The 137,878-nt window shown below is 42.6% G+C and overlaps 6 protein-coding genes and 1 non-coding gene across 10 annotated transcripts; 4 read left to right on the forward strand and 3 right to left on the reverse strand.

Moving 5' to 3' along the window:
* Window positions 1–922: 922 nt before the first annotated feature.
* ropn1l (rhophilin associated tail protein 1-like) lies at window positions 923–14,771 on the reverse strand. Of its 2 annotated transcripts, none has more exons than XM_088918621.1 (6): window positions 14,426–14,771; window positions 13,899–14,110; window positions 12,885–13,008; window positions 11,940–12,101; window positions 9,896–10,071; window positions 923–2,795 (listed from the first exon to the last, which is right to left on the reverse strand). In XM_088918621.1, the coding sequence occupies exons 2-6, from the start codon at window positions 14,027–14,029 to the stop codon at window positions 2,726–2,728; spliced, it is 663 nt and encodes a 220-aa protein (XP_088774747.1). In that variant the 5' UTR covers window positions 14,030–14,110; window positions 14,426–14,771; the 3' UTR covers window positions 923–2,725. The 2 variants fall into 2 exon arrangements, with proteins under 2 accessions (XP_088774747.1, XP_088774748.1); XM_088918622.1 differs by lacking the exon at window positions 923–2,795 and adding an exon at window positions 8,825–8,949.
* Window positions 14,772–14,915: 144 nt separating this feature from the next.
* On the forward strand, window positions 14,916–16,336 carry LOC148833193 (arylamine N-acetyltransferase, pineal gland isozyme NAT-3). The gene is made up of 2 exons (XM_088918623.1): window positions 14,916–14,995; window positions 15,341–16,336. Exon 2 carries the CDS (start codon window positions 15,366–15,368, stop codon window positions 16,221–16,223), a length of 858 nt encoding a protein of 285 aa, XP_088774749.1. The 5' UTR covers window positions 14,916–14,995; window positions 15,341–15,365; the 3' UTR covers window positions 16,224–16,336.
* A 343-nt stretch (window positions 16,337–16,679) lies between these two features.
* marchf6 (membrane-associated ring finger (C3HC4) 6) lies at window positions 16,680–37,845 on the reverse strand. Of its 2 annotated transcripts, none has more exons than XM_088918619.1 (26): window positions 37,556–37,845; window positions 34,670–34,769; window positions 32,922–32,995; window positions 32,151–32,294; window positions 31,989–32,061; window positions 29,854–30,022; window positions 28,874–29,066; window positions 28,396–28,457; window positions 28,024–28,056; window positions 27,683–27,734; window positions 27,079–27,137; window positions 26,747–26,827; window positions 26,015–26,083; window positions 25,635–25,709; window positions 25,345–25,479; window positions 24,669–24,788; window positions 24,467–24,567; window positions 23,928–24,065; window positions 23,142–23,346; window positions 22,981–23,050; window positions 22,565–22,746; window positions 21,943–22,077; window positions 21,001–21,090; window positions 20,007–20,139; window positions 19,301–19,436; window positions 16,680–18,914 (listed from the first exon to the last, which is right to left on the reverse strand). In XM_088918619.1, the coding sequence occupies exons 1-26, from the start codon at window positions 37,572–37,574 to the stop codon at window positions 18,827–18,829; spliced, it is 2,736 nt and encodes a 911-aa protein (XP_088774745.1). In that variant the 5' UTR covers window positions 37,575–37,845; the 3' UTR covers window positions 16,680–18,826. The 2 variants fall into 2 exon arrangements, with proteins under 2 accessions (XP_088774745.1, XP_088774746.1); XM_088918620.1 differs by having other exon boundaries at window positions 34,670–34,766; window positions 37,556–37,746.
* Window positions 37,846–38,935: 1,090 nt separating this feature from the next.
* trnat-agu (transfer RNA threonine (anticodon AGU)) lies at window positions 38,936–39,009 on the forward strand. The gene has a single exon. It is a non-coding gene; the product is annotated as a tRNA-Thr (tRNA).
* A 295-nt stretch (window positions 39,010–39,304) lies between these two features.
* Window positions 39,305–44,487, forward strand: cmbl (carboxymethylenebutenolidase homolog (Pseudomonas)). The gene is made up of 6 exons (XM_088919684.1): window positions 39,305–39,443; window positions 41,758–41,972; window positions 42,325–42,432; window positions 43,103–43,245; window positions 43,328–43,419; window positions 44,076–44,487. Exons 2-6 carry the CDS (start codon window positions 41,758–41,760, stop codon window positions 44,253–44,255), a joined length of 738 nt encoding a protein of 245 aa, XP_088775810.1. The 5' UTR covers window positions 39,305–39,443; the 3' UTR covers window positions 44,256–44,487.
* Window positions 44,488–44,827: 340 nt separating this feature from the next.
* Window positions 44,828–52,769, reverse strand: cct5 (chaperonin containing TCP1, subunit 5 (epsilon)). The gene is made up of 12 exons (XM_088919683.1): window positions 52,695–52,769; window positions 49,925–50,226; window positions 49,357–49,417; window positions 49,115–49,279; window positions 48,768–48,966; window positions 47,615–47,807; window positions 47,371–47,520; window positions 47,031–47,150; window positions 46,583–46,768; window positions 45,759–45,896; window positions 45,428–45,608; window positions 44,828–45,119 (listed from the first exon to the last, which is right to left on the reverse strand). The coding sequence occupies exons 2-12, from the start codon at window positions 50,027–50,029 to the stop codon at window positions 44,992–44,994; spliced, it is 1,626 nt and encodes a 541-aa protein (XP_088775809.1). The 5' UTR covers window positions 50,030–50,226; window positions 52,695–52,769; the 3' UTR covers window positions 44,828–44,991.
* A 14-nt stretch (window positions 52,770–52,783) lies between these two features.
* Window positions 52,784–81,684, forward strand: mtrr (5-methyltetrahydrofolate-homocysteine methyltransferase reductase). Of its 2 annotated transcripts, none has more exons than XM_088919685.1 (15): window positions 52,784–52,916; window positions 56,811–56,964; window positions 57,501–57,654; window positions 57,910–58,027; window positions 58,653–58,989; window positions 59,568–59,684; window positions 60,159–60,312; window positions 61,278–61,366; window positions 61,592–61,772; window positions 66,739–66,781; window positions 68,472–68,658; window positions 69,096–69,214; window positions 74,800–74,892; window positions 77,829–78,008; window positions 78,820–81,684. In XM_088919685.1, exons 1-15 carry the CDS (start codon window positions 52,801–52,803, stop codon window positions 78,962–78,964), a joined length of 2,187 nt encoding a protein of 728 aa, XP_088775811.1. In that variant the 5' UTR covers window positions 52,784–52,800; the 3' UTR covers window positions 78,965–81,684. The 2 variants fall into 2 exon arrangements, with proteins under 2 accessions (XP_088775811.1, XP_088775812.1); XM_088919686.1 differs by having other exon boundaries at window positions 52,860–52,885.
* The last annotated feature ends 56,194 nt before the right edge of the window (window positions 81,685–137,878 follow it).

Below are 137,878 nucleotides of genomic sequence, written 5' to 3' on the forward strand. Positions count from 1 at the left end.
AGTATACTGAGAGAAAATTCTATATAAAGAATACGTTTTCCAAAAATGGAGGATAGTGTCCAACAATGCCCAAGAGGTTTCCACCACCCTTCCATTCTGGATGAGGCTAACGTTCAACCCACTGTGTTGGCTGCACATTTCTGTCCTTCTGCTACACATGAGAGCCACGTACAATACAAATTCCTGACATCTGACACACAGCAGCACTGGAGGTGCCTCTCTTTATAGAGTTACTCAACTCCTCCTCAGAGTGCGACCTGCCTGCATACTCCTAAAACTATTTCTGATATACATTATCATCAGCATATGGTGGAAGCAGCTTGGAGCGACGATTTTAACCATGGACATTAAGCCTTTGAAGTATTATAAAAGGATTACAACCTAGTGATTTCAGGCAGGATAAACCGAGGCACCCAATACAAATAATACTCAGGTGAACAGGGAGCCAGGTTCAGTTGTAATGCTCAGAAGTGCCAAGACAGAGGCTCACAGGTACAGACTCCTAATGCTGCAGTGTGAGCAGTGAGTGCAGGTACGGCCAGCACTGAAATTATCCGTTCCGCTTAAACGTATTAGCAGTCACACAATGGGCTGCTGTATAAATTCAGTTTCCTTTTGCCTTAGTTAATGCATAGCTGTGTTAGCTATGGAGACACCTGCTGTTCTGTACTGATGAATAGACAAAAGAATGTGGGAAAAATAGCCAGAAGCTACATCAGATTCCCATGACTTTGGTTTTGAGCGCTTGCTCATCACTGCTGTGCTTGAGAGATTGAAAGTTTAGAATAAAAAAAATGCATGCTTTGTTTAAAAGTTTGGCAGATTTTCTTAAGAATGACACAGGAAAGTTGCAATATTAAGTATCAGTTTATAAGATTTTTGCTTACCTGCTGCTCAGCCACACAAAAATTCTCAAACAAATGTGATTATGAATTATATTTGAAGGCCACTTGACAAATGCTTTCATTTGGAAACAGAAATCTGTCATAACCTTAGCCAAGGGAAAAAAAATCTACAACTGTAAATTATATTCAGTACAGCAAGTTATCACAGACATGCATGTATAGCATATAGCAGTTCTTGATTTTATAATGATACAGTACAGTTCTAATGATCCTCAGGGATATCTGAGACGATGTACTGAATAGTGGCCTCATTATTAGAGAAGGTGGACCAGCTGGATGCTGTTGACAAGCTGAAAGGACCATTTGAGGAACACCTGAACGCCATGTTGGAAGAGTGGATTCACGGGTCAGGACAGAAAAATGCACAGATGAGCACAGCTAAGGAAGTGTGCGGCAGAGTGAGAGTGGGGCCAGGTGGCAAAATGTGATCGAAGAAATAACTCAAATAACTCAAACTCAAAAAAATGCTATTTGGACAGGTTTCAGGGAGATTGTACAGTTGATGAACACTAAAACGGGCCATGAAATAGTTCTAATCAAAAGCAGTAAAGAAGCTGAAGGGGAAGAGATTAGATGTCTCCAAGAGGATTTTGAACAATCGGGGGGAAAAGCTCAGGAATCCGTAAGTGTGAAACTAAATGGTGTGAAAGCAGAGCAGAGCAGCAGGCGAGGGGAAGAGAAAGTGCTCAGAGACGGGAGGAATATTTTGTGTCTCTGTGTGAAACGGAGAGATGACAATAATACCAAGGTGTCTAGATGTGTTTGATGATAGAGGAGCGATGCTTGAATGCTGAGAGACATTTATTTGTTTGGTAGCAGAAAAGGGTGCTGTGAAGGGTCTGAATAAAGGAATAATGGCTGGATGGGATGGTTTATCAGCTGTAATGTTGGAAACTGGAGGTGACGAACAACATCGTCTGTTCCAGCTGTTCTGGACTTTATCTAGTGTGCCCCAAAGACTGGCGTAATGTGGTCATAGCACAGATTCAGAGTGATGGAGAAATGACCAGAGTGCTCAAATACAGGCCATTCTGTAAGGGAGGACTGTCATGGCATGGTTGCACAGAGTGGTGGGAAAACCATCACTCGTGCAGGTATCCATTAAAATGACCCATGAGTGGAGCACAGCGCTGTGGAAATGAAAAACAAGACACACTGCTGATGTGTATTCGTGTGCATGCAGTTGCAGAAGGTGGGCAGAAGTGTTTGAGATGGTTTGGTCATTTGGAAAGGCTGAGTGAGGACAATGTAAGAAAGACTAGAAAAGAAAATGGCAAAATGAAAATGTTAAGCAACACCTTTCCCAACACTCCACTATGCAGCTACAGTGGCACAAGAGTTCAGCGACGTTTACAACTGGTGTATTTTTCTTTCAAGATCAAAAATCCTTGTACATTACCAAGAAGAAACAAGATGAGTAGTTTATTATTTTATATTATAAGGGCATTATAGTTTTAAAAAAGTCTTTGCATTCTTTAAAGTTACATTTAAGTAATATATTATGCTTACAGTTATAAATTAATAAAAGAAGTGTTTCCCTGAAACCAAAACTTGGTATTTTACCCAAAAATCAGACTACATGCCTTTCCAATTCATGATCCACAGTTCAGTCTGGCCTTCTTAAACAGCAACATTGAGCTCTGCCTTGCTGTTTTCACTGTCCTTTTATTTGACTGGTCCCTTGTGTGCGTCTTCATTACACTATGTCATTATTCGCTGGCTCCAATGTTGCAGTTAAAGATCCAGAATTAAGCAGAATTTTTTCAGTTGTTGTGGAAACCAGACATTTCAGCAACATCTTGGAATGTGAAACTGATGCTTTACTCAGCGCCTTCGGGGCTGTTGGGACCGGTGAAGTTTGAGGGCTGCACCATTCCTTCTTGGCGTTTTCTGAAAAGAAAGAAGAAACTGCTTTGGCCTCTTGTTTTCTGTACTGTAGCGGCTGCATGGTGTAGCTGTAGTACAGTGGCGCCCTCGCAGCACAAGCACAGTCCAGCTGGAGGATCGCTGACCTGCGGGTCATCTAGAACACCGGCGGCACCCCTGGGGCCCGGGGTCACGGGCTCAGAGGAGCTTGGCCCCTGGCCCAGGGGTGGTTCCTGTCACCCAAGACATCACTGATAATCATCCTCAAGGATCCCACCGCTCTTTGCCCGAAGGCGAGGACCCCCTTCATCCACCAGTGAAGCGTAACGTCTGGGTGATGAGCACCAGGCATTCCGCGCCGGCAGCCCTGCTTCACAGCAGACGGAGACGTGAGAAATTAATTCACCCATGAAATCAAGGGTAAGGAATCAATCGACTTATTAACCTGTGGCAGATCGGCTCGTGCAAGCCCAGACACCAGGAGGAACACCTTCCCTCTTATCATCAGTGCGATAGGACAGCACCTCCTAATACTACCAAACTAGTAATTCTATCATTAAAAAATAATTATACAGTATATATCATAATTAGGCTGAAAAAAAAAATAATCCTGTCTTTCAGTGTCAATCCCAAACTGGAGATTAGTGAAGCTCTGCCTGTAGGACAGACTGCTTTTGGATGCAGAAGCATCTGAGAGTCCTGACGGTTGACTTTTGAGATGAGGCAGGTGAGGACCAGCTTCTGCAATGGGATTCAGATGACCTTCCTGTCAACGAAAGTCGTGTCTTCACTATTTTCCTACCTGGGCATCACCTTGCATTAAAACGGGCTTGGAGAGGGCCTTAGGAAAGCTTCGTTGTGGTTGACTAAGACAAAATCTAAGCATCAAGAAAAGGTTTACTCCAGGCTGAAAAGAGAAGAAAATAAACACAACGTTTTGGCTGTGTAGCCTTCTTCGATACATTGCATTTCTTTTCGTCTCTTTTCTTCAGAAAATAAACCTTTACTTGTTCCTTTGCGGCCGACGCATGCTGATGCAGCTCCCTACTTGAACTAAGACAAGATCTGCCTCACAGAGTATTTCCTGAGAAATGGACATAAGAATAATCCATATGAAACTTGCATGGTCGACTCCTGTCACTCCTTTCATACTGTACTGTACTCTGCCTTGACCTGGGTGCAGATGTCTAAAGGAGACAAAATGTTACTCTGATTAATACATGTTCATAAAATAAGATAAGATCACTTTATTGGCCACATACAATTTCTTGCATTAGGAATTTGTCTTTTCGGATACCCCAGCACCCCTGGATCAGTTGGGGTTAAGGGCCTTGCTCAGGGGCCCAACGGAGTAGGATTCCTCTGCCAGCCACGGGATTTGAACCAGCAACCTTCCAGCCACAGGCACAGAGCCTTAGCCACAGTGCCACCACTCCACTCCAACTATAACATCACGTCAATATAATTAAACAAACATAAAGTAAGTCTATACTGTTAATTTCATTAGGAATAAGATCATTTCCAGTTACAAGGCAGACTTACAGTAGATGAAAAACATGTTTGTTTAGGTTTTCAAAGAAACATTTTCACTCCCATTAAATCCTGACTGTTCCTACAGTTTCAAGACATCAGAGATGAGATACTGTTGTCTGGAAGAACCTTGCCTGTCTGCTCTGTCTGAGTGTCCTGCTCTCTGTACTGTCTCCTGTGTCTATCCAGACTCCTCAGACCACTGACTGCTCGCAGTAGCTTCTTCCCACAAACTCCAGAGGAAATGTCTGAACAGAACACATAGCTTGTGCAGTATGGTTACTTAAGTGTCATTTAATTAAACAGTTTTCATATAAGACCCTTCACTGCAGTTTTCCACCTTCTATATCACTCAATATCAATATCGGTAAACAGGCGCGATTCGGTACATAATCATTTTACACATAAACATTGGAACGGACACCGAACACCACAATGCAATCTGACTCATGCAACATTTTATAGAACATGGATTTCTGACGCTCGTCGATACTAACAACCTCACTCACCTGAAATGCATATAAAAGAAATGATGCCTTAACTATGAAATTACAGTGGAAGGAAAAAAATACAGAGTAAAATTCAAACTTTGAAGGAAACGTTTCACTTTGCACTCACGCTGAAATTGTTTCTATAGGAGTTGTTAGTTATTGGAATTACGGGTTGATAAAATGATATCATGTCCATCAAAGAAATGAGTTTAAAAAACCATGTTGCCATGTTGATCAAACAAATTATCAGTACATGGCAAACTGCTGCTCTTGAAAAAAGGTTACCAAATAAGAATTTACTCAAACTGTTTCCAGTGTCTGACTCCCACAGCAGTCTTAATAAGAATAATTTTGAATGAAAGTAATAACTACCTTTGTATTTGAAAAAAATAAGGGTAGTTAGCAAATGATTGTTATGTTGAAGCCAAAAAATACGTGAATTATGTGAAAATCACCTGTATATGGATATTGCTAACAGCTGTACAAAGGTTTTAAAAACCTGGATGTGGCCGCAGTCACACAGCTTTTTCTCAAGCTTTTGAGAGAGTGAGGTGCTGCGCTGCACACTGCTCATTTGACGGATTGACAGGCTAATCTTTTCGCCTGATCAGTAGGAAAGCAGCATGCCTCCCTGTGTTAACACTGGGAACATCTGCACAGACCAGCTAGGAATTGCACTGTGATTAATCTTTTAAGACACCAACATGCAACACTCTGATCACAAGGGACGTGTCTACTGCTGTACTGACAGCCAAGAGAAGACGAACTTTGAATTTATTTTGCATAGCCACTCTCTGCAGGGTGGCGTAGTGGCGAGTCTGTGTCAGCAGTCGCTCATCACTAAATTCTGAGAGGCATCCGGAGGAAATACATCTTGATTTCACAGGCAGGGCGCTTGAAGGTTCAGCGAGGGATGCTGTGTGATGGCTCTGCCTGTCAAGACATCATTCCAAAATATAGTGGGAATGAGATCCGAGCTTTGAGTTGGGAGCTGCAAAATCTCGGCATTGTCTACGAACCAGCGACCAGGACAGCAAGGAGCACAGTGAGCTTTACTGCCACGCTGGAACACACAAGGCCTGCAGCCTCTTCGTCATCCTTCCCCTCAGGGCTCGAGACCAGCTGATGGGGAAACCGAAGCTGGGGTCCCCCTCATGCCCGCATGCGTCCCAGGTCTCTTTAAAGCCCCAGTAAACTAAGACAAGCTGGGACAGAGCCGTTAAACTGCTCTACTTAAGCTCCAAATGAGCTGCTCCATGTCACTAACAGCTCAGGACCAGGACTGGGGACCTCTGCTTTAAGGGATGACAGAGACGTGATGTTTTAAAAATACAGAAATGTTACTTTTTATAAAATGGTCATTTTAAAAGCGGGACAACATGGAAACTAGCCAACTGTGATAGTGCGCTTTATAAAAATGACAGGTAATGTTATGTGTGGTGCAGAAGAGTAAAAGTGAATGGACACAGAGGGGACATACTGTACATCCTTCCTTGTTAAGTGCAAGGAAGATGGTTTAAATTCAACTGCCCACCAAAGCCATAAGGAACCAATAACTACAGTATGAAAACAAAATTAAAGATTTGGATAATTCAGACTTTCCATGCACTCCTTTGGTGTGGGATAATCAATTCCAGCTGAAAACATTACGAGCTCCACAACAGATAGCACACCTACGCAATAGCATCTTTGTGTAATAAAACTTCCAGCATGCAACATAACAGCTTCTTAGATGAATTAATTACATCCAAGTGAAAAAGGACTAACCTTCACAACTTAGATTGATGTTCAGCAGTGAGCAGTCCTCAAGACAGCTGTCGGCAGCGCAGCACTCATCAGCCGACTAAGCCCAGTCTGACATGGGATCTGGGCTACTTTGCCATTTTACATGTACATCGCTAACAAAATTAGGAAATGTTGACAACGAATTCCAATGAATGCATGCAATGGACTTTCACAACTTTGATATGCAGACATGCATTTTGGGAATCTGCCAGCTGTCATGAATGATTTCCTGCCTTAAGGTACTGAGCAGTCTCCCCTTCTCAACACAATGCCTTCAGTGCATTTTAGCTTCTTAATGCCAAAAACAAAGCCCACTGAAAACTGAGAAGCCACAACAAGGGATTTAAAAGGAAATTGCATTGAAACTAAAAGTCAATACTTAGTAAATACTGAATCTAAATTTAAAGTTATGAAATAACCTTGCATTCACTGTTTTTTTACAAGCTAGTAAAAATGAAGATTTCTTATTTTTCTCTCCTGGTGCTCCCACAACCTTACAGTGGGATACAACATCTGATCAATCACTGTTCTAGCCCAGAAATGTTGGAAAACAGTGGCCTGGTGTGCCACAGACAAAAAACACTCTAGTCTTACTCCCAATTTTCAAAACGTGGTGGTAATTAGTCTGGGATACATGTCCCTTGGGAACATGGTATAGAGTGCTCAGCTCCTTCCCCTTCCATTCCTGAATCTGAAATTATTTCATTATCTTCTTTAACTTTTTTGTGTTAGTGGTTAGTGGTCTAAAGGTGGTCTCAGTTTACGAATCAAACTGATTTGCCTACATACTGTACATAGTACAGAAAGAAACATTTCAATTCCAAGAGAACCAGACCCATGTTGTTTCTATGTATTTCTTCCTGCAGGCTTTTATTTGATTCTTTACAAGGATGGGCTGCTCTCACTGGGAATAAACTAAACACCCACCTCAGACATCATACTAACACCACTAGTGTTTTTGTTTCATATAATGCTCTAGAGCAACTGTCTCTTCTTTTGGGTTGGATACCAATACACTCTGGTATCTCAGGTGCTATACATCATTGAAGAGATACTTAGAAGCTTTTTCCAAACAAGCTCACTCAAATAAAACAAAAAACTAGATTTATGTTTGAAAACATTGTAAGCTTTACGAAAATGTCAGTTCTAATGCACCTAGATTTTTAATAACTCCTTTCGACCCTTTTCTGGATACTGAATCCATACTGAAATACTTGCAGAACACATTTCACTCCATGAATTGACCTGTCTGAGTTTGTGACACACAGATGCTTGAGGTCATATCTTGTTTTTGCACTCATCTTCTGAAGATGGAAAAGCCTCATCATCTGTGTGTTACAAAATGTATGGTTGTTAAAAGTTCATGACAAAAACACAACGTTAAAGCAGTATTATTGCAAGTGCAGCAACATCACAGGTCAGAGAACAAGAGAGGGAACAATCTGAGAGTCTATCCATCAACCCTCCCCAGACACCAGCAACACTCCCAGCTGAACTGTGCAGTGTGAATAAATTTAACTGCACACGGTCTCATTTATCATAGATAATCTATATATTCTAACCGGTACACGCACAAAGCACTGCCATATTAAAATGAGCATGCCAAACATGCTGGAACCAACCAACCAGCCACATAGCAACATTGTATATGATCCATCTCATATTTGGTGATAAATTTCTATTATATGATCTGACAAGGCTGCCATTATAACATTTCTGAATAAATGTATTTATAAATGTATTTATTAAGTTCACTCAAGAGCAGTACGGTGCATCCTGAATTTTTAACAAGAACATGCCAGCCAGAATTCTGCCTGGGAATATGCGAGACAGACCCTTGAGCTACAGAACTGAGTACTCTGCCAGGGCGAAGCTTATCTACTCTTATAGCATTGCTGTTGAAGACTGTTAGAGCTACAAAGACTGTTATCACCACCTTACAGTCCAGAGTCAACAGCCTTTCAGAGATTTTTATGACTACATTAATACATTTTAGTGCTGTAAATAGAGCACAACACTTTACAGCTCTGCACTTGTCATGGACAGCTGTCTCTTATATGTCTAGATAAAGAAAATATAAAGTAACAAAATCACCTAAATCCAGAACAATGAAGAATGTTTGTGAAGAATGTGGAGAAACTGTTCTTGATATCTTTTTTTCTGACAGACATGGACCCACACCACAACAATTAATTGTATTAGTGGCTCTGTTTTTATTTGCATTAAGGTGTTCCATGAAACGGGACTGTCTCAGCTACCATCTCAGGCCACCTGCCCTGTCTGTTCCCTGTGCTCTCCTTCTGTTCTTATCATGAATTCACTTTTTACGGCTGGAGAAATTTGACACTTGGATCACTCCATTCTGCTTGGCCCTGTGAGTCACAGAAAATCAAACATTAAAGCACATCCTTGCTACTATTTCAAACAATCCTCTAATCCTAAAAAAGCTGACAAATGATCTTCCAAAGCAATGCCATCTGTGAAGCATTTTCCAACTGAGGTCCAGGTGAAACCAAGCCCATATTTCAAGCCCACTGCTTTACTAGGGCTCTTTGTCATGGGACTTTTACACAAAGAAAACCTGTCATCACATACTGGGTCTGTGATCTGGGATTGGTGAGTGGGACTATGTGATTTTGACCATGTAGAAAGTAGTTATGTTACTTAGTTGTACAAAATTGAATACATAGCCGCATTACTAATGGCCACAAAAGCAAATAGGCTCATTAAAGGTAACAAGTGAAGATAGAGATAGCAGCAGGAACACCTGGTTTTACTTGTGTTTTTACCTGCATTGTTTGCTTTCTGCTAGGCAGATATTGATTCCAAAGACCAACAAAAGATTATTTTATACATGATTTATGCGAACAGATACAGCTGCACGGCCTGTCTTGTCCCCATGTCACAGCTACACAATCTTCAAGAGCGTCAGTCCCTCCCACTAAACAGGACTCCACCACATACAGAGGCTCTCAGAAATGAGAAGTGTCTGATCTCAAAAGCTACTAACAAACATGTCCTGCTGCTAACCTGAACAGACCTGTATGTGTGGTTATGTGACTGTGTAATGACTTGTTAGGTGATGTGAATACTTTGCCTGTAATGTCTCCTCTAGAGGACTGAATTAAGGTCATTGTAAAACCCATTCTATATCAAGTTTCACGATTCCAGGTGAATATCCCATGCTCATTGTGAGCCACGATCCTTAGGCCAAGTGTGTGCAATGCGGCATTATTCACGAAGCTGAAAACCGCGTCCAGAAGGAGAGAGCTGCTCCTTGACACGTGTGCTGGCCACAGTGTTGAGGGGTACACTCACACAGGCTCCTCGAGGCTGTGAAGGAAGCTGTCGATGTGCTCCTGTGGGACGTCCCCATCGAGCTGGGCCAGATAGGTGTAGAGGGTCACAAATGTGTCGAAGGGAATGCGGGCCGCTCCCCCCTCTGGGTCTTCGGTAAGGATCTCGCAGGCGTGCTTCAGAGCGCTGATGATCGTCTGGGGAAGGACAAAGCAGGCCACAGATCAACCGTCTGGCCCAAAGCTCCAATGCATTATTCCAATGCATTTCAAACATCTCTTTATCCAAAACATAAATGGGGATTTACAAGTTCTATTGCTAAAAAAAAAAATTGTTTTACCGTGACATAGCAAAGAGCAGTAATAAAATCTTTGACTTAAGCTGTGCACTGCCACTGTGTGGGGTGAGGTGGAACAGCACCACTCCCAAGAGCTACGGCTTGAGACAAAACACATCCATGAATCATGTTTTAATTTTACAAATATGTTTTTCCCCTTTTGAATAAGCAGCAGCCAACAGATTTTATTTAAAAAAAGAAACTCAACACTATTTGACTAGTTGGTAAGGAATGGGCTCTGACAGTGTGAGTCACTTGGCATTAAAGAGAAAAAAGTCATTATAGTCATCAAATTATACAAAAAAAATAGTCTTCTTTAAATATAACAAGTTACAAGAGTTACAAGTGCTTGGGGCTCCCTGGGGCTTGAGCGCTGCAATCATATAGTTTCTGCTCCAGCCAAGTAAATTAGCTGAACTAATTACATGCTACACTAGTAATGTGGCATTGCTTGCAGGTTTGCAGTGGATACCAATTTAAAGACAAGACCCACAAGGCTGCAGCTCACCAGTATCAGGGCCAAGAACCAATGGGTACAAAGATGAAGGCACTTTGCTACAACAAATAACACTCGAGCAAAACTTTAAAAGCATGCACACTGCTGTAGGATTCCATTTTGTTTAATGTGCTTATGCTGTCCAAGTCAATAGCCCTGCTGTTTCGCCATTCCTGAAGTCTCTCAGTGTAATCTTGCAATATTTAGAATATCAGTTTATCCCATCCATCTTCTGTTTTGTCCAATATGGAACCTGAACCTGAAAGCTTGTCAGTTTTTATTACTTTAAATTCATTTACTTATTTCTTTTCATACTCTCCCCAGACTATCCTTTCATAACTCTCAGCCTCTCTACAATGCTGCCAGCTCCCTAGCTGTCGGCCTGCTTTACGTTTCTTCCAGAGGCAATAAACTGGAGTCTGTAAACACTGCTGTGCCTTTAACGCTTCTGTGCAGACTCCTCTCATGAAAACACTACTGAATCATTTAAAGGTGTTTTTCCAACCCAGGTCAATCTTAAAATCACCTCTGATTGCTAATGTAGAGCCTGATCCCTCTCTGCGCACTGAGCAGCCCTGTTTCTAGCACACCGCCACTTCTGGTCTCTGGTGGCCTGCCAGGTAACATGGTCTTCAGCAGTGACAATGATTTCTATTTGCATAGTGCTTTTCATTCAGAAGGGTCTATCAATCAGTTATTTTATCTGCTTTATTTTATTAGCAACCTTCACGGCAATCGACCACAGGGGGCTTTACAGAATTATACCACAGTTAACAATATAGCATCTGCAGAGCACATTGTGAGAACACAAGTGGAGAAAAAAACAGCTATAACACAGTACTGTAAGAGAAGCCTATATTTCTATTCCAGAAATATTATTTAGCCACATACTCACTAAGGGTTTGGTTTATGTTGGATTTTTTTTCCAAGGGCTTTCTCTCATGAAATAGTGTATAAAAGGTACACTAAATATTATTCAAGACACCAACCACCTACAATGGTTATATAATTCTAGATAAAAAAGCACTTTAAGAAAATAAATAGCAAAATTATGTATTCAGGAATCTGGAATTCACACAAATGTTAGAGAGAAAATGTAATAGCAGTGAAGAACAATATTCTAATTCACATAATATGTCAATGTAGGTAGTGAAGTCAATTAACAACAGAACACAATGCTGGCGTTGAGAAGCACAGTCATTCACATGGGCCTCGTAATTCTGCATACATACCCCAGACAGGGCACTGCAGCCCAGAGCAAAGACTTTAATCCATTCAATGCTGGTGCCGAAGTTTCCCAGTCCCAGCAGACTGTCCAGCTGCTCCTTGGGCAGAGAGAGGTCTCGCCAATGGTCCTCCAGCTCTGCTTTAGTCACGTTTCCTTTTGGTCCAAGCTGGAAAAGTTACTTATTAGTTACAGCTTGGCAATACTGGAGCTAACCTTCAATTCACTGTGTCTCAGCCTGAGGTGCTGTGTGAGACTGGAACACGCTACCCAGCCATGCTGTTGAAACTGATACCCTGGCCTCTTTCCAGAAACAGCTACTAGCTTACTACTAGAGTAACTACCAAACAGGGAAGATGTTTACAGGTGAGAGGAGGCCATTCATCCTTTCTTATGTTCTTATGTTTTGTGTCCGGTGAAAATCTTTCGGGGTTTTCTTTGCTGAAGAAGCGTCAGTTCCCCCTCTGCATAGTGTACTGTCTGCAAACCTGAGTTGCATGCTGATGAAAAGATGCACCTTCATGGCGGTTTCTGCACACTGGACATCGCGCAAGACAGTAAGGACTACGATGAGCTTGTAGCACTTCTCTAGAGCACCTCATCTCACCAACATGCTTTGCTTTGTGTGGATTAACACATTGTTTTGTCCTTATTCAAGTTACAAATCAGATTTTTCATTGTCTAGCAGGGAAGTGCAGGTCTGTTAAAGGCCCAGCTTTTATCTCAGTGAACAGACAAGACTGTCCCTTTCCTAATCTAAAGCCCTGCTTACTCCCCTCATACTGTCACAGATTTCTGCGGCAGCTTGTAGAAATGGGCAAACTGACGACATTATTAGATTAGTAGAAAACAATGCAAAATCACACTTATCTTACTGAGGAACAGAAGAAAGGCTTGTGTGTAATATAACATATTATGTCTGCATAGTTCCATTTTTAAAAACACGGGCCACCTGTTTATGAAGGATCTTGAGGAGCCCTGGTGTGAGTCCTGTATCTGTCTTCTGTGTTGCTACTGGCATCTCAAGTCTTTCTTTAACAGGAAGTGGGTCACCTCTTGCTAGAGCAGAAAAATATCTAAAAATAAACACAATCCTGAGAACTAAGAAATACTTATGGCATTTGTTTTAGTAAGTGTCCAAAAAAAAACATTTTTTTCCCCATCTGCGGAGGTACAAGAAGTTACATTTTAAACAACACACCAGACTGAGGGCAGGTCTTAAACTCAGAAACTGGTGCAGGGTCGACACCAACCACAAACTCCATATGACCTTTTAAGAGCTGGAAGCAAATTGAAAAATGTACCCCAAATATAAAACTGACATGAATCAGCCTGTGATGAAGAAAACAAAAACTAGAAGACAAGGATTTCCTCCAGGACTAAGGCTGGGAACCACTTGCTTACAGCAGGAGTTCCTGGTCCTGGTGACCCACAGCTCTCAGTTACACAACTGAACCCTTAATAACAGGTTTGATTGTAGCTGTCCGACTGTATGTAAGTCTGACCCAAGCCTAGGTAACTAAGCGCAGCTGGACTGTAAAGCAGCTGGCCTGCTGGCCTCCAGGACCGGGACAGGGAACCCCTCTCAGACACACCACCTTGGTCATGTCCCGAGCGGCACATTAAAGACACGGAATGCAATGAATTCAAAAGCAAACAGCGCGCGATGCTGTTTGCTCGGTGCAGTCTCAAGTCCTCCAGCTTCTCAAGGACAAGGAAAAGGCTCCAATCTCTCCCATGGAGCGGATGATGGGGTCACTAAGGGCTCGGGCGGAAGGACACCCAGACACCCGCCGGAGTTGTGCCCCCATCTCTGGGGGAGGATTAGGCAGCTGCTGTCGTGGGGGGCTTCCATTCCACCCTGGGCTCGACGGAGCCCGTTCAGTGAAGCAGCACCAGCTGGCTGCAGACCAGGCGCCATGACCCGCAGGCCCTGGGTGCTGGAGGGCTGACGCCCCACACTTACGCCGCGGACCACTGAAGCACGTCGCTGGGCTGCGTCCTGATGGCGGCTTTGGTGAACTGCTTCAGGATGTCCGGGAGCTCCGGGGGGATGTTGATCTGCTGTGCGCAGAACATCGTGTCTGGAGGCGGCATGGCACCTGTCCGGGACAGCTCAGCAGCGGAGGAAACAGGCGCAGGGCGGGAGAGGGCAGCGGCAACACGCCTCCGGGCAAGCTACAACAACAACGACAACAGCAGCAACGCCGTTTTTAACGCTGAGTGAAATGAAAAGGGGCTTCACCCTGATTCGTGGTGTTTCAGAGCCAGTTTCTGACTCAAAGGAGCCCGCAATGGTCAGTCATGTTTTGAGTTTATTCGGAAACTGCATTCCCTTGCAGGTATTCGTTTTAAAGTCCCCGTTTTCCATGCAATACCAGTCATTAAAGTCGGCGCAATGTAAGACCTACCTCCTGCTAACAGCAGCTCCAGAAGACGGAGGAGCTGGCAGACGGTTTCTGTCACTTTCCGCGGCAGCTCTTAACAGCTCACCTGGCAACCGCGTTGTTACCGAGCGGGGCGCTTAGCAACCCCGGAAGCTCCGGTCATGTGATCGGTGACCCACGTGATCTGGCTCCTTCCGGTCCTGCCGTGTGGTCCGGTCTTCTTGAAGCCTATGGCGGAAAATCCCTGGCCGCTGACTGGTGTCCAGTGTCCTGTACTGCAATATGAGCTCTCACTCCAGAGTGTTTCTATGACAAAATAACCTTGCTCATGCTGGGGCTGTGTCCTCCTCGGTTTACACTCCTTCCTGTGCGGCTGCGCTGCACGCGTCTTTGCAGCTAAAACGTCACGTTCAAATTGTGATTAAAAATGTAAAATCCTGTAGGATTTTAAACTGGACTCTCGAAAAATAAACACAGTAGGCGCCGTAAACGAATTCTGTAGAAAGAAACTGTATGTGGCACGACAAAAAAAAGACGAAGTGATAAAAACGGCTCACTCCTTGTCCGTCTGGTTTTTGTTCCGTTTCGTGGCACCGGGTGGAAGCAGCCCTTTACTGACACTGACAGGAAACAGCTCAGAAAGCCCAGCGAAGCTGAACTTTGTCACATGCCGCAGGTCTGTGCGTTACTGAACTAACATGTTATTTTAACGCGGTAGAATGAACAAATTCAAACTAACTTCGTGTTGGTAAGGGATAGATTACTATGCCTTTACTGTGGATAACGGAATTGTTTTGTAAGTTTGTTTTAAATGAGGGGATTCAATGTTTCGCAAAGGATTTTGTTTACGTTGAAAAGCTTCTATACCGCACGCAATCGCTTATAGTACGGGTGCCTTTTGAGATAAGAGGGAGATGAGTCAAAATTAGCCCGTTTTTGAAATGACCGATTTATATAACTCAGTTTGACCTGAAATTGAAAGAGATTACCAAAACCAGTGGGATGTTTTGATCATTTTCAGATGCCCCTCGCTGTTCTGTGGTAGAATGGAGGCGGAGCAATACTTGCTAAGGATCGGCTGCTTCGGGCAGGTGCCACCAACGCTGGCCACACTGCAGCTCATCCACCACAAGCACCTACTGTCTGTGCCCTTCGAGAACTTGACCATCCACTGCGGGGGGCAGATCCTGTTGGAGCTGCCCTGGATTTATGACAAAATCGTGACACAGCGCCGGGGCGGGTTCTGCTTCGAGAACAATGGGCTTTTCTCCTGGCTGCTGTCCCAGCTTGGGTTTGAGGTCACCCTCCTGTCCGCACAGGTCCGGAACAGCATCACTGGCCGCTACGGCCCCCCCTTTGACCACCTGATCATCCAGGTGGTCATAGAGGGGCGCAGGTGGCTCTGCGACGTAGGCTTCGGAGCCGGGTTCCAGCTTCCTCTGTCACTGGAAACCGGAGAGCCCCAGCAGCAGGGAGATGGGCTGTATCGGGTCCGACACCAGGGGGAGACTCTGTTCCTGGAGACTGCGAGGGAGAATCCGGGGGAAGGAGAGGGGGGAGAAGGCCAAGGGGCCTGGACAGAGCTGTACAAGTTTACACTCCAGCCACGCCGCCTGGAGGAGTTCAAAGCGATGTGCTGGTACCATCAGAGCTCCCCCAGTTCGATCTTCTTCTGCAAGTCACTCTGCTCCCTCCTGCTGCCCGGCGGCAGGCTCAGCTACATGGGCCGCAGGCTGATCACCACGCACTCTCCACCGGGGCAGGGAGAAAGCGGGATGAGGACCGTAGTGGAGCTGTCCGACGGAGAGATCCCCGCTGTTCTGAGAGAGAGGTTCGGCATCGAGCTGCCCGGTCCGCTCACTCCAAAAGACGAGAACATAATTCCACCCCCTCCCATTTACTAACACCGGCCGCTTCCCTGCTGCAGGAACACGCTGCGTATCCTTCTGATCAGCTTGGATAAAGCATGGTTACGCGACGAATCTGAAATACTGCTTTCCTTCTGAAGCACAATCAATAACGCTCCCTACACTAGCCAAGCCCATCGGCGAGTGTAGGTAAGGATCAAATATACTTCAAGTGTAGTTTTGAAAAATGATTAAGAAATTCTTAAAACTAATCAAAATAGTCCTGTTTTATAACCTTCCCTCAGTTGCTATTTTAAATGTTTACACATGAAAGCCACTGCCTTGGCTCAGCAATAGACCCGTTTGTCACCAGCCAGCAATTACATTCTTGGGTCAGAAATGGTTTATCTTATTGAAATGCAATGTGGGAACAGGCTAAAAAAGATGATCGAGGAGCTCTATAATAAACTCACGGTCCCGGCGAAAATGACAACAGAAGGCACACGCATCTTATGGTCATTGTTATTTAATACTGGTAATAAATTTAAAAATAAAGATTTTTGTTACATTTACATCTAAATTTTCAACATGATCCCAGCAGTGTGTGTTGTACATTCCAAACTGCTACGCAGAACAAACATGCTGGGTTTAAAAGGAATAAAAAAATAAAATCACATTGCTAGAATTCCTGAACAGTTTCTGGAGTTTGAGTACTGACAACTGTTTGAGCTGAATGATTGCTTGCATGTATCCCTTCCTTGCTAGGGCATGCTTATCAAGAAAAGAAGGACAGCAATTCAAAAGCGGTGATTTTGTTCAGAAATGCAACCATATAACCCAACTACCAAAAAGCTGACCCAACCATTGCACATCCTGCGTTGTGATAAGACTTTACAGTCATGCACTTTTAAATACACATATATAAATAGAGGAACACATTGTGCTGAAACTGTTGCCAACACAAAACGCAAAATGCCAAAGTATCACTGCTTCAGTGATGTCACTTATATACATTTAAGATACTATAAGGTCACTTGCTTAACCTGTGGAGTCAATGACACCTTTCGTGAATGCAATGCAGACCAAGCTGATCTTTATTCCAGAAATCCAAAACAGCCTTCAACTGACTTTAATCTTCTTACTGAAAGCTAAAACAGAAAAATCTGTCTGTTCACGATACTGTTTTCTTTTCTGAAACAAAGCTGGTAGCCAGAATACTTCACTTGAGTAGGCTCCTCTTCCATTGCCTCCCATTCATTTTTAAGACAAGGTACGAAACATTTTCCCTCTGAAAACATGCAGTGTGACATCGCCAGTGCTTGTGGGTAACTATGCTGTTCAATGTCGTGGAGCTGCATGTGTGGCCAAGCAGGGTGAACTGAGATTCAATTCCAGCACCGGGCATTACGAAGCCCCACTATTCCATGTTCACATGTTGTTCCTTAACCACTGATGGCTAAATAAAAACTGAACTGTTAAAGAAGTTGGCAATTACAAAGCAGAACTGAAACAAAACACTGATGAGAATGTCACTCAGCAAAGTGGATGAAAGTCCTTTGTTCCACGGAGTCAGAAATAACGGTGATTTCATTCACGTACACAGCCAACATAAACCACAAGAGCCATTAAATGATGAAAAGCAAGGGAACATAGACCACAAATGTAAAACCAGCAGAATTTATCCTAATATTGTACATATCTAAAAATGTCATTTTACAATTGTAAATGGTCTATATTTATGCCAACACATCATAAATGGACCTATGGATTTTAGTAAAAATATTTAAGTTTATTCAGCTATTGCTACATTACATTGTAATAATTTATAGATAGCCGTTTGTGCATCTGCTGAAAACAACATTTACAGGTAATGACAAAAAATGTTTAGTGTGCTAGTTTTTCAGCTCATGCCAGTGTTAAAGCTTTCTATCTTAAACATTAGAACTGTTTTTGAAATGCGTTTTTGCACTCTAGAAATGTCATTAGCAGGCATTAGTCCCATACAATGTAGCTGTTACTTTGGACTGTGAATGACTAGTATGTTTTAAAAAAGTAACAGGTAATATTTGATTTGCATTTTCATATTAAAGAAAACAAAAGGACACTGAGATTGTCTCGGTCACATGACAGTCCTGATAAGACTTAAATAAACCCCCCAAAAGTAGGCAGCTACCCCCCTTTCCCTAACAATGCACAAACAAAAAAAAAACACACCCAGTCCTAGATAAAGTCAGACATTTGCACTCAGTATTCTATGATCTTTTTTCAGTAATTCACCTGAATTCATTACTGAAAAATAATTTAATGAGCTAAACCCAAGGTGGAAAAGCCCTTCTTCCTCCGCTGATAGTGGCACAGTGTGTTTTAGACTTATAAACAGGAGTCCACAAAATAAAGTGACAACTAGATTTAATAAATTAATATATTTTTAAGATGTACAATGCACATTCTTTTAATCCAAGTTCACGTTTAGGGTCGTTTGGTTTTCAACTATTTACACATGTACAGTTCTCAGGCAGCGCTTACAAGCAGGGCAGTAGCAGATGGGGAAAATGTGGATGTGAAGCAACAGAAAGGTCAGGACAAGACAGGGGGAGCTGACTGAGCACTGTGCCGGAGGGTCCGGGCGTCCGGAGGGCAGCGGTCAGGCAGAGCGGCCTTTATTCTTGAGGGGAGCTGGCTGGCGGAGTGGAGCTGGACTTCCCTCCCTTGCGCTCATAGTTTACTAGCCTCTGACCAACAAGGTACCTGGAAACACACAGCCGCTCTAAGTTAATACAAACAGGGTTTTTACATTGAAGCGCTGTTCACCCTACGATTCGGACTGTGGTAAGACTTATGGAGGAACATAGCCACTGTACTTTGTGAAGACGTTCCAGCTCATGTTGCAGGAGCATCTGATTCCTGTCCTGAAATTTCTTCAGAAACTCTCACACACTGGAAAAACTCGAGAAGGATGGCTTTGAACTCCTGGTGGAATGGTCTTGGAAGGTCCTTGGCATTTTGTAGCAAGTGAAGCTTTTAGAGAAACCCTAACAAAAGCTACAGGCTACCTCCATGGCCTACCGACACTGAATCATTTCGAAAGGTTAGCCTAGGGAACTCTCCATTAACACTGAATTCATGCGACTTACTTGTCGTTCTTAATGTGCTCGTAAAGGCGCTTGAATTGGCGGATCTGGAAGGACAGGATTCCCATAAGCATCACCACCATCAGAAGGAAAGGATAGATCCGACGCTGCACCAGGTTCTGCATCTCAACAGTGACCCCTACAGGGCGACAGCGGAATGAAGAACACAATCCACATCCAGGCATTAAGACTCCACTCTGAATGGTTAAGCTAAGTAGAGATCTAATTTTAATTGAATGACACCTATGCTGCGTACACACGGAGTGTACAAGTGTGATATCTTTCAGAAAAAAGTCTTTGTACTTCCAGCAAGATGATCTTATAGAGGCCAAATAGGAATTGACCTAAAAAAGCCTTTGGAAACACATTCTCTTTATCCACTAACCTGAAAGACTGACAACGGTCGAAGAATAACCTGCTTCAAATATTATACTGTACAAGAATGAAATTTTATCACTTATGAATAAAAAATAAAATTGGCCACTAGAAGAAATTCCCTGGTTTTTAGTTTTAGAACAAGTCAACACTTGAATGAACAATGGGATACGAATATGTACAGCCGAGCTAAATTTCTACACTGACTACCACTAACAAACATAAAATGAAAATAACTGACGCAGATCTCCAGAAAAATAAAGGCATCTTTGACAAAAAGGTCAGTGTTTATGCACACTGTAAGAATATTAAACAGGCTGAACAAAGTACTTACCTATTAGAGGAACAACACCAGCAGCAATGACATAGGGCACACAGAGGGACAGGAGCAAGACAGAAATAACTGGAGCTGCCAGCTTGCGGATTATAAAATGAAGGTCAATGTTGCGGATTCCGTTCGCATAAACCTAAACCAGAAAATTGTTAAAAGATAAATTTAGATAAAATTCCAGTCTCAAGAGCTAAAGAGTCTCAAGACCTCTAGAGGTCTTATTTTCATCTGACATTGGCTTAACATTTAAGAAGGAGTTCCTGATGAATTCATTCTGAAATGCAATCTGTGGGTTTACAGCGACAGACTTTCCTCAAAGCCTAAGGCTGGCCTTAGAAAACAATGACAAGAAACAGGGTAGAAAACACAAATAAGAAACATGAGAATAATCATCACACAAACACAATAATATACAAGGTTTATAAGTAGTATAGTCAATATTAAAGGAATTTTAAAGAGAAGACGAAGCGAGAAGCAGATGTCAGATGTTTGCAACTGGCAGGTTCAGCCAGAACGAGGGCCTAGAACCTGCAAAGGAAGAGAGGTGCTGAAGGGGGAGGGGTCCAGGGTGACGTCAAGCAGGCCAAGGATGGGGAGGTGCACACGGGGGAAGGGTCAAGGGTCAAAGAGGAGAAAGTCAGGTGTGTTGTAGGAAGAGACACCGAGAGGCAGTGAGATACATGAATGCCGAAGGAAGAAAAAGAAGAGGAAAATCGAAGCATCAGCGGTGGAGAGGAGGTAGAGAGGAAAGATCAAGAAGCAGGTGTGGAAAGAAAAAAGGAACAAAAATATTTCAAATAAACAACTGAGCATAAAAATGACAAATGAGCCATTCAGCCCATCTCATTTGGTTTCAGATTAATTATTACATGCTAACAGGGAATGGTGTAGTAACTGTAGTAAATTTTCATTTTAATATCTTAAATATCTACATTAACATATCCACACATCCTCACATTATCTGAAAGAGATGAAAAGGAAAGTCTCCCACACCAACCTGCTCAATCACTGTCTTCAGCCACCACTGGGGACCCATCAGCGTTATGGCAGCTATGATTTTGGCATGAAGAACTCCAAGAGCCCAGTCCTGGATTGCATGACAATTTCAAAAGAACACCTTCAATAACCAGCTACAGTAAGTCACACACTAAAAAGATAAATTAACACATATGAACAGTGAATTTGACTATTGCTTTAAAATCAAAATTGCAATTAGTAACTGACACATTAGCAAATGACATTTAGCCTTTTATTCTCAACATGCGAAAAGTAAGCAAGAGGACTCAAAAGCCAGTTAAATTTAAAAAGCACACTTCAGAGAGCGTAGCCTGTATTCAAAAAGCTTTTTCTACAACTACATAGTTAGTCATTTATTCTGAAGGCTACAGATGTGCATATAATTCATGAAGTTCATCAAGAACAGCTTATGTATGCACATCACCTATATAAATTAAACCACACATGCATTTCAGCTTTCATTTACCTTATGCCATAGAAAAAAAGTGTTGCAATACTGAATGCTTAATAAATGCTTCATAAATACAGGTAGAAGTGTCACCATTTAGTTTAATTCCTTTAAATAGAGAGATATTTGTCATGCAATGAGGATACAATAGAAGGCATGAAAAAGGGCAGTTCAATGCCTGATGAAACATCCTTCCTGTAACGTTCTTCTACTAATAATATCTAAGAATGAGCATGTGTTCTTAGGAGCAGTATTTTCTGCGGAAGTCAGGATTTGCCTAAACTGAGAAATGAAACTTAACAGCTTCAACAGGAAGGGTGGATGAACCAGAGGAGCCGGTGCCCTACTGAGAACGCTTAGGTCATGGGGCAGAGACAGCTGCAGCCCGCCAAGGGCTCAAGATTGCCTTCTGAGAACAGACTCCTCTCCAGAGGAGCAGGTGATGTCCGATCGGCCTGAAATTCTAATACAAACCTGCCAGGGGTAGAAGAGAGGTGTCTGATCGAGAGGCACCCTGAGAGGAGCCACGATGACCAGCTCGAACAACAGGCCCAGCAGCAAGGGGATGACTCCGGCCAGCAGAACAGCCACAATCACCGTCTTCATGATCTGTTGAGACCAGCACTGCCTTAGCCACTGCAGCCCACAGAGGCTGAATGGTCAAACGAGTCCCAAGACAAGCAGGACCTGCATGGAAACGCCTTTGAAAGAGCTCCACTCCTACAGAGACCGTTTTCTTTCATTAATCCCCAAATACAGTGCCTCCTGTTAGGGTCAGAAGAGGCACAGCAGTACTTTGTGGCAAGTTACTGAAGTGCGAATCTGTGGATCATGTGTTGAGGATGGAGGAGACTGAAATTCACACAAAAAAAAAGGAGACCTGTTTAGGTCAAATGATCCACAGAAAAGCACAGTGGACAAAAAGTGATGTTTTATGAGCCATGCCCATAGAAGACACTGTTGTCCGTGATTAACAGGTAGTGTTCAGTTTTATGTTAACAGAGGTCATTGATTCCCCCTGATGAAGCCTGACGATGGTCAGGTCATGCTGCTGTTGAGCGGCTGGAGGGCGCAGTGGGAGATACGGCGGCCTTACCATGAGAGACCACTCCTGCACCTTCAGCAGTATGACCCGCCGGCCCTGGGGCATCCAGGCCAGGAGCACCGTGATGGCGCGGATGGACAGCCAGCACACGTACAGGCCGCAGGCTGCGGTGTACAGCTCGTGGATCTTCGTGCTGCCTGTCCAGAAGGACATCAACCAGCGGCCGGTGAACACTGTCAAAGGAAAGGAAAGGTTACGCGATCAGGCACATCAACAGCCTGTTTTGGTCTGCGAAATAAAAATGACTATTTTGAAGGTACACATCTCAAAACACCCCAAAGAGAAAGCAAACCATCCTTGTACATGGGAATCGACATCGCCACTGACTTCCTTCACCCGTACTTCCGAGATGAGTGCTGATGGCTGTCAGCCGGGCGCGAGGGGTACGTGGGAGCGACATCACTTACCTGGCAATGTGAGGCAAATAAGGCTGGCCACCAGCAGGGTCGCGCACATGAAGACGACGAGCAGCATGATCTGGAAAAGACATCACAGCGTGTTCACGCAGAGAGACGCATGCGAGCGGCTAGACCCCCGCAGCCCTGTGCAGGGAGGAGGGGGCACGTACCCGGAAGGGGAACCGCAGAGGCCTGCGGTAGGGCTGAAAGCCCACAGGACCGCCCTGCTGCAGAATGGCCTGATGGGCGGCGTGGAGCCCCTCGCCCACCACGGGGATGGCGTTGTTATTGCGAGCTTGCTGGTTGTTGTTGGCCTGCGGGTTGGCGTTGTTGTCGTTTTCCTCCTGGTCTCCCAGCAGGTAAGAGTGAAGGTCTCTGTGGGACAAACACCCGACTTTAGAGTTTCGAGAGACGGCCGGGAAAGAACACACATAAAGACCCGCTCCTCCTGTGATCTTGAATTCGCAGGAACATATGGTACTCTCTTACACTATTTTATCCACGTGATACTGAAACAGTTAGAGCTATGAAGAACACCTCTCGAGCTTTAGCAGAGTGCTAAGGGAGAGAAGTCTTGACATACTACTGCAACACATGATTTTGCATAGAGCTTATTCAGGACGGGACTAAGCAACCTTTGTCTCAACACCCTGTCCATTTCATGCCCAGCTACAGTTCGCAAATAGGTTTATTAATAGACCATTAGTATTCAACTATTGTTAAGGCAGCTTTTTTATCCAACTTTTTTTTCCTCCAACTTTTACATTTTGTGTTGAAGATTTAACCACTTATTGTTAACTCTAGATCTAAAAGAGGAGCCGTGCCCTCGGTACAGAGGGGGGAGAGAGATCAGCCAGCATGGCAGCCGGGACGCTGCAGGTCTGGCCTTGTTGGCCGGTGGCGCGGGCGGCGGTTTGACCGGCCGGCGAGACTCGAGCAGCAGCGGCCGCACTCACAGCAGGTAGCCGGCGGTGACAGTCCAGGCCCGCACCAGCCCCTTCAGCCACTGGCGGGTGTGTCCCTGTTCCAGGAGAGCCGGGAGCACCACCTGCAGCAGGAGCAGCTCCAGGGACAGCTCGCTCACCGGGGCGTCGCTGGGAAAGGCAGGCAGCACAAGTCGTCACACACACAAACACGACACTGACCGGGGGCCTCTACTGTGCAACAGCTGGAACGTCTGGAGCTGGAAGCCCATCACCAGCACCGCGCACACCGCAAGCTAATGAAAAACGAACTACTTGAAACCGGAAATAAAGTGTGCACCTACAGAACGGGAAAAACAAACGTCAGTGTGAATACTGTGTGGGTTATGCTGGAATGGCAGTACATACTCTTTTACACAATCAAGAGGTCTACACTGACGAATGAGAAAAGGCCCCTAACTAACCCACTAACGAAGCCTGGAAAGGACCTGAAGGTCCTGAAGGACTGGAAAGACGGTACAAGTGTCCCGCTCACTGGGCAAGGTGCTCCTCGGATATTTAAAGGGATTTACCTGTACAGCATGACGTTGTAAGGAAGGAAGTTTGGTAAAATGTGCTTGATTATCCTAATAGGAAGCCACAGCATGAGGAGAACAATGGACCCAAAGACAACCTGCAGGAAGCGGGGAAAAAGGAAAATCAGTCCTTTGACATTTTGATAAAGAGGAAAATGGTGAAAAGATGCAATAACAGTAAAAACGCTTCACAACTTACCACTGATAAAATAAATCTTCTGAGATGTCTGTATATCGGCAGATGAATCATTTCTTGGACAGGATTAAAATCAGGATCATTCAGATTTCTCAGAAACCACAAAACACCAGGCCTCAGAACCTGCAACACAGTCAAGCAAATACAACACACAACAAAAACAGTTATGCTATGTAAAATATGGACAACCAATTTCACTTATGAAGTCCATGAGACATCGCTCCATCCATTTTCAAACATCTTTTTCCGACGCAAAGCTGTGGTGGACCCGGAGCCAGAGCCCATCCAGGCAAGCAATAGGTGCACCATAAGCATAAGATATTATAATTTATAAAATACTTATTCCCAAAGGAACTTGCAAGACTGCTTGGGCCTTTCAAGACTGTACCATAGACAATACTTCCTGTAAAAAGTCATCATATTTATATAAAAACGGAAATAGCCTTCCTAATACTGCCCAGAGGAATGCATTTAAGAGGTTTGCAATAAAGAGGAGCCTGCGAGTCACTTTTCAGTAGTAAATGGCAAGAAATGGCTGCCTCTAAAATGAAACCACACCAACCAGTGGGCTGGACAGGCCTCCTCTTGACTGTAACCTTTCCTGGGCTCCCGTACTCCTACGATTCCCATTCCAACCTGCTCCAATGGGAGAGGAGCAGGAAAGGCGCAGCTGGCTCACCTCCCGCAGTAAGAGGATGAAAGAGGCGAAGTAGAACACGTAGACCATTCCCACCAGCCAGTGCAAGAACATGGTGGTGCCTGGAGCGGACTGGAAACTCAGCTCACGGTCCTTCAGAGAAGCATCAAACATTTCCTGGAAGGGAAGGCAACAGGAAGACCAGGTCTTTCTCACAAGCTCTTTTTTTATCTTTCAATACGCATTCGTGTTTCAAGACATGTAAACCACTGACGACACATCTCACTTCGGGCTTCACTTGCAGAAATAAGCTCATCGATACTTTCACTCACCAATGAGCAGATGTCAAGCCACCATCCGCAGATGAGTGGAAACACACCGATCTCCACAACCACCAACAAAGACACCTGCAACACCAACCATAATCACACATCTTTTCTACACCAATATTTCATTTTCCTAAGAAGAGTTTCCTTTTATATTTCTGGTTCCTCCTCAACAGTTTAGCATTGCAGTACATGGACTGGGTGGTCTAAAACATCCCCCAAAACCTTTGCACTATAATTTCTTTGTCAAAAGCCATTTTATTTTTCTATCCATTTCACTGTTGCTTGGTTTATATAGCAAGTAATGATCAGAGCTCATTTGGTACTTCAACTAGGTCTTTCCAGGGCTAATGAAATTACAAAACACGGCGATTAATTCAAGTTACCTTCACGACGATGTAGCAGACCCCTAACAAACGCCGCGATCTCTGGAATTTCACCAGCGCTGCTAAACCCTGAGTCTGCTGGTTAAGGAACAGGGAATCGGGCACAGTTACGCTCCACTGCCTAGGGCTGCACTGTCCTCACCACCGGTGGGCTGAAAATGTCCGTCGCAGAACTGCAGACAAGGAGGCCCATGCGGACGCACGAAAAGAAAAGCCGTCAAGTGTTCAGCTGGCACTGCCCGGTGACACGCTGATGCTCATCATCGAGAATAACCTCGTGCGTCTGTTCGCGGGTACAAACAGGTGCCTTTCAGAAGGGAGGCCTGAAACATGACGGGTCTGATGATCGCGCTCCAGAAGGTATCAAGTTCAGTTTGCAAGATGGGAAAGATCAGCTTCTGCAGACGGAACCTGATCCTTTCTGTAATGCGTTTTGCTCACTGAACTTCACAGCCTGTGAAGCCTGCTCGCTCTTGGGCCAGACATTTTCATCCCCTGCAATCTTGCCGATACACCTTCTCTGGCAAGAAACCGATAAACTGATATGAAGGAAGCTGGATTTCACTTCTGCCAGACACCTAAGATTTTGCAAAGTTAGTGAACTCTGCAAAGAGATGGGAGAGGCATTCTGTCACGTTGGCCTGCAGGTTTTGTGCACTAAATTGAGCTGGAAACATCTATCTGTCTGAAAGGTGTAGAGAGATTAAAGAGGAAACCCAGATGAAAGGATACATGACACACAATTAACGTAACAGCCAGGAGGACGTAGCCAACAATCGTTGTGATCAGCCCTTCGAAGTGTGAGGCTTGAACCTAGACGAGAAAATAAAAACATCTTTACCTCCTGAGTCTTCTTTTAGTACATTACAAACTCTTTCAGCCCTGTGAGCTGAACATCTGGGGAACATTTCTGTCTCCAAAGAATCTGAATGTAATGTAAACAATGCGGACAGCCAATCTAATATGTCATCTGGATGTTACTAAAGGAAAATAAAGGGATCTTAGACAAAGCTGGATGCTTCATATACAAAAAGGAACTCATTGAGAAAAACACCATCACTTACATAGTCTTCAAAACCCAGTCCAACAACAGAGAAGTGCCCAATGTGGTAAGGGCAGAAGGCTGAAAGAACAAGAGGAGGTGTTAACACTGCCATCAGAGCACACAAATACTCACAGCTGATCTTTCACAGTGTATGCAATAACTGACCTGTGGTCTAGTATAATACGCAGGTACACAAAGAACAGAACTGTGGAACTGCATGGAAGTGTAATTAAAACTGAGAAGAGGGGGCACATTTCTACACATAGGGGTTTTGGGGTCTGCCACATTGTTAAAACCGATAACCTGGCTCCTTCCAACAAATGGCTGGATAAGATCTTTGGTTAGAATTTTTCCAACAATTCCTCACTAAAGTCATGTTGTTTGTGGTTACCTGAACTCAGGAACTGAAAATGGATGTATGAAGGTGGATTGATCACATTATCATTATGGATAAGAAGGGTTCATGCACTACTATCAGCAGTTTAATCTTTAATCTTCAGTGAAATTTAATCCATAACAAAATGATATCCTCACATTAAGGGAGAAAGCACCTTCTGGATACTATTTAAAAGAATGACATGAAACTATTTTTGTAAAGAGTAATTAAAAGTTCAGAAACATACCAAAAACAAGGATGAAGAGTGTATTTAGTGACACTACCCAGAAAACATGTTCCTAAGAAAAAGACATGATTAAAGTTAACCACTGCACCATATATCACATAAAAAATAGTCAATTTTAACCTATCTGAGATTTTCATAGCTGTTTAACATTTTATGCATTTCTACATTTCAAAGTATTAATAATAAGGTTCTTATTACTATTTAATGTCTAAAGTGTTAAATAGCACATAACAGCGATTGTTATAAGTTATGAACAGTTTATATAAGCACCTGAGGTTTGTCAGTATCAAAATATCTGTTAAGAGGCCATTTATTCGATGTGATGAAGCACAATTACATACCAGAAAAACCAAGGAGCCATCTAGTCCGAGCATCTGGGAAAAAACAATACGCTCGTCAAGTCAACGTGCTAAACCACAGAATCTCACTGGGAAAGAGCAGGAGTAAACAGTGAACTGTAACAAACGGCAATTTAACCGCCAGATTAATTATGTCCTCAAACTAATGAGGCAACAGTGGACTAAATCAGTTTTCCTTCAGCGTCTGACTGAAAGCACCCGTGAACAAAGCAGCAGGTCGATGGCGGAAAACAAGTTTATTATGACTACACAAGCACCGAAAATGACATCGCGATGACCAAATGTCACATATTTAAGCTAATATCAATCACTTCAGCCTTTACAAACTGCGAAAAGAGTAAATCGGAGACTTACGCGTTCCCATGTGAGCTCTTCCGCAGCCCGATCCCATTCCAGGGCGTTCCAGTTCATGTCATCTGGTGGGACAAGTTCAGCAAGCTGCTGTAACTGCTGCCCATTTTCAGTTCTGTTCAGTTATTCCAATGGAAGCCCTCTTGATCTAGTTTTCTTCTGAACTTAAAGATCAGCAAGTGTCTCTCTCTGGTAATCACGACCTAACTGCTTTCTCTCTGCTGAACCAGAAAAACTACCAACTTATTTACTATCATTATCTCAGAATGTTCTTCCAAGTCTTACAATGTCCTAGAGCAGTGGTTCTCAAACTACGGTACGCGCACCACTCGTGGAGCTGGAGCTGCTGTGGACTAGAGCCGCTCTCTCTCCCCTGGGGTGCGACACTGGAGACCCTACAGGCTGACAGTACCTGGAGCTGCTGTGGACTAGGGCAGCTCTCTCTCTCCTGGGCTGTCACTGGAGACACTACCGACAGTACCTGGAGCTCCATTGTTTGCATCGGCAGCGTCTTCAGCAGCAGCATCCTCCTCATCCTCGTTGTCCACCTCCACGTCCTCGGCGGGCTCGCCCTGCATGCCCGGCACCTCGGCCACCGCAGCGTTCTCGGCGGGCAGGTTTGCCGGCGCCGGCACTGGCGCGTTCTCAGCAGCCCCATTCCCAGCCCCTGGGACCTGGACACGACACAAAAGCTGGGAACGTGAGGAGGCAGAGCAGGTCTGCATCCCCGGGACGAGCGGCATCTCGCCACGTGTGCCAAGTCAACCCACAGCGTCACGGACACACTCTGGGAGCCCACCAAAGAGGAAACTGCCCCTCGGCAGCAGTTACCCGGGGCAGGGAACCTTAGCTCCAACATGTTCCGCCCCTGCTGCGAGGGCATGTGGCTGTCCTGGCTGAGGACGTTGATCCTGCAATCCTGTCTCATCTGATGGCTGCTGGGGCAAGTCACTCCTGTTTCGCACCTGCGCCTCACACGCAGAGCCCGGCACTGGAATAGCCCGGGATCCGAACAAGGAAGTCATTAATTGCTTGTGCGGAAATGAAGGTTATGCTAAGGTACCAAGTGCAAAGAGCTATAGTGAACAGAACATCTTAAATTCCCACTCAGCTTGTACGTACAGTGACCGGACCATCATTTGAACTATGAATCCTAAATTAAACAACCAAAGATCAAACAACCTGCACATCTTATTATATGATGCCCTGTGTGATATATTCCAAGACAAGCGATTTGGAGGGCTATTAGATCTGGCAAGCTCATCCCAACTCCACTGTCAGCTTCTCAGTTTCCCTGTTAATAACCGTCTTAACCGGAGTGGTTTCACAGCTGGTCCCAGTCCCTAAGCTGCGGGTGATTTAAAGAGAGGATGACACCTGTGGGCTGGTCTAGAATGAGACTCCAATGTTCAGGTGTCCTGGTCTCTCTGACTCTGGTTCCTGCAGCTGTCTGTACTGTACCTCATTAGGCTGCCCCACCCCATTGGGAGGCTGCTGCTGATTCTGCTCCAGCCACTGGGGGGCGCCACCGTGGACAATCTGCTCTCGGAGCCACACCAAGCTGATGAACGCACAGAGGGTACACGTCACCACGAAGCAGCCTTGCAAACAGTCCGCCAGCAAGTTTTCCCTGAAATACAGGAAGAAAATCCAGTGCTTAGTTAAGTGTTATAGACTACATATTCCTAAAGAAATGTTAAGACTTCTTAAAAAAATAACTTCACTCCACATATTTCAGGTGTAATATGGAACTAAAACAGTAGTTGAGTGCACATTTAGACTGGAAGTGCAGTAGATCAGACTTCTCCACAACAGAACCATCTCCTTCTACTAACAGGAAAAATTAACTTGATTGTCGTGATCCTGAATGAACAACTGGCTAAATCAAAGTGATGCCAAGTATACTTGTGGAAGTGATCAAAACCTGGACTATCAACCATAAGCATGAAGATAAGCATGCAATGCAAACCTTAAACCTAATTTCAGCCTTGCCTGAACTGTCAGCCCTTAACATTTTAACACTAACCCAATGTCAATACATAAAATTAACATTACATTTCCACAATGTTACTGTGGAATACATGTAGGGGTTCTGATTCATAGGTAATTTTTTTCAGATGAATGGCTTTTAAAAGCTTAAGCACAAGAAGGAAGAACAAGCACAACGCTACTTTCTCAGGCTGAAAAACACTGGGTTGCCATGGTCTTCAGTGGTTACTGATTTACATACTATTGTTTTTACCACCACAGCAGCCTTTTTCGATAAGAATAAAACCTTGTGCTACACTAGCCGGATTACAAATACTCATCAACATGAATCATTTGTGTTTTACATATATCCTCAAACAAAATTCTACTGCACTCGAATATGGTGCAGGTCACCAAAAAAACACTCCAAGAACTCTCTCTCAGCTGGAGATCCTGCACCTACATCATGCATTAACACGGCTCTATATCTACAGGTGAAGCCTCCGGGGTCATTTCTCTGTTCCAATCCACTTTCAGTCTGTGGCAGAGCTGCAGACATGAACTGCAAGCAGAACACTTGGAAACACAAGACCGACCCTCTTCTCCCCACGTGGTTTTATAAGGTGCAAACATCAACTGCTACAGCCACATGCTCTCGGCTTAAATGCAGACCAGGGGAACTGTGGTCAAAACGAAGCTCTTAAATCTGAAAAACCAAAACGATTAATGTTACAGTAAAGAATCCACAACTCCTTGATAGGACATTCAAACTCCTTGGATACCACGCAATGCCAGCTTCGTAGTTAGGGAACACGGAATGGATGAAGGGAACTGCGCTTCGTGTCGGAAAATCAACAGAACTGGGCCCAGAAGAACCCGGCCGACAGACACGCGCATGCCAGGTGCAGGCCCGGCTGCATGTGCCAGGGGGGTATATCACACTGTGACGCCAGCCGGGGCAAGGCTGCGATTAGTGGGCCAGGTCCAGCCAGACAGCGACCCCCGCAGGGCACCAGCAGGCCTGCAGGGACCTCACTGAAGGACACAGCACTGAACTGCCAGCCGCTTGTTAAGAAACTGAGCGACTCAGTATGGAGCCTGCCTGCACTTCTACTATCCCCTCCTGCGACACAGAGAGAACAAGGTGTCCTGCTCTGTGGCTGTGGTGCTCCCCTACTGACAGAGATGCAACTTTATGAAAAAGCTGCATGCGGTCTCAGTCTTGTTATGCACTGTCTTGTGTGAGTGCGTGTATCTTCTCTTCTGTGAGCTTCATCTGGAATAATTTCCTCTGTGCATTTCCTGAATTATCCTTCTAGTTATGGATGAAAAGTGTTCCAGCGATTTGAAAAGCAAGCCCACACTAGGAATTAAGGTGCGTTACATAACACAATTGTTCCATACTTTTATGCAATGCTTTTTGCTTCAATTACAGTTGTATTATACTGTAGATTATACTGTAATAACATTGCAGTAGTGTTAAGTTTGTTATTACAGAATTGTAGCCATAATGATAGAAACGCCATATAAACCATGTAAGATTGTGTGGAAGATAACCCTAGCATAAGTCTGGGAGCACCTGTATAAGAAAATTTTTTGATTGAACAAATTAAGAAGCAGAAACTCACGTGGATAACATATCCAGTGGCAGCGTCAGTAGTGAGCTCACAGAGCCGGTAAACAGACACTTGTAGATGCGACCTGACAAAAAAGCAGAAGCAACAGGTGAATAAACACCTAATGGTTTTTATTAAAAGGTAAAACTTTTAAATAGCTTTGTGGTCACTTACATGCTGTGAGGGGAACCACCCCCAGCCAGGCGAAGGCCACAAGTGTGTAATGAAACCAGTATCGTATTGCTGTGCCAATACTCGTCACCAGTCCGGCAAATATGTCCTGGATTGGGAGCCGTGAAGGCATATCTGGAGAATAAACTGCAAAGGAGGAAACATTCGTCTTATCATTGTGAAAGATATTCCAGCAAATAACTGTTTTCCTTGATTTCCTTTATGCATTAATGTTTATACAGTAATATTGTCACAGAAACCAAACACACTGTATGGCATCGCACATCCTCAACGACCCCATCCGTCATAAATCCTCTTCCCCCCCCCAAGGCTTAGCCTAGGTCATTATAGAAGTTATTATCTCCCTGCGCCTCCATCTGGACCAGCACCAGGGGATCACACACACACGGCAGCCCATTACCATGATCTCAGTCTCATAAGACCTACACATCCCCACCAGCCAGACATGGAGTTCGTCACTGAATTAGAAACAGCTGAAAGGAAAAACGTTTCTGAAGAAATGTCTGTGCAACCTAGGGAGCATCCAGAAGTGTTGTGCAAGGATGTAAACCTGGATCAGGCAGCTAAAGACAGGAAGCACACAGTGACTGGGTCTGCCACAACATTTCATACTCACTCTGAAGATCCACTGCATGATCTTCAGGTCACACGGAACATCTACCCACATCACGTGTTAGGTTCAACTTATAGTGTCAGATACAATGCTGTGATATCTGGATACATGATAGGACAATACAAGATTAGGTTACTTACTTGGTGTGAAAGCAAATCTGTGCTTGCACAACTCGCAGTACTCTTTCCTGCTGTGTTTCAGCCATTGCACCAAGCTGCAAGACAAGCAATCCTGGTTAACTGCGATCTAGTGTGGAAAAGTGACCCACATGAAGCTCTTTTGGCTCTCGGAGTATCCCTGTTTCTCATTAAGGCCTGTGCTTCCCTGTGGAGAAGAGTGCACAGAGCAGTCTAGTGTGCACAAGATCGCCCGGCAGGGCCTCTGTTACCGGACACGTGGAGAGCACAAAGGAAAAAAACAGACCCGCTTTTGTTATACAACACCCATACGGCCTTCAGGTTCACCTCACTGCAATCAATGTTTTAAAGCTTTAAACACAGCTACCGGGCAGCGAAACACCTAGGAACTGTAAACACCCCTAAGGAGGACAGAGGGGTTGATAAGGCTTTCAGAAATATGGCTGCTCAAAGGAAAAGGTGCCGGTCCAGCTCCCCAAGGGCTTGCTTTCACATGGCTGACTTTATCTGAAGTATGTTAATGCACCCAACACAGACCTGTTTAACGTAAAACAAAAACAAGTTTAGTCACAAAAAACTAAACAACTAATATGCTCATTTTTTTTCAAAATAAATGTAAAAAAAGTACAAACTGATGCAAATCGCACTTTCCTCACTTATTTGTCTGATACTTGTAGTCCAAGAGCCAGCCTTACATTTGCAGCCGTTGACACAGCTGGGTGCCTTACAGGAACAACCCGGCTGAAACTGCTTTGATCAAGGGTACAACAGCACTGCTGCACCTGGGATCGGAACCCACAGCTTTCCCTGACCACTGCTCCACACTGATAATCATTCACTGTGTCCCAACCCTAAGCCCTTCCTCCAAGACCACACCACTGCGGACTTAAAGTGCATCAGCACTCGAGGTGCACCGCTATCAAAAGGGGTACTGGGACACCCCGACATCGCTGGTGAGGACTCGCAAGGTAAACCTGGCAATTCCTCTCACTCTTTATTCAAAGCTCCGCATCATTAAATGCTTCATCTTTCCACATACAAAATACAACACAGGTTAACACCCATCAGCCAAAACGTGGTAGTCAGTTAACGAAATAATAGCTTCATGTCCGAGTGAAGTCTGGCCCGACGTCGACTTCAAGCAGGGTGCATAACGGGTGCACTGGGGATGCTCATGAGCACCCCTGTGAAACAGATTAGATTGGCACACCCTGAGCCCCTGCAGACCCTTATAGAAACACGCATATGAAGACCACTGATCAAGGCCTTGGCTGAGTCTGACACTCCTGCTAATGCCCAAGCTCCTGCAGGACTGCTGTCATTCAAACAGGGATCTGCCATTACAGGAGGCACACAACAGAGCCGTTTCGTTCCACTGACATTTTTAACAGCTGTCTAAAAACACCTGATCCAGACTACGCTACCCAGCAAGGCCTGTTGTTTTTTATCTATGGTATGAATGCTAATTTAAAAAATTAAAATACAGAATTACATATTTATAATTCAAAACTGAGCTGTCTAAAAAAAATAGTCTATATATGTACTATTTCTTACCGTGCTAACAGCGTGCTCACCCTCACTCCCACCTGTAGACCGCAGCTACAGCCCTTTGTAACGAGATATCAGATTGTGCAGCCTTTTAAAGGAAACGGCCATGGGCTTTTCCAAGCGTTTTAATTTGCATATTTGATGACAAATTGCACAATTCAAAATCAGGAATCCCATCCCCAAACAAACACAAAAGCACATACCATTCCTGGTGGATGAATTTAATGCTGCCAGTGCAAACGCAGGGGTGATAGAGTGGCTTGTCTGGGGTTCCTTCCGATCGGCAGACCCTGCATATATCTGCTGCAAAAGAAAGCAGAGAAGTTCATCGGCTCAGTCATGAGAACTGTTACAAACGTGAAGAAGCCATCTGGCACAATTAGTCTGTTAGGTAGAAGTTCAGGTAGAAGAATGTAAGGAATTTGGCATCCTGCTGGAAAATCTTGTACTATTAACTCCTGCTTTTTAATCCTACACTCAGCTGTCTCATTCCGTATATGAGCGCAATCAGTGGCTTCCAGCAACAGTTAGCGTTAAGTTTGTCCGCTCTGAGCGTTCTGGCAACAACTTTCACGTCTGAGCAGAACGTTCTGCAATCAAACTTTCCATCAAGCATTCACAGACAAGCAATGATTTCCTGGAAGTCTTAAATCGACTTACCAATCTCTTATTCCTTCAACAAACACAGACTGAGAGAAGGCTCAAAGCTGAAGGCTTTTGCAAGCCAAGCCACTGGTGCTTGAAACTGTGGAATCAAGGCAGAATGGAAGCAGTGTACAGAGGAGATGCCCAGGGCGTCCACACACTCCATTTGTCTGCCCTCCTTCCCACAGGCTTCAGCTCAGCTTACCACCTCTGTGGCACTTTCACATGGGGCTTCAACAGGACAGTTTTTAGGCAGTATGCCCAGTGTCGGTGTACACCAGCTACGCAATTCACAGTCTGCAGTATGAATGATCCTTTTCACAGATCTATTTAAGATCTTTCGGTCATGCTGTTGTGTTTATCAAAATAACCCATTTGCACTCCCCACACACATTTCTGTTTCCACAGGATGAATGAGCTGCTGGTGAGATCTCTGCTGGTGACTGCAGTGTTTGCTCTTCTTCACGACTGTGGACATCTCATACTTTATTTTTAACACAGAAGTCTGCCACTACTCATCTCTGGAACACAAGCCAACAAAAACAAGGCAAGCTTTCCAGACAGTACAGTTCTGACTCCTGCCATTTACTACGCAAACACAGATTTACTGCAGACATGCTCATTTCATTTCCTCCAAACAAGCCCTGCAGTTAAGCCTCCAACTCAGCACTTGGAGATCATCCATTAATAATCTACAGTTTGCTAGGAGTTCTGCACACCAGCGGCATCAAAGTCAAGGGAAAGAAACACTCTGTACAATACACACACGTGCATTAAATGTGCAATGGCCTAAGATTAATCTTAAACTTTTACAATCCGGTAAAACCTGGCTTGTATTAATTTATCACAACGCATGCATAATTACACTAGGGGGCCATGCAATTAGCTGACTTTAGTCTACTGTCAAAAGCTAGTGGGATGAAAGCAAAGACTTATTACTGAAACAGGACAAACTGCAAAAACTCCCCTAGTTGCAATGAATAGTGAATAATGAACTGGCAGACTGACCGAGTCTTGCTCAGCAAGTACAATCCGGTGTCACAGACACCAGATCAACACTTTGTGTAAGCTATTTTATATTGGTCTGCACTTTAAACACTATTAAAAGAACTCTTTTTGTTAAATAAATCTCTTCTATTTTGCTACCTTTCTTAAATTCATGCTCCTTTAACATTTTCAGTTATAAATCCGTTTAAACGTTGAATCTAAAACTGAAATCGCAAAGCACTATAAACTTCAGAATTTGGACCAGCTATACAATCTAATGAAGAAAAGAGTCCAGCTGGCAGATAACACTGTTGTCGACAATCACAAATGCACATACAGTCAAACCTGGAAGCTCAATACTATATAAGGCCTAAATCACTTTTTCACTTACATAAAACTCAGAAAGTATCCAAAACCAAACCAGCTTGAATCGGACATGTGTAGCCTTGTTCCACAAGCAGACCGGCTTGTGGAGCAGTCTTGTTTCAAACACGGAGGCAGGACAAGAAGAGGGAGTGAAATTTGTATTGCCGATTCCCACTGCATTCTGGGGCCTGAACCGACAGTCCCTCGAAGCTGCACATTGCGAGGGAGGGTCACAGCGCTTCATGACGCTACAGCTCGCTTCGGACCAACATACAGTTGGCACTTCTCCTGTCTGCTCACAGTTCAGAGAAGTAAACACAGTCACCGGACAGTTCCTCCTTCTTTCAAGCTCCATGCGGCTCACAGCTACACCAGAACCATGGTTCTGACCCAGTTCTCACCCTCCGGTACCAGCCGGCCAGGACTCGGCCCGGACAAGCAAGGGGTGAGACTGACAAGACCTGACCGGCAGCTGATTCGCTCAGCGAGAGCTGCTCGAACGCATCGATCACCCCAAAATCAAGCAGAAACCACTTAGTCCCTTAAAGACTTGACAGTAGGTGTGTGTCACGAAGATTTCTGTTGTGTGGAAACAAATATTACACTAGTTTAACCCGAAATACTTCTGGCCTGTGGGCATTACGAGCCTGATGTCTTCGTAAAATTTCGTACAGTCACCCTAAATTCCCCCAAACAGTTAGGACCCCCCCCCCCAAAAAAATAAAACTAAAATTTTCTGCGCATCAGATAAAATAAACTGCGTCTCTTCATGGCCACTGAGCTGACTCGCGGGACGCTCGGCAGGTGACAAAACACCAATTTAAACTCCAAAAAGGCGTGAATCTAAATGCAAATACGAGTCGGCTGAACCCCGGAGGATTAGAGGTTACATAAGCAGACGTTAGCGGGCAAGAGCAGGCTGAGTGCGGCCCGGAGCTCGCTAGCCTGTGCGCACTGCTCAGGCGGGATCCTGCAGGAAGAGAAACAGACTCGCCAGCGGGGTCCCGAGCGATGCGCCCGCCGGCCCTCTGCGGCTGTCCCGTTCCTGCTGTCGCGTTATACAGGGGCATGCTCCTGGCGTGTGACGCTACCTTCTTCGGCGGGGTCCATCTTGAGTGCGACGCGCTGCCCTCGGCTCCTCTTACAGCCGACACATCGACACCATCACCGAGCCTCGGCGGACAACAAACATCAACCCGCTTCCCCCCCTCCCCAGCAAAAAGGCACACAAGCGAACACAACCCACACTGCTTCTAAAACCCTGTTTTTGTCTGCGATCCCCCAGGGGAACTGGGGTACGAAGCTAATTCAGTCAGCCTAAAAAATATATATCTCTATCCATCCCTCTCTCCATATCATTACGGAGAGTCTGCTGCACGACAGCTAGCGGGGTCTTTACGGCAGGAAGCGCTACCCAGGCGCACGACCGACGATCTGTTTGCGACTCCGCTCGGTTGCCATGGCAAAAGGAAACCGATGCTGTTGCAGATCCAGTATAACAATTAATATGACTTTATGTCCTGAAAGAGTCTTGGGTTTGGGAAAGTTACGGGTCCTGTTTCTGTTTTCCAAAAAAAAACTTCGGAATTATGGAAATTAATCACCTGGTATGGTCGGTCGTAAAACCAATAAATACAATTATTGCAAACTTTTTTTTTGTCTGGTTGGAGTTTGGCGCTTATATTTATATTAAGAGATGTCGAATTTGAAAGATTTAAATGAATGTTCACTCCATGGGTTCAGATTTCATTGAATGTCCAAAACTATGTTAGGAAAGAAAAAAAACACATTGTTTCGCAGTGGTCTTTAATCCGATTAGAAATGCAACAGGCGACATCTAGCGTCGAAGTATCCTTCATTTAGCATGAGGTTACAAACATAAAATAACAAAGGTTAACAAACGAGGGGTCATTCGAGCCCTCTAGCCCGTTTGATAGTGAGTATCTCATTGATCCAGCTGTTGCTTGAAACGAAGCGGAGTGTCGTCTTCAATAACAGGGCTGGGTAGCTTGCTCCACACTCCCCCCACTGTTTGTGTAAAGAAATGCCTCCTGTTCGTTGCTTTAAACCCACACGTATTTGATTTTCGAGATAGCAACGAACTGTCGGTTTATTTGGTTACTGGTACGGCACAATACTGGAAATTGCGTGCTATGTAATGTAAAAGAATATGACCCGCACTCGTTTATGAAAACTATTGTCAAGATCAGCTTAATATATTCAATGGCCGGTTATTTTCTCACTCGAAACCCAGTTGTTGTTGTTGTTGTTGTTGAAAGCGCTGGATACACTTCTGTACTTCCTGGTTTTATTCTGGTTTCTTATCCCCTGAATGTTATAAAATAAGTAGGTGGGAGGATCGCCCACGCAGCTTGAAAATAAACTCGTAGGAAAAGGGCACCAATTTAAGTCTCGTCAATGGCAGCGACACTAGGTTAGGGTTAATGCAGGTAGGGAGCTCTACTCGGCGCGGCGCCGTGGCTTAGTTGGTTAAAGCGCCTGTCTAGTAAACAGGAGATCCTGGGTTCGAATCCCAGCGGTGCCTCGATCTGTGTTGAATTTTATTGCTGTCTTGTCACACACCTGTCCTTTGTACAGCCACAAGAAAAAAAAGAACTACCGGTCTAAAAACCGCCCGATAGTTTCATCGTGGTTCACCATTTTTAAAATTCTTAGAATATAACGTTGAAAAACTGCACACGCCTCGCTAAAAAGTCGTAATGCAAAGCGTGCCTTCGCTTTACAATGTGGCCGTCAGAACATATCCCAAGCAAACTTTTTTAAAACTTGACACAGTCAGTATTTGAGTATGCTGTCGAAACCCTGCTTGGCTTTGTGCCATTATCAACACGCGTCTTGCGCGGAGAGGTTAAAGCGAGTTTTTTCCCTGATCAGTGCAGGAGGGTTTTTCTGTGGTGCTGCAGTCGGAGAGCTGAGATTCAACCCCCGTAATCTAGATCTACGAGTAGAAAGGACAAGGTAAACGATATCAGCTACCGTTTTAGAATTGAAATCGATATGCATATAGCACGTCATTTTCGTCAATTCGTAGACCCTGGGTGCACGACAGCTCGACTTGCATGAAGTCTCGATCGGTTTTGAATGCTGAATGGGCCAGTTCGCGTTTTTGTAACTGCGTTTGTTACTCGAGATTACCATTTAGCCAAACGCGCTTTTAAATCGGCTAGTTTAACAATGAATAAAATATCCAGTCCGAGAGAAATGTTATGTAACAGCAGTGGGGATGACTAAGCAATTTTCGTTTCCATTCACTAGTAAGAGCTTTTTAAACGCTTTATGAGCGCGGATAAAGGCTTTAAACAAACAACTTAATTGGGAGAAGTAGTGAGGGAATGTACTGTTTTGCATTCTTCGTGTACAATCCTTAAACGACTTTGTGCGGTATTAACCATAGGTATTGGTCGTTTGAAGTGTATGACTGCTATAAAAATGCAATGCATGTATGTGAATTGTCGATAAAGTAGTGTCTTGGTTGTAAGAAACGTGTTATTCGGTTTGAAGTGTTTTAAATTAAACTACAGTACTATGTCAACACCTTTTTTCATGGGGTGAAAGCATGACGAAACAAATTGTTTTAGAAAAGCTTTCCTTCTGGTAACATATCTTTTTAAAATACACGTAAGGAGCAAAATGCGGTTCCATTAAAACTGGTAAATGAAATGTGTATATTGTAACGCAACGGGGGCTCAGGCGGGCGCCCTTGCCGCTTCAGGTCGGCCCCACACTGTCCGGGACTCGAACCCGGGACTTCCGCGTCTCTCTGCAGCGACCCAGCCCCGTGAGCTAAAGAGAGATCTCTCCACAGCCCAGTAGCTGTAGTCCTGCTATCACAGGGAAGGGCGGTGACGTCACCTGCTCTGGTACCCCGGCTCTTACACAGTACCTGTCGGCCGTAAGCGTTACACTCTCCCCCGCTTAAAATCGCCGTCCCCGGCGAAGGGCTATCCCACCCCGCTTCTGACACCAATGTAACGCAACGGGGGCTCAGGCGGGCGCCCTTGCCGCATCAGGTCGGCCCAAAGTATAGGTGGCTCGAACCCGGGACTTCCGCGTCTCTCTGCAGCGACCTAGCCCCGTGAGCTAAAGAGAGATCTCTCCACAGCCCAGTAGCTGTAGTCCTGCTATCACAGGGAAGGGCGGTGACGTCACCTGCTCTGGTACGCCGGCTCTTACACAGTACCTGACGGCCGTAAGCGTTACACTCTCCCCCGCTTAAATCGCCGTCCCCGGCGAAGGGCTATCCCATCCCGCTGCTGACACCAATGTAACGCAACGGGGGCTCAGGCGGGCGCCCTTGCCGCATCAGGTCGGCCCAAAGTATAGGTGGCTCGAACCCGGGACTTCCGCGTCTCTCTGCAGCGACCTAGCCCCGTGAGCTAAAGAGAGATCTCTCCACAGCCCAGTAGCTGTAGTCCTGCTATCACAGGGAAGGGCGGTGACGTCACCTGCTCTGGTACGCCGGCTCTTACACAGTACCTGTCGGCCGTAAGCGTTACAATATATTGAAGTCAGCAAAGCAGGGATTGCGTAATCTGTACTTGTCGGTCTGCCGGTTATATGTACTATTTGGGAAATGGCGTTCGATAGCTGAAGAGGCAATGTTATTACACTTAAAAAAATCAGTAGCCTCTACTGCCTTTTGAATAACGTCTTAGCTTTCCAGTCAATCAGTGATTAACTACTGGGGCCATTGTTTCTCTTCATTTGATGGTTTGTGTGTTTTACTTAACAGATCATTAACTGAGACAGTGGTCGTGATTGCTCTACCCGAGTGTTGTCGCTGTTGCAGAAGAGGAGTTTCTTCAGCCTGGCCCTGCCGGTCTGTGTCTCCCTCTGGAAAATTTAGCACAGAGCCTGGCAGTAACACAGGGCCACCTAAGAAAGTGCTGTGAAACTGAAACAGATAACAAAGAGCCTGTACACAACGTGTACTACATAAAATAATGCATCTCAAAGATATTCCAGCACAACAATTGTGTGTTAATATGCTATGAGGTTCCAAACAGGACAGTAAAACTACACAAGCTTATACTGTAAATACCCAGTGTGATACAGACACGCCCACAGGGGGTGGAGTCAGAGGGACAGATCATGTCACGCTGGAGCTAAGAGCGAGATTCCTCGGTCTCTGTGGGAGGGGAGCCCCGTGGGGGACTGTGTGACGGCCCCAGGGGTCCAGGTGAATAAAATATACACCAGATGGCCTGGAAGGTGCCCTCTTGTCTGGAGCCCATCTCGGGTTCTCTCACCCGAATCCTTGCTTGTGCTCTAGATGGCCAACGAAGCCCGACCCTGCCCCTGTGACCTTGGAGACAAGCTGGAATACGGGGGTCAGGGGGAGGAGGTCCAGGTCGAGCACCTCAGAGCCTACGTCTCCAAGCCCACCTCCAGCACGGACAAGGCCGTCATCGTCATCCAGGACATTTATGGGTGGCAGCTTCCGAACACCAGATACATGGCTGACATGCTTGCCTCTAGTGGATACATGTGAATATCTAACTTTGTTTCAAGAGGTTTTAAAGAAAAACCTGACGTTGCACTAACCTACAAGCACATAGCTTTGTACTGCTTGGTTTGTAGCGGCTGTGTAATGTCATGTCTAGGTTGAGCTGTGCTCACCGACACCCTGCTCTCTGCAAGGAGGAGGATGTACAGTGGTTGACATGCATCATAAATCCTGTGATCTCCCCTATTGGCACTGAACGTTCCTATGCAACTGTAGTCAAAAGTCAAATGAGTATCTTTAAGCCTGAGAAACCCAGGACCTGTAACTTTAATGGCCCTGTTGCTGCAGTTTGTAGTGACTCTGGATTCCTGCTGTTCTCTGCTCTCTCCCCAGAGCCATCTGCCCAGATTTCTTCGTGGGCAAGGAGCCCTGGGACCCCTCCAAGGACTGGTCAACCTTTCAAGAGTGGCTTCAGGACAGGAGTGCAACCAATATAAATAGGTAAAATATGGAAGTTTTCTTGTTGGGGGTACATAAGCTTGGGTATCTTAAATGATGTAGAATAAACAGGGGTTTAATAAGAATATTGTAGGTTTGTATGTATCAAATAGTTAATTAGAACAAAGCAAATTCTTTCCCTCATGCTTATTTATTGATTAATACAGTAGTGATAGATTTGCCTAAAATATCCCATTCTGCTGTGTGAGCTGTGCATGTTCTGTGCGTTTACGCCAGGCATGTTTGAAAAGGCTCCAAGCACACCAGAGACTCTCAGACACTGTAGCCTTTTAAAATGGCAGAAATGTGGTCCCTGTGACACTAACACTGTAGGTGCTGATTCAGTAGTTGCTTCACAGAAAATTTAGGAATCCTAAATCCTAAGTGCCGTTGGACTGAAATCAGCTTTAATATCTGGTATATTAGTATCCTGGTAGCAATTCACTTTTTTCATGTCCTTCAGAGCTAGTGTGCATATACACACATTTAATGTGAATTCCCATGAACGTAAAACCCTAGAAAAAGGGTTCATCTGGGAAGCGGAGGTGCACTGATGTGACTGGCACTCTGAGGTCCTTCAGCTGAAGCTGGGAGGTGAAGGACACAGAGCTGCGGTCCTCCTCTCTGCTGTTCCCCTGCGCTAAGTCCTGCAAGAGGCTGCTCTCTCCTCCAGGGAGGCCGACGCGGTGCTCGGGTTCCTGAAGGAGCGCTGTGGCGCCCGGAGGATTGCAGTGGTGGGGTTCTGCTGGGGTGGAGTTGCCACACACCACCTGATTCTCCACTACCCGGAGCTGAAAGCCGGCGTTTCCGTTTACGGTGAGCTGCCCCAGTTGCCTGACCCGCTGCGTGTTGGGTCAGTGGCAGGACGCGTCCGTCACGGGCTTTCGTTCTCTTGCAGGAATAATCCGGGACTCTGAAGACCGATACAGTTTACGCAGCCCCACGCTTTTTCTCTTTGCTGAAAATGACCACGTTATTCCACTTGACCAGGTCAGTTTCTCATACACATGGAGAATTTAATCTGCATGTCAGATTAATCCTCTCCAGTATTCAGAAGTGATATTGAGCCCCATTGCCAGTGTACATGGGAATATTGCTAACCCAATTCCAAGTAGAGCTGGGACGTTAGAGTTCAAATTGCTAACCCCAGTCCAACCGTTTATTTACAAAAAACAAGAGCCTTGTATTTTATCCTAAATCTCAAATTTTAAACCTTAGGAATTTTGGAATTGGAATTTTTTGATCGATTAAGGAAGTAATTTGTTTAGATAACAAAGACCTGGTGCTAGAAGACTGATATTTTGATTTTGTTCCAAGTGATCTGAAAATCACTTAAATCAGCTATTCAACAAATCACATTTGAATTGTTCCAGGTGTTTAGAAATCGATGACTTGGTGGTTATACATAAACTCTACTGGCTTGGGGGTCTCTTCAGAATCAGGGTTGGAGACCACTGCTTTAAGATACTAGATTATGTATCCAAAAAATAAAATCTAAAGCAGATGAAAACATGATAGGTGTATTTTTAAAGCACATTTTCAGAACAGTTGGGTAATTCAGAAGACAGATCTGGCATAAACATTTAATGAATGTATATTTGTGATGTGCTGAACAGTTGAATAAACCATGCGGTTTTACTATCCAGGTGAGCACCCTGGAGAAGAAGCTGCAGGAACACTGCACGGTTGACTTCAAAGTCAAGGTGTTCGCAGGCCAGACCCATGGGTTTGTGCACCGCAAGAGGGAGGATATAAACCCCACCGACAGACCCTTTATAGAAGAGGCCCGCAGGGATATGCTGAATTGGCTCAATAAGTACGTCTGAAACAAGCCATGTCAGAATACATTCAGCTGATAAGAGACTGAGGGGCTGGAAATGGAAAGCTTTGTCACAGTGTAATTTGAAAATTGCCCTTCAGTAATATCTTGCCAATAATTAATCACATTCAATATCTGTTAGGGGGACAGAAGATAAAGTATGTAATTTTTTGTACTAAACGCTACATTCACGCATTATCATGAGACCGTCTTACTACGAAACTAAAAACTTGAGCCATTTTTATTTTTTACAAGAGTTTTGTTTCTGTATGTGACTTTTAATGTGAAATCATTCAATGCCAGAGGCAATGCCTCTGGAAACAGCTGTAAAATATCTAGTACCACACTGCAGAAATTCCAGCTTGCCATTAAGTCAAAAGCCAGAGGCCTTATGACCACTTACTATCACACAAATACAATCCTCAGGTCTGGAAATCTTCAATGAAACAATGATTCTTGAAGTCTGACACCTAAAGAAGGCTTCACAGCCGAAACTTTGTGTTTTCTTTCTTCTCTTTTCCTATTAATGATTCTAGGAAGTTAATTTCAAATCAAGAAATAAAATTACCATGTCTCCAATTCTCTTAACAGGCCATTTTATTTATGAAGTCAGTACAATTACAGTTTATCAGAGGGACAACGTATGAATAAATAACTGTACTAAAACGTGCGGACATTTTTCTATAAAGCGCTTTAAGACTTCAAAGCCCCTGTAGACCGCACACATCACTACTGGATTGACATCAGTCCTCCGACTCCCCTGGGCTTCGAATATCGTCAATCTTCAGGATCATCTTCACCACTTGGGTGGCCAGAGAAATTTGCTGCTTCTTCCCAATGAGAGTTTCAATCACATGCTGCTGCTTCATATCTAGGGAGACCAAAGGGAGCGTCAGGGTTAAAAACACTCAAGTATTCCATTTAAGCGGCTGTAAGTGCAATGTCACACAAGTGAGTCACAAGCATTGCCTTTCATGGGACAGTTCAGTAGGTTTTGGTGCAATGTCGTCAACCGCTTTCAGGTTTAGCAAAAAGACGTACATGGGTGCGGGCTGACAACCAATTTCTTAAGGGGGTTATATAAGTGGAGTAAACCAACCACAAATACTACTCACAGATGCAGTCTTCATAATCAGAGATAAAGGTGTTACTCAAGTAAAAAAAAGTCAGAAAACTTGCCATTGGTGCCCTGGCTGAGACAGTCAATTCCAAGCGCAGGGTTGTTTTCTTTCACTTGTCTGGCTCGAACCTCGGTCATCGTCTGGATGGGATTCAGACCGCTGTTCTCTGCCAATGCCATGGGAATGACTTCTAAGGCATCGGCAAAGGCTCTCATTGCGTACTGCTCTAAAGAGGGACACTGGGGAAGGACAAAACACACGGATAAGAACAACAGGCGAGACCGATGTGCATTCAGCATATCACAGACTTTCCTTGTTTCGCAAATCCGAAGAAATGCTCAACGACTGGAAATAAGGACTGGTAAAAAATTTGAGACTGGTCCCGTTACCTTGTCAGCTGCCTCATTAACAGCTAAAGCGCAGGCGATCTCGGAAGCCCCGCCGCCATACACAACGCGGTTGTCCTTGACCAGGTTGCGGATCACACACACAGCGTCGTGGAGGGCGCGCTTGGCTTCTTCGATAATCTGAGGACGAGGAAGCAGCAGGTTACAACAAACCTAGGGACCCCCGCTTCTGTAACCAGGATGAACGCTTTGGCCCCCTAGAGTAAGTTACAACCAGAACTCCAGTAGCAAGAACACTAACGTGAAAGAATTAAAAACATTAGAACACAGTACACTATGCTGTTTATTTACTCAACAGAGGTTGAGTTTATCCATCTAGGGAGGAGCGGTGGCTCTGTGGCTGGAAGGTGTCCGGTTAGTATCCCACGGCTGGCAGAGGAATCCCTACTCCGTTGGGCCCCTGAGCAAGGCCCTTAACCCCAACTGCTCCAGGGGCGCTGTATAAATGGCTGACCCTGCGCTTCTCTCCCTGTCTGTGTCTCATGGGGAGCAAGCTAGGGTATGCGAAAATAAACTTTGATATGTTTATGGCCAATAAAGTGATCCTGATCTTATAAACCATTTCTAGCATTCTAATCATTTCAGCATGCAGGTGGTTAAAAGTGACTCCAGTGCAACACGAGGAAGAAGGTAAGAAACAGACCTGATCTAAGACTCAGCAGGCTGCAGTTTTGACAAGTGCTTTAACAACCACGTTATTAAATAGAGAATCATTTCCCAACAGTAAAGTTTTTTTTCTGAACATAAAATGGAAAGTTCAGATGACAGTTCAGACACAAAATCTCGGGGTCCTCATCTTTCCTCACCATTTTGTTTCCTCCTCGGATGAAGATGGTCACAGCCCTGGAGTTCTTGCACTCCTCTATAACCAGCATTCTGTCTTTCGTTGTGCCGAAAGAGAGCTCTCTCACAATTCCCGCTGAGCCAAGCTTCTCCGGCGTGAGCTCACAGAATCTGGGAACGATGCGTCCTCCAGTTGCGATAGCGATCAGCTGAAGAAAACGAGCATGGACACTAAGGATTCGGTCTCAGGAAGGCAGTGAAAAGCCACCACGAAGAACGTAAGGATTAAAGAGCAAACTTATGAAAACGTCATTTAAGATGCCTGAATCATAATCTCAATTTTTAAGAAGTCCTTCAGGTAATTCAGCTTTTACTTTTGCTGTGTTGTGAAGAAAGAATTCAATAAAGATAGAAACGACTAGCAAAGCTGCAGGGTCAGAAATCCCGTGACATTGCATCTACACTGCTTACCTCAATTTCAGGGCCACCAACCCAACGGATAGCAGGTAACTGATTCTGAAGCAGCAGGTGATTGGCTTCATCATCGAATCCCCACTGACAAATGGCAAGGTTAGCTCCATTGTCTTTAACCTGTTTGAAATCAACATAAGTTAGGAACTAGCGACTGCAATAAATCGGCATGCTCCAATGCGCACACTGCTATCAGAATTGTAACTGTCAACGATCAGGAAACAGATAATATGCTGCTGTTCACTAAGTCTAACAGACACCACTGTAACTAGACCAACAATCCCAACCTGTGCTTCGATGCTGGGATTCATAAGACAGCTAAAAAAAAAATCACACTAACCTGGTGAATCATTTCTTCAAATTTCTCTTTCTCATACTTTTGCAGGGCTTTGTAATCTTCAACGGAGGTCACATCAAGCTTATGCTTAGTTTTAGGTTTGGGTGGCTCAAACGGACAGGTAAGGATAGCAATTTTTGCATCTTTTAGAACCTGGAAAAGACCAGCAACGACAATCAGGACCTCTGCAAGAAAAAAAGCCAAGAACCGAGACTAAAAAAAACCCGCAAAAGCAATCCCAACTAACCTTGGGCATCTGAGGGTGGCTGAACTCTTTGTCCACAATCACGCCCTTGATGAGCTGCGTGTCCTCCAGTTTCCCACCAACCTTGCCCTCCACCTTGATGAGCTCAAAGTCAACGTCCTTCCTCTCCATGTCTGCAACTGTCAGGATGGCATTGACGGCGATCTCCGCCATCTGCCTGTGGCAGCGGTTGATGCTGAAACGAGTGAGATGGGCTCGTGAGAAACGGGCCAAGCGCCGCGCAACATTCCAGCACCTCCCAGAGGCCCGGAGACGTGGGCGAAGAAAAGCGAACCCGCAAGATCGATAAACGTGTCAACAAGTAACAGTCAACCACCAGAGTGTCTATTTTATCTGTAGTTAAATACTCTTTCAGCGAAGACCAAGACGAAAGGCCCCTGCTGCCTTCGACAGGTGCAACGAGTCTTAAGAACTACAAGCCCGACTGTGGAACAGGGACACAGAGCAAGACAAGGACACAATGCAGGACAAATTCAGAGACAGAGGGGGGCTTCCAATCTACTCCGAGCTTTTAACATCGCTGGGAGCCAGAACTTTGGCTGGAGAGCTTCTGAACAATTTTGAAACAGAATAGCGGGGGGCGGAGTGGTGGCACAGTGGCTAAGGATCTGCACATGTGGCTGGAAAGTTGCCGATTAAAATCCTCCGGCCAGCAGAGGAATCCTACTCCATTGAGCCCCTGAGCAAGGCCCTTAACCCCAACCGCTCCAGAGGCGCCATATAAATGGCTGACCCTGCGCTCTGACCCCAAGCTTCTCTCTCCCGGTCTGTGTGTCTCATGGAGAGCAAGCTGGGGTCTGCGAAAAGACAAATTCCTAATGCAAGAAATTGTATATGGCCAATAAAGTGATCTTATCTCTCGCTTATCAGTGCAGAAGAGTGATCATAACTGCTGCTGTACTCCGATTGCTCCAGTCAAATGCTCAGCTTCACACGTGCGTTGCTTTTGCCAATAGCACCAGCCAAATAGTTTTATAAAACCTAAGAAACATGCGAAGGAAAGAAACAGGGACCAGCAGACATCTACCTATAAATAACTCTTGCTCTTCCACTCCACAGAAACAAGGCCCAGAACGACAGGCGTTCCACAACCTTCACACCCGTCAAGTCAGCGCGTCGGCGGGGGGACACTCACACTTTCGAGCCCAGCGTGGTCATGGCCGTCTGGACCAGCGGCTCCGTGTTACTGGGGTCCACGGGGAAGCTGTCGCCGATGCGGTCGAGCTGCTCGATGGCGACGCGGGCCGCCTGGTCGTAGCCGTCCGCTATCCGGATGGGGTGGATGCCGCGGTCCAGCAGCTGCTCGGCCTGTTCCAGCAGGGCGCCGGCGAGCACTGGAGGCGGTGGGGAGGGAGAGAGCGCCGACACTCAGGTACCACACAGGAGAGAAGGCAGCTCCGCGTTCACAGCCCGAATGAGCCACACACAGGGGAACCCCAGCTGTCACGCGGAAGCTAGGGGCCACCCCAGGCTTCTACATACCCACTACGCCCGTGGTCCCGTCGCCGATCTCGTCGTCCTGGGACTTGGACAGCTCGACCATGAGCTTGGCGATCTGGTGGTCCACGTCCATCAGGCTCAGGATGGTCGCCCCGTCGTTGGTGACCGTCACCTCGCCATCCTTGTCCACCATCATCTTGTCGAGCCCTGGAAGAGGACAGGCCGTCAGCCCCCAGCGTGCCCGGCTCCGCCGCTGGCGCTGGGGACACAGGCAGGCGGCTTACCGTTGGGCCCCAGGGACGTCCTCAGCGTGTTGGCCACGGCCTTGGCGGCCATGATGTGCGACTGAAACAAAGGAGAGCCCGGAGTCAGAACCGCGCTGAGAAGCCAAACAGCCCTCGCCGGCCGATGCCTTTAAACAGCTGCGTCATCGCGGCGTTTTGACGCAAAAAGCCACTTCAGAAAACCCAACACGCAGCTCAGCTCATTCAGGCATTCCTCCCGGCGGGTTTCCAGCCGGGCTATGGCCAAAGCGGAGGCCGCAAACCGGAGACGGAAAGACAGGCGGGCCAGCCGCTCAGACAAGCGGCACAAGGGCTCGGCCCCGCGTCTGAACACCGGGGAGCCCAGAGCCGGCGGCACCCCCACACCCCCCAGCACCGGCGTGCTCGCTCCCTGCCGCGCCCTCGTTTCTGCCCCAGAGCCTTTGTCGGGGGGCCGGGGCCGCTATGGCAGACACAGACACAGCCCCCTTCGCCCGACAGCGGCGCTGGAGACGGGCACCCCGCTGCGGCGCCCACCGAGAGCTCGTCCTGCCCGCAGGCGTGGCGACCCCCGCCGGCCCCTTTGTACCTTCAGCGCGTCCAGGCCCGACATGCGAGACTTCTTGTCCTGGTCCTTGATGATGATGAAAGGCCGGCCATACTCGTCGAAGGCGAGGGTCCCCAGGGTAGACATGCTGGAGGCCGAGGGAGCGCTTGGTTTCCTTTCTGCACAAAAACCCCGAGAGCAGGACGCGCACACCACGCTGCGTGAAACGGCCTCGCGGTGCGGGAGTGCCGGCGGCTTCTGGAACTGTCGCAGGGAGAGCGGAGCCGAGACCAAACCCGCAGAGAGGGGGGGTTAAATATACTTGATTATTTTCCTTTAGGTGCCTGTAGGAAAAATGAGAAAAAATCACAAGTGTTGTCGTAAGATTGATTCATTCTTTTTTTTATATGATCTGCATATTACTGGAATAACATATAGATATATGCGTTTGAAACAGTACTTCACACAAAATGGTCCCTTCTAATCTCGCGTGAACTATGGATTGCAACGAGATAAGAGCTGGGATTGCTGGGATTGCCATAGAAAAAGATGAGTTAGATGGGTTCTTTTATAGGCGTTTATAGACGCCATCTTGCCTAGGTATAACTGTAATGTTTCAAAAGTCATTTCACCGCTACAGATTAGTATAGCACACCTCACCTCACACCTGAAGAAGGCTCCACGGCAGAAACGTTGTGTTTTCTTTCTTCTCTTTTCAGCATGTAATAAACCTATCACTTGTTCCTTTGCAGATTAGTATAGGTATTTATGCATTATGTCTCATAAGATAAAACTATACTTGTTTTTTATGTTTTAGATGTTACACAAAAGTACAGAACTTTGAAAGCTAATAATATTCTAATAATTAAATATCAGATAATGTACTATATATTAATACAAGACTTTTCTGATGTTGAATTATATTAATAACACTGTACAATACATTTATTTAAAAGAGACTATTAAGTATTTAACCCTACCACATCTGACATAATGTTACATCAAGCTATTATATCTCATGTTGGGCACTATCATTTTCATTTACAATAATCATTACTCCTATCACTTCTATAGCTTTTTAAATAAAATCAAAGCCACCAAAAACCTGACACAAACAAAAGAACAGCACTAGTAGGCCCACTGCACAGTAAGTCAGCTGGAGGAGAAGTTGCCAACAGCTATGTCACCCTGCAACTCCCAGCCAGCAGCCCACTGAAGCTCAGCAGGCGTGAGTCTGGCCAGTACCTAGCTGGAGACCTCCTGGGAAAAACTAAAGTAGCTGCTGGAAGTGGTGTAAATAGGCCCAATAGGGAGTCTGTGTGGATCCTAGCTTCCCAGTACACTGATGGAGACACTACCATGTTGTCCCTTGGATGAGATGTAAAACCAAGGTCCTGATTCCCTATGATCATTAAAACACCCGGGACATTTCTTGAAAAAAGTAGCCCAAGCCAAATTTGTTGTATAATAATAATAATTGCTTACACTTATATAGCGCTTTTCTGGACACTCCACTCAAAGCGCTTTACAGGTAATGGGGACTCCCCTCCACCACCACCAATGTGCACCATCCACCTGGATGATGCGACGGCAGCCATAGTGCGCCAGAACGCTCCCCACACATCAGCTATCAGTGGGGAGGAGAGCAGAGTAGTATAATTTACTCTGCTCTCCTCCCCACTGAGAGCTGGTGTGTGGGGAGAGTACTGGAGCATCATCCAGGTGGGGCTGCACACTGGCGGTGGTGGAGGGGAGTCCCCATTACCTGTAAAGCACTTTGAGTGGAGTGTCCAGAAAAGCGCTATATAAGTGTAAGCAATTATTATTATTATTATTATTATTATTATTGTTAATAATAATAGTAATAATAAAAAAAATAATTCTCTTAGAAATAAACTGAAGTAAGGACTTTTTGTTACTTTGGGAGTGCCAGAATGAACAAGTCCAGAGGGGAACTTAACCACGACGCTGGATTCAGGTGTTCAATGGCATTAATAGTCCACTGAGCTTCTTCAGATTCAACAGTGACACGTGAACTAGAGGTGAAAAGTGGAAACTCTGAAGAAGTGTGTTTAAAACTGAGAACAGGAGGTTATTTACATAAAGGGTGGTGGGAGTCTGAAACAAGCTGCCCATCCCTGTTGTCTAAGCTTTTAGCTCAAGGTATTATTGTCAAGGTTTAAACACCAGTGATGCTCTTCCATATTGGTTTCTGTCTCTTTCTAAGGTTTGAACATCTTCACGTCTCCATATGTGTATCAGTCCTGCTCAGTTATCATGACAGTTGCAGTGAATTCTATGGGTAATATTCTTGCCGTGAAGATATCAGCTCTGTGTGCATTTGTACAGCTCTGCTGACATAGGAATTTTGCTCTCAACTGATTTAAATCCTTTGCTTAACCATTTAAGAAATACTGATCGTACTCCTGTTGATGACAATGACTAAATAACAACAACAATAATACTTTAATTAACCATTTAAATGTGTTAAGGATTGATTTTCATTGACAATGACGACCTGGCTTTACATCATAGTTTCACAGGAGACAAAACAGAGAAAAGGTACAGCTTTTAATTTGATAAATGTAGCAGAACAGAAAATCCTTCGAAACAGCTTGAAACCCTGTGGGCTCCCCTTCAAATGAACTGATTAGATGTACTTTTTACTACGTCACCACACTTGTTTTGACGTAGTTATCTTCAGGGTGCACCTTCAGTTTATTAGGTGATTTTCTTATATCTGCTATCACAAACATTCCTGGAGCAGACTCGAACAAAATTACCCGATGTACCCCTACTCAGCTTCACTCACCCCTATCTTGACGAAGCACATGCGATGTGTTTCCTGATAACCTCAGCGCAGCTGGGCGTGGGCGCCGAACACAGTGACGTCATAGACCGGAGCCGGCTTCCGGCACATGGGGCTGATCCGGAGGGGGCCACGTTTTGCGTTAGCCGTGCTTCACAATGTTACACAACCCAGGAGAGAGTGCAGGCGTGCTGGTGAGTTTTCGGAAGCTCCTGGATCTTTCGGGTGAGTTTTGCTGTCGTTGTATAGTTACTGCCCCCCGAGTGACGGCGCAGCTGAAGGTGACAAGGCTGTGCAGAGGGGGTTTCTTCCGATTCTGTATCGTGCTGAGTGGGAGTGCTGCCTGTGTGATTTAAAATAGCCTTTACCGTCTACTGCCTTATCGACAAGAGGGATATATTTGTTGCTGATGGACAGCTCAAGTCCTTATCAGCGGCCGAGAAGCACTCACTGTTGTTTGCTGTTGCGATCTCTTACTGTATATCTCCACTGCATCGGCTTGTCTAATCAAAACTTTTCTTTAGACAGCAGAAGTGATTCTTGTTAAAACAAACCCCAACACAACCAAGACTGTAGGTATCCGAAGATTAACTAGATTGCCTCACTAAACGTGAGGATGTGAAGTCATTTCGTTTTGTGCTTTGATGTGGCTCGCCTGTACACTTGTGTGGAGTGGCTTGTGCCACCAGAATATCCTTGTGCAATAATCACTGGGGGCACTCGTGTCTGTGGAGACAGTGGCCAGGCGCCCTGTGAAACTCTTGTACGGTACTGCCTTTTTAATACAAATCATTACGCTATTGCGTGTTTTGTCTTGCGTTTAAGGTTGAGTTAACTCGATAAAGTAAAAGTAACAATCTAACATGTAATGTACGATTTAGTGAAATAAACCATACGTCACACTTTTCTAAAATAATAGAAATGTAAATAATTGATTGTAAATCAATGCAAAGATGTCGGAACACTGAGGTAGACTCCTCAAGGCGATTGACGTCTCTTGAGGCACTGAAGTGCTGTCCACAGTCCATGCTGTTATCTGCAGTAGTTCTTCACACTTCTCGCTTTGATATCTTGTCCGAAATAAAATGATTTGTCGTTTTTTCACAACGCTGTCTGAGGAAGTTCTGTTTTGCTAGCAGAATGTTGCTGGAGCCGTGCTGTGCAGTTCTGCAGCGCAAGAAGCCAAAGGGGTTTCGCATGTCAGCGTGTTAGGAAACAGCCAGACTCCTGTTTCCCAAGCCAGAACTACTGCTTTTCGGTTTAAGGGACGGAAAGTTAATCAAATTAGATGGGCGTCTTCCAGAGAGTTGAATGCGTGGCTGGATCTGTGACAGAAACACGGGAGTCTTCAAATATTCCTTCTGATGTGTGGTTTGGGTAATACATCGTGGAAGTTTGTCTAAACACCTTTAAGCAGTCCTTAACCTTATCTCATGTGCACTCATGTGTAGTTCTGAAGTTGTTTAAGAAAAGTAATGTACTTTTCCATACGTTCTACAGTATTTTGCTGTTCTGATTTGTGCAGCTAAAATGCTGTTTGTGCGGTCTTGCCTTTCTCTTTTAAGAACCCTGTATCCGTTGCCAGATAGGCCCCTAAAAGTGTCTGAATATAAACTCTGTAGCTGGAAGAGAAGCCTAATGATTGTATTTAGTATTTGTGAACAGACAAATACAAAATCAGTGAAGTGCGTCGGTGCGAAATCACCCAAACAAGTAAATAGTACATCGAAATGACATTCGATCTCATTAAAATACAAGCTTGTGTGAAAAATCATTTGACTGAAAAATCATGATCGCTTTTCAAATGTGTAAACTTTGACAGAGGGTGCATGATTGTTGTAAGATTAAAATATAAGTTTTTTAGTCTTTGTATTCTGGATTCATCTTCTTTTCTTTTCACTCACGAATAGTGCAATGCTTCTAAAAAGTCTTTCTGCTTTACCTTCTGCTCAGGTGTCTTCAGGTCCAAAGTAAAATACAAATGTCAGAAACCCAAAGCAGCACTTACAGGGACTGAGCTTAAACACTAGAAAAGGGGCAGTTAAAAAGGATTTAAATAAATATTCCATAGATCTGAAAAGATTGCACGGTCATAAGAGAAATGAAATGAAATTTCACCTGAAATCGCGCGGTTCTGTTACTGCTTTCCCTCATGCTAGCCAGGAGGAGGACTTAATCACAAGCTTGCAGCCCCACACAGGCTGGACTGATTACTGACACCAGTGTCACAATCGAGAGGCATCGTACCTTCCAGGAAGAGCCTTGTGTTCTCCCTCAAACCTCTGTAGCCAGCCTGGGTTTGCCCCGGAGCTGTAGGCACACTTTGAGAGGTTCCTCTCTTGTGGCCCCGCTGTCAGCCCTGCCCTGGCGTGACGATGTAAGATAGGCCATGAGCACGAGGAGGCCCATCCAGCCCGTTAGCAGCAACATGTGGAACTGCTGGGCTGTGCAGGATCGAACCCGCAACCTTGGCATTATTAAGAGCCCTCTCTCGTTTCTTATTCTTGTGTGAGAAAAAGTAAAAGTTAATTCCACACTAAAAACCAGAAAGGAGAAACACAATATTTCAGCTGTTGAGTCTTGCATTTATGTGCCCTGTATTTATATTATTAATGCAATTCCTCCTATTTGCTTTGTGTACAAACAGATCTCCTGTGTCTTTTCCAATCTCGTGTTTATCTCTCATGCAGATCTGGGCCCTGTGTTCTCGGGTTTATATCGAATGATTGGTGTCAGATTAAAAATAAACTTTCTTTGTATTTGTATTCTAGATTCATCTCCTTTTCGCTCTCTATTAGTGTGATGCCTCTTAAAAGTCTTTCTAATTCACCATCTGCCCAGGTGTCTGTGGACACTTGACCAAGCAGATGCCAGAATTACTTAACATCCAAAGCTAATTTGGCATCTGCCAGTTCCCGGTCGTTACTGCAGCTGTGCATAACATGTATATAAATTACATTTGACTCACGGTTGTCCTTGATCTGCCATTCTGCTGTTGCAATTTTTTTTTCCTATTACCTGGGAAAGTGATTTTGTTGCTGATTATGATCATTAGTCACTTAACCCTTTCCATATACTTGTGGTGGTTTGACACTGACTGACAAAGCTCAGGTCTAAGTCACACAAACCCCTTTCTTGTCCATAATGTATGAGAAAGAGGATGAGGGATACCGTCTCCAGTTGTTCATTATGCTGTGCAAGTACTTAAGGCAAGGACATCATTTACTACCTTATGAAACAATGACCGATTATTGTTTTTAAAGATCCGGGCTGTTTATCTGTGTTTCCACATTTAGATGTGAATACCTCCACTTACAGGCTTTTATTCTTGGAAACCTTAGTATGTCAAGTGACAAATTTAAAATGTCCTTTTTTCATCTGGCAGAGGCCTTTATTCAAAGAGTAATACAATTGCTCTTTGAATACAAAGTGTGTATAAGAGTTCCCACTGAGACAGGAAAAGCAAAAGAAAAAGGTGAGAGTGGTGGTCATAAGTATTAGCATGGTCAGAGCTGCACAGTTAAAGAAATGGGTCAGTGCTGCTTGACAGAGAGGAAGCAGTAAAAATAGAGCAGAGACAGTAAGTGGGGATCAGTCATGTGCTTCTGGGCTCAGATATATCCTGAAGAGATTCAGAGAGTGTTTGGTTTCTCTGCAAGGTGGCGAATGAGTTGGAGATTCTGACCAGAGCGAATAAGTAAGCGTTCCACCACTAGGGGGCAGCACAGAGTGCAGTCAGTCTGGGACTCACAGCCTCTCAGCAGTGGTGTTGCCAGTTGCCCTGAGAAAGCAGATCTCAGGTGTCAGGAGGTCGGCCGGCTGCTGTTGCTGCAGGCTGGCACCAGCGTTGTTTGATTTTCAGCCCGGGACCAGCAGCCAGTATAGAGAGACAAGCTGCGAGAAACACAAGAGTGTTTCAGTGGGATGAAACCTGTGAAACATCCTTCTCTTTGAGCTGGACTGCCCCGAGTCCTGCTCTGCAGTAGACCAGCTGTGAGTTGACCAGTACCTAGACGCATTGACATGCCTGGCTGCTCTGTGTCTGGTCCTGGGAGGGGGGTGGTAGCTGCCGGGTGGGCACGCACCCCAAGCTCTTACAGTACCTCCACTGTGTTCCAGGTTCCTTGCCATGCCGTGCCAGGTGAAGAGCCGCTTCCTGCTGCTGTACGGCTCCCAGCGCGGACAGGCCAAAGCCATCGCCGAAGAGATCGGCGAGCAGGCAGGCGAGCGCGGCCTCGTCGCTGATATCTGCTGCCTGAGCCAAGAGGACAAGGCAAGGCCAATGAGGATCTGGTCCAATACGTCTGTCACTTGCTTGGCAGTCTGTAAAGTTCAAACCCAGACTCAAAACCCTCTTCTTCAGAAGAGCCTTTACTTCACTGGTTCTGTTCTTTACCCCCCTGCTCCTGCTGTACCCCCATCTACTGTCTCCTCTCACTGCGTACTCTCATCCTGCATTTCTTGTATTTTTTGTTGTTGTTGTCATTCTGTAAAGGGCTTTGAGAAGCCACCTTTAAAGGCGCTATATAAAATAAATATTATTATTATAATGAAGTTAGTTTTGAGGCCTGTGTGTTGCACGTGTCGGGGGGGGGGGGGGGGGTGCTCACCTTCACGCTGGGGGGCTGTAGCGCTCCTGTGTGCCTCTGAAGCCGTCCCAGTGTCCCCTCTGCCGTCTCCGTGTCTCTGCTCCTCCTTGCCGGGGAGCTGACGGCTGCGGGCTGCCGGCGAGGCCAGGTCTGGCACAGCGTGCGGGTCGGCCAGCCCCTGGCCCCATTTTCACTTCCCTTCCCCCCCCCCCCCCACCAGTATAACCTGGAGAAGGAGACCGCCCCCGTGGTGTTTGTTGTGTCGACCACGGGCGACGGGGAGCCCCCGGACACGGCTCTGCAGTTTGTCAAGAGGCTCCGGGCGAAGACGCTGCCGGCGGATCACTGCGCCCATCTCCGCTACGCGCTTCTAGGTGAGAGATACCGCGGTTGCTCCTAGACCAGTTGTTTCTTATTTCCGAGCTGCCCGGCCATGTGGTCGAGGCCTCCAAGAAACGCTGGTGGAAAATCCTTAAACTCCTAACTACCACTGAGAGACGGTGCTGACTAAGTCCCTACCCAGCTTCCCAGGCTGAAAGACCGCAGGTGCTTCTGGTCGTGTTGGTGGCATTGAACTGTAAAATAAAAACGACCCCGCCCCCCAGTTCTAATTTCCATTCTCACTGAAGCTTTAGGTGATTCAAACTATCCGCATTTCTGCAACTGTGGGAAAACTATTGACAAGCGTCTTCGGGAACTTGGTGCCCAGCAGTTCTATGCAACCGGACACGCTGATGACGGTGTGGGGTAAGAGCTCGGGGTTATAACCTGTACAAGCATGGCGGCTTTCAGCCCGTTCAGCTCTAGTGGAGGCAGCAGCAGTCCTGCTGAAAATGTTCTGGCAAATACAGAAGTAAAGAACTCCCTTGGTATGTTGTTGAGAAGGGGTGTTGGCTTTCAGTTAGGTAGCTTCACTAAGGCTACATGTGCACCTCACATAGCAGTGAATTCTCACTAGCCTTTAGCGTATAACTTAATTCAGAACCTCATTAAAAGTTAACCGTTACATTTTCTAAATGTCTTTGTACAGACGCATCCTGTATACGTCTTGTTTTCATTTTGCCGCTCGAGAAGTCTGGGTAAATAATTTTAACTGTAGGGAATAATTACAGTCTCCCCTCCTGAAGAGGCTGAAAGGGAAGCAGTGACTTGGCTTGGTGGCCTAACCTTGTCCTCTCGGGCAGAATCGTTTTTCACAGATTTGCATTTGATTCCACAGTGGTGAGAATTAAAGGGCACTGTGGCTGTGGCTTCGTTCTGCAAGCTGTGTGTGACATAGGCAACGCTGTGCGGATGTGTGACTGTGGAAATGTTAGATTTGCCATTTCGACAGCAATCTGGTCTTCTGACAGATGTCTGCCCCTCGCCGCAGGCTGGAGCTGGTAGTCGACCCGTGGATCGAAGGACTGTGGGAGGCCACGAGGAAAGCCCTGTCAGACATGTCTGCCGCCCCAGAGAGGAGGGGCTGTGCGCCGGACCCCGGGGAGGCTGATCGCTCGGGCCTGGACTTGAAGATCCAGTTCCTGGCGCTGAACGACTCGGCGGGCCCAAGCCCTGCGGTCCCAGAGCCAGACGCCGGGACGGTGCCCCTCGAGGCCTCTCTGCGCACGTCCGTCCCGCCGCTGTCCGAGTCGGCCCTCGGCGTGCCCGCCCTGCCGCCCCCCTTCCTGAGCGTGGAGCTGCTGGAGCCACTGGAGCTGCTGGGAACGGTGCTGCTCTCCTGCCCGTCTCCGGTCTTGCTGCGGTGGTGGGCGGGGCTGGAACGGAGCGGGGAGGTGTAGGGAAACAAGGCGAACAGAATTAGGAACAGAGTCTTCTGTTGGCTGAGCCTGTGTGGGGACGGGTGATTGGGAAATGTAAAACCATTTGATGGCTCAAAGCCCCAATCGACTGAGAATGACAGATTCCCTTAAATCGCTTATTTTTAGAGATTAGGAACCTCTTTTAGTCATCGATATAGTTATCAAGTAATGTGCTCCGTTCCTTTAAGGCTGAAGTGTGTGCTGATTTTCTTTCCGCATACTGTCTGAACTGCAGCAGCTAACAAACGTTAACTGTTTAATGGATCTCGGTGCAATCGTCGGAGAGCTTGTACAGATGCTTCCATCACTTTGAAGTGGCCAGCCCTGGTGCGCTTTCGCCTGTACGATCACGTGATGGCCGGCAGATGATCGCACAAATTCAGAGTCCTCGTGTGGCACTTTTGGAGGTTGCTGGTTAAAAGGCCCCAGGGCTGTGGTGGGTGGAATGGCTTTTGAAGTGGCTGGACCGTTCTCTCCTTCTGCAGGACAGCGATGGCCCGTGTGCCGAGGAGCCTGTGCACCAGGTGTCCGTCACGAGGGCGGAGCAGCTGACACGAGAGGACGCTGTGAAGACAGCCCTGCTGCTGGAACTGGAGATTGCAGTACGTGATTAATACACTGATATTCCACTAAATATAGAATAAGACCTGCCCTTCAGCAGTCGTGGGTGTGTTTGATTAATTTGGCTGAGGTTTTGTTTTGAGCAGCCTACTTTCGCACTCTTCTGTAGAGCTGGGTGTGTCGCTCAGTAGCGTCCCACCCAGGGGTGTCCCTGCTTACAGGGCCAGAGCCCTGCCCATTCCTCCACGCTGCCGCGTTGAAACGCAGAGAGCAAAATGCTCAGTAGAGATCTCCCGTGTCTTTGTCACGTGGAGAGCGAAAGGGATTCCGCGATGGTTTTTGCTGGGTGTTGGTCTCGGTCATACTCCTTACAGGAAGGTCCCTTGCCCAGTTCCCAGTCTGCTGTGGAGGGGGCACAGGGGTGTGTGTGTGTGTGGGGGGGGGGCGGCACGGGGGCGAGACCTGGCCTCTGCATGTGGTGTCTGCAATCTCTCTCCCGTCTCCCCTCTTCACAGGGGACGCCCTTCTCCTACGAGCCCGGGGACTCCTTCCACGTGCTCTGCCCCAACCCCGCGACGCAGGTGGAGGGGCTGCTGCAGCGGCTGGGCCTGGCCGGCAGGAGGGGTCACCGCGTCCGCCTGCAGCTGCTCCCCCAAACCAGGAAGAGGGGTAAGGCCTGCGCCGTCTCGCCGGGGACGGGCTGGGTACCCTGTCCTGGGGCTGAGCCGTTGGAGGGGCCTGTGGGGCGTGCAGCCCAAGCCCTGCCGTGCAGACAGGGCTGCGCCAGTGCTGTCCGCGTTGGGGACCCCTGGAGCGGCGCACCAGTGCCCCCTGGGGTTCGGTCTGTGTGGGCCCTAATGACGGGGACACTATACTGTAAAGAGGCTGGTGTGTGGGGAGAGTACTGGTGCATCATTCAGGTGGTGGTGGAGGGGATCCCCATTACATATAAAGCACTTTGAGTGGAGTGTCCAGAAGAGTGCTGTAGAAGTGTGAGGAATTATTAGCTTACAGAAGAAAAAAAACATTATATAACATCGTTATAGTGAAATAGCCTTTAATAGTTTATGATATATTGAGCTGTCAGCTGATTATCATACAAAGAAGAAGCTTCCCAGATTGTATTTGTTGTGGTAAAACAGCAGGAAATTTCAAACCTTTATTTTTAATTACTGTCCTATTTAGAAAAAAAAGCAGATGGGGAATTTGCTACCTCTTCCCAGCACGCACACAGGGAGCCCCAACACTGTTTATTCAGCCATTTTCGAGCCGTGCCCTTCCCCTCCGGAGAAGGCAGGCAGCAGAGATCCGCACAGATTGTACTAATACGGTCCAGTCACCCCGCGCAGACAGCGCTGCATGTTGAGTCCTTGCTCCGGGGGTCTGATGTCCGCATCCAGGCGGTGTCACTCTCCTGTCCCGACTGGGGGCTCCAGGGACGTGGCTCCTTGAACCTGAGGATTTAAGGGGGGCAACATCTTCAAAAACTGATTGAAATGGCTTCCTGGCTCATTTACTGTCTAGATGACTTTAAATATAAAGTTAAAAATATGAAAACATAATAAGAGCAGCCCCTTCCTCTGACTGTGCTTTCCAAGGATGACGGATTGTTTGGTGTTCTTGTGTCTCAACAGTGGCTCAGATCCCCTCTTACATTCCCGAGAACGCCACACTGCACTGCCTTCTCACCTGGTGCTTGGAGATTACAAGCGTCCCCAAGAAGGTAGGCAGTCGAACGGAGCCAGAGCCCTGCTTATATCTTGATTTCTAGCTGCAGTTTGTGTTGATTCCTAAAGCAGTCAAGAGAGAGAATGTCCCTGTGGCACACGTTGGCACTGTGGTTGGCGGAAGCTGGTTTCGGTCGATGTCTTCGGACCGTTCTGGGTCCTTTTGCTGTTCGGCTTGGCTCAGGCAGCGCCTGTAATATCTCCCCCCGGTTCCTCTGCAGGCCTTCCTCCGTGCCCTGGTGGAGTGCACGACGGATGCCGCTGAGCAGCGCCGCCTGCTGGAGCTGTGCAGCAAGCAGGGCTCCGCGGACTACAGCCGCTTCGTCCGGGACCCGGGCCTCACGCTGCTGGAGCTGCTGGGGGCCTTCCCGTCCTGCGCGCCGCCCCTCAGCCTCCTCGTGGGTTAGCACCGGTCCTTCCTGTCCTCTCGCGCCAAGGTTTCAGGCCGTGCGTCCGTGCGGCGCGGCGCCACGCTTTGGGACCCGGGCGCGAGCAATGCGAAGAAAGAGTCCCAAAAAGAGCTTAACGATTCCAGCTATGAGTTTACTGTGTCCGAATAGGCGGCCTTTAGTCTTCATTATTAGAAGTGCTCGCTTCATGCAGAATGTAATGTGCTTTTGTCTGAGGAAGCAGGTGGCTTTGTGCCACTGGTCTTGGACAGGCTCACTGAAGTGAGAAGAGACGGATGGAGAGGAAAATATGAAAAGGGGAAAAAAGCTCAGACAGGAATCTGCCAAGAGGCCGAGCGTGGGAGCACAGCACCGAATCCATGAAGGCTTGGAAAGCCGAAATAAAGCTGGTGATCCTTTTCGACACTTGGTGCTTCGACTGCACCCCGTTCCTGAGCGCTGCTCCTCCTCCAGTTTCCCTCTTTGCCCTGAGCCTGGTTTCCTGTCGGCCGTTACTGCAGCAGAGAGGCCCTGGGCGGACAGCGCCTGCTTCTGGTCACTGTGGCTCCGTCAGAGTGGACCGGGCTCGGTTCTGACACGAGGAAGAAGCACAGCGTGATCTGGATCGTAGATACGAGATCTTTTCTCTCAGTACAATTTCACCTCTTCCCTAGTTCAGCCTTAGTTCAGAACAGGCAGTGTTCTTATTGAACTGTACCTACTGCTAATGTGAGCACTGTTCACCATTCATTTTCCCCTTTAAACTTCAAATATTCTCTCCTTTTTGAAATATGATGGGAAATACTGTGTTTTCCGAAGGAATGGCTAACGGGCAGTGAATTTTTTTTATCCCTCTTACGTGTGCACAGTTCACAGGCTCAGGGTAATGATTATAACTGAGCAGTGTGGGTCGTGGTGAACAGGGAGCAACAAGAAGCAGGCTGTATACAAGAAGATTTCGCAGACCTTTTAAAAAGACATGCAGATGCTGCTGGGCAGTCGCAGCTGAACCCTTGCAGGGTGCATTTTAATTGGAGTGCCAGTTCTGTGACTGCTGTCTGTAGGTTAGCAGAGGCCCAAAGGAAATTCAGAGAATATCGTGCTGGAACGGCATCATGGTCAGCGACCTGTGCTAGCCCATTCTTCTGTAGCGAGTGGGGAACAAAGGAGCCCAATCGGCCCACAGGCCTGTTGCACTCATTTGAGCCCTTCTGATCTCTGGACACACCAAGGAACAGCAAGCAAAGTGAAAACGTCTCATCCTAACCTCTTCCTGTCCTGTTTTCCACACTGACGCTATTTACAGAATATTTACGGATTTGATTTTTAATACCAGGAGTGGAAATGGGGAAGTGTCGCTGACATTTTCTTTCAGAAGTGTTTAATTCCTGAAAAAATGCACATAAAACCCCTTTTGGTGAGGAATCAGAAGGCAAATTATCAACAGGTTCTCTAGAAGGGGGAAGAATTACCAAAAATCCTGATGAAATGTGACATTTGTAGTCATCAGTTGTTGACAGTATTTTTCCTGTTCATAGCTGTGCTTCTGTGGATTTAAACTTGTACATTAACACGCAATAACCTGAAACTATATGCCGTTTTATCTGCTGTTGACTCAATCACATTTTTATTTCTTGATCAATGTCCGTTTGGCTTCAGTCATGCCTCTGTGCTTTTAAAAGAGCTTGCTGTTGAGCTTTACAGTTCCAAGCACCGACTGTTAGGAGTGGTTGTGATTTAAGCTAGTGGACTTGCAGTTCAGTGAGGTTGCCAGCATGGTAGGATACTCGGAAGTACCTGCTGTGAGATTAAAATGTACTGTAAGTGAACAGTCCTGCCCACTGCATAAGGGAAAAACATTCTGTGATTTACGAAGCATGGCCAGCAGAGGGCGGCAGAACCCTAGATACTTCTGGTTTATCTGGGCAAACATGGCTAAGTAGCAAGTGCATTAGAATCGCCTGCTGTCGTGTTTCCCATTCCTGTTCCTAACAGGACCTAGTCTAACTGTTCTCTCACCTCAGCCTTGCATATCATCTCCTTTACGTGCGTCGTTTCCAAGAAATCGAGAAACGCAGTGAGAAGATCTTTGCTTCAGCTTGGTTTAAAGTTGTTGCTCCCCTGTGAATTTGTAAACAACTCTTATTGTTTGTTTATAAGTGACGTGCAGGCAGAGGTAGAAACAACAGGAACAGCCTGTCACGCAGGCTTATGATGTGTCTCCTTTGAGCGTCATGGGCCAGTTGGCCCTGAGGTCAAACCAACCCCTGCACCCGCCAGCCCGAGCGAGTTGAAGACTGGAAGCCTGCATGTGGCACAGGGTTCACACTCATTTCCAGCTTCAGCCAGCCGTGCGTGTTGTTAAGCTGAAACGGTTTGAACGCGGCATGCAGCTGGCTCGGTTCACGACAGAGACAGTTCACGACAGCTGTATGACAGAGACACGCCACTCTGTGTATATTGTCCACATCGGCTTCAGTTTAATAGATAGGTGAAGGTCATGAAAGAAAATGATCCAGGTGATCTTATTTTAAAGGCGTGTGAAGGGTTACCAGGGTGGTAATACTTTAAAGCCTTGATGGACCCCGAGTCCTGTTAGAAAGTAACGGCAGGGATGGTGACAATCCTGTCTTCCGAAGGTGTGGGACACCCCGTCGCGCTTTGCTGCGCGTGTTGGGTGCCAGACCGCCGTCGGTGCTGGGCCTGACCGCGCTGTCCTTCACCGGAGCACAGAAACTTTTTTTCTGAACAAAAAAAAAACGTTAGGTGAACTTTAGTAATTGATCACAGGATTGCTTCAGACGTCCTGCAGTCCCTTTAAAGGTTAGATTCGCAGACTGGGTTTCAGGTTCAGCAAGCATGATCCTTGGGATTCAAGAAAACAAAACACCGAGAGCAGCGTGTGAAGATGTATTTAGTATTTGGATGAAGAAAGAAACCGTAATCCATCCAATTTTGTCAGTTTACCTTTTTAGCCATTTTATTAATTCATTAACTACAGAAGGGAAGATTTGATTTCCCACAGCTGTTTGAGGTTGTGGGATGTTCATAACTTTTTTTATAGCAAGAAAGCAAGTCAAATGTCCATAGCCAGTATAGCACAGATGTTATAAAGACGACTTGTGTATGGAGTGTAGTTGTTTGTAAAATAGATAAATTTATATAATATAATAAAAATACATATTTCATTGTCTTTGTTACAAAGCCAGTCTATCGGCAGTTCGTCTTAGATGTGTTCTTCTGAAGGATGTTGTACATTTTTAGCTTGTTGTGGCACTGAATATGAATTTATGAGACTGCAGTAAGTGCCTGTGTAAAACATAAAATGGAACTTCCTTTACAGGAGGTGGATATGCTGCATATGCTGATTTTTTGTGTGGTCTTTACTGGGCTTACTTTTGAACCCAGTAAGTCACAGAATACAGAAGTGCCAGCAGAAAGCAGCAAAATCTTGAGGAAAGTGAAAACGTTATGATTGGTAATGGTAATAAGAGCTGCTCCTGCAGCAAGTGCCCTGTGTCTTCACTGGGAAGCAGATTTTGTGAACAAGTGTGTTTTCTTCACATCTAAGCCAAGACAAAGACTTGACAGGCAAAGAGTCTCGAGCAGTTTTGTACTTGGTGTGTGCGCGGTGGTATTCGTCTTTTCTGTGTCGACTGTACATCCTAGTTTGACGTGATGGTTCTCACTGTGTGGTCAGTGACTAGATAAAATATTTTATCTAATCCTTTAACTGCGAGTGATGTTCCTTGCAGGAGGGCAAGCTGCCGCGCCTCCCTGTGGATCTGAAACCATGGCCCTCTTGTAACAGGCCAGGAGTGATTAACAGCTGCTCCACAGCTTTAGCTGTTGCGAGAGCTGAATTGAATCAAGTACAGTATGAGGGTCATGCCACAGCGTACAGATGTTACGATTTGAATTTGTAAGTTTCTGAGAACTTTACACCCAGAAGAGTTGGGTGGCTACCCTCAGGGATCTCAGATGAGGGTGATGTGGGTGTTGGATGTTAAGCGCTCTCTGGGAACAGTGTGATGGTTTTAGATGAGCCACGCAATTGGAAAGGAAAGGAGTCTCTTATTGTGATCTCACTGCACTAGTGACTGTACCTTAATTTGACTTTAGTTTGACACAACAAATAAAGAATAGGACTTTTGACTTTTGATTAGTGGACAATGTCAATAGATGTTCAAGAAGCATGTGCTAGGTCTGGTACTCTTTCAGAAGAACCGAGCTTGGCAATGTCAGTTGTCCTTCTGTTCCAAACATTTCTTCCTTCCCTTACTGCACACAAAATGATGGAAGAGTCACTGAACTGTTTGGGGGAAAAAATGACATTCAGCATATTTCAAAATGCAGCAAATTTCCCTTTTTTTCTGAGAAAATGACTGATGGAGAGAATCGCTTCTGCTCGAAATCCCTGGCCCACCCTGCTTAAATGGTGTGTTCCCTTACAGGAAACAGCACACAAAGCAGCGTTGTTCACTTGCTTCTTTGCCGCAAGAATTAGCGGAGTCTATTACGTCTGGGTTTCTCCTGCTGTCTGATTGATTTCCTGCAGGAGATGCAGACACAGGTTTAGAAGCAAAGCTTTGCACTGCTGTGCGGTTTCTGTTGAGGCAGTAGGTTGTGCAGAACAAGGCAGGTTGGAGGACACTGTTCTCATGCTTATCAGCAGTTAGAAAGTCGTTCTAATTTTCCTTAAGGTTTAGATGTCTCACTTTCTGCTTTTATACTTGGGACACAGCACTCAGTGCCAGATGCAGAAAGCACGTTAAGTATTATGTTTTGTTATTTTTGTCATTAGGTGTCTTTTCCTTATCTCTAATTTAATTCTTATTTAATTTAATGCTATTTGTCATAGCCCTTCAAAACTGATAACATTTTGGTTTCTTGTGTTTTATGAGGCCATCTTAAAGTAGTAGTGAAGTTAAGTAAGTGTTGCCTATTCACTTTCCTTTTCATTGTTTTTTTTCCCCAAGAACATTTGCCCAGACTGCATCCCAGGCCTTACTCAGCAGCAAGGTGAGTGTCAGATTTGTTGCATGTTGAACCTTTTGACCTTTGTAAAAAAAAAATCTAATTCCAGACTTGCAGTTCTGAAAGTTGAAATCTAACAGATGGATATTGGATGTAGTTTCTCACCTGCTGTGGCAGACGCTCTTTTGGTCATTCCTGCAGAATACGTTGGGGACGCGACAGTAGGGAGCTTCCATTTCTCTCTCCCGTTGACTTTGGACTGGCTTTTCAGAGCATTCATGAATCCTCTCGTTAAGTGAAAGTGTTGAGCTTGGCGATTCATAGAGCAATGTACAGGGTTCACAGCACAGCTGAGCCAGTGGCTGTTTTGGACTCAATGTTAACCAGTTTTTGACTGTTAACATTGAGTTAAAGCCAAAATATTTAACTCCTCATGCAGAGGACCAAACCAAGAATACTAGAGCACCTTCTAAACCTAGAAGTAGAACTCCATCCATTATTGGACACCTGTTTATTCCATGGTTGTGGGAATCCACCACCTATCAGCTACACCCTGAAGGGGTGAACACACTCACACACACCCCTGGCCAGCATGCCTTCTGCATGTGCAGGACACTGGAGCACCAGGGGAAACTCTGCAGACCAAACACTGGTGCTAAATACAATGAGACAACTTTGAAGCTGAAGACTGAATCTGCAGCCTCTGTGCTGTAAGAGCTCCTGAAATTGTGATTGATTATCTTGTTTTTAAGTAACGCTGAGGGTGAATGCATTTAAAATATTTCAATTTATATGTTGAATGAGTTATTGTTTTTAAGAAAAGCCACATGTTAAAAAAAATGGATACAACAGTGCATACAAAGGGATGGTTTGGAATGAAAGTGCATTCATTTGTACAGCAGCCACAATGACAGCTGGTGTCTGCTTTTGAATGCGTTTAGAATAGCCTACTGAGTCATAGTCAAGCAAGCTTGTCTCGGTGAAACAGCCCCAAATGTTTCATATACTTTCCAGACGTTCTATAACCGTGTTTGGACTGGTTTCATTTTTATCGTCGGCTTAGAATTTAATAACTTTGCAGTGGTACTGCTATTTAAATCTGACCCAAAATGAATGCTAAGAATTAATTCTAAAAATAATCAATTCTAGACTCAAGATTCAGGAAATTAGTCAATTGGAATTCCCTGAGTGTGGGGTCGGATTGAGACGTAGATGGTCACCTTGCAGTAAGTCCTGAGCAGAGATTGTGGAAAAAAACGATTTACATATTGCCACATCTATTTTTTCTTGTTTTGTTTTTCTGAATTCAGAATACATACATTGTGAAAAGGCTGGAATGAAAAAGAAAAAGAAAAACAAATGGTGGGTCTGTTAATCGGAAATCATTTCTGTACCCCAAGAGACACAGGTCTTTAAAAACGTCTCCTGCGCTGTAATGTGCTGATCGTGGAACAAATTGGAGTGATTACTCTTATTAGTGTTAAGAGGCTCAGAGCAATGGAGAAATCCCTGTTTTAGAAAGTGTGGTTTTCGTAGTGGAGCCGAAAGCCTTTTAGTGGTGGTTTAATTGGCTTTCTAAGTGCATTAGGGTGCTAAATTATGAATAATAGTTTGGTCAGCCGGAGTCTCCGGAGGCGCGGCGAGAAGGGAATCCTGTGGTAGTATCTCTGGCCGCGCACGGGGAGCCGCTGCAGAGCTGTGATGCTCTTCTTCCTTTCCTCCCCCCCCCGTGCAGCTCGAGCCTCTGTCACCCGGGGAAGCTGCGCTTCGTGTTCAACATCGTGGAGTACCCCGCCTGCTCGGGCCGCCCCGTGCCGAGGAGGGGCGTCTGCACCGGCTGGCTGGCGCAGCTGGTCTCCCCGGTCCTGCAGCCGCGCGGGGGGCCCCGGCCTGGCCCCCAGCCGGGGCCGCCTGGCCCCAAGGTGATCATCGCCCAGGGACAGCGGAGGGGAGAAGGGGCTTTCTCCGGATTCTGTCGCCGTTGCATGACAGTATTATCCCAGGGAGCACTATTCCTTCTGTTCTGTGAAGTATCTTCTTGTTAATAAGAAAATGGAGGCTTATTGTCTGCCATTGTGCATCATGGGTGGTTTTATGTTTTAAAAGTCTGGAGACTTTAATTCTAATCACGTATGGGATCATCGGGTCAAATAAACTTACTACCAAACAGGCTTGATGGACCAAATGGCCTCTCATTTGGTCCATCATGGTGCCTGCTCATGAAGATGCCTGCTTCGCTGAACTTTTGCCAGCAAAGCAGGCATCTGGGATTTTCCAGCAGCACGCCACAGCTGGGCTTAACATCTTTCCCTGTGTGTCCTGACCCCTGCCGGAGTCAAGCAGCTGTGTCCTCTTGCAGGTGTCCGTCTCCCTTCGGCCGAGCACGGCGTTCCACCTGCCCTCCGACCCCGCGGTGCCCTTCATCATGGTGGGGCCGGGCACCGGAGTGGCCCCCTTCATCGGCTTTCTGCAGCACAGGTACGGGGTATGGCAATGCAGGCACGACGTGCAGTGTCTAGCACATGTATATCTTAGTGAACTTCAGCGGAGTGTGTTTAGTTTGAATCACGCGTGTTATCTTAGATGGACTCTAAGATGCTTTAGAAGACCTTCAGATTTTTAAGTATCACTATGGAGCTCGATTCCTTAACAGCAGGTTTATAGTGGACACCTTCCCAGTACGGAGAGAGAGAAAATGCAGTTTTCATGGATTTAGAATCTGGTCCTTTTAACTTTTTTTTTCTAATTGCTCAGAATTTCCTGCTAGACTAAGGGAGGCATTTTACATATTTGATTAATGTTTTAAAGTGACATTTATCAGGGGAATCTGTTTGTCTTTCTCATATTGTATTGTAATGCTACTGCCTTTCCTCTGTGCCTTGATGGAGTCCTTGCAATGACTTTCTAAGCATTTTGGAATCAGTCCTCTGAAGAACAATTGCAGGTCAGATGAGAAGAAGAAAGGAATATTGATCTTGGAGCTAAATGTCTCAATGTCCACAAGATGTCAATATGTCATAAACAGAAATGAAAGGCTGTGAGTACAGGTGAAGTGTATATGTGATATTGAACAGTATCTTAGGTCTTCGATTGAATTCTTTCCAAGGCCTTTTGTACAAATTCTGTTTTTTTTCTGTTCCCCATTATAAACCATTAAGACTCACAAAATCCAATTCCGTTTTATAGCTTACATAATTATCCATGTTGGTCCTGGAGTTTAATTTCAGAAAGTACCAGATCAGTGATGTCTTTCAAGGGGTTATACAAATAGCTGCTTGCCAGGTATTATATAGAGCTCTGTCAGTCTGTGCGAAAGTCTTGTTAGTGTTAGTCTTACCTGAATTCCTGACTGTACGTTCCTGTCAAGGACCTGCATTTCGTTGCACTTGTGCATACGACAAATGAACTGAAAAACTTGCTTGCACTGTCAGGAGACACGGTTCCATTGCAAACACAGACAAGCACTACAGCTATATAACTTTCCATATGCCTATATTATTAGACCTCTAGTGTAGGAAATTATTGCTGTAATGCCATATATAACTTTGACTTTTAATGTGTTATAAAAAACTGAAAATATATATTTTTTTATTTTTAATGCAAGGCACACTTAAAATCGGAATTATTATTCCCCTTAATAATTTCTGAACAATTGCTAATTAGAAGAAGCTCATGCAAAACTCTTAATTGCTGAAACTGCAAGCACATGCTTGACGTTTTATGTAAATTAGGGTTTTTACTGCTGAAAAAGGATGTGGATGTGGGCAGAGGTTTGCAGCTAAATAAATATTCAATATTTTGTCTGGAGTGTGCACACCATACATTTTAATTCTTTAGAACAATGCATTTTTTTTTGTACATGAGTAGCAGCAAAATGTAAATGTTTTCAACTGTGACTTGATTCTGTAGTTTAACAATTAATAAGATCAGATCACTTTATTGGCCATATACAATTTCTTGCATTAGGAATTTGTCTTTTTCGCATACCCCAGCTTGCTCTCCATGAGACACACAGACAGGGAGAGAAGCCTGGGGTCAGAGCGCAGGGTCAGCCATTGTACAGTGCCCCTGGAGCAGTTGGGGTTAAGGCCCTTGCTCAGGTCCCAAACGGAGTAGGATTCCTCTGCTGGCCATGGGATTTGAACCGGCAACCTTCCAGCCACAGGCGCAGGTCCTTAGCCACAGTGCCACCGCTCCTATATCTATTATTTATCTTTAATAGATAAAACTGTAACACCCTTTTAAAGTTCAGCGATTTCTACAGTTTAGCAGAGTCATTTCCTGGTAGTATCTGTTCTTCCATGGAAGGCTGTGAAGTGATGCTGATAGCCAGGGGACTTTTTCTGATCTTCTTATCAAGTACAGTCTGTTGTTGTGCTGTATTCAGGCATTCCTACCCAGCAGATGATATTTGGCATTTTCCTCCCATGAGGAAGTGGAACTCCTTTGCCCAGTCTGGCTTTAAGACATTTTACTGCATTTATGAACAAGTCAACAGCACAAACAAGGCTGTCAGAAAAGCTACCGTTCTCTTTGGTCCTGTGTAAAATAAACACTGAATGAGCCGCTTGCTAAGAGGCTTTACACAGAGATTTGATTGATTCTTAACAACACGAGAGGTTCCTGTGCTTTTTTTGATAAAAGGTATAGCTGTCCCCGTTTTGTCAGCAGGCGGCTGCTTTGCACAAGAGGCTAAAGGCTTTCCTTTCGACTCCTTCCACTTCCAATCGATGTATTTCTAAGCGCTTCTTGCTGGCTGCTCCTTTTCTGTGACATCCTGCTTTCTCCAGGAGCTGAGAGTGGAAATGAGCAAAGGTTAAACTCAGCTGAAAATCAGTACTCTGGTTTTATTTTTGGTTGAATGCCGCTTCTATAGTATAGTAGGAGGCGTTGGAGGACTTTCGTATCCTTATTTCTAGGAAAAGAGTTAATACAGATGAAACTTTCTTATCGCTTGCTGGCAGACTAAGGGCTGTAGGAACAGACTGAAATGTTTAAATTAGTTCTGGGGAAAAAAAGACATGTTGAGATGTCCTGCTGTTCTTTTTAAAATAAACATCTTGTTCTACAATTTGTTCCACATTTCAGCCAAAGGACAAAATATGAGTAGAAAAGGCTTTGCAACAAACACTCAAGAAACTCAGGAAGCTGCTTCTTGCTATTCACATGAACACATCACTGATTAAAAAAAAAGCCTTTTAAAATTACAAGAGAGACTCTGAACGCTCTACCGCACATACAACTAATGATTCGAGAGCATCTTGTTTCAAAGGCAGCAGCATCAACTAGCTTTGTTTTCAGGCTGTGTACAAGTCAGCTGACAAGCATTTCCATGTGCTCAATACGTCTCGCCAAAATGTGTTTCTCTCAGAGCCATTCAGGCGTGTGCTTCTGTGAGTGCTTTATTGCCTGTTTTATGGTGAGAAGCTTCATTCACCAGCGGGCTGCCTTATCCCTCAGACACAACCATGATGTTTCTGAAGGCTAAGGCTTCGTTTTCCCCAGATCATTGGTCCGATTCCTACGTTACTTGCTATATGAAGGTGGATTAATAACATAAAGAGTCTCTGTAAATCTTGGGCTAGATTGAGATAAAAATCCTTTGCTGCCACAGACAGGTAATAGTCCACTAACGCCGGTCTTTGAGGAAAGAGCTGAAGTCTCTATAATTTCACAGACTGTTTCTACATCATATCCAGCACAAACCAGTGTCCTTTTACTGTTTTTGCCCTTGCAATTTGTATTCATTCTTAGTCCTGTTTTAACCTTGCTTGTGAAACAGAGTGGGATAGTCTTCTGCTTTTTCACGTATGCATTTACCTGCCTGAGGACTGTATAAAAACACTTAACTTACTTTCAGATTGGAAGCTGGGCTCCCAGATGCTATTAGCAGTGCTTTTGGGCAGTAATTTAAATAAATTATTCAAATTGCATAACCTAAATAAACTGCTCAGTCTAGATATTTCATAGAAATATTAAATATTCAGTCTAGAAATATTTTAATTATCTACCCTACCTCGTGCCTGTTGCTTGCCAAGAGGCAACGACTCTGAACCCTGAATGGCATGAAGCAGTTGGTAAATGGATGGATGGTTTTTCTGTTCCGTTTAAATTATTTGGGATTTGAGTAAACCAAACTAAAGTTTATTTTTTAACAGCATGTGTCTATAAAGTATCCTCAAGTTCTGTGCGTTGCCTTATTCTATAGGAAAACGTTTCGGCTGAGCTCATGTTGAACTTTGCAGTGGAGTTAATGTGAGAGCAGCACCATTTATGGATTTATAGAGTGATGATGGCAAATTACTTTTTGCAATAATGAGATTGTCTTTTCAAGCATTGAAAAAACCCTGATTAAAACCAGCACGAAAATAGATTAGACTTGGCAATATTATCAAACCATAAATCTCTGTTGATGAAATTGTGGTAAAATGGGTCACCGAAGCATGAAAATAAATTTCAATAGATTTGGGAATCCTGAAAGAGAGGATCAAGTCATTGGGTTGCATTGGGTCCTGTTATTGCTTAACCTGATTGCAAGATGGCAGAGAAATTCTGCCACTTTCTCCACTGAGATCCCCTGGAATTTGTTTTATGCTCTTTTCACTGTTGCAGAAGACATTGTGTTTAACGACTTTCTGCTTGTCTCTCTGTTCTTGAGAAATGCTCTCTTCAAATCTGAGGGTACGTTTTAACAAGTGCAGCACCAGAAGTTGTAATTCTTGACTCAGGTTGTTGGGGTTTTATTAATTTTATTTTGTGCCCAAAATGCATGTAATTTCTACAAGCTCTTGTAATGCCCCTTCAGTAGAGTGAAAAAAAAAGTGTTGCCTCAAACCCTGAATTACAAACACAATGACGGCAACATGTAGCAGAAGTTGAAAAATGGGAAGGTGACAGGATTTTGGTGATGACTTTGGTTTGGTCATGGTTTTAGTGATGGCTGGTCGTCAGTCAAAGTCTTCTCTCCACAAATGCTTGGACTTGAAGCAGAAGGGGATCTGGGTAAAACATTACCGTTTAGAGCCCGCGGTGTTGCTTGGCTTTGGTGAAGGTAGAAATCGGAATGAAATTCCCTTATCTTTTCAGAGGTGTCGAGAGCGAGCAGGTGTGTTGCGCAGATACAGTGGGAATGTGCCTCTGACGTGACACACCAGGGCTCCAGATTCTGGGCCCGGAGCCAGATCAGCTCCTTCATCGGATAAATTTACTCGGACCGTCTAGCTTCGTGCACGGCTCTCCGTGTGTAACTTCATCGCCGATCAGGACAAGTTTATTACTCTGAAAACTATGCTGTTTGCGCTGTTGTGTTCCTGTGCGTTGTGTTTTGTAAATCCAGTGGAATTGAAAAGCTGATTTAAAGGGGTAATGTGTGTCGTCTTCCAAACTGCAGTTATTAACCTAAGGCTGGGCTGATGCAGCTTTCTCTTGTCTTCACATGAACCACACAGAATGTATGGGAGACAGACCTTCAAACAGCTGTCTTTGACACCGGGAGGTTTCCTTGATCGGCCACAAACTTTCATTGGCAGCAGTGACTTCTGAAAGCTGCGCACTCTAGGACTGAGATGAATGGAAGCAGTGCTGTAAATGTGAGGAGGCCATGTGGTCCAGCAAGCCCGTTTGGTAGTTAGTAGTTAATTGGTCCAGGGATTTCATCCATCCATTTCTTTAATAAAGTCCAAGTACTGGCTTCTCCACGTGGATGGGTAGCTTGTTCCACACTGCCTTTGGGAGTATTTTTGGGGTTGGCTTTGTTGGTGCCTTTTAGGATTTTGAATAGTTCAATCAGGGCCCCCGACAGTCTTCCCAGTTCAAGCAGGAATCGTCAAATGTGTTGGAATCCTGAATTGGAGGATGTGTTTACAAATCGGTTAGGTGGACTAAGTCGATTGTAAGCAATTGGAGTTGAATCTCATAATATGGATGTTTTTTAAAGCTGTTGTGAATATTATTAATAGTGTTTATATTGCACGTTATCCATGTGTGACTTAACCCTTTTTCCTGTCTTCATAGGTTTTGAGGTCTATTGATCTGTAAACTGTTACTTTAACTTTCCTTCGCAGGGACCAGCAGAGACGAGAAAACCCTGGTGGCAATTTCGGAGAGACGTGGCTGTTTTTCGGCTGCCGTCATAAAGACAGAGATTTCCTCTTCAGGTGGGTGGTTTTCCCAGAGGTGTGCGAGTCTGTCGGTGTCGGTTGACGTCTCGGTACGTCAGAGGTACTTGTACAGACTTTTCCGAGCTGGAACCGCAGGTTCAGCGCCAGATGGGATTGTTTAGGGTTTTGGCTGTGATGTAATGCAACGGGTACAGGTCAGCCATCAATGTTTCTGCGGAGAAGCAGTTCCTCAGATGTCCAATGATGGTTCAGTTGTTGGGTACATGGGATTGATCTTCTCTGGCCAATGGCAGTGCTTCTTGTGAGATGTTAGTGATATGAGTGATGGGATGCATACGGCCAGGTGACTTCTCTGCAGCGTGACGGACAGACATGGGTTGCTTGTGTGCCAGTGGAGACTCCCTGATACCCGTCTTGACACCCCTCTGGTCCTTTCACACTTGGGAGAACGGTGTGTCCATGCTTCTCATAATTCCCAAGACTTGGCTTTGGACAGAGGCCTCACCTGCAGTATAAATGCAAATTCCATTTATATACAGAATTGTTCATCACCTGTGATCTGGAGATACATTAGACCGTCAATAACCTAGTAAAAACCGACTTCTCTTGGTGATTAATTTGCAAGTTGTTTAAGGCTTTATTAATGCATATGTCGGTGTGAATTGATACAGCGTTGCCCCTAAAGTAGTGTTACCCCATCTGGTTTCCTCTGAAGCACGAAACAGTGAAACAGCTCGCCACTCATGCTGGCTGCATCTAATGTGGAAGCCAGTTGGTTTATTTAACTTCATAACTAGGGGGGTGAATTTGTTGTTTCAGTATATTCCTTTTTTTTCCTCTTTGTCTTTCTCCATTTTCTCTCTCTCTATGTATATATAGCCTGTGTATCATGTGAAAGCCAGAATTTAAACTGTGCTTTGTGACAGATCGCCTACTGAGTCTCATGGGCACCAGATTTAGTTTTTCAGAACATGTCGCCCAGAATTTACCGTTTATGAATGTTGTGAGCGACTACAATGAAATTAAACTTCTCCCTTGAAAAATTATAGACATATGAAACTAGACTATACAACATTATCGTCCACTAAAGTGCTCTCAGACTCAGATGTATAACTCGGTATATCTTGGTTGACACAGATTAAGGTCCAGATCCCACAGGCTTGCATCAGTGAGCATTACGAATAACTGAAACCGAAGACTAAACAAAGAAATAGCTTAAAAAACTTTTGTGTTTTTGCCTTTGACTTCATGAGATGTACTTATCTAAATATGTGTTTCAGAACACTAACTTTAATTTAATGCATGTATTGCAAAATATGACAAAAAGTTTATCTTTTTTCCCATTAACTTTTTTTTATCTAAATATAATCATGTATGAAACTGGGCTTTTCTTATTTTTTCTTGCATGTGTAACCACCCAGTCCATAAAATGTTTAGGATTTACTTTTATAAAAAAATAGCTTAATAGCTTCTCCGTGTTACAAGTTGCTTCTGTTCTGTGGTTTGCTGTGCTTGAATCTGCACTAATGAAGGGCTCTTTTCTACGTCTAATTCCCCACAGTGTTTCTTTCGGCTAGTTGCAAGATGTCTTTTAGAACCCGAGATCAATTATGAAGCTCAGGATGGGCCAGAGAGAATTAAGAGCATGAACATGATAATCCTTTTGAGGTTACAAAAATGATCACATTCCAAGTGTTGTAAAAACTGGAGACGGGGGTTTTGGGACAGTGTAGAGATCGCTTGTCAAGAATGTACTATTCAAAGGCGGAGTCAATTCTGTGTGAAAAGAATGAAATCAATACAGCCCTGAGTCTGCTAAATTACTTGTCGGCTGTTGTAGCTACTGTGCTGTTTGCTAATTTTTTGTTTCAATTTAAATTTCAGTTGGCAAGACTGGCTGGTCAGTATTTTTGCCCTCTGTAATTAAATGCAACACCAGAAAGTCTGTGGTGCTCTTTGGGCTATTAGAGTAGAAAATAGGGACATGAGAAAGGAACTGAAGAATTAAGAGGGATAAAGGGAATTTCTTTTTCTTGAAGTCTCTGATGTACGTCATTGTGAGTTTAACTAGGGAAGTCTAGGCTTATCTCTGCTTTCCTCGTCTTTGACCGGGTGCTGAGACCGATCACTCTTCAGCAACAAGTACAAGAACGCTTGCTTTGAGGCTTAGCTGAAGCTTTGAATGTTTTGTCTAGGAGGACGTTGTTAAGTCGTCTGACAAAGACACTACACAGTATGTGCCAGAGTAGAGACGAGCAGGAGTGTAAGTAAGGGTCCTGTTTCGGTGTGGACTGTGGAAGACTGCAAGCCCTGCAAAAAAAAGCATTTTGTAGTGACTTAAATGGAAGGATATTAAAAGGACGGTGGAATTTGCTCGCAGGGGGAAAAGACCCACATTTTGGCAGCCTTTGTCTCTTCTACTACTAAGCTCCTGCCAACCACACCTTGATCTCCACACCTTTTTTTAAAAAAACTAACAGTACCACCCTCTGAAAACAGGACATTTGGACTTTAAACCCCCTGAAGAGGCATGGAAGAGTTCATTCAATTTATTTGTAATATTGAAACCGCATCTTAACATCCTGTTGTGAGCAGCTACAGCTCTTCCAGTAGGTCTTCTGTGTGCAAGCTGAAAATGTTGTTCTGTTTAATATATTCAGAATATATATATATATATTTGTAAAGAGAAGGGGTGTAACCCCGGTGTCCTGGCAAAATTTCCTATTGGTCTTTACCCATCATGGCCTCCTAATAACCCCCCCTCTCTGAACTGGCTTCATCCCTCTGCTCTCCTCCCCACTGAGAGCTGGTGTGTGGGGAGCAGACTGGTGCATCATCCAGTGGGGGCTGCACACTGGTGGTGGTGGAGGGGAGTCCCCAATACCTGATAAGCGCTTTGTAAGTGTAAACAATTATTAATAATTATCATTATATTCATTCGTAACGTCCTGGATTGTGCTGCGACGTTGCAGAGAGGAGCTGGAGCGCTTCGTGGAAGGCGGCACCCTGACGCACCTGAAGGTCTGCTTCTCCCGGGACGCCCAGCAGGGGGAAGCACCTGTGCCGAAATACGTGCAAGACAACCTGCGCCTCCACACTCGGGACGTCGCCCGGGTCCTGTTCAAGCAGAACGGCTGCTTCTACGTCTGTGGGTAAGTGGGACAGGCTACAGGTGACGCCTTTGTTGGCCGAGGCACCACCCCTCGCTCGGGAATAACGCACCCCCTGCTTGTCTCTATACTGCCATTATTATTATTGCTATGTAAAGTGCCTTGAAAGGCGCTATATAAGAATACAAGGCGTTGATTTTTCCTCATCTCAGAAGGAAGCTGGGCAGGAGGCAAGAGTGCCTCTGCAGTCCGTGAGTGAATGAGCAGTGATGTCAATCATCAGTTCCCAATTCCCAGCCCTGGCAGTCTAATAATCCCGCGCATTGCTCTTTGGCTTCACACAGAGGAGTGATGATAGTCTACCCCCCGACTCTCCTAAAGACAGCTGAGCAGTGTTTGTTCTTTCTGTACATGTGGTAGCCTGAAAGCTTTGTTCTGTCACTTTATTTTTGTCCTCTCACAATCTTTTTGGAATACCGAGATAATCCCATGTGTCATTAATGCTGTGCTATTTCTCTGCGTGCAGAGTGGAGTATTAGAGCCGTCTGCAGCCTCTGAATGCCGTTCTTATTTAAAACCACATTAGCTGTGTTTTGCTCAGAGTGTGTAAGCAGTGCATCTTTTGAATGGGAAAGTAAATTATATTTTATTTTTGGCAAAATACATTTATCTCAGTTTCTTTCAGCCTGATAATCCGCTCGCTTATTTTTCAGGGTGATTTGGATTGAGCCCTAGGATTGAACATCCTGTGTGTTTGTAATGTGCATCATTAACTCGCCACTTAAAAATATCAGTGATGTTTACATAACCGTGATCCCCAGACGTCCTGGCTCATCGCTCCTTCGTTCCTTAGGGATGCCAAGAACATGGCCCGGGACGTGAACGAGGCCCTGATCGGCATTGCGGGCGGAGAGCTGGGGCTGGAGAAGCTGGAGGCGCTGCAGGCTGTGGCGGCACTGCGGGACGAGAAACGCTACCTGCAGGACATCTGGGGCTGAGAGAGGGGAAAAACTTAAACATGTTTGAAGCGCTGGTCTATATCAGGCTAAGTTTCTCTTGGAAAGTGTATTTTAATAGGGGTTTTTATGTGAAAGAGGTATCGCCGATCTCTGCAGGGTTTTTCGGAATATCGAGTGCTTGTAACGTCGGCTTCTTTGCTTTCAACACTGCCAGCCCGACAGCTCAGCTGCGAAGCCACAGCACTTCTGGAGCCAGGGACACCAAGGACAGGGGCGCCAGCCTGGGACTCTTCTTGCTCGGTGTGATCTGTCCCTACCCTGAGAAAAGACTTAGCCGACCTCATGCAATGGCAAAGAGGGCTCTTCACGACCGTGGAGATAAAGATCTTTTTGTTCCATCCCTCTGTTGACTGGGGGGGGAATTCTAGGATGGTGATGACCTCTGGGTATTTGCTATTCTATCGGAGTGATTCAGTGACTCAGACCATGCAGGCAATACTAGGATCTGCTGTTGGTCAGACTGTACTGCTGTTACACTGGCACAACAGACCTCATTCAAATATTCTGTGGTACGTGAATGCTATAAGGAGGAAACGAGGCAATTTTCCGTATGGGTGAAGGATAGACTATTTGTGCAAAAATATCTGTCCTCTGCCATTTTTGTATGGGATGTTGGCACAGGGGGTCCCCATTATAATAAGTCACCCTGATATCTGCTTCCCTGTCCCACAACATCATTCAGATATTTGGGATGTGACATAAAAATTCCCCGTACTTGAGCATGCTGACTTAGCAAATTTTGTTTAGAAGAAGTCTTGTATGTTGCATTTTCTGAAGCTTGTGGTGAATGTAAGAGACAATGAATTTTATCTTTGCATCTGTGCCGCAGCGAGGTCTGAGCATAGGTGACACAGTGACAGTACAGGTGCAGAGCACAGGAAGCGCTGTAGCGCAAACAATCACTTCATCCAAGGTATGATCACTTCAATACGTGTTTGTAAAAATGGTGTGAGAAAGTTAGTGCACCTGTACAGTAATGTACTGTATTGGGGGAGCTACACCATGAGCAAGTGAAATGCACACTTAGTATAACGTATAGTCCCTAATCTTGCTCTGTTCAGTTGATTCTTTTTTGAATCCTCTGCACCTTAAGTGGGAAGGGCAAAGGCCAATTTGTGATGGAGATAGGTGAGAGTACAAGTGGTGTAAAAATGCCAGTGCACCTGTACATAAGCTACTGTGTCTGGGCAGCTCCAAGTGAAACACTCACTTATGGTGTAACTCTTGGTCCCTAATCTGACTGTATTCCATTGGTGGGGAAAATCCTCTTGCTTTAAGTCACAGGAGCAAAGTTTACTTTTTTTAAAGTCCCTAAACCTCCATATTTACATTGTTCTTATGTAAAAAAGATCCCATTTATACAGTACATTGTTTTGCTATAAATTGTAATTTTCTGGTCCCTAACCCCAACATGTATCAGCAGGTCCCCTGAATTAACTTTGCTCTACAGTTGTGCAGGGGTTGTTTTATGTCGATTGTATTGTTTTTAGATCTTAAAAACATACTGACATACGGACTGGCTGAAGCACTCTAAGGAGAATATGTCCATTTCCGTTGAACTGGAAAAAAGAAACAGGTGAAGGATCTTTGCAGGAAAGGCTTATTACATTGTGTTTTTTCTCACTTCTGATACAGAAAATAATTGAAAGCTCTTTGGATTCTGGCTGTCACAACAGGAAGTGAACCCCGTGATCACGTTGACCTGTCCACTGTTTTGCCATGTGGGAGAACAGCGGAGCCCTTCGATCAAGAAGGGTTTCAGCAGCTGAAATTAAAACACACCGGAGTACCGATTAAGTCCTTTCCTCCCCTGTCAAAAAAGCTGAAGGACTGACAGTGTAAAAGAGCAATGCTGCACTGCTCTCGTACTGAAACTGGACTGAGGCTTGGTTCCTAATGGACTGTCAGGGGTCTTTCTGTAGTGACAACTGGACTGGAAAACCTGTTGTACCCCTTTATGATCGTACGCTGGTGGTGTACAGGATTCTCAGAGAGCAGCAGCGGTCTGGGGGCTTGGGAGGAAGTGAATAACGTCAAGCGACAAGCGACACAGTTGATGTGCCCCCATTAAGCACAGCGAAGTACGCGTTTTCCCGCTCAGTTGTTAATTTTCATTATAGACAAAGCCACGCACTTCCAAAAATCCTCACCTTCTCCAAGAAAGCTGGTCTGTTATCTCCGCACAAAACTGATGAGGTAATAAACTGGGTTTCAAGGTCAGCAGAATTAGAGCAGAGCTGACTATAATATGCGTTAAAGCAATACATCACTTTTTTCCTGGATCCAGACTATGCAGAGAGCCTGTGATAAACTGTCTCTGAGGTGCTATTCCTTTCTAAAGTGAAATCTCATTTTGACACTTCTGCATTTGCAATTCACTATGATTTATGCTTACAAAATCGAGATCGGGTAGTCTGATTTTTGTGCTTTACTACTTGGTTATTAATATACATAATTACTCCCCCCCCCAAGTTTTTTCCTTTTAAACAGGTGTGAGTCAAGAAAAGTCTTTTCTAGGCCTTCCTGTTTCACCGATAATGCTGAAATACTACAATGTGTGATGCAATGTTACTTAAACATTGAATTGCCCTATTTTATTCCTTTATAATCCATACATGTGGAATATACTAAACAAAATGAGAGCCTTGCTTTCCTAAATCCAAGCAATAAAATAGATTTTTTGAATGAGTGCACATTAATATATGACTACTTGCTGTAAACAATGTCCAATGAAACAAAACTGAAGTGTATGGGAAGCAGAGTATTTTATTACTGTAGGCTCAGAGGAAGAGTTACAGAGTTTGCACACATTAAGAGCATCAGAATGTCCTTTTTTTTTAATATAGATTATACTCCCTAAGGCTCAACAGTTTGTGGTTTCTGCTCCACAAAGAGTATTTTATTGCAAGACTTGTGGAATAGAAATATTTTAAAGAGCTGCAAGATAAAATCTCTAGTTATTCACACTCTTGTTAATAGGAACCATTTTGACAAGTTGCTATAAAAAGTTTGTTTTTTTTAAGCTTTGACAAAAGTGTCTTTCAATGGTTAGGTCATGATGTTTCCAGTGGTGAGAATCGTGAATTGCCAGATGTAATTATTTTCTATTCACTGTAAGGCACGAGTGTCCCCACAGCGTTTTAAACATGAATAGAGTTTTTTTCTCACCTTTAGTACCTTTTAACATTTGATATATAAAAGCCATTTTAAACTTGATGGAAACACTTCAGCAAGAAAATAAGTCTTTGACAGGATAATTTTATTTTAGCTCTTAACAGTTTCCCAGAGACATAAAGAAACAAGAATTACATTAAAAATTCTTGTGATAAAACGTGGAGTGCTAAGAAACTTTTTTTCTTAGTTATAAAGGACAGGCTGAGGGAAAAATCTTAAGCCTTTTCCAGAGGTACATAATCAGTCTCTCTATCCATCCATCCATTTTATAGTGGATTCATCTGAATCAGCATTGCGGGGGAGCCTGAGTCTGTCCAGGCAAGCAATGGCCAGTAGCCATATCACCCTGCAACTCACAACCGGCAGCTCCACTGACCCTCAGCAAGTGTGAGCCAGGTCAGTACCTAGATAGAAGACCTCCTGGGAAAAATAAGGTTGCTGCTGGAAGAGGTGTTAGTGGGGCCAGCAGGGGGCGCTCACCCTGCGGTCTGTGTGGGTCCTAATGCCCCAGTACAGTGACGGGGACAATGTAGAGTTTCTCGAGAAGAGTAGGGATGTTACCACGGTGTCCTGGCCAAATTTCCCCTTGGCCTTTACTAATCATCGCCATCTCTGAACTGGCTTCATCACTCTGCTCTCCTTCCCACTGAGAGCTGGTGTGTGGGGAGAGTACTGGAGCATCATCCAAGTAGGGCAGCACACTGGTGGTAGTGGAGGGGATCCCCATTACCTGTAAAGCACTTTGAGTGGAGTGTCCAGAAAAGTGCTATAGAATTGTAAGCAATTATTATTATTATTATTATTATTGGGTACAAGACAGGATTCCCATCCACCACAGGAAAGACAGACCAGGGCCAATTCTCCCAGGAGTCACTTAACCTACCAGCATGTCTTTGAACTAGGGGAGGAGACCAGAGAATGCCAACCTCTCATTATATTACAAGTATGTTATCTGCAAGGTAACAGAAGTTATTTGGGCAAAAAATCTGCTTTGTGTTGTCGAAAGTTTTCCAGTCCACATGACCAGACACATTACAGTCACTGTGAATAGACCTGTCCTGGAGAGAAAAGGCCTTTTTACCATTTTAATTTACCGTTTAAGAGCATCATTTCCTTCTGTTTTTGCTTTAGGGTCTCTTCACATGCTCTAGCAGGTGTTAACAGCACAGTGTGAGCTACCAGAGTTACCTCTGTAAGAAAACACAAACTCACAACATATTGTTACCAAGAGTGCGTTTTCCAAAAGTCGATAAATGTAGCCAGATGCGAGCTCCAGACTGCTTCTTCAAGAGAAAGTGGGCAAGGCAGCCTTCCCTTCTGTAGCTGCAGAACAGAGGTGTGGGCTCAGTGGTTCTGCGTACCTAGTTGTCCAACAAGACATGGCAGGGGCTTTCAGTTTTAGCTTCAGAAGCACAAACATGCTGATTGTGAGCTGTGGTAGGAACTAGCCTGATTGAATTCGATCAGTCTGTTCTCCTGTTCTTCATACAAGAGAAAATTTGGCGCTTGTGGAAGAAATATTGCACTTGGATGTGCAAATGTTACCAGAAGCAAAAAATAAATTCATTCAAAAAGACAGAGGTTCAACACGTAAGACCATGCAATGCAAAAGGCTTGATGCTTGAGAGTTTGTTTTCGATGTGTCTTGACCCATGCTCGCTTCCTGTCCAGATCTCAGGTGAGTGTTACAGCAGCCAGTACTGCAGTCAGCATCACATTCATTCACCTTGCATTGGGTTTCAGAGGATGGAAATATTCGTTACAGAAAATAAGTGCTGAGTAAATGCATATTGAATAGTGATGTTTCCTAGGCTTAAATGGCGCTTAATTAATTATGATGCATTAAGTCACTGATTATTTAACTGTGCTAGCTGGTTAATTTTGCTTAATTATACACCTTTAACAGCCACTTGTTATGCTGGTTTTACTGGTTACACCGTGGCAGCAGCTTGTGTACTAAAGCTTCAAACTGGCACAAACGTCCGAGCAATGTCACCAGCACTCCCCTAAACACCTCAATGTCCTGCTAGGAAAGAGCCGCTCGCGCCTGCCTGTCTGGATGTGCGCTGGTAATGTGGTGTTAAAGGGCAGTGGGAATGAGGCACGGTGCCAGCATGCTGAGATGATGCGAGCAACGGGACTTGCTGCTGAAAGGGAAAGCTGGGAAAGGAATGAGTGGTCTCTCCGCCGTGTGGTGGAAATCCCATGGAAAATGGCAGCTGATTGTCCCGTAAAAATGTCTTGTGTCCACCAGGCACATGAGAGCATCCTATTTTGCCTTTTCGGCTGGCCTTGGCCTAAGCTCGTGGGTGTAGTTTTTGTCCTTGACTTCTCGACTCAACCACCTCATGCTGAGATCTGGCCCAGCTCAGTTCCACACTCCTGTCGTGTGAATAAAGAGGTCACACTTTACTGTTACGGCCCTGTGCTTTTCCTTGAATTTCATGCCTACATAATGGGGTTTGTTTCACATTCCTCATTGAGCATCATTTATACAGGGGGGTCGATATGTTTTATGTCTTTCTCCATGAGCTCGCTGCCTTGCTGACCTCGTTGGGGACAGAGCCAAAGGGGCTGGGAGATCAAATGATTCATTTCCCTGCAAAGCACAACAGTGGTTCCTTAAAATACAATGTGATGTGAACCTCCATAGAGTAATTTCATGTGCAAACGTACTTTATTAAAGGTGTATGCAATTCTGCCTTCATAGCTTAATTTAATCCTTCTCTATTGCTGACATTTAATAAAATAACCTAATACAGAAAGAGCCCCTCTTGCCGAGATTATTGACATGGCAAGCACTTTGATATCCCGGTGAACAAGAAGAGTGATCTTGCTATGTCTTTGTGATGAGATACAAAATCGTTGAAGATAATGAATGTGGAGCAATTAGGATTGATTGAATTTTAAATTTAAGATCTTTAATTAAATGGTTCAAGGTGCCTTTTTTCCCCATGCAAAGTGAGAGCTTTAAGACTTTGTTAATCATAGGATTTACGCTGGTAGACCTACACTCAGCATTGCTCTGGAGAGTTAGTCTTAGAAAAACATGCTCTTAATGTCTCATACAGATACAGCTGAGGTATGACACAAAGACAAAAAGGTATTACAAAATCCCGGTAAAGGGTGAACTTCAGAACAAACACGTGAAGTTAAAAATTCAGAAGTGTTAAATCCATCCATGCATTTTCCAATCAGCCACCCCAGAGCGTGGTCAAGGGGCAGCCAGAGCCTATCCCAGAAGGCTGTGGGCACAGGGCAGGATACACCCTGGACAGGACATCAGTCCATCACCGGGAGCACAAGACACGGACACACACTCACAGCAGGATAAATCTCCCAGACGCCATTATCCTACCGTTCTGTCTTTGGGCTGTGGAAAGAAACCGGAGCACCTGGAGTAAAGCCATGCGGAGAGCACACCGGGGCCCCAGCACTGCGAGGCGGCAGTGCTAACCACTGTGCCGCCCTGAAGTGTGAAATACGACGTGTTAACGTGTGAAATATGCTATTGAAAAAGGTTGAACAGATGATTGAATCAATCTAGCGTTAATGCAGGGGGGAACCTGTTTTAATGCGAGAAAAGTGTTAGAGTACAATCCTTCCGCCAGACAACTCGACACCTATCAAGACAAGAATGCTCCAAAAAGTGCTAGGTGCTGCTTCAGCCAGGAAACAGAGTTTTCTTTTAGGATATCATGATTAAACCCAGAAAACTTCTCTTGACTATTTGAGTGTGTATAAAACAATCCATGTGTTTATAATATGATAAAGTCAAATTGTCGTATTATTAGCAGTAGCAGCAGTTTTAGAAGTAATAGAGAAGTCTGTCTCTTTTAAATTTAACTGTAATTATCTTAAATTACATTATGGGTCCATGGATTTCATTACCTGTTAAATAAATCTGAGATTTTCAATTATACCAATTAAATCAAACACAGCAGTCTCACAGGTCACCATTAAATCACCAATTTGTAAAGACTTGCAACACATGAGTTTTGAAATGATTAATAAGAGAAGTGTTGCAGTTCAGATTCGGAAGCTGTGGTCATGGAGCGCAGCAGAGTACTGGTATTTTGATTTGTGCCCGGAGCTTGGGGGTGTTACGGCCCGTTGAGCTGTCCAGGCTGTGCCTGTCCACAGGACCATGTGGCCGACCACTCCTACTCTGTGGGAACGTGCGTCACATGTGGGACACAAACAGCATGACCGGGGGAAGGCTGTGAACCCAGGGGATATTCTGCTGTTTTTGAACAGCAATTTTAAAAAACAATTTTTAATCCATTAACGAATACATCAGACTTTCGCACTGTATTACATTTGAGCTGCAATATATGGAACCCAAAGTACTGTACATCATGGGTAAGAAACAATCTGGTTTGATCAAAGCCATACATATTTTTATAACATTGTTCATTGTGTTGCAGTCATTAACATGTTTTAGATAGGAACTGGTGCTTCAGTTTCTCCATGTCAGGGAACAGCTTCAACTTGTTGCTTCTGACAGCTGTTGAATTATTAGCTATTTTTCTATCCTATGTACAATATATACATATTTCATGAGTCATATGCCAGCTGTTTAAGGATAAAACTGATTAAGGATAAAGTCTCTTTTGAATATTATAATAAATGTTTTATAGAGAAATAACCAAGATAAAAAAAAATTTTGTGAAAGTTTTTTCCAATCCAATTACAGGCGCATTGTAACAGAAGCCTGAGGCCTCCTAGCTGTTGGAAGGATCATTTGACATAACATTCAAAATACTATGCAGGGTTATAGTACTTCTTAATTCAGTTTATCTTTCATTACTTCATGTCTGGAACATATAAAACCCCTCAAGCTATTTTTAAAGATAACATTTTAAGTATTTCATCTGAAAACACAATTTATGTCGATGTTTATTATGTACTGATCTGAGGATCTTAGGTGAGGAAAATACAGGAGATGCTCCAGACAGATTCTTCTTTCAGAAGGGAAACCTCAGAACATCCATGATTTGAATTCCTGTTTCTTCTGTGAGCTTAAAATTAAAATAATTTATTTTATTTTACATTTTTGTGACCCAAATATGTTATAATATCTTTAACAGGAATGCATACTTTGTCCTTCTCTAGTACTCAAAGGCCAACTTATCATATTTATTAATTTTTATGGCAAACCCAGACAACTGAGAGAATTTATCAAGTACTTTTAAAGCCCTTGAAACTTCATTTTCACCTTTTAAGAAATATAGTAGTGTCATCGTCCAATTGGCATATTTTAATTTCATTTCCATATCTCATTTCCCCAGAAATGGTTTATCAATAAAGAAAATCTGGTAGGTATACACAACAGGGGTGACAGGTCAACTTGAACAACCTTTCAAGATAAAACCTCTGAGATGTCCTGTTAAGCAATTCAAATAAATGTAGAAATTTAATGTTTCATCTGTAATTTTGTAAAACCTTAAAATAAAAATTCTCACTGTAATCAAATAATTGCAATATCAAGTCAGTGTTGTTGTTATGTCCTCCCTTCACAAATCCTTATTGATTTTCATCAATAATAATTTCTTTTAACCTTGACTTTAAGCATTTGCCTAACCATACAGTCGTTATTAAGAAGTTCCATCAGATAGTAATTGTCAATAAGGAAGGAATCCTTCTGGAAACTTCTGTGTCACTTTGGGATGAGGGAGAGAGGTTAATGACTCTTACAGTAATAAAAACGTCTGTGAAGGCAGCAAGTAAACACTCACAAAGAGAGTCTAGATGTCTTGCTCATGAAATTCTGATAAACCATCATTGCCTAGAGATTCAGAGGTCAGTATATTATATATATTCAGAGGTTGGTGTTGTATATACATATTGGAGTACAAACTATATTTAATTCTTCTTTAACAAATTTTGCCCCGTTACAAAATTGGAGATGTTGATATCAGCTATTTGCACACCAAGATCTTATCTGTATCTTCAAAGATTACTTAATCCATGTTTATTGCTTCAGTTATATCTAAATTAATATTTGTAATTTTCCAAATGATAAAATGACTGCTATTTTCTGACCTTCTTCAACTTCCTTCTCGACGACTGACAACCCCATCAACTGATACCTCATAGATATTGGGACCTGCAGTATGCTTCAGTGCGGCTTAGTCAATTTCTCTGTTTTCTACTTTAAATTTGTACTTTGTATGTAAGCTTAATGCATTTTCTAATTATAGCTTTATCTCAGTTTTCCTTCATTTAGTTTGGGGTTTACCGTAAATAAATGCAGTGCTTTGAAGTGTTACATTTTAAACTAATCCTTAATAAGTCCAACAAGAATTAGTCTACAATGGACAGCTTGTTCCTAGATGTTTGAATATGCTGTGTAAATTCTTCGTTGTTCTATAAATTATTACATTTCCAATATCACTGCAGTCTAGGGGGACATTCTTTAGATACATTTAATTTAAATGTTATAACTTTATGATCTGTTTAAAAGATAAGATGAATTTCAATCTGATTAACACAGTTCAGTAATGTACAATGATTTAACTATATATCAATCCTGAATTCCAATGAGTAGTTTTATTACTCCATGTATATTGCTTTTCTATGGGTTTCATAACTCTCCAAACACCTATAATCCTTGTTGATTGTAAAAATAGTTTAATATTCTTTGTAATGTTTATGTTTCTGTAGTCCATTTATCAGTACACTTATCTCTCATCTTCACTTTTAAAATCTCTAACATCATGTTTGGCTGAAGGGAAGGTCTCATCAAGCAGACTGTTTATCTTCAATGTCAATAACAAAATATAATGGTGCTTAACGTCACCTTTTGGCAATACAATTTTTCCCTTGGATTTCCCTCTGAGAACTGCAGTTCCTATAGAATGATTATTACCATACTCATACCATACATTTAACACCAGTGGAGTACAAATGGGTTTCCTGAATAAAAAAGCCATATCTGGATTACTTTACAAAAGAGAAAGATGGCCTTACTTACCAAAGCAAAAGATTTTCCTTTAACCTTATTACACAGCCCTTGGAATTAATAGAAAATAATATTAACTCCATTCCAATTCATTTACTTTGACTTCTCATTTACCCCTTTGCACTATATTTTAACATTGTGTAACATTAATAATTTAATCATAATGTATCCATGCTTTATATGAAAGAAACTAACAAAACTAAGTGAGGCATGAAGAAACAGTGGAAGGCATAGTGTTACCTGAGGTTCACATTATGTAGTACAGTCTACCATCATAATTCAACAATGTTTTAGTTTCAGATGTATTTATAAATTTAAAAAGTTTTAGGGTTAGGGACAGGGCTACTGTTAAGGTTTCCATTTTGTTTTCATTTAACAAAATTTAAACTGTTTACGTCTGTCTAAAGACTCTGGGCTGTTAGCAAATGCCTTCCTTGTAGAAGATCTTTGGCCACACAGATAAGTAAGAACCATGTATGCTGACCCCAGTCAACTGTGTATGATAGACACTCTTTCCCTAATGAAAATACTTACACATTTATTCATTTTCATTAAAGTCTTTTACCCTGTTTTGTTTCATGAAGTTTACAGATTGCAATAGGAATTTGCGAGCAAACTGAATACCATCTGAAAAAACACAGTATAATATCACTGTGCTTAATAAATTAGCAGGCGTTAAGATTTCTTTTGATCCCTGACAAATACATCTTCAGACTATACCCCTAAGTGGAAAAAAACAAATTGCTTTGGACATGGACAGAAAATGTCTAAAGATGTATCTAGCAGCTTAAATTCACATAGGGAACGGTCACATGATAAATGAGCAAATGACCTGTAAATTGTGATTACACAATCTGCAAAACTTAATGAAATTCTGCCTCGTCAGTGATGAAGGACAGAATGCATTTTTTGGGATTCTTTGTTGAAGCTTTTCTATGTAGCCACATTTGTTTACTGATGCTATTTGTATGCTGAAGAGTTTCCTTAAAAACAAATCCGAAAGGTCTCAAGACACAGAAAGCAGGCAGATAATGGATGCTGAGCAAAAAAAGAGACTTAAGTTTTAAATGAGAGATTCCTTAATTAAAAGGTTCAAGGTGCCTTTCTCTGTGAAGTGTGAAAGATGTGAGACGCAAGGCTCAGTTAATCAGAGCCCTGAAATGCTGCTGCAGAGCGGTATGATAGATTTTTCAAGCGAAATGGCTTCATCGGAACTGAAAAGCAACAGGGAATTGGTGAGAGCAAGAAAAAAGTCTATTACAGACGTAAACCTGTCACATGAAGAAGCTATCCAGGCAACTGAATGAACAGCTTAAATCTAGCAGATTTCAGAGCCTTCAAGTGAGCATACCAGGACTCATTTCTGTGCCTCTCTGGTCTCTGAGGGTCTCTGAGTCAGTGGTTCTGCTCTCAGCTGAGCTCTCCAATACTTAATTGATCCATTATTTGCAAAATTAAGGAAATAAGCAGCCATTTACAAGTGTAGTGCAGGCAGCAATATACAGATTCCTATAAAAGCTTCAGGGCAGTGAATCGCCAGGCACATGAGTGCTAAAACCCTAGTTGAGGCCGTCCTCGATTGGTAAAGGGAGAGAGAAAGAAGCTTGTTCCCTTTTAGTGCATGCCAGTTGTTTTCAGCTGCTGGGGTCCGGATCTGACATTCCCCGCAGACACTATTGATCCAACTGTCTGGCGAAGTTGGGAACAAACTGGAGATTTCTAACTGCTGCGCAGCGAAGCAAGACAGACAAAAGACTTTTTTTTCTTCAGTGGAAAATGTATGGGTCCTCATGTCACTTTCTTCTCCCAGATTTCTTGGAATATCAGTTTTTTGCAATATACTATACATTTCTCAGTAGTTTGTTCACTAAACTCTTGGGATGAAGGACTCCAAGTGTTTCTGCAAACCCAGATAGATAAACAATAGCCAGCCTTTTTCTCAGACAGGGGCTACTAATCTTGCTGCCCTATACTACTATTAATCAATTATAATATTATGTAATAGGAATGCCAATTTTTTGTTATGACAATCATTAGGACTGTGAAAAACATGGTTCCCAAGTCCTTCCTTTCCCAGTTAATTAAAACCCTGCAACCCTCGTATCACTGTATTGTTCATTAATACTGCATGGGAGAAATCAATGGCATATTTCCGTGCCATGGAGAAAATACAGTCACCCTCTGCAATCTCGTCCGCAAGAAGCAGACTTCTCTAGTTCACTGTCAACAAGTACCAAGCACCTTCCCTGGAAAAACACCCAAGACAGCTCTTCTCTGCCTTTGACTGCCGATTTCTCACGGCTGTAGCCTCAAGGTTGAAAGCACACCATTCTGAATAATTCTCTTATTAACTATCAAGCTCCTTGAACGACCTCGTACCACCCTTAGGTGTGCTTTAATAACTCCAGCTACATCCTAATTTTCAACAAACATCAAATATAGCAGTTTTGCCCTCAGACTTAATGCAAAATTAATTCTAATAGGAGAGTTAAGGCAGAAAACATTGACTTAAATTGCACCAGTGTAATACAGATAGAGGAAAGTAATGGGCTATTATTCATGAGAAGCAAATAGCACCATGACTGCACCTTCATAAAATTCCATAGTCTTACTGAAAACTCAGGATCTATTGTTGTGTTCAGACATAAGCCCAGAGCTTATGAGTGTACTGAGGATAAATACCACAGGAGTAATTACTCACACTTTTATTCTGCATATTGGAAATGAGCTCACAGTTGATGAATACGTATATACACTAGCACCCAGGTTTAGAGCAGGATTTAAAAACACGAGTTCTTCTAGCGACAATGAAGTGTGAGGACAAGGAAGAAGCAGGGAAGAATGATCGAGTCAAAGCCAGGCTTGCTGTCTATTGCACAGAAGAATTGTCAATACATGTGGGAAAGAAAACTAAGAAATGACACCATGAAAGACTGAGGAGGCAATTTCATCTAAAAATGGTTTCACTTAGATTCACCATCAGCATACTGCGAAATAAACTTCAAAGCTAATAAACTTCAAGGCATCACACTTGTAATCAGCAGGCAAGAACGACGTGAACACACAGAATAGTGAGGACTTTTTCGATGTGTTGATTTATTAATTATGAGTGTTAGGCTTTCATGGCTCTGGAAGAAAAACAGGAAGGATGCAGAGAGAAAAGCGGTGAAGTAAGTGTCTAGATAGACAATAAGCACTCTTTCACTATCCTGCCAAGCACTCTTTGTTGTGGAGATCAATTTTACAACACACCTCTCTGTTTCATAAGAAATATCCAAACGCAGGGAGAACCTACTGTTTAAAGACTGCCGTTCAGCAGTATTCCCATTCTCCAGCATCATTCCCATTCCACAGCAACATTCCCATCTTGCAGCAGCATTCCTGAAGGATTTCAGGAAGGTAGAGCAGTCAGAGGGTTACACTGGACTACGTGGTACAAATGAAGCACTTGTGTGAAACAAAGGAGTACTGTAAAAATCCAGATAGCAAGAACAAGTGTTCTTGTGTATCAAAACCTGAGACAAAGAACCAAGGCCAGGAAAGCAACAGAGTGACTGGATATGTGCCTCATCGCATTATCAACATAATTTTACTTGTAAATAAGCTGCTTAAAGTTTGCCATATGTAGTGATCTCCTGCATTCCTATCCCATAGCAACATTCCCATTTTCCAGCATCATTCCCAGCCCAGAGTGGCATTCCCTTCCTCCTGCAGGATTCCCATGCTCCAGAGGAGGGATGGGAATGACACTCAGGATGATAAAGAGAACTATGGGAGCAGAGATGCACAGCAGGATGAACACTACAGTTCACTACAGGAAGAGACCTTTCCCCCGGCTTTAAGCCCATTTAAACACTGTGGGATGAACCTGACAGAAGAGTGTAAGCAAGGGTTGCACCCAGGACATCACGCTCTGGGGGGTCATTGTGACTGTAAGGATGACAACCCATGGCAATGCTCATCTGAACAAGCATTAGAGAACCTGTGATTGTACAACTACAGACCTACTAGAATGCAACTCATTTTACCGACTACACAAGTAACATGTTCTCATTAAACTAAAATTGATGCAAACCATTCTCTGCTGGCATTCCCTCTCAAATTGCCTGAAAATTAAGTGCCGATTAACTGAGTAGTCTTGAGGTGCATTAATTCAAAACGGTAGACTGTTACAGCAATTTGCCCATTGCACAAGTTTTTTATTCAACACACTGGAAATCAGTCTCATTCTAAATGAATTTACGTCAGGGAATGCAAATCTTTAATGCAATAATACAACCTGCTTTAACTCTATCAAGTTTCACTGTCACTCTTTGCAGGTCTGTTAAACAGAAATCATTGCAGCATGGCCCTAATGTTAAACAGCAGCTCCGTAAAAGACAGAAACCATTAAGACTTCGCTCAATGAATAAAACATTATTATAGAATTTTAAAACTTAAACTATATAGATGAAGCTTGGAAAATATATATATATATTTTCTTTATAAATTAAAGCATGCTGAAATTTCTGTTTGATCCAACTCCATCTAAACAAAAACTAAAGAAAAACATTTTATAGAACAGCAATGTGAATTTACAATAAATTATAACAATAAAAGCAAAATATGCAAGAAGGCATCCTCAGAGGTGTGTAACATGTAAAGCTGTTATTACTTCTTCATGATAGGAAAAATGACATTTCAACCTCTTTTCACTAGAAGACCATAGGTGTGGCACTCAAGATCCCCCTTTCTCCTAAATGAAGAGGATATGTTCCTCTCCATCCCCTACAGTTCTGCAGTGTTGAGGGCTGGGCAGAAATCTGAGAAATCTCAGTCAGACACTTTATCTGGCACAATTCGCAGGGCGAGATCACTGTTTAAAAAAGACAGGAGTTCTCCAGGCAAAGGTGCTGTACTACCCAAAAAGAACCAAGACCTTAATATAGACAAGCTGGATCGAGCATCCATTCACCTTTTAAAAGCCTTGTATTGTAAACCTAAAAAGCGTTCGGAGAAATTAAACTTTTCCAAAGAGCAGGCCTGTTTCTTGCCCCAGACATTTCCCTTCCTTTCTTACTGCAATTGATTTCATTGAGCTTAATGTTACACACAGCTGATAATGCTGGTTTAATGTAGCGAGATGATAATGGATCTCTACCATTTTAGGGAAAGGTGCTTAGTCAGAGCTGCGTAGTCAGGATCTTGTTATTTTTAAATGAGTTCTCTGGAAGCCTCTATATCACATTGTGTCCCTGCCTCTGGGCCTTTCTTTAATATTCTATCCTGCTGTTGAAGATGTTGCTAGTATACAGTTAATTACTTTGTCAATAGACTGTTTCTTTAAAACTCAGTTTATTTTTGGCATGCGTTTTTTTTTTCTGATAACACTATCACGGTTGATTTCTGTTTTCAGTCATCAAAAAAAACATCTTCAGTAACAATGATCCTGTTAAACACGGGTCCAACAGGCTGAAACAGAGGAAATGTGAGTCTTTGGATTGTCAAGACAATCATGATATTGCTGTATTTGTACATGAATCCTTGCTGAGAAATATGTTATCATCCATCAGTCTGTTGCTTAGTTTAGAATGGATAGTCCAAAAAATCAGTTTCCAGTCTTAAAGATACAAAGTCTTACAGATCTGGTTTAACTTAAACAGTATTCATAATCAGTACTGTTTATCCTTCTACCAGTTATTGTTCAATATCCTTGTAGACTGATTTGATTTTTAATTCTCCACTTTGATCAACACAATTCTGAAATTGTTGCAAACTCTATAAAGTTGAAAAATGCTATGTAAAAATAGAATATTTTAAATTGTGTTCCTGAGCTTTGATAAATTACTTAAATAATTTGATAAATATTTCAATACTTCATATTTCACAATACATTGATAAATCCATAAGTTCAGTCCTGTAATTAAGTGGGCTTTCACTTAATCTTGTTTTTTACATGTAAAGAACAATAGTATTTGTAAGACAGATAGAAAGGTGGACTTAAGGCAACTACACAGTTGTAGGGATGTCATGCTAGGATGATTATACTGAGGGAACTTCACATGACTTTATAGTGACACAGATGCTGTTGTGTTTTATTACAAAGTGATAATAAATGATGGATGATAAAAAACATAAACAATCATTAAATCATTTAAAGGAGTTTTCAATTTGGTTTAACAGTTTACTTTTTGGCTGGATGATATTTTGCATTCATTTACAGTTTCTCTTACACATACAAGGTGATCTGATTTAATGATTTACCATCTCTAACAGAGGTTTTGGGAACAGAAAAGCAATTATCTTCCATTCTTGTCTGTTTCTGAAAGCAAGCTGAAGATAACCCATAAGCAACAGGAAAAAAACAGCTGAAGCTTCTGTATGAAGTGGGTACTTTGTCACATTTACATTCATTTGCATGGTCCTCTCAGCTGCTCCTAGCTAATGGGAGAACAGAATGTGGGTCATTGAGCCATTTATGGTGAAAAATGTAACTTCTTCCTAGTCTCATGTGTTTGGAAATCTCAAACTTAAGTTTTTATAAATAAAGGCATAGCACTGATTAAATGATCTAGTCAATCTCTTACACACCATACAGTACTTTCATTTAAAATGATTTTTTGTTAAAGATTACCTTTGTGTATTAAGTTTTGATCTGTTAAGGCTGATACACTATCTGACTTTTAAAGTGATCTTTCTGAAGTGAGTGTTCCTTTTACCTTCAAAACCTTTTATATAAATGTCTGATAAAGGTTTTTGTTTATATGATGGTATTAAGTATGATATGGTAAGATTTATTGCTTATATCCAACATAAATAATACCTAGAAGTTGTATGTGGAATATGACCAGTAAAATGTTTTTTTTTAGTTTATTTACAGCTAGGCAGCAGGCAGAGCGATGAGAGCTGTAAACTAGATCACAGTCAGGGGTCCCAGCTGAAGTTCCTGTCTCAACAGAAGACACTACAGAGTGCTAGACTCCAGCTCTCTCATGGAAACATCCCCACATGGAGGAGAAAACACAAGGATTTATTTGCAACAGGGTAGAGAACTCTCTGTTTTGAACCTAAGAACAAAAACTTAAAGTTTGCTTGGATGGATGAAGTGTAATGTTTTATCTATAAAAGCAAAAATGAGTTTCAAAATTCTGCCGATTATCAATTGAATAATTAAGGTGATGGTTGTAGCTTTTTATGCATGTGGATAAGTTTGATTATAAAATAATTTCATAACAGACCTCAGAGAAACCCCACACAGCACTTCAAAGAGTACCGGTACACCATCAGAGAACACCACTGCAATAGTCACCAAGGACACTAATTGGTGCATACCAAGAACTGCCTTTCAGTTTAAATATCATAGCTCTCTGCTATGTTTCTCAGTAAATAAAGGCACTTGTCAAGTGTTTTCATGAGTTATTTACATCTGGACACTGCATTATTACAGGAGACAGAAGGAGAAAAGCCAGTTCAAGGGCAAGATTGGGAGGAAATTCGATAAATGCTTCTGAACTGTAGAAGCTCTGTCCCCATAACCTTTAAAAATAATATAACAGTCCTACATACATTATATTGTCCTGCAATGCTTCATTATCGTTGCCTTGCTCTTTGATCAATCTTATATTTTTGACACCCGGAATATAGATACCTAGCCACAAATCTTACTCTCCTGCTTCTCCGCTATTCTTATCTGTTTATCAATGTTGAATGAATGGTAATGACCTCTGCAGTGTACTCTTAATCATTCACATAGTTTTTTCAGCAATTGAGGTTAATTCAATTATTAAGTTTAAGGAGATGTGTATGTGCTTGGACAGTTATGTCAGGCCTCTATTATACATACATTATAGCAACTGTAGTGTCAATAAGCAGTAATACTCAACACTCATACCTCACTGTCACTTAATTAAATACAGTAGTTGTGCAGTAATGGGGCACTTTGTTTTCTGGAAGAGACAACCTTGCATAATATACTGTTCTGTCTTCATTATGATTTAGCACAGAAATTCTCTATCCTCATTTGTCACCAGTCAAACTCACACATTATTCTGTGCTTAATAATATAAATGATATCAACTGAATTTCAAGGATGTTTGTCCTCTCTGATTCTGGGAATCATAATGATGTATGTAAATTTAGGATTAATCAGATCTGTGGGAGCAGCGAATTCTTGGAACAGACAGAGCAAAAGCTTTTGTATTTAAAGTCTAGAAGACAGAACCTAATCTATGATGAGAGTAAGATTTTGTTATCTCCAGTTCAAATTGCAAAACAATGTAGTTAAGAAAAGTATGACTTGAGAGCAACATTTAATAAGTAACATGTCAGGCAAATTCTTTTCAACAACTTGAAAATCTTTGTTACTCTGTACAGACTGGCCTGTCCTGTTTAAAATCTTCAGTCCCAACAAACACGAGAAGCCTTGTACATGCTGGTGACTAATGAGCATCCTCAGGCGCTGTTGTTTTAACAGTTACACTCTCATGATGATGAGCCCATTAGCCTACAGCTACTGAACCACAAAGGGAGCTGCTCAGGACAGGCAGGGGTGGGCATCACTCACTGCATGCCCACTCAGCCAGAGGTGTCCCAGTCTGGAGCTCAGGAGCAAATTCTCCACAGGTCTGCAATCTCTGCCCGCAGTTAACCAAGTGCTTCTGTCCACATACAGCAATTGGGGATTTTCATTAGGCTTAGAGGTAACTTTGTGTCCCCGGATGCAATGTTCTGTTTCAGTTTGTCTGAGGATTTTTAAGCCCTATGGTCAGCACTATTCCTGATATATACAGTATAGTGTTGTCATGTTGTTTATTAATGTTTGTGCACGAGTCTTTCAGCGCCCTGGACTCTGCAGTGATTAACTTTAGGATCAGTGCACAGCTGTGACAAAGAAGAAACTGGAAAGTGCACAGAGATCCTGATGCAGTAAACAATGAGTCATAATACAACAAAAATTGCAATGAAATAATAAAAAACAACCATCAGATCATGACAAAAAATACTTCTCAGAGAAATATTACTTGTTTTGAGTGATAATTTCCATTCACCTTGAGTTATTGAAAGTAGCATGGTTTTTAAGTAGCGTATTAATAAAGTCACTATACATTACGAATCACAATACAATGAGAAAGAATAATCTGATCACCCATGAATTCAGAAACCAGACTGAGCTTGGAAACCTGTCTTTGTACCAAATTTAGTACGTGAGCATGCATACACATGAGCACATAATGCTTTTGATTTATTGTGATGGCAATATTTCATACATTTCAGTGACACTGGAAAATAGATTGGAAGAACAATGGAGTATGATTTGTATAACATGATGGCTGGAGTAGTGCATACTGTATATGCAATCAGATATGTTTCCATCAAGTCCAGCTACCACACAACATGCACCTGTGAGTATTTCCTGCCTTTATTACACTGTAATGTATATATTAGTTCCAAAGCACTGAAAACATGAAAATCACATTCATTCTCCTGGAGACAACAGAGGATTTAACTGGTTTCGCCAATCCCCACCAAATAAAGGTTTTCTGCTTTAATTTGCCATTTGTTTACAATCCCATTCATTTTGCATCTGCTGTTTTTCTTTCTTCACAAACTGTTCACCATGGCCACATGCAGAGAAAATGCAGAGAAAAAGACCTATATTTCCTATATAGGACTTTTTTTTTCCTGTCTCCAATCTTGCAAGTGGATTGCTTAGACCTTTGCCAGTTCAGAAGTGAGGCTTGAACTTTTCAAGGTGCGGTGAGAAAGAAAAACACACAAACCTGGCTTTTGTCTTCGTTTGTACCTACACTTAGCCCAGTGTTTCTATGCAATGCTGAAAAAGACCGTCTCCAGAGAAACGTGAGTTAATAATATAGCACATTCTTGTGTGCCATAGGCGGATACGTCCAGCGTCCCAGTCCCCTAAACTGGAGTGGGGAAGCGTGTGTAAATGATGTGGTCATGTGTGCTGCATGTGCTTCAGAGCAGCAGAGATGTTACCTGTTTGCTGTACTTTGCTCATACATTCCCAGCTGGATTTCTTCACACGACTTCACCCTGACTTCCTAAGAGCAGTGGGAGTCCTCCGACATGGAGACATGGAGGTTACTCCAGTAACACTTTTCCATTCACCCTGCTGAAGTGGGTAAGCTAACAGGGAAAACCGAGAGGTGTTAATGCTGCTGCCTGAATTAAACTGAATTAATGAATGTGAATGTATAGTAAACATGATGTTTAAAACTGATAATGACCTTTTATATATTGACAAGCTGTTCAGGACAGAACCCATCCCATTAGGAGTCCAGCAATAATCAATACCTTGTGAGAGGCCAGGTCTCCACCTTCATCACACTACAGCAGACACTGGCAAATAATCCTACAGCCTGCTTCGGATCAGGGCTCCAAGCTAGTAGGAGGGAGCTCATTTTGGTGACACTGCACACTACATTAATAACTATGACAGATTATTTTATTTGTGGGAAGGTTTCTTGTTCCTACTTTCTTTTAATTCTATCCCGCAAATTGTGCTGGATTACTGACAGAATTACATTTCTGTGATAATTTTAGCACATTAGTCACAGCCAGAAAATAAAATTTCCACAGGAAAGCTAAGACCAAATCAGAATCCAACTGAATTTTCTATTTGATTTGGATCCATTAGCAAATGATTGATAGACCACACACGGAAATGCTTTTTTAAAGCAACTTAAAATGTTTTGTTAACTAGAATCAATTAGAATCTCATTAGCAAGAGTTAGTTTCTATCCAGGAAGATTAGCTTTTATTGCACAGAGATACATGCAGTTAGACTAAACAGAGAGGGGAATCCAGCGGTTTGGCTCATCCAAAGTTTTCACAGTCATGTGAAAGTAACATGTGCTTCTTCATCTGATGTTTCTATCTGGTACATGAAGCCCTGGCTGTTTCAGCATTAGATTCTGAAACCTGAAGTCTAAACGTTTTAGTATGGGCTGTCCAACAGCCTTTCCATGGCTTGTCCTCTGGAATGACCAGTGAACAGGGAGATATGCACTTTCTGTTCTTTCAACAGCTGAGTCAATATTCCAAGGTCAATGAACCTTCGATCCTGCCGAGATCGCCACAGTGGATTAGCGTGGAAAACAGAATTCAGTGGAAATCCACAAGCAGCATCGGACCGATTAAAGCAATAACTCCTTATCTTTCTTTAGCTGCTGACGATAACACAGTAATTGCAAAAGCCTAATAGAAATCTTCCTGTGCACTTCTGCTCATATCATTGTTGCCATCATTCACTGGTGACCATTCAGTCAAAATGAGATTGATGCACCAATACAGTGCTTCACTTCTTTCAACTTTGAGGTGCTTCTAACTTTCCTGTGTAGAGTAAGTTGTGTAAAATCCAGGGAAATTAGAAAAGATCCATTATGTGCTTTAAAAGTCAGATGTTATCTTGAGGCACATGGGCTATTTATAATGAAAACACAATGCCATTCTTAATAATTTGCTATAGTTTTATCAATTTGTACTCAGGCTTTTAAATGTAAGATAAGCAATAATGTATTTAAAATATATATATAGAGTTAATAGATACACTTAACAGTTAAGAGAGAAGACAAAGTGGGGGTAATAATTTTACTCTTAAGAAATGACTGTTGTTTAAAGAGATGTTGTTATGTTTTCTAAATATTGCATCTAAGGCTTTCAGTTGTTTTTTTATTCCTCTTTAATGCACAGCATTTGTCCAAGTTACAATAGATTCAGGATTATTGCCGCATGAAAAGCCTTTAAGACCCCTACTTGAATACTGAGGCTTGGACGAGTCTTTGAGAGCCAGCAAGCCTCAGAGGCTTACATTCAATGATCACAAGTCTTATCAGCCATGGTCAATCTGTAAGCATTTGCTTTCAAGAGCAACAGTAACAGTTTCCAAAAACACTGTCTCGGATCCGTCAGTACACTGGGGAGGTTTAAGGCTGAATGACTTGTTCTTCTGCTCGGCGATGTCAGAGTGATGAATTTAAATGCTCCAGAATTTATCTTCCTCCTGGTGGCACTTGACACTGTTTCTATGGGGATGTTTTTCACCTGTGTAATGTCTGCCTTCCACTGCATCCTAAGTGCAAGATATTTTCTCTTAGTCGGCACTGAAGGTATTTTCAGACCTTCTTTGACAAAGACATTGTCAGAATAATAACTGAACACACACAAAAAAATAAAGAAAGGAACTCAGAGAAAGGGCAAGAAAGGAGGAGGGAGCTAATTGAAGAAAACAACAGAAGGCATCTTTCCTCTCACACAATCCTGCAGACTGGCAGCGGCCTGGGAGTTGTCACTGAGCAGGGTAGCTGAGAGCACAACAGGGCTGTCACACGTATCGCATCTGCAATCTCACTGCTCGCATGACAGGACTCACCCCAAACCCTGCGGAAGGAGGTGCTCTGGTGCTCACGGGAGCAGAGAACAATCTTTATCTGGACCCGCCAGAGTGGCGCTGCGCTCGCCGCAGTTCTAAATGGATTAGGTGTCCAGACTGCGCTCCCATCAGGGCTGCCGTCCAGCTCACTATCCCACACAAAAGCAATCGAAAGTGCGCCAGTGGTTGACAAAGCAGATAGATCATACACAGGCTACAATGGCTCACTGTGCCAGAGCTCATCCTGGTTTCTAGACACAAAGTGAACGATGGACTCCCCACCTGGATGGAACAGTATTCCATCACAGAGATCACCCCCAGCAAAGCTGGTTTTCTTTCATACATCTTAAAGGATATAGTTACACTATTTGGAAGAATAGCCCTTAACATAATTCATTCTCACTGATGGGATTTTATCCCAAAACGTCCTATACAGTTGGTATCTTAAAATTTCCATTAAAAATTTCCCACATGAATATTAAAATATGATCTTAACTGAGCCAGGCTTTGGATTACTACTGCAATGCGTTACTGAGATTACGGAAGTTGTCCTTCACTCAGAGCTCCCTGGGAGCAAAGTGCCATCTAATAGCTGAAGAAATCCTTATAAAGGAGTACTGCACAACTATTCCTGAAATCAGCTCTGTCTTTCACATTCCCAGCGGTATATTTAATCACACACCTGGCTGTGGTTCTATTTCATATTGCTGCAAGTGGAACAATTTTGAAAATAAATGTCAAGATCTTGGGAAATGTGTGGCTTCTGTATTATTTAAATTATTGTCAGAGTTAGATTTTTATGGTTCCAATCCTCCTGTGGAAGAAGGGTCTTTAGATAACATACTGTACAACTGACCACTGATCTAACCCTTTGCTGTGCTCCACAGGAACATTTTCTTGCTTTACATTTAACTTACGTTTAAAATTCTGCTTGAGTGAGAATAATGCAATTGCGTTTTGGAAATGGAAATTAAAGAGGATTAACATGAAGAATTATGTAGAATCAGATTTCCAATAAAAATACCATGTCTGACAATGTTAGCAGTTTGTGGTAAATAATGGTTTGGATATTAAGCTTTTTATTGTTACTATTGTTATAAGAACATAATAACAAACAAGCTTCCCAGCCATGTTGCTGAAGTCTTGGCTTCTTTCAAGGCAGCTGGATAAGATCCTGGATCAACCATCTACAAAGTCCCAAACGGCTAGATGGGCTTCATGACCGCCTCTCATTCGGTTCCGCTCCCACAATCCTATGGGTAAAAAAGTTCCACCTGCTCTGTTTTAGATGCACTTCAAGTACTGTAGTTTCCAATTGTGTCACCTGGTCTGTAGCTAATTCCCTAGAGTTTTTACAACAGTTTTAAAACTGTTTACGAGGCTCAGATAAATGAAGAACAAACCTTACTGCATATATTAATATGCAAACCTTATAATGCTAAAAAAGTTCTTGTTTATTCTTTGGATGAGGTTAAATTAAAGAGAATCACATTTCCTCAGGATTAATGCCTGGCTTTTAATTCTGTTTACTTTTTAGTCTTGCTTAATACATGCTTTTTGGGACATTTCTCTAACATTAAGCACTGAGAGTTACATCTATGCATTTTATACCTGCTTAATTCAACACAGGTTCACATGGGAGCCAGATCCTATCCCAGAGTACAGCAGGTGTAAGACAGGGCACAACCTGTTTGGGACACCAGTCCATCACAGACTAAGAGTTACGGTAGTGGTGAAAGAAAAACTTTCTTTGAAATCATTTTATGGTGCTATGATAGACACCTATCATCAGGAAAGAGGTTAATAATCACTCTATTATTATGTGAGCAACATATCGATCCCTGTGTGCTGGGATGAGATTGTGGTTCATCACCTTTCTGTGATTGTCGATGGATTGTAACGCTCAAGGTCACAGGAGTTCCACTGAAGAATCTGGGAGTGTGTGTTGAGGCCAGGAACTCTGCATGCGTCTGTATACAGAAGGCAGGGTGTCCTGCTTATTCGTCTTGCTCAGGGGAAGAGTACTGAGTTGTCTGGAATGAATTCATGGGCCCACGGGCCTGCTATCCTTTGCTGAGTTGAGTCAGGCATATCCTTTATTACACAGTGATCGCCTCCTGATTTCACATACAGCAGCCTCTAAATTCATACCACTGATGAAACAGGAGAGATAAATATCAAATAACAGAGAGATTTACAGATTGAATAATGCTTTTTGCTTAAAAATTTCTAAATCAGTTACACAACGATCTTAATAACATTGCACAAAGCTGTTATAAAAACAAATGTACCGTATTTACATTTTCCAGTACATTTATTGTTATAAAAAAGTGCAGAAAACAAGAGGGTCACACTTATTCACACCCCTGCAGTCAGCATTTTGTAAATCCTCCTCTGGCAGGTGTTACACTGACTGGATGCCCCCTATAGGGTAATATGAGGTCCTGGAACTTCAGAGGAGAAAGTTATAGGGGAAAGTCCACCATGTAGAGTTGCACTAAGCCCTACAGACCCTTTGGTTTCCATTAGAGAACTGCATTCTTGAGTTAGAATCGCAAATATTCAATTGGATGGCTTCCCCGTGCTACCTCTTTCAGTACCCCAGTGAAACAGGAAACCTCTGAAGGCCTGTATAGTGATCTGGAGGCTTTCATTGCACTCCCAAAGAGCAGAATGTTAATGTACATTAGCGTTTTATTGTTATTTAAAGGAATACTTAGAGCTGGTAATAAATGTGATCCTCTTGTTTTTTTGGAATTAAATCATTTATGACAAGTGTCACTTCGCTTTGCGCAATGTTATTATGATTATATATAAAGTTATAACATTGTGATGTGACACATTATCAATTAGTAACTCCTGCAATATGATAGTTTTGGTTCCTATTTCATCAGGGGTATGAATACATTTGAAGGGCGCTGTATGCTGCACTTTGATAGCAGAACTCCTTGCTGTGTCGCACAGCAATCTTAAATAATAAGATTAAATCATGCCACTGTAACAGTGCTGTGGTATTATGCCTCTATGTTATCGTACTGAAAGATGGTTGAAAATGGTTAGTATTCGGAAGGCCGGTTGATCACCTTGTTCCCTCCTCACTTGACACTCAGTCTGAGCTCACAGTAGAGGGGGCTCAAACCCTGAAGCTCCCTCTGCTGGCGCCGCCGAGCAAACCCCCCCAACAAACTGAGCCACCACTGGATTCAGCTTCAGTCTGGTGCTTGACTGTGACATCACACACACGCACACAAAATCAATGTAACTTGTGAATTTTATGTCGTTTTTCCACATTTATTAACACCAAAGTTTCCAAACCGAATGTTTGCCCAACTTATGTTTGAACAATCTGTTTTTTAAATTTAAAGTGCTGTGTGATGCATTGTGACTTAAGTGTTACAGAAGAGTAAAAGTGATTTAAGAATAAAAACCTTAGCAATAATGACATAAATTAGGCTTGAAAGATACCAGCTAACATCCAACTAAGTCCTCATTTTTTTTTAATCAGCAATTTGGAAGAAAACAAGATACAAGCATAAGCCCAAAGCAGTGTCAGACGCTGGCGGACTACAAGAATTGAAACATTTTTTCCATCGTTTCTGAAGCCAGACCCCTGACTTTCTTTCAGGAAATGTCTGGCTGAGATCCTCGGATCTATTAGCTGCTAATGACCAAACAGGCCAGATGGGCAGAAAGGCCTCTCTCGTTTGTAGCTGTTTTCACGCTCATAGGTAAATGTGCAAAACATCAGAGGAGCCAATTTGCCTCTCAGCACCTGGAACCTGCAGATAAATGAGTAATATTTCTACTAGTCCATGCACCTCGATCTTAGATTTTTAAAAGCTTAGGAAATTTCAATGCATGGTTGAAGCGGGTTTATACTTTTTCTTAAATTTGGATTTTTTAAAATTATACCAGGAATCTTGGAATACCTATATGTAAATCAGCACCATTTTCCATTTAGTGCTGCCTATTGGTTTTCAGGTACCAGGGGGCGGCAATGTGCACTATCTGACTCTGGAGGAGAAAACACACCCTATAACTGAAGTCTTAAAAGAAGGTTTAAGTTATTTTCCTATGGGTAAATAAAGTGCATCAACTATTCAACATGCAGAACACACACAAACATTGGAAACTGTATGTGTATTCTAAGAAAGCAGTAGGGTGAAGAATAAAGGTCACTTGTTTACCCAAAGGGTTGTGGGACTATGAAACGAGCTGCCCAGCCATGTTGTTAAAGCAAATACCTTGGCTCCTTTCAATAAACCACTGGATGAGATCCTGAGATCAATTAGCTACTGCTCCTGCAGAGCTACATGGACTGAATGGCCTCCTCTTGTTTGGAACCATTGTCTGAACCACATTTCCCAGAAGGCAATGGGGAGTGACCTGCCATCCTCAGTCACTTGACCAATTGCAGGATGACAATTGATCAGGTGACATTTAAAATCAGGAAGCTGGGGCGTCCTGGAGCCTATCGAGCTGGCAGAGCCTCTGCACTAGAGGTAGGAGGTAGAAATGAAGGAAGTGACTGACTCACAGGCCTGGGGAGTGAAGTGTGAGAGCTGTGAAGTTTGATAAGTCCTGGAGAGAGACTTAATTTGTGGAAGAGATCTTCTGATGCTTCTGATGCTGGTAATCAGCTTAGCTGCCTGGTTATTTATAGAGAGGGCACTGAAGAAGTCTAGGTAGAACTCAGACAGAGCTACGCTTTTGTTTTGATTCATTTTTCCTTACACTATAAGCAAAATGAAGAGCAGACATTCAGTAAGTTAAAATAGTGTTTTCCCTAAGACCTGCCTATTAAAGATTCTGTTATGGCTCCCTGCCACTGGGCATGTCACAGTATTATCCTTTTACTATGACATCCTATAGCACAATGCACTGCACACTATTATGCTGGAATGTTCACATTTAATTAGGTATGGCACCAAGATCAAAAATAATAACCCCCTCTGGATTTCAACACTGTTCCTTAGACAGGACTAGCAGCAAAGCTTTTTAAATCTACTGACTGGCACATTGAGTAGACCAGGGTACAGAGTTCAAACACATCTGTTTTAAGGTTGGTGCTTGTTGTTCTGCCTTCCAAAAATTCAAACGTCCCTGTACTTCATCACCCATTGTGGCTCATGATTCTTGCGTAGCAAATATCTACTTTCTTGTTCATGACAGGGTATACTTTCCTAAAAGCTGCTCTTCGGAAGACACCTTAATTTATCTTATCTGTGCATACCAGTCCTTTCCCTGTGCTTTTTTCATTGCTAACTGAAGAAACTATCATTTACATTTGGCAGAGTAATTCCAGCACCCGTAACATCTCAACTTTAATTTTAATAGACTCTAAACACAAAGCGTCCTCCACATTTTAACTATACTGCGGCACTCCCTATATATCACCAAGGATCCAGCATCAGCTGGCAAAGCAGAGCTGCTGCACCCGTCTTGCAATATTTCATCCCCCCATACTTAACTGCAGCAAACCAGCTACTTGAGGATTGTGCAGATGTTTCACTTTATGATTCTATGACGTTATGGAACAATAGTTGGGGACAAACATTAGGATGGAACACCCTTTTGTATTCCAGGGGATAAACCATGCATTTGACAACCCGTATTTGTGCTGTAATCATTTGCAGCATTAAAGGGAATAAAACAACTGGGTTTCAATTCAAATGAGACAGTTGTAGTGGCCTTTTTATAGTGGTGACCCTCCGGTGAGCAAAGTGCAGGCAATGTTCATTTCGCATTGCTTAATTATTCACACGGATCACAATGACAAAGGCTATCTAACAATCAGTCACTGATAAAGCACTAAAAAGCCGAAAACAGAGCCTCTTAGCATATCAAGCACAAAGCAGTTGCATTTAGCTTGTTCAGTAATTACCTGGAGACTTGTAATTAGACCCCTGCAAGACAGCAGTGTTGCCTGGTACCATAATGAATTAGGAGCTTCAATACAGCATGAAGTGTACTGTATCTCTTATCAGTCTGTCTAGCTAATTATAGGGATGGACAAATATAATTTGCTAAATTATACTTTTTTATTTCTACAAACTTTTTGCATGAAAGCTACCACTGAGACAAAACAAGGGAAATTAATATGTATTTTTTTATTATCTTGGCCAACTCAGCTAGTACCATTAAAATCCAAAATTATTTTTTTGTATAGCCAAACCAGACGTGCCCAGATCTCAGCCAAAATGTTCAACAGTACCCTGAGCCTCCTTTTGCTTTTCGCTTCTAGCCCTTCATGTTATTTCCCTAAACTGTGCTTGTCCGAGCCCCTGTCCAGGGTACTGACACTAACCTGAGAATCCCTTGGAGATGCTACTGTTTGTATTAGTGTTGGTTGTGTTTCTGTTATTTAGATATGGGGGGGAAAAGTCCTAAAGAAAGTTTAAAAGCTGTTTTTAATCCTTGTCTGATATACAGCATGTGCTACTAGACACTGGACTTAATCATATCTTCATCTACAGTATATAAAGAGTGTCAGGATGAAGATGACATTTGGACAACTCCTGCATGATTTGTCATAACTCAATGTATTACACAAATGTCCAGAATGAACCAGTTTTAATAGGTTACCTGACAGCCAATTTGGCCAATCCAGTTACATGTCTAGATGTTCTTGTAAACAAATGGTAGCTACAGAAAATAATGAGACACAGATTCTCCAGCTGCATAATTCTAAATTAATAGCACACATTTCTGTGCAAATACAGGTATACTCTATGCCCTCACTCCCTTGTTTCTGAAATAGACAGAATTCAAGCCTCAAAATTCTACTCATTTCCTACTGGGATTAAAGAAAACAGATACTGCAGAGAACAAGTAATTACGTCTGTTAGCAATCAAGAATTCCTTGGGGACAAATTATCGGTTGTTACAGCTGTCCGCTGAGGACAGTGCATTCTTTTATTCTTCTTAATGTTCAGGGCCCTAATAGTTGTGTAAAATTCAAAAGTGCCAACCTCAAAACAAACCTTAATTACTTTTTGAAACATATATTTCTACAATTATCTGAAAAGTTGAATGTTAATCATTTTGATCGTAATATAAGTTAGTCAATTAGGAATGTTTAATCATCCTCCGGTGGCCAGATGCTAGAGTAATGACTCCCTAAGATTTCCAATGGAAATTAAAACCACAGTTTTGGCATTAAAAGGACTTGATGAATGTGTTAAATCTAGGAAGCTACTGTATTTAAGTAATGATCAAGGTATGCAAAAAATATTCTTTGCTAAATACTCTAATCTATGATCTTTATGAATGTAAAGAAGTCAGGGAGATTAAGACACCCTAATCTCTGTTTGATTTTCTCCTTTGTTTAAACAGCTACAAAATGTAATCAGTACCATTTTGTAAATGTAGTTCAAAGAAATGATGAACGTACTGTATCAATGAAGTTACAGGCAAGCAGGTAAAGTTAAAGGAGATGCCTTCAGTTAAATGCCCCACCCAATCTGTTCCTACTTTGTATTTAATGATACTGGGAATCTTAAACTGGAATTTTATTCTTGAGATCGCATGCACCCAAGAAATCAAACATTTTTTGAAGAGAGAAAAGATTAGTTTGGAGGTTGGAGGGCTGCTTGGAAGCAGAAGTCTATCATCTTTCAGGCCCCTCATAAATGAAGCCGACAAAAATCAATGGCTTTGTTTGGTGCCAGGGGCTCAGACGGCCAGGGGTAGGTAGACTGCTACAGATGTTTCATTTCTGCCTCCTGTGCAAACTACTGTCACATTCTCATCAGATTTAGAATGTGTAATAAGTTATAGCTAAAAAGTGTAAGTGTAAAGTGTAAATAATTCAGAATAAATATACACAAAATGATTCATTACTGAATAGTGAACTCGTTGAATTATTACTTAATTGTTGATCATCATAGAATTATCAGTACGGATTTGGGTAAAAGCTTTGCAAAATGTCTTACCTACCCACCAAAAGTGAAGTTTAACGTTTGGTTAGCAAGTCAACAATCTGTAACTATAAGCTTTGTTTTTATTGGTTTACATGAATTCCTAACCATACAAAATGAAAAAAAACATCACTGTAGATGTTTTTCTTTCAAACATTCTTTTGAGTAGATAAATAACAGACAGCAATAGTTATGTTATTCACATGATAAAAACAGGAAGGAAAGGAAAACAAAGTGTTTTGTAATCCTTTCAAGATGTTATGAACTGCAGGCTCTTGTTTAATTGTAATGAAGGAGCCTATATTTATTAAATAAGATCATGTTTAAGATCAATAGCCTTTCACACACAGCTCCTACACCAGGGTTTTTGCAAGAGAAGAGCTGTGCTGTATTCAGGTCTTTATAACAGCCAAGAACTGAATTTGGTCATTGTGTTGCTTTTTTAGGAGGCTTTAATATTATTTTCCAACTTCTATTCATTATCTTGTAAAATCGACTCTGAATCTCCCGGAGGGTGGCAGAGGCTGGTGCCCGTCCTTGGTGGAACAGTATCAAATGTACGTATCAAATTTGTGAGGATTCAGACAGCTCTTCTTTCCTTTCTATTTGCATGGGAGTAACTCATGGCTGAATGAGTAATTCACTTCTTGGCTTCAGGAAGCTCAAAGGAGGTGTGAATCTACTGGCCTGTCCTCTGACTTCAGAACTATGGAACCCATCAAACTGTCATCAAAAACTTGGAAGCTTGTGTCAGAAACTGGGTCAGATTGGAACACCCTGTTTTACTGTAGAATTTCCTATTTTTCCTGCTTTGTGAACCCCTATAATCACTTCTGAATAAATTTATTTTCCGTTAGTAATATGAAAAAAAAACATTTTTAAAAACTACAATGGATATTTTTTTCATAATTACCACCAAATATGAAAGCAGACACATCACGTTTGTCCAGTTGTAAGGCACTAAATGATTTCCAATAAATCTAAATCTAATACATTTAAATCAGAAATAGTTTTTTTATCTAAACAGTGTCTTAGCTCATATGGTCATCCAGTTTTCTCTCAGATTATCAAGTTTCAGCTTTCTGAAATGATTGATTTTTTTTATTTTCTCCTGAAAGTATTTTATCTTCCAAAACTCAAAATATACTTTCATATGACCTTGTTATGGTTTATCCTTGGTAGATGAAACATGTGCTGCGGACTGTAGAGAACAGGCTGTAGTGAGCACTGAATCACTCTTTTTCCTATCTTCAGAAAATTAATAAATATATTCTGGATCAATAACTTGTTAGTTGAAAAATAAAATTTCTTGTTTTCAGAAGCTCAAGTGCGGTTCATTGGGTGAAATATGAAACTGGGCTTCAGACTAAGTTATGAAAGAGCCTTGTACATAAGGGTAGGACATGAACCCCAATGCCCCAGTTGAGGTCCACTCTGCGTTGTATGGTTTGGCCTCCTAGTCCCCCCTCCAGTCACCTGGTTCAGAGACAGATCAAGTGGGTTCCCTCCTCTATACAGAGCGCTTGGAGATCCTTCGGGATGAAAAGTGCTAAATAAACTATCATCTTTAATTAATCAAGGTCTGTGCAAGAAGTAAAAATAAACTTTTAGAAAATGCCCTTTTCTTCCACCAATTAAAAAGGGGCGCGTAATCCTGAGCTGGCAGTTGACAGTGACTCAGACCATAAAATAAATCCAGCCTGTCATTACATATGATGTGCCTTAAATATCATGTGCAGATGGCGGAACCTTGGGAAGATTTTTTATTTTTACTGTAAATGAGAGAAAAACAACTAGAAGACTGAACAGAATCTCTGCCTCTTCCCTGCTGTCAGCTCCACAGTGCCAGACCTGCATTTCTGAACACACAGCCCTGCTAAACTGATCCTTGTAAATGTTTGGATTCTCTTTTGTTCTCTAATCAAAATAAAATTGACATATTAACTCCATTTTTTTGTACTGTGATGCTCAATAATCTAAATTTAAAAAAAAAAAATGCAGCTTCTGAAGCTGCTACCATCATTTCTGATCCATACAGTTATGCAGTACGGAGACAGGACACTATTCGCATTCACTCATGTATGAGATTTATAAAACACTGACCAACAGACACTATTCACATTTACTCATGTATGAGATTTACAAAACACTGCGCAACAGACGTTCTTATTTTGCAAGATATTTCACTCCTACACACCCTCTTTTACTTTTGTACACTGTGCTCTTAAAAAAATAATTGTTTAGCTGAAACTTCTAACTTAATAGGGAGATTTTATTCTGTTCTGTGAAAAGACTCAGATCTGCAAAATGGCTACAGTTTCCCATCCTGCTCTTGGGAAAATTCTGTCCATGGTGCAAACTGAGTAACTCGCCTGATGGACTGACGGCTCCCAGAGTTTGGACTGAAAAGTTTCTGTGCATAGGAAAGTGTGCTTTCCTAGTTTTCCACTCGCACAGTTTCTCCAGGTGAAGGGGAGTGGCTGCCTTTATGAATATTTGAAAAAATATCACTGGTAACAGATGTCAAATCAAGAGACAATGAAACTCTGCAAGAGTTCTTGGATACAGCAATTCTGTCACCCTTGAGATCTTCCAAGATGCCAAGAAACCATTCCTCATGACAATGTTCTAAAAATGGCATGTTCTTAATTTAACATTCTTTCCATCATGCCTCTGAGCTGAGTCAGTGCTATCTGCAAACTCTGGAGCTGTTGATGGACAATTGCTGGGAATACCCTCACATCCAAACAGAGCAGAAGGGAGCTGGAAGGTTCTGTATCCATTAATAATGCTCCTTTAGCCATCACAAGGACGCTGGAGCAAGTCCAGAGGGCATACAATCAAATTCAGATTGTCCAGAAGGAAGCAGTTCTGGCACAATCACTCAGCCTCAGCTACCTGATTTGGGGCCACTTGGACAATCTGGGTGGGAACCACCAAGAACCTGTCAAGGCATCTACAGATGCCTCCACACAGGAGAAAGACAGGGTGCACTTTCTGAATCCACACACATCCTACATTCTGCATCCTGCACTAGGGTGTGATGGGAGAAGAGCAAGGGCAAGCGCTCTCCTGCTGACCGGCCTTCAGGGCAGCCTTTAATCCGCAGGTTTGCACTTCTGCTGTGTGTGTGCCACGTGGGCAGGCGTGTCTGTGACGCGACCACACAGGTAGAGGCCTGGGGAGCAAAGATATCTTGTGAGCAAATTCTCAAGTAATTCGAGGCCCATCCATCGCATGGGATTGTCCCTGTCAGCAGTTTCCAAGTCTGGTCATTAAGGACAACAGTCCAGCAGCACTTTGGGGTCAGTATGATACTTTAGACTCTGAGTCTTGAATACAGTATTTTGCTTCAGAGTGAATGAACAAAGTGTTTTGAATCCACAAAAAAACATTTTCATTCTCCAGTTACAATCATAAATATCAGAAAGAACGCCTGTCCATCTTGTAGAGCTTAGATGTCCACTCTCTGTTTCTTTAGCTGTCTAAGCCTGTTTTTCTTGGTTACTTCACAAGTATAGTTTTGCAACACAAGACATCATAGCTCTGGTCACAATATTGCAACATTCAGTAATTTCGGCTATTCACCATTTTCACTTTAAAGTCTGTCTCTCACCATGTCTATATTCTACAATGCGGTCCAGCTCAGTTTAAGAGATGCCAAGTCCAGGCCTCATGGTCTGGAAGCCAGTTGGTGTTCTTTTTCTCTACAAGTTCTGAACAGTTCCACACCAGGGAGAAGTGTCACATTGATCTTGTTAAGATTAAATGGCACCAATTTATCCTTAAGCTGCTGATGATTTACTACGAGACATAGAAGACTCCTGAGACTGTAGACTCTGAAGACCATAATTAGGAACCTCTGCCCCATTGCTCTCAGTTTAACATGTTACTACTATTGCAGCAATCTTGGCTCTGTCTGGATTTGCTCAGCCTTGATTCAAGATGGCAAAAACAAACAATTATCAAGGGCAAAATAAAACATTTCACATACAGGAAAATACAGGTTTCTTAGTTTAAACTACCTAGTTTAAACTTGTTTGAACTATCAGCAATTTCAGACCTGTTGTAAACAAAAACAAGTCTATAAAGTATAATTGTGTAAAATAAAATGTTCTATCCTAATAAAATTCCTTTTTGAGTTTTAGCATAATATTTGCCTCAACTAAAGATAAATCACCTCTCATTGCTTGCACAGTATAAGAAAGAAATTAAAAAGGTTTTTTAAGTCCCATCGGTAAACTCTGTTACTTAGTCAATTAATAGAAAAGAATTGTGAAAATAAAGGCATCAGATTATTCTGGAGATCATCCTGACAAGAGTTTTATATTTTAGAACTAATAAAAGATGTCATGTTTCTCTGCAGAATATGATTACAGAATTCTGATAAGTCATTCCTATTAACTGTTTTGCTGTACTTTTGATCACAAAAAAACAGAATCCACGAAAATCTTTTTTTCTGAGATGTACTTTCTGAAGGATAGTCTGAAGATACATTTGAAATAGCAGATGGTTCTTTCCGCATTCTGTCTCCTGTGTTTCCAGGTTCTGATGGCGGTGAAACAGGTTTCTGTTTTGCTTCAGTGACTTAATGAATAGCCTGCACATTTCATCATTGACATCTGACACACAGTGGGGCAAAGGCCTTGCCAACTCAGTTATAGTTGGATACACAACAGTATATTTCTCATACCATGAATAAATTGGCCACTGTATTAGGAGTCATAAAATGGCACTTTTATGCTGCCTGAGGGATTTTCTCTTTTTGTCCTGCAGCCGTTCAAACAAGCTTGCTCTTGAGGTCTTCATGGTTGGATAACTGCCCGATTTAATCTTTTAAACTTTCTCTATCATATTTCATTATTTCTGTATGTTGCTGTTATATTGAAAGATGTGAGGGTCTTACCTCTCAATCGCTGCATAACTGGTGTTAGCATGTTTGACCGAGACAAGGCAGGTGTAGTGGTTTCAATGATATGTCATGAGTCAGTATAAATAATCAAACTGGAATCTTGGAATCAATGATCTAGGGAGAATGCTGAGAAATTCTATCAATTAAATATGGTTATGATTATTGGAACTTGCTAGGTGTTTTAAGAATCTAGAGACAATAATTAACAACTGTTTTGTGTCAAAATGTACAGTTTTTGGGGAGCTTCAAAGAAATAAAGGAACTGGGATGTTTGAGTGTAAGAGGGCCTGAGATACTGATCGAAGGAATGGTCAGATTCGCCTTGGTTGGGTTCTGGGTAAATGACTAAGAGTCACCAACAAACAGAACAGAGGATGAAACAGGGAGGTATAGGAGATGACAGAGGGACAGAGAGAGAGAGAGAGAGAGAGAGGAAAGGAGACAGTGTCAGATGGGAGGTCCTCGTTATGATCAGTCTTTAAGATTTAATATTCAAGTTAAGTATTCAAACCATGTTAAAAGTTATTGTTTTTTGGGAAAAATGTGATTTCCAATATAGAGAATCCCTAGGTTAAAATCAGCCTCTCCTGATTAGTGTAAAATAAAATGATAGTTATCCCATTCACCTTTTATACATCCCCATGTATATAAAGCATATAGAGAGATATAACTCCAGATCATATTCTGTTTGGTCCAGAAGGCAACTTTCTCTATTATGGGGCTTGTTAGGTGCTATACAGGAGTTGAATGTTTGCTAGCAGTCTCATGTTTTCTGGTTAGTCAGGATGTAGGCCTTCGGGATACCTTGTTTGTAAATAGTGGAACTTGCAATGCGTTGTATGTTTATGTTGTGTGTTTTTAATTTAGTTGTGTGTCATTTCAGTATTTATACATGTTTAACCCAGTGTGCCTGATTTATTACCCTTTTAACCAAAGCTGATAATTTATTTTACTTGTTGATTAATCCACTTATCCTGTTTCTGATATTCACTATTTCTGTAGCTCCCTATTGGAAACATTTGGAGAAACTGCCTAAACAGTAACTTCTGGAATTGGAAAGCATTTATTCTGAGTGCTTGAGTGATTATCTAAAAACAATAATATAACTTAGAAAGTTACTCGGTGACTTTGAACTGTGATGTTGATGTTTAATATTACCTTATTGATCTCTGGCCAGAACACGAGTCTTAATTTCATTAAAACAGAAAGAGCTTGCCTCCACCGGCAGATGATATACAGTACAAGAGGTGTAACAAGAGAATTTCAACAGAAAGAGAAACATAAATCAATGTAGCACATAGTAAACCAAAAAGACCTGCAAAATAATTTGTTTATGCTTGCCCAATAAACCCAATAAAAGAATGGATTTTTTAGTTTTATTGATCCAAAACCAAAAATTCTACAATTAAATACTTTATATATATATCGTTGCTAAGTGAATCTAGACAGAGGTTTGTTACCCAAATTTAATTATTTCCTCCCCTTATACTTCAGCAAAAACAGAATACTGGCAGAAAAGTTTCTTTCTGGTAGTAGATCTGTCCTGAACCTAATACAGTTCCCATCATCCAGTGTTTTATCATTTACCATCCCTGAAACCCTCCAAAACTGTTTTTCTACTGTGATGCTCTCTGAGTGTTTTCCTTGCTGGACCGCTTGGCTCTCTTCCTCTGCACTCTGAAGGCTCACCAGACTGACCTTCGGGTTGATTGTGTCTGACCTGCACCTTCACCGCCTCTGCAGAGCCACTGGGGATGCTTCCATGCAGCCCTCAATGTAAACATCTAGCCCAGTCCATGGTAACCACACTCACTTATTGGTACTTAACAGAAATTCGATGTTTTTATTGAGTTCCTCTCCTGCAAATTCTGCGTGTTTGTTCCCAGAGAATTCACGACTGGATTACATCAGAGGGAGTGTGTGGGGAGCTGACGTGTTGTCTGTGCGGCACTGCCTGTTTGAAACAATAGAATGCATTTACTGTATGGACTGTACTTTTAAACCATTGCAACTGCATTTAAAATGGCACAGATTGATTTTTCTGTAGATAATCCCAGCAGGTACTGTACACTGTGGGAGTGCATCAGTTGACTTCTTCTCTCAGTTTTGTGCTGATAAATATTTGTAATCTCCCCCAACTCAGGTCTGACTTGTGAACCCCCGTGTTGTGAATTTTTCTGTGCTCTAATGTTCGAACACATCATCAATCTCCCTCATCTCTATTCGGTCTGGTTTCTATCAGCAGCTGTTTGCAGCACAAGCACTTAATGTTATGCAGTCTGATTCAGCTAAGGGGTGCATGAATGATCAAATCATGGTGGCAATTACATAGATTTCATGAGCATTTAACAAACCGTCAATCGACAGGTCTGCGGGCTTGCTCACTGCCACTTTTTCACACATGACGGCAACGAGACCGGTGTTGCCTCCCTGTGACCCGTCTCAGTCAGAAGCGGTCTTCAAGATGACACACCCTGGTGCAGTGCCATGCAATCTGCCATCAGCCGGAAGGAGCTTGCTGGGCTACGTTCCATTGACCTCCACACACCGCTGAAGCCACCCGCGTGGCAGCTCCTTGCAGCACACTGCACCAGTGAGCTCAATATAGAGCTCGATACAGGAAATGACATTGAAGCTAATGAAAGAAATTATAACTTGCACAAATCCAGAATTTTCCATTTCTTTTCATTCTTTGCCTAAGCATTTAAGCAGCATGTCTGCTTGTTGTCACTGAAACTCTGCAGAGAAAAAAAATGTTGATGAGATATGTAATTATAGTGAAGTGAGCAGCAACAAGCGGTGTGATTCAGCACAGATTGGTGTCTAAGAATCTCAATAAGCACTCTGATCTTAATTAGCTCTCTGGATGCCGCTGCTGTTGAAAACCCTGAGATTGCGAACCGAGAAGATTGTTGTTCTGGAGCTTATCTTTGGTAATGAACAAGCATGAAAATGCTTTTGGCAAAACCTCCATAAGAAGTAATACGAATTTGGTGTTTACCAAGGCATTTGGGTGGCAAGGTTTCAGGAGTGATTCATACAGCGGATTTCCTTTTGAATTTAAATTAAATGGCATCACATTCTACGTCGGCACGCGCTGTAAGAATTTTTTTTTTATATTGAAACATTTCTGTGAAATGACGAATCCCCATGATAAAAAATGTTTCCAGAAATATCATGCTCTTAGGGCTTTGATTTCTTCGCAACCTGAAGCCATGTTATAATGCGAGCTGGAAATTAATATGGTTTAATGAAATGTTACATTAACACACGACAATGAGTCATTCAAGTGCATCGCAAATTTATCAAACCTGACCCCACAGATTGCACGGCTGGCTAACTGCTTTCCTCGAAGATGAAATTAACTTCTTCACTGTAAATAATCAAAGCTCCACCATTAATGGCCAAATTCTTCCCAGGCTCTAATGAACTCTGTGGGAAGGTACTTAATTGGATTAGAGAGTGGTTAATTGGATTAGTGAGTGATTTACACTCATTCATAGAAGGCAGAGATGATAAGACCACAGGGTGGTGACTGATTCATTTTAATATCTTAACACCTTTTTGAAAACAACGCTTAATTAAATACAAGCACAGTACTATTCACTTATGTTCTTTAAACAAATCATAAGGCTTGTCAAATCTTAATGGACACAAAAAAGACTGAAATGAAGCACTAACATATAATACTTTAATCAAACTGCCAACCAAATATGTTCTGAGTCAGATCAATTCACCCAGAGCCCTGATGATTTCTTCATATTAGACTGGGACTCGTGTCTCTCAGTGACTCACTGCCTCTGATGGTATCTTAATTGCAGCACACTCAAAGCTGAAAATACAGAATGCTGCTTTGATCAGAATGGAATGTAGAGTTAGGATAGCTGAGGATAGCTGATACAAGTACTTGTGTTTCCATCATCCCTCAGTGCAGGTCCAGGATAAGGTCTGCAATCAGTATACACAAGAGATTTTGAACCAGCATAAAAAAGTTTCGGAATCAATTTTTAATGGTTACGGAGTGCTTCAGAATGATCATCCATTAACAGCAGACCTAGATCTGTTGTAATCATTATGCTTTTAAAGTAATTTTTTATCCCTTTTCTATTAATCATAGTAAGACTACCCTCCCACCAAAATGATAGAACTTTCTGAAAGCTGAAAGGATTCTTAAATTCTTAAGTTTTTATATATTATGTCCTGCACATTAGTGATGTTTACAGTATATGCCTAGTATTTAAAAGAAAGATAACACTGTGAGTATTTCTGCAAATATGGGTATAGGAAAGTCAAACACTGTCAAACCACTGCTTGAGTTATTTTAAATCTTCTCTAAGTGAATCATATTAAATAATCTATGCAAGCATAGCAAAAAAACATCCAGTATATGATGTACAAAATAGGATTTAATTATAGTTATTTATAATATTTTAATGTAAACAGACAAGTTATAACACCTTTCCAAGAATTCAGAAAACAGCACTGTGTAGCATGAATTTCTTCATCAATTAAATACTTGTTTTTACTAATCAGCAAGCAAGAACAGAGATACAATGAAGAATCACCCTGCAGCATCCCTGTAATTTGAAGATGCGTACGTGTTAAACTCGGCTTTTTTCACCTTGACTATCTTTCTAAATCAGTTTCCAAAGCTACTACCTTGGATAGAGATCATTAAGCTGAAAAAATTGATTCTTTCATTAAGTTTTCTCCCCCGAAATACAGTTGGATACCCCACAGAATTTTCACTTTTCTTAATTATGGAAAACATGTACCTCTTGCATTTTCATTGACCTTTTTAACTGCATACAATATTCTTTTCTCTGTCTTGCAAAACAAATTATTCTCACACTGTAAACATTAGACATTCAACTGCACTTTGTGCTGAGATTCAGAATGTTACACTTTAGTTTTACTGTATCTGTTCTGGATAAACGCATATCCCTCTGCACCTCATTTTAAAAATATAGTCTGTCTTTGCTGTGCTCCACAGGTGCACAGATGCAGTGACACAACTGTCTCTGAAGGCGATTAGAGTCTACTAGTTGAACTGTCAAACAAAGCAGAACCCTTTTCTCAAACCTTGGAGATGAGAAAGAAAACGAACCACAACAGCAATTCAATTCTTTCATATGGAAAACTCAGACCTCAAGAATGTTACACTACATATTATATTCAATGTTGGGAATAATTCTGGAAAACTAAAATATGAAATGAAGTCCTTACAAGGCAGGCATGCACTGTGGTACAGGAAGAAAATATCACAAGCATGTTCAAATCAAGATGGAAGCTAAAGTTCGGCTCTTTTTGAGATGTGACCGCAGCTAGATACACATATTTGCATGCCAGTAATATCACTTGTAAAATGGAGACATACACATTCTTAATAAAACATAGCTTTAATGGCTGAACTGAATATCTTATGGGTTTAGACAAAGCTTACGACAATCCACTCACAACAGATGCTCTATTAGAGTAACATTAGCTTGTAATCACATCACTACGAAATATAACAAAGATGCTGCCATCAGTAACAGGGGATGCCTGTTACATGATCACGTGCAAGAATATTTTAAAATGAACAGCAAGAAACAGAGAGCAGAAAAAAACTAAGATGCTACTGTCACACGGTGGTCATGCTTCTGCACTCACTGGGAAGGGTTAATGCGTATTTTCAGCAGGATGGTTCAGATTTTAATTAATCTTCAGAGAGCCCTGCCACTCAGCAGTCAACTGAAGTTATTACGGGAATGTTTGGCTTTGACATCAGCCCATCGTCAATCTGTGTGGCCTCCTTACTAGAGCTTTTCCACTAGTTCATTAGCTCAAAAGTGCATTTTAAATTGCAGCTAAACCCAAACAAGTGATGCTTTATTGAATCCTCTACATGACTAAATGAGCATTTTTAAAGCTTCAGATGACTCAGCGTCTCTCACAGCAATGTCACACGTTTCTAAGGAAGACAAATGACTCAGAAGTGAAGAGTGTAAGAGTGAAGGAGTAACCAACCAGTAAATGTGACTAGCTCTGTGCTCACTCACCTACCAACCTCTCCTGGGCACCAGTCACACAACCTTCTGCTACTATTACCATTCAGCTTCTAGAAACGTCTAGAAATAAATGACATCTTATTTTATTTTTAAAACTTAGCAAAAACCTGACATTTTGGCCTCCTCACCTTTTTTGTTCCCTAATGGACTCATCATTGACAGCTTTCCATTCTGAATCGTGTGGCATTTAATTGTCTTAAGATAACCATTTTTAGCCAAAGCACAATATAAATGCATTTAATAATAGATGAAGTTTTATTTTCATTTTCAAAAAGAGAAAAGATTTAAGTTTTGTTTAATACACTCATTGCTCCTACAAAGGACCTGACTTCCTTGCCATTGCCTGAATATAGCTCATGAAACCACATTCATGTGCAAAATGTGAAGCTTGTTGTTAACAGTGACTCCATGATGTTTCCTGTTGACTAAGAGTCCTCCAGCTGCTTGGGTAATTCACCAAGTGACCACACACACGTTCTGCACTGCAACAGTCTAAAACAGAACATCCCTATGCACCCCTTCCTGATATACTGAAGAAAACTTCAGATCTTAAAAGCAGTTTTGTTCCATGAGGGATCCATCTGCAGACTGCAGACCATGTCATGACCGCGCTAGCAAATAAAAGCCCATTTTGACGCATATTGGCAGTTTTCCTGAAATGTGCCCAGCGCCTGATATTACTTAATGTCCTTTAGAGATTAACTCGGCGAAGGCTGATAATTACTGAGCAATGGAAAATCATTTCTTCCTCCATTTCATTCACCTCATTTATCACGGAAGAAGCCTAAGGCTTCGACTGCAGATGTGAACGTGATTACATGAAAAAATGTCTTACAATTATATTATATAAGCTTTTGGTGAAAAAGTCATGTGTCAAATGTAAAGGCTAGGGTTATATTCATATTTTTGATGTTTTCATCATGGAGAGAAAACACTGCACTGCGTAAAATCAGTCATGATTTATTTTCTACACTGAGCAGCAAAGATTCTCCATTCTAAAACACCCTGATAACACGTCTGTGCTGCATAGTGCTAACCTTTTAAGGTTATTTTGTATATTGTCTGACTCTCAGAAAATAAGACAGTTGAAAGTTTTTCAGGACACTCATAGATGAACAAGCAGTAGAGACGCTTCACAGCGGCATACTGGTTTCATCTGAACTGGGACTCTTCAGAGCCACGTCTGGGCTGCATCCTTGTTGCTGTCTTTCAGATAGCAGCTCCTGCCACTCCTGAGGCTGAAAGCAACACATGAAAGACAAACATCAGGAAGCCCCCTGCAAGCTGCTAAGATTAATCAAACCTAAAAGAAAGAAGTAAATGCAGCAATGGAATAATCCTTACAAAACTGTGGAGAAGTTATACTGAATTGGCTGTTGCAGTTTGACTTTTTAAACTGCTGCACCCGTCTGTGCAGAATAGCTCTGGAGGTCCTCAATATTAATTTCCAGATTTCCAACTGTTTCAGTGTGATGTCAACTTTAACCTTACTAACTGCTTTCTTTCTTGTTCATTAAATTTGAAGGAAGTAAAACAACCACAGTTCAGTTTCTAAGCTGTAAGTGACAATGTTATCTTCTTACCATCTTATTATACTTAATTGCTACATTTGTGGAGAGGGTCGGTAGAATCACCTGTCACTTCTGCACAAAACAATGTGACATTAAAAGGTGAGGAAATGTAATGAAAAAATAAACTACTAAAAATGTGTAAACAGAGGTGTTCAAAATCCAAGCCTTTAACACTGGAGCTGGAAATTGCACTTCTGTACGTGATGTTACAAATGGGAAGTGTGACTTTTAAAACCATAAGGGAAAAAAATGCAAACTGTAAGAGCAGGTTTGATTCTGCTGCAATGGATACCCAGCCTTGTGTGTGAGGACTGCTGGTGCTCACGCTGGCATGCACATGTTCTCTGGGTCCTGTTCCGTTGGGGAAACTCAGCAATCTGAAGACACCTGGCTGCAGGAGAGGAAAGCTACAAAACAGATGCTGCAGCTGTTTTTATTTGCGAACTTCAGAGTGTTGTCTGTTTCTTTCAGAGTGCCGACAGAGGTCATGTAGCACAATTAATATATCCAGCTCTGGGGCACGAGTTAATGTGACACCTGTGCCCGAAACAGGATCCTTCAGAGGTGTTTGTTTTACACTTTAGGAGAAAGGAATTATTACACGACACCTGCATGAACTTCAAATCAGCACTTCCACCTGTAAAACAATATTTAATCTGGCCTTCTGTGATTATCGAGTTTTATTTTTATTTTTTTCTAGTCAGGGCGATAATTGCTCATACAGCAACACTAGCCAACATGTAGCTTTGCAGTGATTAATTCAATGATTGATTTAGGTGCTGCCCAGCATTGTATAGGCATTGTCCCATTGGTAATGGAAAGTGATATTTGTACATGCAAACTCTCGATTTTGTTAATGTAAAATAGCAGGTGTTTTCAGCTTGCATTGTATTTCCAAGACTGCAATTCTGAAATACAAATATAAAAGCTGTGGACAAGAGCCAAACCCAGGATAGGCATCGCTCCCTCCAAAAACATCTGGTCTGCAGCTGCCTGGCCAGACAGACCTGGTGGGGTTGAGCTGGGTTTGTTACCTTGATCAAGTACTATTAATTTCCTGTCACACTTCCTGTTTAATATGTTGTTCATGTAGCTTGTATTAAACTAGAAGACAATATGAGAAAAACACTTTCATATTTTCTCAAGCTAAATGATTGAAATCCCTCAATTTGTGACTTTGAGGAAAACAACAAACTGCAGTCCTCAGGGGGCCAGGACTTTCGACCTCTTCTGTGGCGACTTTCAGTTTCCAATCAAGGTCAAAAGTAGCATCGACTGGACAAGGGCTTAATCTAAAGAGTGGTCAAAGGACTCTAAGAATTCTTGGAAGCGGTACTTCCTAAGTTTCTGCATGATGTCTAATTAAATATTAATTAACCTGAATATAACACAATAACACAAACTGCAGCGCTTACAAGAAAAACCTGAGAATTACATGGGGAACATTAAGAATTATTCTGTCAATGTATTGCTACAAATTGTAAACTTTAAGAACCATAGAAGGAAATCTTTTACAGATGTCACTTCAAGCTTATAATGTTGGGTCCTGCTGCTAACTGTGTGTAGGGTGGTCTGGTCTTCTCATAAAGGAAACAATAATTTAGAATGCATTCATTTTTATTTTATAGCATTCATAGCATCATCTGAATTAATAAGTCACATAATTCATTGCAAAATGGGGTACAAACCTGCTCCATTAGTGTACTGGTATATAAAAGGGCACATTTGTTTTAGTGCTTTTCAACGTGTTTCACAATGTTTGTGGGAACCAGAATATTTCCAAGGCCGGCACAGATGAAACAAGACGTTTTTAAGGTGAGAGCCAACCACACGGGTTGGGCAAAGGGCTTCTTCCGGAGAGAAAGAGATCTTGAAAACCTAAGAGCCTGAGAAACATGTTAACTTCGTACTGCCTTTTAATATGTTGACATTAGAAGAATAAACACCCCTGATTTTTTCCCGTACCCCTGAAACGATGAATGTCTCTTCATTGCAGAATTTCCATTGCATTGGCCAGTAAACACAAGGGAGGCAGATGAAAGTGTCTTTAAAAGTCTCTGCTTTATTGATGACTCCACGCCTCCCTAGCTTCCAGCTCTTCAGGATTGATGGTGAATATTGGAGAAAGGACAAGGACTCAAAGCAGGATCAATAATGTGATGTACCTCCTGAATATTCACTTTGTCACTGGAAACCAGCTTCCATCTCCTCCTCCTCTGTGCATGTGAATCCCTGTCTCATCACACCTCACTCACGCAAATGTGTCCAAACAGCCGCAAGGGCCAGACGATGGATATTTAATTAAAAAATCAAGGGCCCGAATACTCCTGGAACCGAACTGCAACTTTAGTATTACACTAAAATACACAGCATTACAAAGGTGTTGTGATTTACTTCCCCGAGCTAAAATATCTCTAGAATCAGAGGAATAAGACCAGATATAATGGAGTCGTATGGTAACTACAGTTGCAAGAATCTGCATTTACCTATCTGGTTTTTAGGATTATTTAAAATCAAAATGTCTGTGTACTTATACAACTGTTTAGTGGAGAAACTCTGCATCACATTTAGTATATGCATTATATATACACATTAAACAATGTAGTCTTCAGACTACAAATGGCAATACCAGCACTCATCTCATGACGTATGGATAATGTGCAAACTGAAATCTTACAGAAAAGGGGTCAGTGGATGTAGACTTTGTTTCTTAGTACAAAACATGTTAGTCAGAATGATAAACTCTGAAGCAGAAAAACATCTGACCTACTGTAATTCCAGTAGCATTCAGTCAGTTTAAAACAGATTTTCTACTTGTGGATGATGAACTTCAGTGTTTGGCTGTCAAAAGTAATCAATAATTTAATTTCTTGAAGATATGACAGCAACATACTTCTAAAAAATATGGAGACAAACTGTATAAAGACTTCTAGAGCATTAACAAAATTGTCAAAAGCTGGAGACAGAGAACACATCTATCAGCAGCACTGAGTCCAATGTGTTCAAGCTAGACAGATTTTACCAGTATGAAGAAACTCATGTTTGTCCCGTGTGCCAGGTCCTAATGTCTCTGATGCATCATTTGGAATCATTGTTGATGCTTAACCTTGCAGAATCAGTGCAGCTTCCTGACGCTCTCCTTTCCGCTGTGCTGTTTTCTCTGTCAATGAATTATTTTCCTGCCTTCAGTGCTGTTGGGTTTTAATAGGTTATAAATGACCCCTGTGGCTTCCGTACTGTGCTGCCCTTCTGGAGCACAGAGTCCTGCTGCTCTAGTCTTCTCATTCCCATCCCACAGTGCCTCTTCTTTGTTCGGCACCTTGGTTTCCCATCAGCCCACCATCTGCAAACATTCTGTGATGCCAGTGCCCTTTGCCTCTCAACCTCCACTCATTTTCCTCCGAGTTTCTCGGCCATCACCATTCTCCACACTTCCCCCTCTCTTGACTGTTAGCATTCAAGTTAACTCTGTTCTGATATCTCTCCTTCACCTCACCCGCCAGCCCTCTTGACTTAATTCTCTTTCTGGTGCCCCCATATGCTGCCACAGAGGCAGATTTTGTTTTTGCTGGTGGTTCTCATCTCTGGCCTGACTGGCATCACAAAGACGTGGACCTGCCCTACACGGGCCATCTGGCTCCAGAGTAATAAGACACTTGGAGACATGACATGGTTTTCAAATTGCCTCTGCAGTGAAATACAGTATACGGTGTTCTTAGTTCTAATTTGTTGCTTAGTTTCAGTAGTAAAATACACTCTCTGAAACAGAATAAATTGCACAGACTTCGAACCTTATTTATCTTCTTTTATGATTTAATCTTCTCATATTATGAATTTGCTATTACCCTCTGTAAACCAATACTGTACATCACCCTGATTGGCATACATTGCTTGTCAGAAGCTCCACTGATCAGCTGTGCACCCAGCCTGATTAGTGGAATCTTTAAAAGCGAGCAAACCAATTTGTTTCATTTTTCACCCAATTTACATTGGGCCCTATTTGCACATCATAATTTATTTCAGTTTAGGGGTAATTTGAAAAGCCTCTCGTATCTCAACACGTTCAGTTAATATGGGGCCAGCCGGTCACCCTAATCTACAAAGCAGCACAGTGGCATTGCCACCTGCTCCGTCTTATCCCTCTATCCTGTATCGCTCCCCTGCTTCTCAGGCTTGCTCCTACCAAGCAAGAAAGACCCTGTCTTTCTCCTGTGCTAGTGAGCTCTCCTCTCACTATAGAGACTTTAGAGCTTCATTCTGCCGAGCTCTTCTACTTCTGAAGTCTCCTGCTTGTTGGCTCTTTTCCACCCTGTTGGTGTTCCTTTCACTTCCTTTCTTTCTTCTGATATTTTCTGCAATTAGTGGGCTTGTCCTGCTCACTTCTTTCTTTGCTTAGCTCTGCAGAGCTGACTGACATCTGGACTTCATCCACTCCATGACAGCCAGCCTCCCTCCTCCGAAAGGGCATTGTTTGTAGTCGTTCAGCTCATGTAATTGGACTATTATCCAAGTCAGTGACAGTGGTCCAATAATGCTGTACAGCACTCTACGAAAGTTCCCAAAAATGATTCATGCCTTATTTTAAAGCTTTTTTAAAGCTGCAAAGACTGATTTCCCATTTCTAGTACAGAATATTTGCTGGTGTAAAGCTAACCCAGAATCACTATACTTGAACATGAGGGTGTCATTACATTCCTGTGAAAAAGTTGGGAAACTCTGAAATCCTTTAAGAAATGGTGACAGAAGATAGCAACGGTTTCTTTAAATGTGCAGCAATTTATTAGAGTGATGTACTGAATGCCAGCACAGGTGTCATTCTCGTGAAGATGATCCAGGAACTGTCTCTATCCTGCTTTTACCTTCACTGGCCACATACATGCCCAGTTTGAACTCTCAGTAATGGCATGTTTCAAGATGTGTGGCATGGAAACGTTTTAATAATCATATATCTCCATGTTTATAGACAAGCTAGAGAAACCAAACTGTCAGCTCCCAGAGACTTTAAATGCAGATCCACACTAGTTTCATATTGTCTGATTATAGGTGATGTCAAGGATTCTCCACTGGGACCCTGAAACTATACAAGAAATCAAGTGGAAGTACCAGCTATCCACACCACCACAACTACTTGTGCACAAGAAGTCTGTTGCACATAGGCATTTGAGAGAGTTGTGGCAGGCCATCAAGCAGGAGAATGGCGATTTAAGTTGTGCTGGTGCTTCACAACAGCTGTAGTATTGTGTTGCTAAAGAAAGGTCACAAATGTGACTTGGTAAGAAGGACCAAGTCAAGATTTGTGCTACACAAGTGCACTGCTTTTGCCGATTCCACACTGAATATACCAATACGGTCCGAACAGACAGGCGTGGTCTGGCAGACAAACAGCTGAAGGAGAAATACTATAACACCAACAAAGACAATCCTGAAAATGAACGAACCAATCTTGTGGCCAGAACTATTCTAGTAACCATATACGATAAACCTATTGATCTACATTCGTAAGAGACAAGAAGAGGACAAGTTTCTGGACTTAATGGATTATAGTGTGACATGCTGACTAGGTACAATGAGATGTAAATGCACAGTTCTCCTGTATAACAAACACTCACTGATGCTGTACATAAATCTGCAGTTTATTCCATGCTGAAAAAAAGAAGAAAGAAAACACAACGTTTCAGCCGAGGAGCCTTCGACGCCTGAATAAGGCTCCTCGGCCGAAACGTTGTGTTTTCTTTCTTCTTTTTTTCAGCATGGAATAAACCTATTACTTGTTCCTTTGCAGCCTACGCATGCTGACGCAGCTACCCACCTGAACTACACAAATCTGCAGTGATTGATATGGTAGCTGTTCACAAAGACAGAACCTGGGTACATCAGTCCTGGTTCACAGTTGGCCACAGAAGTTCTTGACCATAAAGGAACAAACTTACAACCAAATTGAAAGCACTTTTTGGAAACCATTAATATTTGCTTACCAATATATAAGCATATATAAACATTTTATCTGAGGTTTATTTCCATTTGAAAATAAATGCTGTGTCCAGCTGTAAAAGAAGTCAGTCACTTGTTGAATACAAAGTGAGAATAAGGTGCCACAAAGGTAATAACATTGTTGTATTGAAAATAAGCATGAGGAAAAAAATATATTAGGTACTAGTGAAACTATGAGTTAGGTGTGTAATGAATGACTCTAATAGTCTGTTTTTCAGTTGCTTTCACACAAACCTGAAGGTTTGTGAGAATAAAGGTAGCCTCAGTAGACCAGAGCATTCCTCAGCCAGAATACATTATGTGTCAACAGCAGACACCTCACATTATCTTGCTAATCGAAAAGTAGATGCCTGTTCACCAAGCACATCGACAGAGCAGGAAAATGCTCCTGACAAACTTTCTAAACAAGCTATTCATAACACTTTCTCCATTTCCCTGCTTTGTACAAAGACTTCATAAACCACTGGCCTCTGCAGAGGCAAGCAGATGGTTGATAAATCAGGTTCATATTTTAAACACAAAGCAGTGAAGACGCCTTTTTGACCTTTTCAAAACAAGATATTCCCATTTTATGCATGACTCTACAAGTTTAAAATGATAAATAAGCAGTAAGACTTGAGTGAAATAAAATCTGAGATTTACTCTTTCCATACCACAGCTGGCAAGCGCTAAATCCAGAAGGAATCCTGAGATCTTTGGAATCATGCATGTATGATTGATGCCATCTGTCAGCCATTAATTATATTTGTGCAACTTATTAAAATGCTATGCTTGAAATGGTCTACGATAACAACCTCCGAGAGAGTGGGGACTGGCATTGGTAGGATTATTATATCTATGCTTCATACTTGAATGTTATTTAAATGTCATTTGATTTCTATGGACAAAAAATACAATCAAATACAATCAAGATGCAGTATTTGACCTAACTAAATCACACAAAGTACCAATAATCAAATCAGCAAAGGTGAAAACATGTTTCCACTAAAACTCTTATAATTACAGTCAATAAACTATATTATTACCCACTGTGGAGATACACAACATGAAATAACACATTTAATGTCCTACAGTATATGACTTTCATATAACAAACTCACTTAATCCATTGACTGCCGTTTTCAAGATAAAGGTACATACAGCAATTGTAAACACAATTTGGAAAACATCTGTCAGGTAATATTTAAACGTAGACAATTGCAAAGGGCTACATGCAAATGTCAATAAGCCATAAATTGTGTTTTTAAAAAGTTCTAACCTCACATTTCCGCTTCCCTACATATAAAGATCTGGCCTCCTGAGCCCCCCCCGCCTCCACTTCACCTTCAGCCTCACAGCGGCTCCCTGGCTCATTCCTCGTGACGTGCAGGGGGTTCCTGTCAGCCTTGTCCTTATAGTCAGACTGTCATTTCCTCAGCCAGGCAAGTTACTCCAAACAGACTGTACAGCGATGGCATAATGAACGGCTATCGCCACGTCACACCAGAGTTTGACCTTAGCTAGTGAAATGTAAAATGGGAATCTTGAAGAAGCCACTGATGGAGATCTAGACATTTTTGTACATAGATAAATACATAAAGCTTAAACTGAGGTGGTATAATTGTGGTAAGTCCGTACAAAGCAGTACAAGAGCCTTGTTCAGAATATTGTGTACAATTAGAGGTTCTCAGGTTAAAAGAAAGGCATTATGGCAGGGCTAAAACAACTACATTTGTTTTTAAGGAAACTGATTCAAGTACCTAAAGTCTCCATAGACATCAGCATAGTCAATGCAATAGAATTATTGAAGACTGACAGAGGAAAACAAACCACAGGTCACAAGTGGAAACTATGAGGAGCCCATTTTTACACAGTGGGTTGCACAAGGATGGAATAAGCCACCCAGCCATGTTTTTGAAGTGAAAACCTTTGCTTCTTCCAAGAAATGGCTGGATGAAATCCTTGTATCAATTAGCTCCTAGCACGCACACAAGCCAGATGGCCAAATGGCCTGCACTCATTTGTAACCTCTTACATTTTGTTCTTTACTTCTTGAAAATGAAATGCAGATCATTTTAACAGTCCACAGTATAATCATGCCTATTAAAAAAGTCTTGTGGTCATGTCGCTGGAGGTATTTCTAGAAAAAAATTAATGTGCTGGTTGTAAGATGTGCTTGGAGTGGTAGAGACCTGCACCTGTCACCTTCCCATCGATATCTGTTCAAAGCTCCTCGGAAGAGCAATTTCCCAGTGGTCTCTTTGTTTTCATCACTGAACTGTCCTTGAATTGCAAGACTTCTGAGTCATCTTCATGCACATGAAACGACTTAATGAGAACGTCTTTGAAGCAAAACTTTTAAAGCTAAGGTTACTCCAAGCAGCTACTGTATATGAATGTTATTCAGTGACAAAAAGTACAGGCCTACATTACTATAGGAGTCTGGCAAATAAAGCAGCTGTCTGAATAATTTACATTAAAATTATGCAGGATTCTATTTATAGATATGTTGACTATTTTAGTTTAATACCTGAAACAATGCATTAGGTTTCACATCCTTTTTACAGCTTTCTTTGATTATAAAAAACTTTTAAACAGCATATACTGTACATTTTAGTTAACGAACTTCAAAAAAGTGACAAACTTAAATTGTCTTTCGTTTGCTGTGCATGAAAATTAAAATACACTAAGGGGTACAATTACATTTTTGACACTTTATTTTGTATTGTGCTACTGCTTGGTTGGGTTGTCATCTTTCTTAATACACTAAGGCAGGTTTTTAATCCAGATCCTAACTGACACAGTTTTATCTATGCAAACACTGTGAAACCATTCAATTATTTGAATGTCCTTAAGAGAGATTCAATTGGATGACATTTACAACACTACTAGAACAGAAGTGTCTTGTTATTTTGACATCAATAATTAAACTAATCACTAATGGGTCAGAATTGCAGAAACCAGCCCCCAACATAAAGTTACTATTACTCTTCAATGCAAACCATCCTTAACACTGTAAATGCCCGATTGTCAGAGCTCAGTACAGTAGGTGCTCTGTATCATGCGATGTGAAAAAACTGTTGGATTTCTGTGAAGCTAACAAAAGGAGTGACTTGCTTCAGGATGTCAGCTCACAGATGTTTCTTAATTGCCAATGATTGCACATATTCCAATAGTTTGCTTCCTTGTTAACGTGTATATTCATTATCCATTACTATTATTCAGTATTGATAATCTATTGCATTTCCAGGATAACCCTGTCTGGTTAACATACATTAGAACGCAGATACTAAACAGAGAATTTACACAAAGGATCCTTTGTTGCACCAAACAAAAAAAAAAGAGCTACCTATCAGACACCAGCTGACTGTGTCTTTCAGGACAAATTAATTACCTTCAACCAGCATTCAAAGGAAAAACTGTGATATAACTCTGTGCATAAAAAAGTACTGAACTATAACATGGAACACTAGCAATCAGTGAAACTTTATATGAAAACAGGACACGTAAAAACAAGAGAATGGCCTTTATGAAAACTGGAAAACACAAACGTACCAATAGGCTTGGACTTGTCCCACTGTAGCTCTTATGAGCATCTGAAATCATCCACACATGCATCGCAATCAATAATGTAAATGAAAAGAGTTGGTAATGATGAAATTTGGAAGGTAAGAACCTCTAACCAGTTGTAATGTGAAAGGGGTACTGACAGACCTGCAGACGATACAGCATGTTGAATTCTCCAGCGCTGTGCGAGGAAGGACAATGATTTATTGAAGTGGGTTTTCTACTATTACTATTCACACTCAGCTAAGAGCAAAATCAATGTTACTTTTTGTCACATAGGGTAATGCAGAAATGTGCTGACAAGTCTGCTGGGTCTCTCATTTTGTGCATTTCTGGTCTTCCCTGGAGTTTCAGACAGTAATGTGGAAACCCCCCCCCGAGGTTCCTCCTCCACCCTTCAGTGAGCATACCCACTAACTGGAATAAATTGAACATATTCCTCATCTTCCAGGTCAGACAAGTAGCCCCAGGGAAGCAGTGCGATGACCACTCAGTTGACAAACTATCAGTCTCTTACTGGGCTTTAGTATAATGTTATCAACTATAAATCTGTCTCCTGTTTTTTACAGCAGAGAATGTTTGAGAGGCTCAATAGACAGTATTGAATGAGCTAAAACCCATTCTGCTCTGTCTCACCTATAACACATTATTATATGTTTTTTTTATTTTCATGTGCCATAATTGTGCCATTATTTCTATTAGTTATTTTTATCCAATTCTAATATTATATTATAGTGTTGAAGAATCTAGAATAATGAGTTTAACAATTTATCTCCTAAAGGTCAAACTGCATATTCTTTGCCTGTCAGCAGGAAATGCGTAGCAACTGCTGTCCGTTCATGATTTCACGTAACGTCTATGCGGAACGTATAACAACCTGTTTTGTGAATGCTGAGTTCTTGCAAAGTGCCATATAAGGAGGTCTTTTCTGTTAGACCAGCATAAGAACGGAAAGGACTGAGTCGACAGTTAGCAAGTCATATGATGTATGTGCTAATACTTTGTTTGTTACACTGTATAAAAAGACTAACTTCATAACCGTTCGGGGAGACTGGCTTTGGTACAGTAAGCTACTCTCCCACTTGCAAGCGTAATAAATGACTCTTCTTTCACCAACATCAGGACTCTGTCATTTTATATGACACTACAGTGTGAATAAGGTCGATTTGGGAACACATGTACAGTTCTTATCGAGACTAAGTCTGGGAATGAACAGTTTTTCCCATTCAAAATTGCATAGGATTAGGTAAAGGTTTATTCCATGCCGAAAAGAAAAGAACATTTTGGCTGTGGAGCCTTCTTCAGGTGTCTTTTTCGATTGCATAGCTCTTTATTCCCCCAATTTAGAAAACGAATATTTAAAGCATTTAAGATTATGGAAAATAAGAGAATGTGAATGCTTTTAGTTTTTCCTGAAGCTTTCATCTAAATGAAAGGTTAGAATGATATAAAATTATAGGAACAAAATAACAAAATGCAATCTACATGGTCTAGGGGCAACATGAGTCTAAATTAAATCTTGAATCTGTGGAAAGACCAGATTTTTTTTCCAAATGGACACCAAATTGCAAGGGAGCATCACAGAAGGTGCTTGCAAAAACAAATGAGCATAAAAAATAAAATGTTTTATGAAGTCTTATGAAGTTTTATGAAGCATCCCTCAGAACTGTGTTTTGTCAAAACATAGAAGTGTACTCCCTGTGACATGAGTAGTTCCTTCAGCATGAATAGCCTCATCATTCAGGAAATAGTGGAGAAACCTTTGAAACACTAACACTGAGTTCTGGCTTAACTGGGGCACAATATATTCTACAAGCATGAAGGACTTTGTGCACTTTGCTCTGTTACCCCTGAAACCTTCTGAACCCCTCAACCTTTGTGCACAGGACACAAGAGTAGCTGGACGCTGCAGCAGGACATACCTTAGAGGAAGGGAAATCAATTCACACAGAAAAAGGCCAGTGCAATTTGTGTTAAAGAGCTCCTTTCATTTATCACTGAATTAATTTTCTTTATTGATTTACACTTTGAAAAAAGGTATAACCTATTTTTTTCCTGTGCTTTCTGACGACCAGTCTTGGCTGGAAAATAACTGTCCATGGCCACGGTGATGATGCACAGTTAATGAGCTTTTTCTTGGCAGAGTCTTGCTGCAGAAAATTCAAAAGAAAAGACTGGGATGGAAAGGAGCAGTGGTTCCACTTCTGTAATCCTAACATACAAGTCAAGGACTGTTTTTTTCCCCCCAATTAAACTACTAGAAATGAGAGATACAAAAAAATAATTTTTGATGTTCGTATTTTGGTGTTGTTTCTAAACATCCAAATAAGCCTTATAAGCCTTCAAAGAACTCACTGTGGTTCAGGAGACCCAGAGGGAGTCATGTCCCCAACCAGCATCAAGGGCACAGCTGTGGAAACTGTCAGCTGCTTCAGGTTCCTCGGTCTGTAGATCTCCACTGAAGTGGTTTGGTCTCACCACACTGTAGCCAGTCTGGAAAAGGCACGACAGTACTTTCTGTGGTGCCTAAAGAAATGTGGTTTGGGGAAGCAGCTACTCATGAACTAGTGCCACAGCACCACAGAGTCCTCACAGTGTCCTCTCTAGTGGCATCACTGTGTGGTGCAGTGATACTACAATGCATGACAGAGATGCACTACAAAGGGCTGTGGCAACGCCACAGAGGATTATAGGATGTGATTGACCATCAATCGGTGAGATCCACATCATCCACTGTCACAATGAAGCCCAATCCATCATTCAGGATCCCAACCATCCTGGCCACAGACTGTTCTCCCCCCTGTGCTCTGGCAAGCGGTACCGCACTATTAAAGCACGGACCACTAGGCTTAAGAACAGCTTCTTCCCTACGGCAGTGAGCATCCTTAACAGCTAACTGCGCAATGCCTCAGAATTCAACGCACCTCTGTAATCTGCACTTTGACATCTTACCACGTAATTATGGTTCTGTTTGTTTTTACTGCGCTGTTTATTGCCTGTTCATAATGTCACTGTTGATTATTGATTGTTCTGGAATATACCGTCTACATTTTGTGGTGTTGTTTGCTGTACTGTGCATGTCCCGAGAGAACAGCATGAGTAAGAATCCCACTGTGCATCTGCATATGGCAAATAAACTATTGTCATCTTCTATTTCAAACCCACCACTGTGAAGGCATCAGAAATGTGAAGCAGAGCGTTTCCCAGTCTGAAATTTAATGACAGCCATGCCCTGGGAGGCACTCCTTTTAGTGATGGGTTTATTCCCTGCTGAAAAGAGAAGAGAAAACACGTTTCGGCCGTGGAGCCTTCTCACACCAGCTCATACACGAAGAAGGCTCCACAGCCAAAACGTTGCGTTTTCCCTCTTCTCTTTTCAGCAGGGAATAAATCTGTCACTTGTTCCTTTGCAGCCTACGCATGCTGGCACAGCTCCCCACCTGCACTGTTTTGGATATTGGTTATTGAGATGCATCACTTTAAATGGAGTTTTAATGGACATTCTGGAGGGATGGCAGCAATCAAGGTCTCCTTCCACTCTTCTGCTGTGATCGTTTTAATTGTTTGCAATTGTCAGCCCCTCTCTCTTGCTCGCCTTCATCTTTCTGCATCCCTCCTCACCCCCTGCCCACCTCGGCTCACTCCTCTCTCAGTGGGGTCCTCACTTCCTCACCCTCCTCAGCCCCTTTGATTGTAATGATTTAAGGTGGTTAACCCTGAGCCAAACAGGTTTAGCTAGTTTTTCTTATTCCCAACTCCTCAACACTCAAACATTACCAAGCTAATTGGCCTATTTGCTGGTGTTACTCCTCATGAGTCACATTTGTAGGGGTGGCAGTCGGGTGTTTCGCCTTTGTTGCCACTAGTTGCTTTGTGTAATTGGACTGATGGGTGTGCCAGTGCAGAATGCCCTCTTCAGGAACTGTTCAATCCCCACTAGTGGTATACGTAAATAAACACAGTATAAAGCCAGAAACAGAAATCCTGCATAGTATATGCTTAATCAGCAAATTAAGTTAAATCTATAAAAAATATTTCTAATAGATTAATGCAAAAGTTAGGTTTTTAAGTTAGGTATTTGAGCTACAGTAGTAAGTCAGTAACAGCTTGAGTGGGGGCACTTATAGAAAACACACACAGGAAGACATAGCTTGCTGCACACTGGAATGGTCATTAGTTTCTGGTTCAGTTCTGGATGGTGGTACATTCTGTATGTAGTCTGAATGAATTCAACAAATTGTCTGCTTGTTACATACAGCGACATTTCCCCCCCTATGAAATTTAATCAACCATCCATTATGTGGGAAATAAAACTACACAATTTTAAAAAGAAGGCATTCCTCATATTCCTCATGAAGGCATTACTTTTTTCAGGTGTGTGCTTCATATGAATTAGCATACAGTGTACATTTCTGATTTGCTCCAAACAAATGATCTAATGTCCTGCTTTATAACACTACGTATTTCATATCATGCCAAAAAAATGCAAACAGATTCCATAATTAGACAACTGTGGTGAAGGGTCTGTATATGTTAAAAGCCTGAGACTGGAGCTGGCCTGTGAAATGACAGAGCATTGGGAGCAATGCTTTTTTCTTCCAGAACAAAATGATAGGATAAGGAGGCACACTACGTATCTGAATGGAAACATTCCACAAGCAGATCGGGAAAGATGCTAAGCTCTCTGAAGATGAGCCTGCCCACGGAGAGCCTTTTTACCCTCTCTTATATAAACATAAGTACTTCTTTAAAATTATTTTCATTCTTAGGAAAAACTTACAGAGAAAGAATACATATTGTAGGTGCGCATATCTGCAAATCTTGTTTTGGGTGGTTGGGACTCAGTTTGTGAGTACACATTTAAAAGAGTTAAAAGAGAAATAAAAGTATAGCTCAGTATGACTAAGCATACTAAAGGCTTATATTGTTTTCTGCAAAGCTTTTCTTGCCTTTGATTCAAGCAGGATTCCATTTTATTGAAGTAAGTGTACTTGCAGTGCCTGACAATTCAAATTCCCTTCTGTCTTCCTCTGCCAAAATCTTCGGGACTAAAATGAATATATTTTTCCCCATTTTGATTTCCTGAATCTGTTGTAACAAAAACACAATGAATATTTTACTACAGTGGCATTCAGAAAACAACTTAAGAGTGCATTTTTAGGATGTGTCTTGGGAGAAAATGAAATGAAACAATTGAGCCATTTAAGTGCTCACTTACACATTACTGAAGGCAGTAAAAATAAATTCCTGATCGCACGTGCACACGTGGCAGGTCAGAGAAAGAAGAGTTTGCAATTACATCTAATGTACCACTAGGGCCCGCCAAAGAGCCTCCAAATGTTGTAAATACACACACTGGGTGATCATTTTTAATTGTGCACTTTTTTTACCGGTAATCTGATCATTCTCACATGAGTTTAATTAGTTCAAGTAGGTAGCTGAGTCAGCATGTGTGGGCTGCAAAGGAACAAGTAAAGGTTTATTCCATGCTGAAAAGAAACACTACGTTTCAGCTGTGGAGCCTTCTTCTTTCTTTTCTTCTTTTTTCAGCAATAAACCTTTACTTTGTTCCTAGGTTCAATGAGGTCTGTTTGATGTATGAAGTGTATGCATGTCGCCAGTGGTGGTTGGTGGAGGATTGCAGGATCTTTTATGCCTTAAAATGTATATAATAAGGTCTCTTGGGCTTCACTTTGAAGGGGTGAGGTCTGTCATAGCACCCTGTCAACCTGTTTACTAGACTCCATTTGGGACTTCACTGACCCTGGATTCAGATCTATCTTTAATTGATACACTGCCTGTGGTGGCACATGACCTCAGATCACTGCCGAAGAAGAGACCTGTGCTGCAAGAAATGTGATTGCAGAAGGAACTGGTCACATGACATTGATTGGCATGGCTGTGGACAGTTTTGACTTAAATCTACTCTGAGCTTTGCATACCAAGAGAAAATGGACCACATCTTTTTTTCTTTAAAAACTATGCTTGGCCCTCTAGATTTTTCTGAATCTCTCCACCTGCCTGTAAGTTAATGAAGTCCAGTGTTTGTGAAAGTGTGCCCACTTTCCACAAGGTGGTTGATTTCATGAGTGCTAAGAGTTGACCAACCTTAAGAGCAGTTGTGAGTGACAGTGCTGGCCCTAGTGTAATGTTCACACATGATAGGGCAGAAATGTTCATCTCCAGGGGCTATTTAACCCCAGATCAGGATCAATTTCTTGACAGATTTCACATTCCATAATGTTCTTTTACGATGTCTTGTACAATAATCTTCAAAAGTTTAAAAACAAAGTGTTACAGTAGATGTATTTTAATTTCTATATAACAAATGGTCCTAAATATGATTTACTACAGTAAATTCAGACTAAACCAGATGACTATTCTTAAATTCCT

This window comes from Atractosteus spatula, chromosome 6 (assembly GCF_055471065.1).
Source record: "Atractosteus spatula isolate fAtrSpa1 chromosome 6, fAtrSpa1.hap1, whole genome shotgun sequence".
Lineage (NCBI taxonomy): Eukaryota > Metazoa > Chordata > Actinopteri > Semionotiformes > Lepisosteidae > Atractosteus > Atractosteus spatula.

Coding starts and splice junctions, on each gene's coding strand:
- ropn1l (XM_088918621.1), bottom strand. CDS start 14,029: ATGCCGCCTCCAGACACGATGTTCTGCGCACAGCAGATCAACATCCCC. Junction 13,009..13,898: donor GTGCTTCAGTGGTCCGCGGC/GTAAGTGTGGGG, acceptor GTTTATTTTTAG/ATATTTTTCTGCTCTAGCAA. Junction 12,102..12,884: donor TCAAGATCCTTCATAAACAG/GTGGCCCGTGTT, acceptor TAACTTTTCCAG/CTTGGACCAAAAGGAAACGT.
- LOC148833193 (XM_088918623.1), top strand. CDS start 15,366: ATGGAGGCGGAGCAATACTTGCTAAGGATCGGCTGCTTCGGGCAGGTG.
- marchf6 (XM_088918619.1), bottom strand. Junction 32,295..32,921: donor CAGATTTGCTTTCACACCAA/GTAAGTAACCTA, acceptor CCTCCTTTGCAG/TTTATTCTCCAGATATGCCT. Junction 27,138..27,682: donor ACTCTTCATCCTTGTTTTTG/GTATGTTTCTGA, acceptor TTGTTCTTTCAG/CCTTCTGCCCTTACCACATT.
- cmbl (XM_088919684.1), top strand. CDS start 41,758: ATGGCCAACGAAGCCCGACCCTGCCCCTGTGACCTTGGAGACAAGCTG. Junction 41,973..42,324: donor CTTGCCTCTAGTGGATACAT/GTGAATATCTAA, acceptor CTCTCTCCCCAG/AGCCATCTGCCCAGATTTCT. Junction 43,246..43,327: donor AGCCGGCGTTTCCGTTTACG/GTGAGCTGCCCC, acceptor GTTCTCTTGCAG/GAATAATCCGGGACTCTGAA.
- cct5 (XM_088919683.1), bottom strand. CDS start 50,029: ATGTCTACCCTGGGGACCCTCGCCTTCGACGAGTATGGCCGGCCTTTC. Junction 46,769..47,030: donor TTGGTGGCCCTGAAATTGAG/GTAAGCAGTGTA, acceptor CGTTTTCTTCAG/CTGATCGCTATCGCAACTGG. Junction 45,120..45,427: donor TCTCAGCCAGGGCACCAATG/GCAAGTTTTCTG, acceptor TGGTCTCCCTAG/ATATGAAGCAGCAGCATGTG.
- mtrr (XM_088919685.1), top strand. CDS start 52,801: ATGGGGCTGATCCGGAGGGGGCCACGTTTTGCGTTAGCCGTGCTTCAC. Junction 61,773..66,738: donor GCCCCTCAGCCTCCTCGTGG/GTTAGCACCGGT, acceptor TTTTTCCCCAAG/AACATTTGCCCAGACTGCAT. Junction 78,009..78,819: donor GGCTGCTTCTACGTCTGTGG/GTAAGTGGGACA, acceptor TTCGTTCCTTAG/GGATGCCAAGAACATGGCCC.